This window comes from Plecotus auritus (genome assembly GCF_963455305.1).
Source record: "Plecotus auritus genome assembly, chromosome: 8".
Lineage (NCBI taxonomy): Eukaryota > Metazoa > Chordata > Mammalia > Chiroptera > Vespertilionidae > Plecotus > Plecotus auritus.
The window spans coordinates 16804016-16948194 of record NC_137782.1 but is presented as its reverse complement, the minus strand read 5'-3'; positions in this window follow the sequence as shown (position 1 = coordinate 16948194).

The following is a 144179-nucleotide window of genomic DNA, read 5'->3' as shown; positions in this document are numbered from 1 at the left end:
ATGAGGCAGTAGAGGGGTATAACATAATAAATATACAAAAGTGAGGGAGGAAAATATAGTAATAAAGAAACAAAAACAGGAGGAGAACTGAAAAAATAATAAAAGTTAGATAAACAAAGGAAGTCCAAAGAGAATTGTTTCAAGTAGGTGAAGCACTCTAAGCAAGAGATTAGGTGGGGAAGGAGGATAATGATGGGGTTTAGATAAAAATTAGCAGCACAACAGGAGTGTCTATTGTAGGTTATCAACTTAACAAGTATTATATGTTCCACTTTATAAAAGTGGCATATCTGTAATCTCAATGACCAGTTGAAGATTTCTGCCCTAGCTGCTTTGGCTCAGTGGATAGAGCATTGGCCTGAGGACTGAAGGGCCCCAGGTTCAATTCTGGTCAAGGACACAGGCCTGGGTTGCAGGCTCAATCTCCAGTAGGGGGCAGGCCGGAGGCCGCCGATCAATGATTCTCTCTCAACTTTGATGTTTCTATCTCTCTCTCCCTCTCCATTCCTCTCTGAAATCAATAAAATATATTTAAAAAATGATTTATTGGCAAAGATAAAAATAAAATGAAGAGGCCAACTGTGACAATAAACCACCCCCAAGGAGTCCTTAGGATTTGATATAAAGACTGAGTCAAGGGCAGTAGGCAGGCAGCACTTAGAAGCATACAGGTTTCAAGTTCAAAGTAAATAGTAATGAAATCAGATCTAGTCTTATTGATAAGAAATGCTAAAGTGCTAGAGGTCAGGCCAAGGCACATGAATGAGTAGTGGTCACGGAACTATTTGGAGTTTGTCCAATAAAAATAAGAACAATTAAGAATAATTCATTTTCATCTACTCAAAAATAACCCATAGCTTGTAGGTGAAGGTAAGAGTGGCATACTGATCTGGCTGAAACAGGCTCAGTAGGTGCAGAGTGCTTGACAGACTGGTTCTAATACCACCTGCAGAGTTCTGTCAGCAGAGCAGTGTTGTCTAGGTTTCTATTTAATGTTTATTTGGAGCTAGACAATATATGTTTGAGCTAAATCGATTTTCAAACAGATCTAATTATCCTCCACCCTGCATCTTACCTTATCTTATTTTAGACAAACATTCTTTGCTCACTTTGTGCATTACATTTATAGAATCTGCTAGAAATTTTGTGACATAGGAGTATATATTAAGGGCTATATAAAATCAGTTCCTCTCAACCATATCTTATAATTCAACTGGGTCTAGTATTGTTAATTCTGTTCTTTAGAGATGCACTAACTTTTTACCCAGTCATTTCTTATAATGTGTTAGAAATTGAGAGTGATAAAAATATGTATTAATTTTGTTCAATAAGCTAAGATGTTTGCCTTAGACATCCCAGTCCTTTTCTAGTTCCAAAAGACACACACACAAAAAAAATCTCATTGCTACTCTTGCAGTGTAAGCAGGTAGTTTTTCATTATCTATTCAAAGTCTTAGATTACTTAACTGTGAAAGTCCACTGTAAACCATCTTCTTTTTTTTAATTTCTTTATTGATTAAGGTATTACATATGTGTCCTTATCCCCCCATTGCCCCCCCTCCCCCGCACACTCATGCCCTCACCCTGTTGTCTGTGTCCATTGGTTAGGCTTATATGCATTCATAAAAGTCCTTTGGTTGATCTCTACCCCTTACCCCCACTCTTCCCTAACAGCATGGATGGAACTGGAGAGCATTATGCTAAGTGAAATATGCCAGTCAGAGAAAGATAAATATCACATGATCTCACTCATTTATGGAATATAATGAACAACATAAACTGATGAACAAAAAAGCAAACCATCTTCTTGACTTAAAAGGAAAACACGTCATTACCTCTATAAAATAACTTTTTCATACCTTATCAGATTACCCTCTCTGATGGTTTGCCTGCTTCTGAGACTCAAACCCATCAGTACATGCCTTTTTTTTTTTAACTGACACAGCCAATGGAGTTTATAATTTTTCTTTACTCACATAGAAATGATCTCCAAAATAGAAAAACATCCCAGTGTTCTTTAGTTTAGAACTCCGTCTGTTTTATTATTTCAATTATATGTCTGTTAGTTACAGTAGCCTAAGTTTATGTGTTTATTTCATTTCAGTATGGTCCTAGATACTCCCAGAAAATGTCTGAGGAAAACAAGTTTTAATAGAAGCCATGGGGCTGTCAAGTGTGTTTATGTTTTTCTTACTGCTGATTAGCTACATGTGAGTGACAAAAACTAGCTCTCTGGCTGGAAATTAGATCCCCTTCACATGATAAATTGAACTGGGAAACAAATTATATAACAGAGAACTCGGTGAAAGTTAAAGACAAGAGCATCCTCTATTTCAGTTCTAGAAATTTGGGGATTAGGCACAGTCGATTCAACCAAACCTGTTTACCCAGGGCCAACTCAGACTCTGGAATTTCTAACAAAGCTGATTTGGGTTAAAGAGGAACAAATTTAGAAGGGGTTTATAAGCCTATCTGTTGTATACTGTAAGTGATTCACGGATAGATATGAGCTTCTCTGTTATTATTGCTTTTGTTAATGTTTAGGGGAGGAAGGAAAGCATTTAGTTTTTTGTTTTGTTTTTTTTTAAAAAACATTATACTCAATGGGCACAAACTAAAACCATTTCCTCTAAGAACAGGAACAAGACAGGGTTTTCCACTTTCACACTCTTTTTTAAAGATAGATATAGATAGATTAGATATAGATATAGATAGATATAGATATAGATATATAGATATAGATATAGATATAGATAGATATAGATTGATTTTAGAGAGGAAGGCAGAAGAGAGAGAGAGATAGAAATATCAATGATGAGACAGAATCATTGATTGCCTGCCTCCCGCAAGCCCCCTGCTGGGGATCAAGCCTGCAACCCAGGCATGTGCCCTTGACCAGAATCTAACATGGGACCCTTTAGTTCGCAGGCCAATGCTCTACCCACTGAGCAAAACTGGCCAGGGCAAGTATGTAGTTTTTAACTTCAGAAAAGAAGGCTTGAGAGCAGGGCCCCTTCCTCCATGACTATGGGAGAGGACCAAGGAACTTGTTCAAGGGTATGCATTTGTTTGAAGATAGTTAAGAGGTAGGATGATTGTAACAGAGAAAACAGATGTCTTTCATCCTATGTTATGTGAATGTAATACTCTCCCTTGGGTGCCAAAAACTGAGGAGTTCTTCCCTAAAGAAAGAGAGTGGATAAATGCTGTAAATTAGTCAATTTTTACTGACCAACTACTACATGATCAATTGTATTTCATAGATCAAGAAATCTGAGACATAGCTGGGGGGTAGATGTATGAAGTAATCCAATGGCGGGCAGGGGTAGACAATGTAAAGTGAAGTATCATAATGCCTGGACTTAATTAAATCATGTAATTAAGTGGAATGAGGATAACCTGCATTTAAGCAGTGATCTTTGGGAATTCTTTTATGAAATTTACGTTCCAGTCCTGGGCTACTAAAGACCCACAAAGCTAAACTCCAATGAAAGAGGGCTGGGAGTAAACACATCAGCAATCAGTCCCAGCTGTGTTTATTAAGGAACAATTATTCTCATGGGTAGTTATCTAATTTTCAGCCTGCATCAAATATAAATTGTATGCTTAAGATATATCTTTATATTATTTATTACTAATAAAATGATCGTGATTTGGGGTTACCTCCTCTGGGGTAGGTGTTGCATTCGGTGTTTTATATGTTACCTCACTTACTTTGGATCTCTCTGAGGTGTTTTATCTTCCCATTACTGTTGAAAAAACTGAGCACCAGGAGGATAAAGGAACATATCCAAGTTCATGCAGTAAAAGGTGGAGAAGGCAGAGTCTGAACCCAGAAGTGTTGGACTCCAAACCATGTGTAAATTGTAGCCATTCTGCAACATCTAAGACAATTAAGAGCAATTCTAATTTTGTAATTTCACTTGTGGTAAATTTATGTCTCTGAAAGCCATCAATAGGAGAATATCGGTTATCTTAATTTTACTACTAGTTAAAGCCTAACGTCTGAACATAAAATTGTATTTCTAGCAGAAATTTCCAGATCTAAGAAATTTATTCAGAAAATAACTATCCATAAATATAGCATGACATCAAAAGGGTGTATGATATTATAATTATCTTCCAAACCCATATATTTTTCTGTAAACTTCTATTTATCTACCAAGCTATCCATTTATTTCAAAAATCAATTGCATTTTTCATCATGATTCTACAGCACATAAAGTAACTTTAGAATTTTTCTTCTTCAAAGAGTTTTGATCCTAGAAAAAAAAAATCTTGCCTTTGAAGACAAATTTATATGCAAATAACATAATTCTCTAAAGAAGCTGACACTGGCCCTAGCCCATGTGGCTCAGTTGTTTGAGGGTCTGCCCAAGCACCGAAAGGTAACAGGTATGATTCCAGGTCAGGACACATGCCCAAGTTACAGGCTAGATACCCAGTAGCAGAATGTATGGGAAGCAACAGATCTGTTTCTCTCTCTCTCTCCCTCTCTGTTCCCCTCTCTCTCTAAAAATCAATAAAAATATACTTTTTAAAAGAAAAAAAAACTGATGCAGCCGCTTTATAGAGCTCAGGAAATTGACCTTTTAGGACTGTCCTCTCTCTATTGACCAGTTACATTGATAAACACTCAAAGTTAAGAACCACACTCTGCTTCCCACCACCCTTCTCTTACAAACATAAAGGTAATCAAATAGAGGGAAGATCTGAGAGTTCTGCTTTGTCCTGTCAATTTCCAGTGTAAATTTTGTTAGCCAAGAATTTTTCATGAGTAAGAATCTACCCAATAAATTAGTGTAAATATTTCCTCATCTTTTCCCTTTTTCTTTCATTTAATCCTTTCTCTCTCAATTAACACTTGTTCTTCCACATGTTGTAATGTTTCTAAATGGCTAGAGGAGATAACTCTCTTTATACAACTTGTTGTCACTGCTGATTATGGCAATGGTGCATGGACAGCCGAAGATGACAGCACAGGATTTTCTGAAACAATGCATCATCGTAGGTAAGTTGTTCAGAACTATTTTGATGCTTTACTATTAATTTCCTGACTATCCAGAGTTCATTATAAAAACCTATTTAGAGTAGAAATAGAGTAATTAGGTAAAATAAAAAAAATATACAAAAAATGGTGATTAACACCCCAAGAATAATTGTATTTGTGAGTCATTTTTTGACTTGAATTAGTTCCCTTTTCTTGATCCATATAGCCATGAATGCAGATTTCTGTTTCTTATGGTTGGCATGCATTTGCATGTTGTCGTTGCATCTGGGAAGGCCAACTGTGACTTAGGACTGTATTTAAAAATATAACCTATTCCCCAGCCAGTTTGGCTCAGTGGATAGAGTATCAGCCCGCAAACTGAAGGAGTGCAAGTTCAAGGGCACATACCTCTGTTGCAGGCTCTATCCCTGGCCCCCTGTGGGGTAGGAAGGGGTATGGGAGGCAACCAATAAATATGTCTCTCTCACACCCATGTTTCTCTCTCTAAAAACCAAGGGGGAAAATGTCCTGAGGTGGCCATTACCTAAATCACTGGGGAAGGGTCCATGCATCTTAATAGGATGATAGGGTTACCAGGCATGCAGCAACTAACCAACTAACAAACAAATAACTGCTAACTTTCAAACAATGAGGAATGTAACAATTGCTTTGTACTTATAGCATGATGAACAGAGGGGGGACCAAATACAAGACTAGCCAGCATTTCCTAGGCCAACCCTAAAAATAGAAAGACATTTTGATAGAAAAAGAAAGTAGGTCCAGGAGTTGTAGGAGCTCAAAGATGCTGTTAGCTAGATGGATAAGCTGACAACAGCACTTCAAGGATAGGCTTATGATTGCAGGAATAACCCTTATAGGACAAAATAGATGGCTTAAAACAGCTTTGTCAGCTTTGGTCTGAAGAGTAATTAAACACTGGGAAGATAAGTAAGGGAGTATAGAGCAAGCCCATTCTTGAGGATCTTCCAAATTAGAAATTACTTAGAAAATTTTAAGGTTACATTGTAATATCCCAACCAACAGAGAGTCCAGTCTTTCATTTCACAGTATTCAAGTGCAGGTAACATACCTAAAAGTAACCACGTGGTTTACATTCACTGAAATGAACATATTATGGATCTTTCCCAGAGAGGAGAGTAGATTTGGGGAGGCTAGAAATGGCAGAACACCAGGGCACTAGGAGTTTTAATGAACCAAGTAGAGAGCTGGGTCATATTGTGTGACATCAAAGTAATAGGCAGAAAGTTTGCTGGCATCGTATTCAAGCTCTGCTGCAAACTATGTATCTTTTGCCTCATTAATTTTCTAAAGTTAATGACAATAATATATCCATTGTAGTCCAATGGTGAGAATTAAATTGTATGTAAGATGTTTGGTACAGACCAGTTGTTCAATTAACAGATAGTATCATGTGCTCTGGAAAAAATGAATTAAGTGTGCAGAAAGACAAGCTTTAGGGGTTTCCATGTTGTTTATGTAAGATACAGTAACCTCTTGAGGTTACTTTCACCTCCATGATCCTCTATTTTTCTGAAAGGCAGTCCAAAAAGAACCTATTTTTCCCTTTGCAAAGACAAGGTAATGAATATAAAATAGGAATGTTTATAGTTTTCAAAACATAAAACAAACAAAAGAAAATATCTTCATCATTCAAGACCTGAAGCTTTATCATAAAAGTCAGACCAGGGTGCTTTTTCTCCCCAATTAATCTTGGGAGATTCAGACCTGAAAAGAATTAAGATAAAGTATGAAAAAGTATCACTGTATCCCTTTGCTTTGGAGCAGTAATCACTTTGACCTTTCCCTGAGTTTTGAGCTGCTCCTGGGACCACTACCTGTTGGCTCTTTCTGGCTTTTTATTGCAATTCTTTCTTCTCCACATCCTGGTGTTTGTCTGAGACCTTCTACAATCTTACTCAGCTTCTTACTCTTTAATCCATGATTTCTTTTGAACACCAGACAGTCTATTTTTATTTTACCTTAAGTTCCCGTGGCTGATTTCACTTACTCAATTGCTCAAAGGTGCAGGAGCAAGCCTTCTGCTTCAAAAACAGGAAGAAATGGGGTGTGTGTGTGTGTGTGTGTGTGTGTGTGTGTGTAAAATGTTGGAAGTTGAAGATATTACAGACTATGTGCTATCTTTAAAATTAATGTGAAAATAAAATTTTGTAATAAAATATTCCTTGAAGTCTTTGGGGGAAATAAATGAAAGAAAAAATATTTATCAGTGTCTATTGAACAAATATCATTGATGTTTCAATTATAAAATGTCCCCATCTACTTAAATTACTGTATATGCCTGGCTTTCAAGAGCATCTTTAATCTGTCTTTAGTCTGTTGTATGCAACTTCATTCTCTCTTTTCTATATTCCCTCTTTGCTAGTCAGGCCAATATTCTCAGTGGATTCTCTAGCAGCAAGGCTAATTTCTGCTTTATGTCTTTCCTTATCCTGTTGCTTTGTTTGAATTGTCCTCATACTTTCCCAGATACCCACTCTTATTCATTTTAGACAATGTACTTCAGGCCATACATCCTCCATCAACCTTCTCCAACCCAGCCACCTTACAGTTGTCCTCAACTGACCTCACACAGCACCATATGCTCATGATGATATCCTTATTAGCACATTATCCACCTTGGCATAAAGATTGCATCTCTACTGGGGAAAAAAAAACACACAACAACTTACAAGTGAGTGAATCCAATCTCCCACCTATGGTGTCATGAGTTTGATACAGGCATCATATGAGATTGAAATTAAATGCCACATTGGCCACTGTCTGTGTTTTCTCAGATAAATTGTTTTAAACTTTTCTGGTTCTCCTCACTTATGAAATGCTGGTAATGCCACATTACAAAATTGCTTTGAGATATGAAAATAATATGCACACACATATACTGCTAAGGTAGTTGATTAAGAAATGACAATGTTTTCCATTGCTATATCTGTCATTGGAGGCATCATGGTGCCTGTAAAAGAACAATCATTGCACTATGGTTCTGCTGCTATAAATCAGCCAACATGTAGTAAACCTTTGGGTAAAACTAACTACATTGCTGATTCTACCCCTCTGTTTCTTCTTATATTTTCCCAAGAGAAGTTCATGCTTCTGACCTCATGGCATCTCCCCAAATGACACTACAGCTCTTCTATGACTCCGGCTTAAAAAATGCCTTCCCAGTGCTCCATGGCCTATTTATTAAGCCCTTCAGCTGGAAGAGTGGCCCTCAACTGGGGTATGTGCGAAGAATTTGCAAGAGGTAGATTGAGGAGAATTAATTCCCAGGTCCTCTATTACTTGTAGTATAGCTTTTCCTTTCCTACATCCATTTCAGTTATACTCTGATTCACTGACCCAAGTAAAAGTCAGCAGAACAACAAATAAGGAGAAATTAGGTCATTTCTGTAATCAGGCACTATAATTGCCTTTTTTTTTAGTTCTCTAATGCCAGGAACAGAAATATGATTTTAAAAAGATTTCTAAAATGGATGTAAATTTTCCAACTGTAAAAATAGAACTCATTTGTATACCCTGTTAAATAAACACTGAGGGTATGAAATGACCTTTGTAATTATATTTTATTTTAAACATTTCAAGAACAATGTAATTAATGGTTTTCTTTTTAAATATGATTATTTATAATACACCAGAATTTACACTCCTCTTAAGTACATTTTCATTGAAAATTTTAGAAGCCAACTTAAAATATTCTTTTAAATGACACATAACCACACCAGTGTGAAGATCCCTTTGCCAGAACACATTACCAATTGTTGTTAAGTTTATTCCAAAGCTTTTAGGTTGTCCTAAAACTCATAGGTAACCATTTTTTTAAAAAATATATTTTATTGATTTTTTACAGAGAAGAAGGAAGAGGGACAGAGAGTTAGAAACGTCAATGAGAGAGAAACATCGATCAGCCGCCTCCTGCACACTCCCTACCAGGTATGTGCCCGCAACCAAGGTACATGCCCTTGATCGGAATCGAACCCAGGACCCTTGAGTCCAGAGGCTGATGCTCTATTCACTGAGCCAAACCAGTTAGGGCCATAGGTAACCATTTTTTAACAATCAGGAACTCTGGTTTCTTTTTCAGAGATACCTAACATACTCATTAATTTACAAAATATAATCTGATTATTAGACAATAATCATGTTTATTTATCCTCCAACTTATTTCTTTATTCTTGAGATTCTTAACCTTTTTTGTGCAATGAATCCCAAAACAGTCTGATGAAGACTATGATTCCTTCTCAGAATAATGATTCTAAAGTATAAAATATATAAGATATACAAGAAACCAATTATATTAAAACACAGTTACAATCCTATCTAATAAATAGGGAGTACGCTAATTGACCATCACTCCCTCACAAAGATGGCGGCACCAACAGCCAATCAGGAGGGAATATGCTAATTGACTGCCACACCCTCAAATATGGCAGCACCCAGTCCCCTCAGCCCTCCAGCCACCCAGGGCCGGCCCGAGGCACAGGCAAGCCTCGGATGGTGGCTGCCCAGCTGCCCAGGGCTGCCTGAGGCTCAGGTAACCAGGGCTGGCTGAGGCTTGTGCTGCCAGCAGTGGCAGCAGCAGAGGTGTGATGGGGGTGTCGCCTTCCCCTGATTGCCGGGTAGCCTCCCACCCCTGAGGGCTCCTGGACTGTGAGAGGGGGCAGGCCAGGCTGAGGAACACCCACTCCAGTGCATGAATTTTCATGCACCAGGCCGCTAGTATATCATAAAAGCTAAATTTGGGATGTAGTTCTATATATGATGGTTGCACATATAACACAATTTAGTAGCAGGCCTAATAACTACTATAATTTTGAAAGATAGTTCAAGGTATCTGTGACAACAGTAATATAATGTGAAAATATGTGTGATGTCTATTGGTGACAGCCTCAGAAACTATTAGTAATACTGTGGTTTGTAACCTACATTCATAATTGAAGGATATGATAAATTTTAGTAATAGGTTAATGAAGAGAAAGATGTAATTTTTTCCCCCATCCAAATTCAAAACCCACTAAAATTTATACATGAATCTTTTGGAAAGTTTGTGAGCTCCAGGGTAAGAGTCTCACAGATTAATGTGTTTAGTTTTTATCTTTCCAAGTAAATTGGGGCAGTTCTTCAAAAAGCCAGTGAGCATGTAGGTGAGAACTGTGTTTCTTTAAGTAAAAGATGTTGGATGTTTTACATTCAAAAGTAGACATTGCACTAATAAGGTTCAAAGAACATTTTGGACAATTGTTTGAAACTCCCAATCTGGATTTGTCTAGGATATAATATTTTGCTTATAAATATCTTTTAAATTTTAGAGCTAGAAATCATAATTTTCACCCATCCGGCATGGCTTAGTGGCTGCGGGTTGACCTATAAACTAGGAGGTCACAGTTTGATTCCTGGTCAGGGCACATGCCAGAGTTGCAGGTGCAGTCCCCAGTAGGGGGTGTGCAGGAGGCAGACAATCAATGATTATCTCATCATTGATGTTTCAATTTCTCTTTCTCCCTCTCCCTTCCTATCATTACTAATAGTTGTTAGAAATAAAAAAAACAAACAAACAAGGGTTCTAGTGGATAAGTGTCAGCCTGTAGACTGAAGGGTCCTGGGTTCGATTCTGGTGAAGGGCATATACCTTGGTTACAGACTCCTCCCTGGCCCAGGCCCTGGTCGGAGGGTGTGCAGGAAGCAACCAATCAATGTGTTTCTCTCACATCGATATTACTCTCTGTCTTTGCCTCTCTCTTCCACTCTCTCTAAAAATTAGTGGAAAAATATCATTGGGTGGGAATTTAAATATATATATTAGCTGAGCAAATCTGACCTGATAGGCCTTTTCTTGTGTATGTGTGTGTATGTATTCTAATTATATCCTCAGAAAATTAATATTATTATTATCTCCACTTTACGGATGAGGAAAAGGGGGGGGGGGGGGCGCTTATCCTAGACTGCAAAAGAAAGTAAGAAGTCCCTGAGTTTAGACACATTCTCTAGGTTTGTCTGACAATACATTGTGTGCTCTGCTGGCTATTAGCTTATCAACCTATTTATTTAAATAGTTATTCACTCTTTTAGCAAATATAAATTATACTCCTAATTTATGCCAATTATGTTTTAGGTGCTTATCATTGAAACCTATCTGTCTAATTATTGATCTACTCATCTTGCTCTCTGTCACCTATGAATATATGAATCCTATTCCCCATATTGTTATACTGCTAGATTTTCATTCATTTTACTTCTTGACCCCAACAGAACATATTTTATCTGAAGCTCTCCTGGTGTTTCGGGGATATCTGCAAGGATTACCTGGCCCTAGAATGGAGTCATAGACTATAGTCTACTTAGTAGCTTAAACTTCTCTTAGCCCTACAAGTCCATGTCTTCCTATTTTATGTACCTTATTATTATACACTAGGGGGGCCCAGTGCATGAAATTCATGCACTGTGTGGGTCGGGGGCTCCCTCAGCCCAGCCTGCCCCCTCTCACATACTGGGAGCCCTCAGGGGATGTCCTACTGAGGCAACCAGGCTGATCAGGGGAAGTCACCAGCCCCATCACCCCATTGCTGCAGCCACTGCCAGTCACCGCAGCCACCAAGGTGTTTTCATCAACACGGACTCCAGTCCCTTCACCATGAAAAAAATGACAACTTTCTTTAGGCATTTTCAAGATGTGTCTTTCATAGGATATGACATTTCTTTCTTTTTTTCTTTTTTATCCTCACCTGAGGATATGTTTCCAATGATTTTTAGAGAATGTGGAAGAGAAAGGGAAAGACAGAGAGAAACATCAAAGTGAGAGGAACACTTTGATTGGTTGCCTCCTGTATGAGCCCTGACCTGGGCACCAGCCAGGGAGGAGCCTGCAACTTAGGTACATGCCCTTGATCAGAATCGAACCGGACCCTGCAGTCAGCAAGCCTAGGCATTATCCACTGAGCCAAACTGGCTAGGGCAGGTTATGACATTTCTTAGCCCTCTAGCCGCAGACCTTCCTTTTTTTCTCCAGGAGTGTGGTGGAAAAACCCTAGATCACCTTTTTGGATTCTTATACCCAAGTTACTAAGAATATTACCAGTGGCAAACAGGGAGCTTAGCCAATGAGCGGTCAGAAAAGGTATTTCCTCTGTAGTTCACATCAATCACCTCCGATCTCTGGCTCCGCCCCTGCCAAGGCCTAAAGTCTCTGGGCCTGGGCAGAGGACCCCCCCAGCTCCCTCCCATCACTGGGCTCTGCCCCTGCCCAGGTCCCAAGCCTCTGGCTGGGGCTTGGGGCCTGGGCAGGGGACCCCTAGCTCCCTCCGATCGTCACCTCTACCCCTGCCCAGGCCTATAGCCTCGTGACCTGGACAGGCCCCCCAGCTTCCTTCAATGGCCTTGCTCTGCCCCTGCCCAGGTCCCAAGCCTCTTGCTGGGGCTTAGGGCCTGGGCAGGGGATCCCCAGCTCCCTCTAATTGCCTGGCTCCACCCCTGGCTATTAGCTTATCAACCTATTTATTTAAATAGTTATTCACTCTTTTAGCAAATATAAGTTATACTCTTAATTTTTGCCAATTATGTTTTAGGTGCTTATCATTGAAACCTATCAATGAAACCCCTGGCTCAGGCCCTTCCAGGGTTGCTCAGGACCCACCGGGGGCTTATCAATGAAACCCCTGGCTCAGGCTTTTCCAGGGTTGCTCAGGACCCACCGGGGGCCTACCTCAGAGTGACCTGCGTGCTGAGAAAATTCCCAGGACCCAGGCTGCTGGGCACCTATGTATGCAAATTAACCTCCATCTTTGTTGGGTTAATTTGCATACTCACTCTGATTGGCTGTGGGCATAGTGGAGGTATGGTCATATTACATATTTGTCTATTATTAGGTATGATGATTCACTGGGTGAAGATTTAAAGAGCTTCTCCAACAAAATAAAAGATCGAGAATGGAAGGTCAACTAAAGCTGAAAAATAAGAAAATCCTGTCTTCAGCATAAATGAAGTTACTTGTGACTGCACATTTTCCAGAGAATGCATTATGTAATCATTCATCCATTCAAACAGATATGGAAGGCCGACTTCCTACTATTTTCAGTAACTGAATTTAACGAAGTGACTAACATACATGAATTCTCACTGCTAAAAGTGATATTCCAAGACAATTTGTCTGTGAACAAGATTTTCCACCATGTGAAAACTAAACTTAGCTACAGTTAAGTGTTAGGACCTACTGATTTGCCAGTAAGATAACAGTAGATGTTCAGATTGACTCTCCTTATATTTTCAACACTTAGTGTAGGATTATTCTCAGAATGTCAAAGACATTTGTACACTAACTGGCCTTATACATAATATAATCCATATCTATTTGTTTCCTGTAAATTCCTTCTGTAAGCCCCTAGGAAGAGAGGGGGAAATGACCCTTCTTTAAATATAAATAACAAATAACACTTGCTGCTCTTCTTTCAAGAATTAAAATTGATTTTCTTTTTCTGGATGAGAGATGATCAGGCTTGGTTGAGCACACAGAGGCTTCAATCACAAATGATGCTACAAAATTTACTCTGAGGAAAACAAAATGTGGCTGTGGCTGAGATACTTTTTAAAATATTGAACAAAGTTGAAGCTACATGCAAGGGCACGGCTTTCTAACATACAGAAATCATATTGGAAGGGTTTGCCTTGTGGGTCCAACAAAGTTTGTCCAAAATCCTTTAGTTTTGAGGCTACTATAGGTGAGAAAGCCCTAGAAAGCTTCCAAATAGCATAAGCTGACAGTAAATGTGAAGTCTAGGGTGAAGAAAACCTGGCTTACTGTTAGCAGGATCAGAGGGAAAAACAGTTCTTTCTTCTATTCTCACTCACTTCTGGGGTCTGGAGCTAAACATCCCTGTGACTCAGGAGTAAAGTTGCCAATGGAAACATGGACAAAGGGCCATCTTGGTCTTGAGACCTTGGTTTTGTGAAGGCTCTTTGGAAACGGATTATGAAATATTTTCTATTCCACCAAAGGAGGGTGCCCAAGAGACTTCTAAGATCAATAACATTTCCCCAATTATCAATTTTATGTTTCTTCCTTTTATCTCACAAAGTTTCATCATTCTATAATTATATTTGTAGTTAAAACATTGAAATATATTTGACATTTGGGCACTTAATGAAGATTTTTAATACTTTTTCTTTTTCTTTTCTTTTCTTTTTTGTAAATTTTACTACCTTAATTCTATAATTACTGGCTAGTCAAGGGGAATAGCATTGACATTATTACATAAGAAGTGCAACCACACATTGTGCTTCGCTGCAGTGCCTTACGTTTGGGGAAGGTTTTATTACTCAATACAAATACATTTTAATTGTTCCCTGAACAAAGACATCCCAACCAATCTCTTTGTATGGTGTGCCCTGTTGTTGTGCTAAAGTATAATTTCCTGGAAAACAGTGCACCCACCTGGCACCAAACAAAAATTACATAACAATGAGTGTGCAGTAGGTCCTAGAGTTATGAGGTGCACTTGCTACCTGGCCACTACATTTTCAGCAGTGCATAAACTGTGGATGACAAATGGTGTCTCTCTCTACCAGACCATGAAGCAAAGGTTTCCAAATATTCCTCAGTGTCCTCTTTCTCCTTCTTGTTCTCTTTTTATTTGTCACTTTTAATATTAGAAATTATTTTTAGAAACCATTATACTCAATTACCTCATTTTACAGATTATAAAATTGAGGCTCAGAAAGCCTAGTAAGTGGCAGAAAAGAGCCAGAATTCGAAACTAAGACCTAAAAACAGGCTTGATTCACAAGTATTAAAGAAGGGTCAGAGCAACTTCTCCTCAGGCTGTTAGAGCTAGTAACATTGTGATGAAAACCTCAATTTATTCCATAATAGACACACAGAAATGTAGCAGGTCATAGCAAGAAAAGGAAGAACAATCCCCATGGATGTTTGAAAAAGTGAATCTTTCTTTAATCTTTAAATTAGATAACATTATTCTCCATGGAATTTCCCCCATCAAAGGTGATAAGGTATTACAGATCTAAGGGACCCTTCACACACTTAGTGATTGTAAATATAAGATCAAAGGTATTAAGATAAATTTCTCCTGAATTACATTTTTATTGTGATAATGACAGTCTCATGTATGTCCTTATACTACAGGTCAATTTACTTACCATCATTCATCAAATTTTATTTCTTATTGATAAGGATTTTTGCATTTGTCAGGTTTCATATTTTTGAAACAAATGGACACACATGTGTATGTATATGTGTACACACACAAACAATCACACAGTCAGAAATAATAAGCAAATTAAGACTGTGAGCCATGCATGGAGGGAAGCAGAGTCAGGGGTATAACATGACCTCCCAATACTTAGAGGACAATCTGAACATTCATTCATTTTGGTTATATCAGTAAATGATGCTGCTGCAACTAAAAGTCAGGTCACTTTGCTTCCAAAATTGTCCCAGTGAAAGAGGAGATGTCAACAACTTTGGATTAAAAATATGAGGAAAAAAGGAGATAAATATTTAGTATTTCATAAAATAAAATGGTAAGACCTACCAGAAAATGGTATAAGTATTTTATAGTTGGCTCTATTGGTTTATTCTTTCCATGAAATCTTATTCCTATGCTCAGTTTCCATTTTAATTTAGATTCTCTCATATCTCCTCAAAATATATTTTCATCTAAAGATCAAAGTTAATTTTTATTATTTACTCTCCTCTTTTTTAATTAGCATGTACAAGACAATGCCAAAGAATATTTCCTAGTCAACACTACCAGTGCATTTTAATTTTGTAGCAGGTCTATATAATTACATGGGTTAGAGATCAGATTCCTTTATTATATTATGGTTTTTTGATGTTGTTTTTTCTATCCCCTACAGCATTTAAGTTCATGCCTCATACTAGCCTACCAGGAATCACTCCACCATTGGGCATTCAAGGAACTCTCTGGATACCAATAAAGATTATGTCAATAGTCACAAAGCCATTGAAAAGGTCAATTCATATTCATCATACATTTTTGTCTGAGCTATTTCTTTGGTTGAGGTTCAAGAATAAAAAGATAAATGAAACAAACTAAAAAGCCAGGAAAGGAAAAGCTTTCTTAATAGTTTCAACTTTTTTGAAGAATAAGTTGTTTTGCTTCATTGTAGTTGAAAATATGTCATTTTGTGAGATTGATCCAATGCTGGGATAAAGAATATGTTCTGAAAATCTCTTTTAAAAAGATTTATAATATTAACCTCAGGCTATTTTAAGTCCCCCTCAATCTTTATGAAAACAGCCAAGATATCCATTTGTTTTCCCAACAGTAGAAAGTCTCTGTTACCTTTTGTCAACCATGATTGAACAAATGACTTTGGGTCAAAGTGATTCAGTTGTGAAGTGCCTGGGGTTCTGCTAGCCTCCTGGAGTACAGATTCAAAAAGCAGTCATTTTGGACCTGAGCTGCCCATTTCAGCCAGGGGCTAAGTAGTCCTCCTCCATTTTTCTGGAATTAACACCATTATGGACCATCCAAACCCCAGGATTAATAGGAACCAGTGCAGTGACTACATGCTGACATATGGCCAGCATGCCTGGTCAGAAACTGAATATTCTATCAAACTACTCAGTCTACTTTTTTTCATTATTGTCTTTCTGCTATGCAATCAATTCATAATGTAGTAATGTTAATGAACAACACAGTTTCTTGATATTTTTCTCTCCTAAAGATGTCAGAGATTGGTCCATAGCATTGAACTAGGATAGCAGACATCCTATTTAGCAAATAGGAAATCCTAATATATAAAAACCCAGGGTCCATAAAGACTGACCAAAGGCTCGACCAAACACCAGAAGTCAGTCCTGCAGTCAGTGCTGTGTTGCCACGGTGACCTAGCACTCACTGCTGAGGTGGCTGCAGATCAGGCCCAGAGAGATGCCCAAAGAGAGAAGCAGGGTCTGATCCGCAGCCTCCATGGCAGCTGTTGATCAGTCATTGCCTCTCTCTCTCTCTCTCTGGGCTTCACCAGCAGCCACACCTCTGTTTCTCTCTGGGCCTTGTCAGGGGCTGCTGATCAGCCCCGCCTCTTTGATCAGGTCTGGAGACAGGCCTGGAGACGCTGACTGGCATAGAAACCTACCAATCAGAACCAAATCTGGGTGAACTATGAGGAGCCAATGGCTGCCTAGGAGGCAGAGCTTTTGACGCTGACTGGCATAGAAAGCGACCAATCAGAACCAAATTGGCTGGCAGGGGAGGGCAGTTTGGGGCGAGATCAGGCCAGCAGAGGAGGGCAGTTAGGGGTGATCAGGCAGGCAGGCAGAGACAGTTAGGGATGATCAGGCAGGCAGGCAGAGAGGTTAGGGGCAATCAGGCAGGCAGGCAGAGGCAGTTAGGGGCAATCAGGCTGGTAGGCAGGTGAGCTGTTAGAATCCAGCAGTCCCAAATTGTGAGTTGGACATCCCCCGAGGGTGGTACCGGATAGGAGAGGGTGCAGGCTGGGCTGAGGGAACCCCCCCCCTCCATGCGTGAATTTTGTGTACTGGGCCACTAGTTAGAAATATATTACCTATCATGCCAACTCTACAGTCTTATTCAAGTCCAAATCACTCATGCCATCACTACTTAAAAAAAAACAACATTTTTCTGCCAAGCCTTACCACCCATCAAGGCATTCTTCTTTCCTTAAAGAAGTATAGTGATATTTAAAAAAAAATAATTAGTGGACCACATTTATATAATGGTAACCTGTTTCTTCCTGACATTTTTTTCTAAATCCTTGCCCTCTTCCTCACCCCACCACCACCACCACCAACATTTCTCTGTGCCCACACACATACACACATACACATATGCCCATATATACCCCATTATGGTTCCAGTACAGCAGCCTAGTTAATTCAGGATTCATTATGAATTTGTAGTCTTTTTTTGTTTTGTTTTTTGTTTTTCCCTGCCTACATTCTATCTTCATTTGACCTTTGTTGCTAAGGTGTCTGTATGAGTTGATATCAAACTTACCAAATATATGCCAACTATGAAATCATTTTTCTCAAGCTATGATTGGTTTACTAATTGGTTTAACGGGTTGTGTGTGTATTAATACCTGGCTTCAGGAAGTTCACAATCTGGTTTTGGCACTAGTCCTTGGGTGCCCTTGAGTATATATTTCTCCAAGGATGCTACATCTGGATGTGTTTGTTGTTCATTTTTTATTGTTGGCTCCCAGAGGACAAGGAACTTGCCTACTTATCTCATTCTGCATAGAATCATGCTCATATCAGTATTTAGCAAGTACTTTCACCTGCTGCTACCGATGATGATTAATAATGTTCTTCTTCAGCATTCTCCAAACCCTCACAAAATACATTAATTATTTCCACATGCACCTAAGGAGCAAAGAACATATCATTATTGACATTTAAAGGATGAGGAAAATGAAGCACTGTGTATTTAGGTGAAGTGTCCAAAGCTTTACATTAAATAAGCAATAAAATCAGAGAAAAATAATTTAGCTCTCTCTTTTTCAAGCTCCTAAGATTTCCAATTCAGCTATATTCAATTTAACAATTTAATGAGTCTTTATGCATAGCATTTTGTTAAGTGTGGTGGAAAGAATGAGAAAATATTGTCTGGTCTTCTACCTCAAAAATAAAAAGTAAGTGGATAAGATACACAGCTAAGTACCAATTAGATGGTAATTTATTTCAATTTAGGGTGGACTTTGGAGATGCTACTATGTGAAATATATAGTTATAGCATATGAGGGATGTAAATAGAGATAAAATATATTCTTTGCTTGTAAGTACTCAAAAAAGGCAAAAATGGTAGAAAAACTGTTTTTCAGTTTGTGAAAGGTCTTATTTAAATGCTAAAGAGTGCACATAGACGGTAACTGTGCTGTTTAGTAGGAGATAGATCTGAAAATGCTTTGGAGAGAAGATGGCAATTGTGGACCGTGAAACAACTTATTCTGGTGTCAAACTTCAGAACAGATTGGAAAGGAAAAGAAGACATTGGAACAGGGGTATCAAGTCTAAAGTGGGAAGACATGTTAAGAATCTATTGCAAAGTCAATATGAGAATGATGAGGGCCTATATTACAGAAGTTGTAATGGGACTGAAGGAAAAAGAATTAATTGGACAGGTAAGTAAGGGGTAAATAAATGTGGAGAGAGAGGACAAAGAGAACGAAAAGTCACAAAGATTTCCTGCAGACAACAATTAATTGCCAGGTTAATTGTGCTACATATGGTCAAGAAGAATGTAGAGTTGTTGAAAAAGGTCTGGAAAAAAATCAGGCTTAGGCTTGATTTTGAATGATGCCTAAGAGTGGATGTGTGAAAATTTTCATGATCTTCCTCACTATTTCCTAGTCATCATAAGTAAAACTTGTTCTTCTCTATTTTCACTAAACTACTATCTTATGACCAGAAGAGGCTTGCTGATTTCCTTTAAATTTAATTCAGTTTCTTAAATTTCTAAGGACTTCCACTTTTTGATAATTTGACTTTTTCATATTTTCTTACTCAAAATGTCCCCTTAATAATTATTAAACTGCTTTTGACCCCCTCCACTATATAGAAATCTGAAGTTTGTATATTTTGTGAAGTTTTTCACAAGTAGCTGATGTAAATCAATTTCTGATATTTTCTGGATGTTTAATACAGATTAGGCACTGTTCCAAGCTCTTTACCAATATTAATTATTTTCATTCTTAGAATTACTCATTAACATTAATAGTCCCAATTGGAAAATAAGAAGGCTAAATAACTTTCCCAAGGATTCCCATGTAGTATCTGACAAAACCTGAACTTTTAAATACTAGAATACACTATTTTTCTAGATACAACTACAGTCAAAATAAGAAAACTTCCTTTATCATTACAATCAGATATTGGCTGCAATAATTATAAACCATTTCTTTTTAAACATGGGACTTTGGCGAGAGATCATTGATGTGTGGGAGTCCAGTTCCACAATATAAGTGGGAAGTTGAATGTTCATCGCTTGAAAAAATCAAGAAGCAGAAAATTCTGAAAGGACATTAAACAAGAGATAGAACAACAAAAAGGACAACTCTTTAATAACTGGATTAGGCTGGTTAAAAAAAAGCATCAATTATGGAACCTTCAGATGTGAATTGTTTCCAGCCATTCCCCAATCTTTCCAGGAGATTGCTCAGGATTCAAATTCTCTGGCAAAATGACTAAAACTTAATCACTAAACTGTACTTTCATTTAATTCATTATAAAGGAGGATAAAGTTAATTAAATTATACTCAGTGGAGAATACACACTGTCCCAACAGGAAAACTGGAATGCTACTGGGGAAAGAAAATAGATTTTGACAAAGAAAAACTGACATATCACTAAAAACTTTGAGCAATTAAGCCTTCTTTCTGCATTTATACTTGCAATACAGAAAAGATTGCCCAAAGTATTTATAATATTTACAGCCAGAATGAACAATCAGAAAGCTCACAAAAAAGTTTTATGATTCATTTTCAAGACAAATTATTCATTTGCTTTTCTTACATTCCTCACATTATTCTGTATATTGTTCACGTGTTTCCTTCCTTAAATTGATGTCTATGGCTCATTTTAGATGTATTATGAATTTATTGTTTATAAATTTGTTAACTGAACATCTCTTTCCCATATCCTGGGCCATAAAACAAAGCTCAGCATATTTAAAATTATTGAAATCATACAGAGTGTGATTTTTCTCCACAATAGAATCAAAGTCAATAACAGGAAAATACTCAAATACTAGAAAATTAAATAGCATAGTTCTAAGTGATCTGTGGATCAAAGAGAAAGCCTTAAGTAATTTTTCAAATATACATAGAAATGAATGAAAATAAAACACATGTATAATTAAAATATATAGCATGCAGGTAAAACATTACAAAGGTAATGTATAGCCATAGCAAATTTGGCTCAGTGGATAGAGTGTCAGCCCATGGACTGAAGGGTCCCAGGTTTGATTCTGGTCAAGGATAGGTACCTTGGTTGCAGGTTTCCTACCCCTGGTTGGGTGCATGCAGGAGGTAAACAATTGATGTGTCTCTCTCACATTGATGTTTCTCTCTGTCTTTTCCTCTCCCTTCCATTCTCTCTAAAAATCAATGGAAAAATATCCTCAGGTGAAGATTAACCAAACAAAACAAAAAAAATGTATAATAAAATGCTTAACTTATAAAAGAGGAGAGAGGTCTTCAATCAATAATAAAAGCTCTCACATTATTAAATTTTAAAAATTAAGAACAAAATGACTCCAAGCAAGAACAAGGGAAGAAATAATAAAGAGCACAAATCAATACAATTGAAAACAAAAAATAAAGAAAATAAATAAAACAAAAAGCTTATTCTCTGAAAAGATCAATAAAATTGACAAACCTCTAGCAAGGCTGACAAGAAGGAAAGCTGACACAAATTACCAATATTGGGAATTAAACAGTAGTCAGCACTATAGACAACAGTCAGAAAGGGATAATAAAGAAATACTATAAATAAGACCATACACATATATTTGACAAGTTAAATAAAATAGACCAATTCCATGAAAAGCATAAACTACCAAACTCATCTAATATAAAATAGGTAACTTGAGTAATCCAGTAACCATTAAAGAAGTTGAAATTATTATTTTTTTTTTAAATCTTAAAAGGGATACGGGAAAGCCCAGAATGTTTCATGTAAGACTTCTACCAAACTTTAAAGAAGAATTAACTGTAATTGCACACAACCTCGTCCAGAAAAGAAAAAAAAGTGGGGAGACTGCCAAATAATTTTATGAAGGTGGTATTACTCTTATATAAAAAAGAAATAAAAAATAAGACAACTATATCTCAATATCTCTCCTGAGAATGGATGCAAAAAATCCTCAACAAATATTCTTAAATTTAATGCAGTGATATATCCCAACCAAGTGGATTTTGTTTCAGGGATGCAAGATTGACTCAATGTTCAAAAATCAATCAATGCAATCAACTTTATTAATAAGCTAAAATAAAATCTCAAGTCTTAGCTAATGCAATAAGGCAAGAAAAGGAAACAAAACATATAGACTGTAAATAAATAAATAAAATGATCCCTATTTACAGTTGACATGATAGTTTATATAACATACCCCAAATATTAATAAAAATAAAATAACAACTCCAGAACTAATAAATGAGTTCAGTAAACTTATAGGATATAAGATTAATATATTAAATCAGTTGTATGTCTATAAAGCTAGCAACAAATATGTGGAAACCCAAAATAAAACAAAACTCAATTTCAGTAACTCAAAGATACTTAGATATGGATTTTAAAAAGCAAGGTGAGGATTTATATGCTTTTACACTACAGAACATTGATGAAAGAAATCAAGTACTTGGAGATACCATTGGGTATCAGGTACCTCTATGTACTATTTTTGCAACTACCTGTGAATCAATAATTATTTATTCTCTAGCACTGGCAAGATCAGCCAATGAAATGTTAAACAGAAATGACATAAGAGGACATTCTTGTATTGTTACTGATTTTAGAGTAAACCATTCATTTTTTTTTTCATCAGTAAGTATCAACTTAGCTGTATGCCTTTTCATTTCTTAAATGCCTTTTCATACTTCTTTTTATTTCTACATTTTTTGAGAGTTTTCTTCATGAATGGGTGTTGGATTTTTTTCAAATGCCTTGCTACATCTATTGAGGTGATAAAGTGAGCTTTATTGAGCTTTATTAGCATGATGTTATCACATTGACTTTCAGATACTATCACCTTGCATTCCTAGTATAAATAACATTTGGTCACAGTGTATAATCTACTTAATAAGTTTATTAATATATTGTTGAAACTTTTGTGTTTCTATTCATTAAAGATATTGATCTGTTATTTTCTTTCCTTCTAAAAACTCTGTATGGCTTTTGTTGTGGATAATACTGACCTTTCAAAATGTATTAGAAAATTGCCCATTCTTCTCTAATTTCTGGAAAAGTTTGTGCAGGATTAATACTATTTGTTCTTTAATATTTGGTAAAGTTTATTAAGACATCTGGGTCTGGCTTTTCTATATGGGAAAATTTTTAATTTCCAATCAAATTTCTTTGATAGGTCTATTCAAATTTTCTATTCCTTCTTGAGTTGATTTTGTAATTTGTGTCTCTAGACAATTGTCCATTTAATCCAAGTTGTCTAATATTTTGACATAAAGTTGTTCATGTTATTTCTTTAAAATCCTTTAATTTCTATAGAACCCCTAGTAGTGCTCCCTTTTTCAAGTTATTTTTTAAATTTTTGCCTTTTCTCTTTTTTTCCTTGTTCAATCTAATAAAAATGTTGACAATTTGATCTTTTCAAAGAACCAACTTGTGATTTCTCAAAATTCTTCTATTGTGTTTATGCTTTCTATTCCATCTACTTTTTCTCTGATCTTTATTATTTTTTACCCTTCTTTCTTTGGGTTTAGTTTATTCTTCTTTTTCTGGTTTAACAAACTGAAAAATTTTATAACTGGTTTTATATATATTTTTTTATTATAGACCTTTAAACATCTAAATTTTCTTTTAGGAATTGATTTATCTGTATCTTATAAATAGCTATATAATTCAATTTCACTTCAATATACTTTCTAATTTCTCTTGTGATTTTTTATTTTACCCATTGTCACATAGATGTACTTTGTTTATTTTCCCAAATGTTTGAGAGCTTCTCAATTTCTTTTTGTTATTTATTTCTAATTTGATTCTATTGTGGTAGTAGGACATTGCACTTAAAAAAAAACAACTGGATTTTTCTTTTGTTGCGGGAATTAGTCTGTCAGTATCAGATAGGTCTAGTTGATTGATAATATTATTCAAGTATTCTATATGCTTGTTAATTTATTTTTGTTCTATCAATTATTGAAAATGATATAATGAATTTTTCAACTATTATTATTTAATGGCATATTTACTTTTCAATTCTGTCTGTTTCCTTCTAATATTTTGGACTACATTATTAATTATGTCTATTTATTAATTATTATATCTTCTGGATAAATTAACAATTTCATCATCATGAATATTCCTCTTTTTCATAATAATCTTTATGAGTCCTTATCTCATAAAGGCATTAGCATTTCTATTGACATTTAGTGGACATTCTATAATAATTAATCCATAAATATGATGATATACTTATTAAATAAATATCACGTACTCCTTGCCAGCAACTATTTTAAGTACTAACATATTAATTATTATTCAATATCAGCTTTGTTGCTGATGTTTTATATATTTATGTACAGGTGCTTTTAATATTTATTTGTTTACTATGATGAGTATCTGCACTAATAATGTAAGATTTTAAGTTCTTAGCAAGGAACTTTGGCTTAAGGCTTATTTTTTTAAATGAATGATGATATAGCAGAAACTGTGACTTGATTAACCAATCATTATCCCAAGAACCCTTATTTTGTTGAAGTAGCTATGAACCCTGGTAAAAGACTATACTTTCTAGTCTTTCTTATAGTTAAGTGTGGCCATGTGACAAAATTCTAGCTAATGAGATGAACCAGAATTTATGGGATTGAATTCTAACTTAGCCTCCTTAAAAGGGTACATAAATCTCATTGTCTCCTTTTCCTGCTTTCTGCCTGGAATGTGAATGTGATCAGTTATCCTGTGAGACTGCAAATGGAAAAATATGTATGCCAAGGAATGTGGGACATAAAGGAATCTGGATCCATGGTACTTACTCTTAAAAACATAACTAGATTTTCTCTTCAGGACTTTAGTACATGTACCCACATACAATTTCAAATTAATACAAATGATGGCTATGATGTTGCTAATGATAAACAAGCTCCTGTCCAGGTCTCCTTTACTGACACATAGTAAAGGAGAAGTGAATTATATAATACCCCAGATCTCTCAGGTTCTGGGGCCATCCAAACCAATAGGCCATTTGTTTCTTTCCCAAACACTCACTCTCTTGTCAGTGAGCTCAGAACAGATTTTGGCATAGCTGCTGCACAAAGCCAATGATTCCTTATCATTTAAAGTCCACGTACTTGGAGACTCAAAAGAAAGTGATTAAGTGTAGTGGCCCTCTACAAGATTGCCAAAGGAGGTCACCTTTTCCAAGGCATTATTCATGGAATGCAAATTTACAAAGAAACATATTCACTTTAAAAAAATGCCTAGACATACTGACCTTCAGTCTTTGTTGAGCACTGTTTTTCCCCTGAATATTTGTTATTGCCAATGCACTACATTTCAACAGTAATTCCTGTGACCTTAAAACTGCCTTTACTCTCCTGGAACTGCTGGCTACTCAGCAGATACCAAGTCTGCCCTCATCTCTAGATGCTCCAGTGAAGCCACATCTGCACATTCAGCTAGCTCCCACTGACTTTCTCTCTTTCTTTCCTTTTTTGGCTGGCTGAAAACGTGACTGAGTTAAATTTCCCCATAAAGGTCTCAAAAATGACTAATTATTTAAATCTGTTTGAACACATCCTTAACTGCTAATTGAACTCTGCATGCAAGGAGGCCAGAGGTGTACAGTGAGGTACAGCCTCCTCACAATAGCATGCAGAATCAGCCCTTTACCACCTTCACTGCTAACACTGAGAGCCCATAACGACTTCAGTGCCTAGGAGTTTGGGACATTTGAGTAATCTTTCCTCCATTATCTTTCTAATTGCCTTCTCAATCTGATCCCCCTCAAACAGGGGGGATCTAAATAAAAGTTAGCTACTACCTTGGCAGATGAAAAACATGATTAGTTCTAATGGAAGCAGGGGAGTGCTGTTGACATTTCTTACTTTCGGTTCTTGCACGGCAATAAGGCATGAGAACTGATTTATCAAAGAGAGTGTGCCCATCAAGCATGAACGAGACAGAGAGAAAGTTCACGTTGCACAAAATGAGCTGCTAATTTCTTTTCCATTTCACTGACAATGTGCTCTGTGAGTTGAGAGCAGCTGGGATGAGAACAATGGATGTTCCCAACCTGTGCTCCATTTAACTTCTGCAACTCTCTGCAAGGTCAAACAGCAAGAGGGAGAGACTATCTAAAAGTCATATTTACTATTCTATCATAATATATATGGCATTAGACTCTGAGAAACTGAGACTGGGGATCTGCTTATAAAAGTGTAATCATTGCTCAGCTATTGAACATTTACACTTTCTAAAATTTAGTATAGTAGGTTCAAGAACAAAAGACAAAATTAATCTGATGGTTTGACTTTAAATATATTAATAATGATGACAATTTTATTTTTTTATTTTTTTATTTATTGATTAAGGTATTACATATGTGTCCTTATCCCCCCATTGCCCTCACACCCCTTCACTCATGCCCTTACCCCCCTGGTGTCTGTGTTCATTGGTTAGGCTTAAATGCATGCATACAAATCCTTTGGTTGATCTCTCCCCCTTGCCCCCACCCTTCCCTATCTTCTCTCTGAGGTTTGAGCATCTGATCGATGCTTCTCTGTCTCTGGATCTGTTTTTGTTCATCAGTTTATGTTGTTCATTATATTCCACAAATGAGTGAGATCATGTGATATTTCTCTTTCTCTGACTGGCTTATTTCGCTTAGCATAATGCTCTCCAGTTCTATCCACGCTGTTGAAAATAGTAAGAATTCCTTCTTTTTTTTACAGCAGAATAGTATTCCATTGTGTAGATATACCACAGTTTTTTAATCCACTCATCTGCTGATGGGCACTTAGGCTGTTTCCAAATCTTAGCTATTGCAAATTGTGCTGCTATGAACATGGGGGTGCATATATCCTTTCTGATTGGTGTTTCTAGTTTCTTGGGATATATTCCTAGAAGTGGGATCACTGGGTCAAATGGGAGTTCCATTTTTAGTTTTTTGAGGAAATTCCATACTATTCTCCACAGTGGCTGCACCAGTCTGCATTCCCACCAGCAGTGCATGAGGGTTCCTTTTTATCCACAATTGATGACAATTTTAAAAACACAGTTTTCTCTCTTCAAAGAACCAAATGCAGTTCAGGGAATATACTGATATTGTTTTCAGTGCTACATTTTGGTTTACTCAGTGAAAAGTAAAAAGTTAAAGGAAAAAAATAGGAATTAATATTTTAAAAGACTAATTCTCAACCATTTACTTTTCTAATAATTTACTATAATGGTATCAGCAATGTGAGGAAAGAAAGGAAAATTCACAGGAAATACTAAACATGGGCAGTCTAAAGAGGAAATGATATTCATCGTCCAATTCTTCTTCTTTATGTATCTGACCTCCCAGTCTACTTTTGATAATACATATAAATAATGGCTCCAGTACTTCAAGAAGTTTCCCAATCTATTCCATTCCACACTAATTTCTTAATTCATTAAGCTATTATTGTGCATGGACTTATATCGACCTGGGTTGGGTCCATGTCTGTAACTATGTAATTTTTTTCTGAGATTACATTTCCTCATCTAGAATTATCTATCCTGTCAGATAAATTTTAGTCAGAGAAGCACAACAACTAGGAATAATATAAAATAAAGAATTTATTATAGTAATTTAACCTTGCACAACTTGAGAGCTGCTTACACAGTCTATGTAAGGTAGTCACCTATGTATATGTTTCTGGACTGATGTTAGCATTTGGGAAGAAAATATACAAAATGGGAAAGGGCAATAGTTAACCAGGGCCCACAGGATAAAATGGAACCCATGGTGATGTCTCACTACCACCTCCAACTCTCCAATGCTGGTGATGCAGGTTACCTGCAAGAGAAGCTGGTACCTTTTCTTGGAGCTCAGTATATACCAGACCTACGAGGGAGAAAAGGTGATGCAGGATTTTACAGTAGTTGAAGGAGTTGTAAGCTGGCTGCTACCCAATACTAGTAAGGTGAGCCAGAGATAAGTAACATTTATGAGCTGAAATAGTACTGGAAACCCCTTAATAAGCCTTATGATTATTAAAGGAATATGGCTATTTCACTACTACCTTTCAATTCTAATCAAAAGTGAACTACAGCCCTAGCTGGTTTGGCTCAGTGGATAGAGCATCGGTCTGTAGACTGAATGATCCCAGGTTTGATTCCGGCCAGCGGCACATGCCCAGGCTGCAGGCTCGATCCCCAGTAGGGGGCATGCAGGAAGCAGCCAATCAATTATTCTCCCTCATTAATGTTTCTATCTCTCTCATTCTCCCTTCCTCTCTGAAATCAATAAAGAAATATATTTTTTAAAGTGAACTACAAAGGGAAGGAAAGTTTGGAAAATGTTGACTCAGCTTAGCTAAGATGGCAATGCAAATCCTTAACAGCATCCTGTCTATCCAGATAGCTGCTGAGTTTATGAAAGAAAAAGCACATTAAATCATTTTTAAAACCTTAAATCACAAAGCAGTACAAAGTGATATCATTTCCACAAAGTTTCCTTTTTACAATGAGCAGGTCATTGTTTCACCTGTGCTGTGGTCTCTTCAACATAAGCACAAATAGTAGATCCCTGTGCAGTATGATTTGACAGGAATCAGGAGACCTGAGAGATCGGCAATTCCCAACTACATTACCATCTACAAAAGGATACAGACAACACCTTAGCCTCATGCAAAGAATGAAAAAGAAAGAAATAAAAGGAGAAAGGAAGAAATATCACATTATGATGGGAAATTGAGGTGGAAAATAAGGGTGAAATGAAAATAAAGGTGGAATGAAAATAACAACCATTGTATTTTTAACCCATCAGAGTTCTAGGGAATAGAACATACCCAAAATATCTAACCACAAATTAAGTTCCCTAAACAAAAAAGAAACTGGCAAACTTTCTGGCCTTTTAGCTGCAGGTTAAAGCAGTAATTATAAACTTAGAATAAAAATACTACTGAGGTAATAGTACATACAGCTCATGTAAATGGACCCAAGCAGAAGTAACTTTCTAAGAAAAAGACTGATTTTAATATGAGCTTCTTGATTTTTTAATAAAGCACACAGATTTCTTAGTATATAAGAAAGCCTTATATCATGATATCTCCTTCCAATTTTTAAATCAAGAAAGTTCTGAGCCATATTTGATAGATGCCAATGCATCAGGATTTCAAGGCAATAAGAAAAGAATTTGGGTTCATTTTACTTTCCCTAAGATTAAAGCCAGACGAACTGTTAGAAGTCAACTTGAAATGCCCAAGAATTGAGTCAAATTGATTTTAGGAAGAACTGCTGCTCTGAATGTCAAGGTCAAAAGGATTCTAGTGACCACTTGCAGTCTAAGTAATACTCTCTCCGCTTCTCTTTTTAGACCCTTGGTCTACAATAGGATTGTCTTCAGCACCAGCAACAATCATGTCCTTTTCTCAGCAGCTCCTGAGCCCAGGATTTGCTAGAGGTGGCCAATGAAATGCTCTCATGAGAGGACAGAAACTGCTGTCTTAGCCCAGGAGCTGGAGGAAGTGTGTAGGCAGGAAAACTATCACTACCTGTCATTCCCAGCTCTCTCCAGCTTACTTGGGGCCATGTGCGCACACACACTCAAACACAGAGGCAAAATATTGTGTGATCACCATTGTCTGAGGTGATCACTCCCTCCTTCTTTCTGGAACTTTCAGTTTTAGCTGAAGGTAGCTCAAGACAGAAAGTAAGACTATTATTAAGGAGCCTTGGTGGGGTGGCTCAGTCAGTTGGAGCATGGTCTCATACACTAAAAGATTGTGGTTTTGGTTCTTCATCAGGGTATATACCTAGGCTGTGGTTCAATCCCCTGTGGGGCGTGGATAGGAGACAATACAACAATGTTTCTCTCTCACATCAATGTTTCTCTCTCTCAGGGAAGCATAGGCTGGACAATCATTTATGGGGAAGTCAGCTGGCTCTATCCTGGTTCAGGATGACTCACCTGGAACAAAGACTCTCCTCTTAGGTCTCTCATCCTCTAGCAGGGTATTTCAGCCTGTAAAATGGCAGGAACAGGGTTTGAGACAGAAAGGGAAAGGGCACACATGACCTCTTACTCCCTTGTTCAGAACTGGAAGAGTATCATTTTGGCTGCATTCTATTGACCAAAACCATACAAGTTCCTCTCAGATTAAAGCATGGGGAAACAAAGACCATGTTATAATGGAAGTAACTACAAATTCACATAGGAAAGAGCAGGTTTGGATGAAAAGGTAGAGAACTGAGACCATCTTTGCAATATATCTATCATATATAGAAACATTGGAAAGAAATGAAAATGACGGAAACACCAGAAGGAACTAACCATGGCATCAAAGTATAATAATAATAATAAAAGGAAGTATAATAATGGTCATGACAAGCATTATAATTTAGTAAGTTCAAGTCAGTAACAAAGTATTTTGCATCCATTATTCTTTTTAATAATGTTTATTGAGCTACAAACTGTTTAAAACACTGGGCATACAAGGAAAACAGAAAATTAAAGTTTTTGCTCCATTTTCCTTTGGGGGAAGTTAATAAAGACACATGTAGTTGTAGATGAGATAATTTTAGATAGCGCTAAAAAGAAAATCAAATAGGACATAATATGGTAGGTGCCAGGTTTGTGGTGTGGGTGAGGCTATTTTAGCTGAGGCAATCAGGACAGTTCTCTTTAAGGAAGTGATACATGAGCAGAAACCCAGATGATGAGAATGAGGAAGCTTTATGAACACGTGGACGAAGAGCAGAAATCAGTCAGCACCAAGTTACTGAGACAAGAAAAAGCTTCACTTATTCACAAGAGAGAAAAAAAAAAAAAAAGACTTGTGAGGTTATTGCTCACAGAGCAATACCTAAGAGTGATATGGCTGGATCACTTTTGGGCATTTACTTAGGATAAATGAAAGCATGCACACATGCAAAGATTGATACATGAGTGATCATAGAAGCTTTATTTGCATTAGTCCAAAACTAAAAAGGCAAATGTCCATCAACAGTGAATGGATAAACAAATTGTGGTATATTCATAGAATGGAATAATACTCAGCAATAAAAACAAATGAACGGTTGGCTCATGCTATAAAATGGATAAATTTCAAAATAACAATGTTGAGTAAAAGAAGACAGGCAAAAATGTATACATCTATTATTCCATTCATGTAAAATTCCGGAAAATGAAAACTAATCTATAGTACCAGAAAATAGGTCAGTATTTGCCTGAGGATGGATGTCAGGGAGGAAATTAAAGGAGGGAATGATTACAAAAGGGCATGAGCAAAATTTTGAGGGTTCATTATCTTGATTGCAGGAATTGTTTCACAGTTGTTTCCATAAATCAAAACCTATGAAAATGTATACTTTAAGTATGTGCAGTTTATCATATGTCAATTAAACAATAAATCTATTTAAGAATAATTAAATAATAACAATGATGCCAGTACACATGAACCTTTCAATAAGCTCAGGCGGGAAAGAGCTTTCTTAGATGAAAGGACGGGACTATATAGACAACAAACATAAAAAAAACCAAAAACCCTTATATCTATAACTGGTGCCTGGAAGGCAATATAAATCGAGGTTACAGGAAAAAAAAAACCTCTAATGAAAAACAAACAAAAATAAAATAAAAATACAAGGATATGTATATACATATATAATTCTCCTTTCTCACCAAACATACTAGTACAAAGAAGTGATTAGTTCAAATCTTAAACCAATGATATTATTAAATGACAAAAAGTAAAACTCCTGATGGTTTTTCTCACTTCAAATGAATACATATAACTTTGGAATTAAACCCATGAACATAAATGAGCTCTCCCGAAGAAAAGTTATAGAATAAGTGTCTTCTCTCCAACTTTCAGACTTGCAGATTTTAGACCCCCTACTTAGGCAGAATTCTATGTTATTAAATAGTTTTCTTACCTACGGAAGACCAGAGAATTTATAAATGTATGCATTACTTCTTCTGTCTCATCCCTCTCATCCAGTCCATCTAGTTGATTCTACCTCCAGATATATGAGCTAAGTTTACACATTTCTCAATCTCTGCTTTCACACCTTTACACATCTTCATATTCTTTCATCTGTTACAATAAATATTGCATTTTCTTAGAATAATGGCCAAGAATAACTCATATGTATATACATACAATGGAATATTAGTCAGGAATAAAAAGGAATTAAGTACTGATACATGCTATAACATGGATAAACCTTGAAAACAGTATGCTAAATATAAGAGGTCATCACAAAGGCCACATATTGTATTATTCTATTTATATAAAATGTCAAGAATAAGCAAGTCCATGCCCTAGCAGGTTTGTCTCAGTGGATAGAGCATCAGCCCAGGGACCAAAGGTCTAGGGTTTGATTCCGGTCAAATGCACATACCTGGGTTGCAGGCTCAATCTCCCACCCTAGCTGGGAGCACCTGCTGGAGGCAACCAGTTGATGTGTCTCTCTCACCTCCATGTTTCTCTGTCTCTCCCCATCCCTTCCACTCTTTCTAAAAATCAATAGAAAAATACCCTCAGGTGAGGATTAACAACAATAATAAAAGCAAGTCCACAGAGACAGAAAGTAGGTTAGTGAGGGGCTGAGAGGTGGGAAGAGGGGAAGCAGAATGGGAACTGACTTCCAATCTGTACAGGGTTTCTTTTGGGGGGTGATAAAAATGTTCTCATATTAGAATATTTAGATTTAGAATCAGAATATTGCACAACTTTGTGAATATACCAAACACATAAGATTTTACATTTTAAGATGGTGAATTTTATGGTAAGTGAATTATATTTCAATAAAGAAAGCTAATATCCATGTTCTTAACTTGGGGAAGAAGGCAACGAAAATCTTTACTAGAGTGATAGCAGTAAACAGAAGGGGGCGATAATGATTACATGGCTAAATTTGAAAGAAAAAAAATGAACCAACTTGGTGACAAATTAAAAATAGAGCAAGGGAAGGAAAGGAGCCAGGACAATTTTCTTAATGGAGTGAAGTACACAATTTGAAAAAGAATTCCAGTTGGGGGGAGAAGATCAATTCAGTCTTGAATAGTTGAAATTTGCACCAATATGAGGGTTTTTTTTTTTTTTTTTAAGTGAAAATGCCTTTAGGCAATTGAACATATGGGACAAAAGTTCAAGCTGCTGGAGACACAAAAATGAGAGTCATCAACTTAGAGGAGGCAGTAGACAGCATGGGGATAATGCCGGGGGAGTGGAGGGAGAGACAGAGAATGAAGGGATGGAATTCTTGCAGGAGTATTCTTCATTTAGGAGATGATCTTACAAAGGAATCTCAGAAAAGAGAAATTAGCACTAATGTCAGAGAAGTGCCTTATCACAGAGGTTAAGAGAGCAGAGTTGTAAGAATAATGGGAAACACAGGAGCTGCCAGTGCATCCGGGTGCAAGAAAACAGTGAAGCCAGCTGTTAAACCACATCATTAAGTTGTGCACACTGAAGGTGAAGAGCACATCAAATTAGTATCCAGAGGAAGCAAGTGGGATTTGAAACTCATTAAGATGAATAAAGAATTTTCCCCAGCCTGACTGGTGTGGCTCAGTGGTTGAGCATCAAGTTATGAACCAGAAGGTCACAATTCAATTCCTGGTCAGGGCACATTTGCCTGGGTTGCAGGCTTGATCCCCAATAGGGCACGTTCAGGAGGCAGCCAATCAATGATTATCTCTCATCATTGATGTTTCGATCTCTCCCTCTCCCTTCCACTCTGAAATCAATAAAATATATTTTTTAAAAAAATTAAAGAATTTTTCCCCAAGACTCATGGCGTATGGCCACAGAGAAAGTAAGGGTAAGGAAAAGTCATTGAGCTTTAGAACATAAATGACTTGTGGAAGAGCCCAGCCTGGGGAAAGGTTAATGGACATGGCAGGCAAGAGAGAGGCAGAACAGTGATATGACTCGATCCCTTCTTGAAAATTGAGTTTAAGGAAGGTTGTTTTAGCTGTTTATTTGTAGAGTTTGGAGAGAATAACAGTGGGGCAGGGAGATGAAAGCTTTATATCCAACTAGTGGGATAGGCAGGACATTCAATACTTAGCAACACACACAATGAGAACAGAGTGATGATCTCAACTGCAGATGCATATATATATATTTTTTTTCACGGTAAAAATGATACTTCTAATAACACTCTTAAGAGGAGGCACCCATTTTATAGAATCACCCAGATAGTTTTTCTCTCCATAAACTACACTTAACAGAACACAGAAGACATCTTATGGATTTCTGCTTCCCCAATATTAATGGTTTGCTAATGTCTCTGACAGTCTATCTTTTTCCTACTTTCCCCCTTCATAATGCCCCACATGAAAAGACAGCCTGTCAAAGAGTGAAAATGATTTTATATTTACAAGGCAAAGGAACCTTAAAATGACCTCAGAGGTTTACATGAAACAGTCACAGCTCCAGGATGATCGGCGAGGTTGCTGTTGACAGATAGGACTTGATGGACTGGAAATCAATTTGATCAGATGTTTTTATGGATTATAATGGCCTTAGCTAATTACAAAAGATTGTCTTCCTAGATCCCACAGTTTTCAGAGCTGACTTTGAGCAGAAGTACACAGGATTAAGCTGCAGGCTTGACAGTTTTCCCTAATTATCTGTCGCAAGGGCAACTCTTGGATGGTCTTGACACTTATGTCAAAAACAGGCTGAACTTTTATTTCTTAGGCCACATGCCTTTCTGTCACAGTCATCTATATTTAGGTGATGGAGCTGATCAAATTATCATCACTTACCTGGGCTTGGAAGACTGGGAGAGACTGCAAATATAAAGAAATGGATATGTAAACTTCTGAAAATTTGACATAAAGCAGATAATGCAATCATTTACATGAATGGAAATAAAATGGATGTTGTGTATATTCAACCACTCAGCTACAACTAGAAAATACAGGTTTATAACAATTTTTTAAAAAGGAGGTTATAGCCCTAGCCAGTTTGGCTCAATAAATAGAATGTTGGCATGTGGATTGAAAGGTCCAAGGTTCAATTCCAGTCAAGGGCACATGCCCAGGTTGCGGGCTTGATCCCCAGTAGGAGGTGTGTAAGAGGCAGCCGATCAATGATTCTCTATCATCACTGATGGTTCTATCTCTCTCTCCCTCTCCCTTCCTCTCTGAAATAAATAAAAATATATTTTAAAAAATAAAAATAAAGGAGGTTGTAAGATGTCTTATTAAAAGAAGAGAGGAAGCAAAAAAAATGTGTTATACGCCTTAGATTCTTACTAAGATGTCTTACTAGAACTGATCTTCGGTAGGTTCTATAAAAATTTAGATTCTTTATCAGGGCACTAAATTGTGCTATTTCCAGGAAAAATTTGATCAATATATAGTTGAATTAAATGTTTTGCTTTCTACAAGGTAACTGTTTCAAAAGAGAAAGCACTCTTTTGGAAAGAAAATTATTACATATCTGTTCATTTAAGATGATAATAAAACTAAGCTAAATTACAATGTATATATACTGAATATGAGGAACAAGGGTTCCTGATGCAAGAATTAATCTGCATATGTGTAAGACAACCTGCCCAGCGATTGTTTTATATAGAAACAGTAGGTAGAGAGAAGAGAGAAGGGATGGTGAAGGAGGCTATCAAAGAATCATATCCATAATTTAGCTGCATAAATGATGTCTAAGGCTTTTGAGAGCAAAGTTTTAGAAGGACCTGAAGAAAGTGAAATCGCAAAGATTTATGCAACAGAGATCCAAGCATTTTTGCTAGAGCCCATGAGCAGCAAGATATGTCATTGAACAGGGAGGGAAAAAAATATTTCTTCTTTATCCTGTCTAGAATCCAGCATATGCCTTGTGACAGTAGGAGTTTGGGATGTCTGTATGTATTCTTGGGAACAACTGCAGAGAAAGGGGAGAATAAAAGACACAGTGATAATGCTTGACCAAGAATTGCCATTCAAAAAAGCAGATTCTTTTGAAACATGTACTTATAGGTGAACTTGGCTGGCACAGCAGAGCAACTTCGTAGAAGGTTAAGAGCCTATACTCTCATTCATTCAACAAATATTAATAGTACATGCTATGCACACTCTTGATTTAGGTATTAGAGACTCATCAGTGAAAAATAAAGCAGACGAAAGACCCATAAACATGTGAATTTTGAGATACATTGACATTTTTGCACAAATAATATTGTGAAGTCTGGAAAATATTAGGTTACATTAACACAATGCTAACAAAGCATAAATTCTATTATTACCTCATTGACTAGAAAAAAACTATTTAACTGTACTTTATTTTAAAAAATTGAATCTGTTTTGAAGGCTTTACTTATTGAAGAAAGGAAACTTACATGTTATCTTTCAAATTCTTATCTAATTTTAAAATTTTATAATTTTTTGTTCAAAGAATTACTTCTAATATTAGAAAGAAAGTTATAATGGAGACCAGAAATAGTAGGGAAAAAACAAACATATTTAAAAGTTTATGTTTTATAAGATAAGCTTACTCAGAAGGGACAGTGGTTTCACTGAGCCATTTTGGATTGTTCCTTCAGATGCTAGACCATAAAACAGATGACATGTAGAAGAAACTAAGACTAGTGGCCCATAAAATCGCTGTAATCTCATCAAACACTAAGAACAATTATAGTCCAAACTTATATCACCAGACCTATCAAGTTATAATTTGTATATATCTATTTTAGAAACTGCATCATTTAACCTCACTCACAAAGGTGTGAGAAAGATTAACTAACTAGATAATTTCACAAAGTGCTTAGATAATAAAAGGTAAAGGGATAAATGCCAAGGATTATTGCTTTAGACCCTCTGCCAATGCTAAAAGACCAAAGTTAATGTTTTGTTTCATTTTCCAATGTCTGGGTAGCTCAAGTTCATTAGTTCCAGGAATGGGGGCAGTGGGAGGTGAGAAGTGTCTTTCCAGGAGAAAGAAAACATAGATTCACATCCCAAGGGGAAGCAAAGTCATGGGATTTAACAGAGCATTTCTCCACTTAAAAAGCATTGGAAGACAATTTTCCATGGGTGTCTCATGCTTCTTCATGCCTTGCAAGAAAAGGCACTGATTGCCTTTGTTTTGGATTATCTTTCAAGAATGTTTATATACTCAACCTTGGAAAATAGAGATATTGTCCCCTTCCAAAGCCAAGAGCAGGTTCCTTGCAGCCTCAGAATATAAAAATAGAGTCTCCCTCTGGAACAAAGGTTTGGCATGTTTTCTATTCATTTTAAAGATTTAGATTCTCTATGCTCAGGGTCCCTCTCATGTCATATAACTCACCTGGACCTCTTTGTGTCATCTGCCTATGTCATGCTGTGCAAGCTGAGGCATGGGGAACTGGTGCGAGCAATACCATTAGCTGATAATCTGGCTAACAGTATTGTCCTAAGTAATAAAGTCCTTTGTCTCTGACCCAGGAGTCTCATGTCTTCTGTTAGCATCTCTGAAAGTATGGTTGGCTAAATTGCTAGCCTGATAGCAGGATAAAATCTCAAACCTTCGACAGGATATATGTGCATATGTATATTTATATTCATTTAAAACAAGTATCCTATGGTGGAAAGTGTCTGAAAGGATTTGAGATTTATAATCAACATTGTCCTTAGACCCCAGTAGAGAAGTAATCATAAGAGACAGGGAAAGTAATTTTAAAACTTGAGCAAAACAACATGTAACCATGAAACATGACTTCACTCGATGTGGAGGATTAGCTCATCAAGGTCTAGCTCAGACACCCTTTCCTCTTGTCATTCCATTCATTTTCCTTCTCAACCCTGCACACTTACTCACTAAATGATTGCCATCCTGACCCCTTCCTCTTTCGCCCCAAGGCTGAGACTGTGCTTCCCAAAGCTCATTCTCTGGCTTCTGATTTATGATTCTGACAGCACTTCACTGAGTGAGGCTTCATGGCAATTTATGTCATTACACAAATTATACAAATTGCCATTAACTGATGTAATGTACTATAAAGAACTGGAAGCACAAATTAAAAAAAAAAATCTGAATTTCTCTTCTATATGTTTGTACTACTTTATCATGTATTTTTCAATTCAGTTAATACATAATATATACCATTAGAAGAAACAACATTGAAACAACATTGTTTACCACATTTATTTTATTCTTTCTTATTTTCAATTATTTACTTACTTTTCTTGTTAAAGTACTTCTTTAGTAAGAATTTGGAAATCTAAAACATTTCTGAAATATCAAATCTGCCACTATATCTAAAGTTAGAAGAGGAAAAATTAAAGGTTGAATGCCATATTTTTAAACAAGGAACTTTTATTTAGTGTGATCACATATGGAGTGAAAAAAGTTCAAGGCAGAAAGGAAATCGGGCTGTGTGTAACTTCTCTGATGGATGATATGAATAAAATCAAAGTGCAAAGTAAGATCTCTCCTGTTTTTCCTCTTAGTATTAGCCCTGACTGTTGACTTCCAGACAGACATGTGAATTTGGATTCTAGTCTACCTATATTATGTTTACTGATGAAAGCAAAAATTTGGAGAGGTAATGCAATTACAGCATCTCAGAATTGTCCTGGATCACCTTATGTAAATGCAGGAGTTCTTTAGTTGCTAGGTAGCCTCTTGGTTGAAGTAGAGGTGAAACAAAAAGATGGAAACAGCCAATCAAACAAGCCTCACTGAGTACCTAGTTCACATTACAGGTCTGGAAGTTGAGGAAATTTAAAAGTAAGAAGTTGCAAATAAAAAAAAGGGAGCAAAAGGATGTTGGAAAAAATGTTCAATTTAGTAAGGGAACAAAGACAGACAGTATCTTATTACATAATTTATCTTACTATAATTTCCTCCTCACCCAATTCCACTTGCCATCTCATACTTCATCCAACTTCACCATATGCTGACCTAGTCATGCCCCTCCCACTTGCTTTCAAAGCTTAATTTCTCCTGTCTAGAATCTACAATCTAGTCTTACCAGATCTATAAAATCTTTTCTGCTATTCTCCCAAAACTAATCTCTACGCAGATGGGCTGGTAGACTAAGTCTATAGGTAAGTTCAACCACTAACTGTCCTTCAAGAACACCTTCCTTATCTTCTTCATACTCATCACTCAAAACATATATGCTCAGGAAAAATGACAAATCAAACTACATTAATGTTAATGTATAAGTACCTCATGAGCTATCCTTCCCTGAGAGCAGAATTCATTATAAGGAGAGAACCAAGAACATCAATGCATCTAAAAAGGACAGAGAGCAAAAAATGAAAGGTAACATAATTCCAGAGGGGTGAGCATCAACCTCAACAATGCCTATTAAGCCAGAGAATCTAGATCCTTGTCCTGAATCTTCATTTGCTATTATAAATGATAACATAGTTACAGAATCAGGTAATACCAATAACATATATAGAAAAAAAGTTAAATATATCTATCAATATCTATATCTATATCTGACTCTCATAAGGAACCTATGACTTGGGTTTATGAACCATCAAATGTTAGCTTTCATAGGAGTCCAGAATTGTTACTTCAGGACAAATGGTATCCTTAACAATCAACAATACTGATATGCTATGGAGGGTGAATATATAAAGACTTAGAAAATTGAACAGGTCAGAATGAAGCCTGAGGCAGTTGTTTTGATGTTTCCACATAAGCCCCAGATCTCACTGTTGTTTGTTGGTTTTTACGTTAATAGAAAAATTGCTTAATAACCCAAAAAGTTTTTTTCAGAACTGAGTTGGCTTATATTCCCATGATTTCTAATGAAAACAGAGTTATGAACAGGACTTAGAAGTTCTTTGTTATAGAATTTGGGTATTGTCATGAAGCTCAACTCTTCTCCCTAGCAGAGAATCCCATACTTACTTATCACTGTCCCTGATTTAATGAGTATGAGAATGAATTGTAGGATGATAGGAGTTGATAGAAATGCACCCAGCCATAGGAACAAAATAAGAGAGCACAGAAGTTAGGTTAAGAAAGAGAGATAATATAAATAACACAGGATTTTGTTTTTGCTTCTGTTTTTATCAATTCATTTTATCAATTGTAGGGTTTTTAATTCAGCGCTGTTGATATATTAGGCCTTCTATTTCTTTATTGTAGAGGCCGTCCTGTGCATTTTAGAGTGTTTACTCACAGCCTTTATTACTATCTTCTAGTTGCCAGTAAAACCCTTCCCCCAAGTTGTGAAAATCAAAATTGTCTCCATACATTGCCAAATGTCATCTGACAGGCAAAATCACCCCTGGCTGAAAACCATTGCTCCAGGAATACCCAACTGAATCTACACAATTGCTAGTACAACCATTAAGATTTTGAAGAATTGAGTATGCACCCTTAGTCAATTCATTTTCCTTTTCTGGGCTATCTTTTTTGCCATCTGTAAAATCAAATGCTCCAAAATATTTTCCAGGTATAAGACTGGATGAGTTTAAGGGTTCTATTCTATGAAGGTGCTTCACATATTTTGTGGTTTCAATCAGAAAATTCAGTGAAGATTTTGTTATGAGTTACCTGAGATAGAGGTAAAACTTGCATTATGGAACCATCTCTTTTCTGGAGAAACTTAGAGTAATTTGGAGTTATTAGAGAATGAAATACATAGATAGTAATGATGATGGTATTTATGGTTGTTATGATAAATTTTGGATACATCTCTCTTCTAGTGAAACTTGATGTTATCTGAGAAGGAAATAGTAAGTAAGGATGGTATTTATGGCTATTTGAATAGATTATAAACTACAACAGTAAGAACCCTTGAAATGTGAGAACATGAAATTTATTCAAAATATTACAGAAGACATCAACTCATGGAAGGAGTCTGTGACTCAAGGAAGGAGAGTTCCGTGAAAATCAAACTCCTTTGCACACTGCGGGCCATCCACAAATGAAGAGAGTACACCATCTTTATTGTTTTTTAAATATATTTCCATTTCTATTTGTAATATGTTACTAAGGGTCTTCCATTCTCTAAGACATCAGCTTTCTCTCTCTTTTGTATTAAGATATAAGCAAGACTATGTTATTCAATTCAGAGAAACAGAAGCTCCTCAGGCCCCTACAAAATCACAAAGGCCTGGCTCACTCACTATGAAGGCCACAAAATAAGAAGAAAAATAGAACATAAGCTCTGTCACTAAGAAGCTTAAAATCCAGTTAAAGTTACAGGATTAACCCAATGGATTTAATAATGATAATACGATACTATATATTTAAGTACTAAATTGTACTTAAGCATCACAGGAGGGATTCAGAAAGAAGAAGGTGTTGCATTAGGTGAGAGGCAAAGCTTAGAGAGTCTAGGATTCTATGTTTGAAAAGAGGCATAAAACATATGCTTAAATAACATTTGAATAGTATTTTGCATTCTATTTGACCATAAATAAAGGTTGAATTAAATAAGGACATGATTTAGAGTTGCCTGACATACTTTTAAAGACAAGGAATGTTGTAGCTTACCTAGATTTCCTTGACAGCAATAAAGTCATTTGAATATGTGTAGCACTTTTAGAATTTGTTAGTATTTCTGACAATTTCACTTCATACAATATGAGCTACACTTATTTACTTACATGCCATTTTAAGTAGAGATGCTTCTTATTTTCCCCGTATATGTTTTTTTTGAACTTCATTTTCTCAGGGTGTAGGGATCTGGCCTAGAGGCCAAAGAGAGGAAGCAGTAAAAAATGTAGGAGTTGCTGGTAAACAATGAGTCACATGAACTATTTCTCCTCAGATCACTCTGTGTTTCACATGACAGGTCCCTGCTAGTGACTAAAACTGCCTATTGGAGAAGGTCCATTCTTTTTTTTTTAATTTCTTTATTAATTAAGGTGTTACATATGTGTCCTTATTCCCCCATTACCCCTGAATCCCCCCCACTAATGCCCTCACCCCCCTGTTGTCTGCATCCATTGGTTAGGCTTATATGCATGCATACAAGTCCTTTGGTTGATCTCTCCCCCTTACTCCCACCCTCCCCTACCTTCCCTCTGAGATTTGATGGTCTGATCAACGTTTCTCTGTCTCTGGATCTGTTTTTGTTCATCAGTTGATGTTGTTCATTATATTCCATAAATGAGTGAGATCATGTGATATTTATCTTCCTCTGACTGGCTTATTTCACTTAGCATAGTGCTCTCCAGTTCTTATCTTTTTTTTTTTTTTAATTGTTTGAAGTATTACAAATAGTAGTACATATGTCTCCTTTTTTTTTATTTTCCCCATTGACCTTCCCCCGGCCTCCCCTTCCCCCCAGTACATGCCTTTACCTGCCCCCCCACAGTGTTTTTTATCCATTGGTTATGCTTATATGCATGCATACAAGTCCTTCGGTTGATCTCTTACAGCCCCCGCCCCCCAACCTCCTCTGCCTTCCTGCTGTAGTTTGACAGTCTGTTCAATGCTTCTTTGCCTCTGTATCTATTTTTTCCCCATTTCATTCCTTTAAAAAATATTTCTTCTGCAGACTAGAAATAAACATATAATAACAAAAAATGTTTGAGTCCCAATTTCCATGTCCAACGGTTCTGAGTCCAGTTCTTATCTTATCTTGTTTCTTCCTTAGTAACACACAGGACTAGTTTTGCTAATAATATAGAAATCTAGAAGATTTCTTCTAATTCATCTTAATAACTAGGACACCTATTTCATAGATCTTCTAGTATTTCTACTTTTCATCCCATTTCCAAAGAGTTTCTGATTAACTGAAGCCCCATAACACCAAACTTTGATGTCAAATACTGAATTCCTCCTGGTCTAAAGCAATCATCAAGTTGAAAGTTCCTTTTGAAACTAGTAATAGTGTCTTTGAACCTCTGTATCTGTGGAATATCCCAGCCAAAGGGGGTGACAGTAGTTAATATATATCTCATTAGGTAGCTTTAAAGATGAAATATTCTCCTTCATACAACACTAAAAATACATTACTCTCTGTTTGTTTAAATCGTTTTAATGTTCATGTCACAATCAAATGGAATAAGTTTGAAAAGTAATTTTATTTTGGCCAAAGGGGTATATTTGTATACCAAAGCTATTAAGAATGAATTAAGTGGAATTGGGACATGTACTCTTCCACTGAATGTAATTGGGTGACATTACTTCTATAGCTCCGGCTTCTGCTCTTGCTTCATTTAATTGCTCTGATACTTACTAATGGCATGACTTAGATAAATCACATCAGGTCTGAATCTCTATCTCCTCATTTTCAAAATGAAATTATCACTTTGACCCTCTCCACCCAATTCTAATAATTGATAAGTATAATTTTAACCTCTATTGTCACCAATCTTGTATTCATTAATATACGTAGTGATCGTACCTTTTATGATGCAGTGTTTGAAATGCTAATTAGGTTTTGGGGACATTTATTATTTGTAATAAATATCATTATTTCTTTGAACATCTAACTTTTTCAGTTAAATTTTAAATATTTTAGGATAAGTTTAATACTATGTATATTTTAGATCTTTTCAGTGCAATGACTCATAGCTACATCAATAACATTTAATTTATTAGAGCACATGACTCCATAATAGGATGTCTCTAGGGTCCAGGGAATGGAAGAAAGGAACCAATGTTAATTAAGCATTTACAGTGCCAACACACTTGTAAGGTCCGTAACATGTTCCCTTATTATAGCAAAGAAAACTAAAGGGAGTATTAAGTGTTGGATCCAGAATTTATCCACTTAAATGTCTGATTTCAACAGCCATTCATATTTTCTATTAAACACACATTGATTTTTTTTTCAGAAACATCTTAACCTTACAATTTTGCCTGGGTTGTTTGTTTTGGTTTGTTTGAGTACAGTGTCATGGCTACCTATAAAATCAGTATGCCACTGCTTTCTCTTCCTTATCATACATGCATACATAAACACACAGCACACTCACATACTCACCAGAAACAGAACTCAACACTTAGGGTGAAAAATAAGTAAATAACAAACAAAAGTCATTTCACTTGCTCTGCCTTTTAATCTTCATTTTATTTCTTTATTTTTCTGATAGAAAACCAATCATTACTAAACAAAAAAAGCTTATACTGTAAAAACATAATTAAACTAAACATTTACTAATGATCATTGACTAGTCCTTTAAATTCTAGAATGTAGAGGACACTTGAGAACTCTTAAACTAACATGCACAGGGGAAGAAGGAAAAGTAATTTACAATTAAAGAAAAAACTAAGACCAAGATCTTGCTATAACTATTGGAAATGGAATTGTGAACCTGGAGTTTGCAACTTGCTATAATGCTGGTAGATGCTCTGGTATTGACCAATACAATCACAAAGGCAATTAACATCATGGAGTGGGGAAATAAAAATTTAAGAGAAATTTGCCTATATCTCTCTCTTTCTGCAGTCTTGGTCCTTCCACTGGTGAAATCTTTTAGGTGTTGACACCAAGAGCCCTCAAATTGTTCTCATGTTTTATTGATGTGCCCTGTTTCTTTCTCACCTCCACTAGCAACTGCATTTGGCCAGGGATTTTAATATACCATTGTGAATATAATACTTTAATTCAATTCTTAAATTCCCTAACTGCATTATACTTAGACCAGTCTCAGAGTTATGTGATGTATTTTATGCAAAGTATCCTTTGCAAGTAAAGAAGGGGGCAAGCAAGAATATAGTACAATTGTGAAGTTTCAAAAGATTGGGACAAAGTTGTGCTTGGCTCTTAGTTTGCCCATGAGTTCTTTCCCATCAATGATATTGAAACTGATTCAAACTCTATTCTTGCTTCTTTATCTATTTTTGATGATGTTGACATTTAAATACTAACCATGTATTTAAAAGTCTTCTCTTAGAAAATACATTGGTCTTAGTGCTATGTGCATCTATTCTCATATCATACACTAATAAACCACATAATCCTGAGTAATTTCTTTATGAGTGTCAGTTATTTTATCCATAGTAAGTACAATGAAATGGATGTGCCTTTCCTTTCATCTCTAAAATGCTAAGGATTACCACTCACTTTTTCATTCATTTATGCATTCTTGGTTATTACTAATTAAGGGTTTTTGTTTGTTCTTTGTTTGTTTTTACATAAACTAAGTATTGTCATTGGTCTTTTAAGACAACTTTGAAGAGGAAGGTGCTCACATTATTAAGAACTCACTCCTTATAAATGTACATACTAGATTTCAAGCTGCTTACTCAAATAGCTCAGCTTTAACCTCAAGGTTACCCTGAAATCACTAATGCATCCCAAATCCTAGCTGCCTACTTCCTTGTCTTCCTTACTTCCAACAGCTTTTTGTCCATATTATATGAGTCATTCACTTCCATGGTTACAATATTGACCTTACCATCATCAATACCCCTGAAATACTGAATCATAGTTATGGTTACTTTCTAACCATAATCTTTTCATCTCAAATCATTAATTCTAATCTTTCACATTCAGCCAGTTGATTCTGCAACTTTTTTATGCCCTGACATCCCAATTAAATGTTTATCTCTGCTCTTAACCTACTTAGGTTCTATGGTGCAGCCATATAAACACACACTGGGAAATACTCTTGACCCTCCTGTCCTATGCCCTATAAATCCTATTTCAAAAGTCCAATCCTTGTGAAGTCTAGCTGACTTCTCATTCTATGTGTGTATCTGAAAAGCTGAATATGATTATAGAAGATCACATAACTCTGTTGACTGGTTTTATGATGAATTTATCAACATGTCAAGATAATCTTATTATACCTACCTAGTAAATTTCTTTCTCATTGTAAAAAATATTGTGTTATACATTCTACTTTCCTCTCAAATATCCAAAGTCCATATTTAGTCCATCATTCACAGCTCATGACATCATCTTGTTTTTCTTTAAGAAAATAGACAAAAAGAAAAATGATCTTGTCTATACATCAAGTGGTCCATCACTTTGCATACATCTCTGCCCAGATTACTTTACCTCCTCCTTTGTTATAATAAAGCAATTGGTGCTGCCTCTATCTAAAACCAACCCCTCCAGATGTACCTTGAATCCTCATCACCTTCCTACTACTCTAGGCCAAACACTGACTCTACAATTCTTCCCTCACCCACCTCTCTTATATCATTCCTTAAAACAGGATCTTTTCCTCAATTACAAAACACACATGCTTTAGAATGTTTTAAGAATCCTTCGATCTCATTATCTTCTTGTTCATTTAAGAGTGAAACTAATAAAATATTTTCTTTACTCCATGTTCTCACCTCCCATTCCCTCTCAACTCACTATTATCTTACTGAAGTCTATACTACTCTACAAATAGCTCTGAGCAAGATAATTGACTCCCTTTTTTATATATCTGAGTGGTAATCTTCTGTTCTTCACCATCAACAAGTTTTATCAATCTTAATTCCAGAATATATCTGGAATATGTTCAGTTCTTACCATATATATTATTATAACTCTAATCCGAGCTATCATCACTTGCCATCCAGACTATTGACATTGCCTCCCACCTGGTTCCTCTTGCCCCTCTTCATCATCCATTTTCCACTGCTTTTACAAAAGCCAGAATAAGCTTTTGAAAGCATGTGAGTATATCAGCCTCTCCCCAACATGCATACACTTACAACCCTCTAAGGGCTTAGAGGAGTTTGTGTGTAGAAATGAAAAATGTTATGGTTTCTTCTAAGTGGTTTGAATCCTAGGAATGCAAACAGATCATTACACATCACAAGTTGTATGATCTGCCTTGACAGAGCCATATAGAAACCTAGAAAAGAATATGAATTTTAAGATAAGAGAAACTCATCAAATGAATCACACTGATGTTGTTTTTTTGTTTTGTTTTGTTTTGTTTTTCCCAGTGGTATTCACCAGTGCTAAATAGGATAAAGTCTAAATTAAATTTTCTTAGTCTAGATGAATTTAAATGGTCAATTGGAGGGAGTGCATGATATAAATACAGTTCTTCTTTTCAGGATAGTAAAAGCTGAAATGGAAATATTTTCAAAGTCCAAGCACATCTCCAAAGAATACAAAAACAAAAACAAAAACAAAAAAACAACAGTTTCTACTTGTTATTTAAGAAGTACTGTGCAACTTAGTCTATCTCAAACTGTGCTTTTGTGTCTAGAAAAGCCTGGCTACAAATTAGCGCTGACTTGCCTTTGTTAGGCCCAGAGGTATTTAGCCCACACTAGAATGCATGGTCTTTTACTTGCATGAATACCTTTAAGAAGAAAAACAAAGTGAAATTTTAAAAATAGAGTTTCAAAGCCTAAGTAACAAAGCAAACAGAATGTCCTTTTGATTTGGCCACTTCTATATCTTAGGGATCATGCTATCGATCCATCGCACCTAGATAAACTGCAATGCATGACCACTCATTGTCTGAGATAATCTTGTATTTGCGTGCACAGCACCTCACCTGGCTCATGTGTAGCAAGCAATACCTAGGAAATGAGGGAGGCTGTGGCAAAGTCCTGGCTAAAGAAAAGCACTGCTCTTTGTTTCTTATACCTCACTCTCTTCTCAGCTTTTCTCCCTCTGCCTTTCATTTCTGTGTTTGCCAAAGAAAAGAATTAATAGAGTGGAAGTTTTAGATCTGAGGCAGGTGTCATTGGCATCAATGCTTTTTTCCAACCTGTTCTCAACTAAGTGGCAGGTCACTGGGAGACTGTCTATATGCTAAGTTGCTCTTTTGCTGAAGGCTTTTCTGAGAGGGGAGTCATATTTGCCAACTGCCGAGATGCAGACATTTTATCTGTCCTAACTTTAGAATCCCTTTAAAGCTGTTTATTCCCATGTTGGGATTAAACAACAATTCTAAATGACCAGAAAAATAAGTAACACTCTGAATGTCTACAGTAAGTGTGCTCCCCTGTATAGTCCTATACGCAACTTATTTCCAGCTTCTCTCTTTCCTGTGCCTGTAGAATGGGCATCGCTTCACAGTGTGCTGAGGAGGAGGATATAGACCACTTTTTAAAATACATTTTTATTGATTTCAGAGAGGAAGGAAGAGGTAGAGAGAGATATAAACATCAATGATTAGAGAGAATCATTGATCATCTGCCTCCTGTACATCCCACACTGGGGGCTCAAGCCTGCACTCTGTGCATGTGCCCTGATCGGGAATCGAACTGTGACCTCCTGGTTCATAGGTCGATGATCAACTATTGAGCCATACTGGCCAGGCAACACATGACTTTTCTTTTTTTTTGGTACATTTTATGAATCTTTAACATGTTCTTGTAGCCTTACAATTCTACCTGAATGTAGTTAGGCTTCTCATTGGCTATCCCTGAGTCTCCTTCTTAGTAGTCTAAATCTTCTTTGAAAGACAGTAACTAGTTCATTTAAAGAGACAAAGATAAACAGAGTAGGTATTATGTATAAAAAGAGGTTGCCACCATTGAAATAAAAGTGAAAGGTCTTCAGGAAGAACCTTTTGGCCTGAGATTTCACCATAAAAATCTGTTACTTATGAAGCCACTGGGCTGGAAGGTAACAAATTTCATTTTGGCCTCTGATCCACCATATCCACTGTGTTATCACCTGCATAATGTTTGAATGTCTTGAAGTCAGAGATTTAGCCATGATTTTCAGTAATCTATTTAAATTCTGAAGAAATGTTAGTTATCAATAGAGCAGAAAATTTCAGACATCTTGTTCTGACAACCACATTTTGTTCTGGTAACCACTAACTACAGCGTTTTGTAAAATTTTGTTCTGACATCAGTTGCATTTACAAAATAAAATCTTCCTAACTTAAAATTTAGGATTAAGACTTTATGATTTCTTATAAGAGTGGAAGATTCTGGACCTGAACATTGTGGACAAGGCCATATATAGAAAACACAAAAGGGAAGTGAAAGGAATAAAGAACAAAAATAGAGAAATGTAAATGTATTAGAATACTTTCCTTCCATTAGAGCCAAAAAAGTAGTTTATGGAAATGGAAGATGATTGTGAGTATAAATGTCAGAAACCAAGGAGAATAAGTAGTAAAATCAGGTACAGGTATTTGGTGACTAAAAGGTCATCGGTTATCTTTATGAAACTGATACCGTTGTAATTATCTAGTTAATAATAATAGTAAAGGAGCAAAAGAGGAGGCCAGGCATTATAACCATGGTCATTTGGGCAGCTTCACCAGGAAGTTGCAATTTCACACTCCACAGGGAACCACCAACTCATTCCCCAGAGATCACTAAGGAAAGGGGTTCACAAAAAGGGAGATAAAATCATGCATAGTGAGTCAGGGAGACTAGGCAAAATGCCTGTCGGTCAAGCTTGGGAGCCATGGGTTGGCTACAGTAGGTGGGGCTACTGTGAGCCCATGCAAATTTGGGAATACATAATCCTCAAGGAGTTCTCTTTCTTGGATCTTGAGTCTCTTGCATTTGACCATGTGCCCCATGGCCATGTGGACCCCACATGCAATGGACTGATGGGCTACAATGAAGAACACAACTAAGCTAGCCTGATGCTAGACTGGACACTGTTCCAATATGGGGTGAAAATTCTGGACACTGGCTTTTACTCTATTGAAGCCACAGTTCACCTTCCTCCTTGGGGAGGGACAATGGGACATGGGGCCTTGTAAACTCAGAGGTTTGATTCCACAGAAATAAAGCTCCTTACAATATCTCATTCTCTTGTGGAACTTCAGAAAATTATTTTCTCAGGATATCATAAGAATCCCATTACCCACTGATAACAAAACCAGCATCAATTGAGTGATGGGAGCAAAATCTAGACTTCAGGGTGCAATGGAGCAGCAGAATATGAAAAGTCTTAGTAATAATGTTTGTCTTGGCATGTATCCACCATCCACCTCTCTATAGCTATCAAACGTCATGAAGAGAGAGATATAGGTATAGATATGATGATATACATATACACAGATATGACTATAGACATAGATTAAAGATGATGAGATAGAGATGGGGATATGTATACACACATATTAAGAAAGATATAGGATCTCACTTAACATTCAGTATATCTACTCACCTACCTTTGGAGTCATTAGAGATTGAGATTGGGTTTCTTCAATTCCAAACAGTATTCCTTTCTTCATTTGTATCACCACCTTCCTCTGAGTTTTACATATTCAATCTTAATACCTCCACAGTGATGAACAAAGTGTTTGCATTTTACTGGCATAATATAGTAAGTGCTTTAGAAGTCATTATACTAAATACAGAAAGATTTTGAATAATCCTTCAAAATGTCAGGGCACACATCACATAAGCAATTGTTAAATATATTTTGTAGGGGAAGAAGTTAATTTAAAGCGCTTGTGATATTTAATGCCACTTAGGACAACTGTGAAAAAATTCTAACACTCCGATGTACTTATCAACTCATAATGTCCTTTCTGAGGTTAGAATGAGCCCCAAGCAAAATGCTGCCACCATGGACACTCATTTTTGAAATCCTCAGCTCCCAAGTTCTCAGTATGTCTCTTCCTAACCTTGGTACCCCTATTTCCCTTTTTTGTACCCTTAGGTAGCTATATGCTCCAAGCTCATGTTTAAATAATACCAAGGGATTTTTAGCTAATAAGGGGCTTAAAGTATTAAATCAAAGAGGGTATTTGGACTTCAAAAGAGAACTCAGGAAAACAAAATACTTTGAGTTCCAAAGTGGAAATATTACAAAGATTTCATCTCAAGCAATGTTTATATTGTTGGGAAAGATTTTTGGAATGCTGAAGACTTTTGGCACCCCTTAAATTTTACTTGAACAGTCTGTTAACAAAATAGAAATTATTAATATTTGGGGAAAAATATATCACACTCACCTGGCCATCTTTGAATACAATTGAGGCCATATTTTAAAAACTAATTCCAAACAGCTGAGCTGAGTTTACATAAAATGGACCTGGAGATTATTATGCTAAGTCCGTGGTCGGCAAACTGCGGATCGCGAGCCACATGCAGCTCTTTGGCCCCTTGAGTGTGGCTCTTCCACAAAATACCATGGCCTGGGCAAGTCTATTTTGAAGAAGTGGCATTAGAAGAAGTTTAAGTTTAAAAAAAATTGGCTCTCAAAAGAAATTTCAATCATTGTACTATTGATATTTGGCTCTGTTGACTAATGAGTTTGCCGACCACTGTGCTAAGTGAAACAAGTCAGACAAAAAAAGACAAATACCATATGATTTCACTTAAATATGGAATCTAATGAACAAAATAAACTAGCAAACAAAATAGAAACAAACTCATAGATACAGAGAACAGACTGATGGCTATTAGCAGGGAGAGGGGTGGAATTCTGGGTGAAAAAGGTACAGGGATTAAGAAACAAAAAGTCATGGACACAGACAACAGTATGGTGATTACCAGAGAGGAAGGGGTTTGGGGGGAGGTAGAAGAAGCTAAATGGTGGAATAAATGGTGATGGAAGGAAACTTGACCTTGATTGGTGGGCACATAATACAATATACAGATGTATATTATAGAATTGTACACCTGAAACCTATGTGAATTTATTAACCAATGTTACTCCCAATATTAAAAATAAAGAGAACAACAACAAAAAGTAATTTCCACTTCTGTAGATGTCTATCAAAGATTAAATTTTTTGCACGGCCAGTTGAGTGTCAACCTATGAACCAGGAGGTCATGATTTGATTCACAGTCAGGGCACATGCCAGGGTTGCTGATTCAATGCCCAGGGAGGGGTGTGAAAGAGGCAGCTGATCAATGATTCTCTCTCATCATTGATGTTTCTATCTCTCTCTTCCTCTCCTTCCTCTCTGAAATCAATAAAAATATTTCAATTAATTATTTCTCAAATAAAAAAGTCCACAGCATTCCCTACTCAGTCAAAGGTTTTGACATTTTAGTACAATAGGCACTGAAATATATTCAACAGATTCATTCACTGGTATCTCTTGTTTTACCTTTCAAGGAGTTTCCGGCTTCTTATATACCAAGAAAATTAATTTTTATTATATTCTGTATGAGACAATGATATACAAGGTTGATGCAGCATCAACAGTAAGTTTTATAGCTTTTACATAAAATCCTCATACTTTCCTCCTATCTTTAGGGGGGGGAAACAGTATTTCTTTAGGCTTATTTTAGAGACAGTGTATCATAGTGGAGTATTTGTCTAAAAATATTTATTAGTTTGCTGTCACTTCATGTAAGTCATTAAGCTTTTCTGTGTTTCAGCTTCCTAATTCCTAAATATAAAATCCCCTCAATATAAAAATAGAGAGTTGAGATAGTTGCTCTCCAAATTTTTTTTTCTGCCACCTGGACATGTCACTTTTCTGAACTCTTTAACAGTTCCAACAATTCCTCCCCTGGGGTAGGGGTCGGGGGAAGCTCTTAACTCTGGTGATTGTGTCAGTCGCTTGTTTGCTTGTTAATATTTTGCTGAAGTGGTGACTGTGCCCCAGACTAGTTATGTCATGCAACGCTACTCTAAACCTAGATTAGGAAGAATGAAATAATTTCTGAATCTCCCAGGCAAGACTAGAACTGTGAAGAAAGGATGCTATATGACTAGGGGCTGCTTCTTCAATATTATTTTTTTACATAACTAAATTTGTAATTTTCTGAAGTAGCCTTCTCCTGCTGCCATAAACCTTGATGTCTACAAGAAACAGAACAGAACCTGGATACTTTGTCACTGGGTAGACATGTTACATCATGACTCCCTTTGACGATTACGTTTATCTCCCTATTACCACCCTTCTCCTGAGTGTCTAGTGCCCTGGAGGTTCCTCCCCACAAGCTCCTCCAGTCCCCACTCCCACTTCTGGTGCTTACCCACCGATGGTGCTTCATCTAGGACTGCCGGGACATAAATAATTCCATTAAGGGGGCTACCTCTGTGTTCTCTTCTCTCATGGAGCTTGATTAATTATACTAGGTAAATGGAAATATGTTCCCAATATAATACAAATGGTGAATATTAGGCTATGTCTTATTTTATTTATTCTCCCTCAGATGCTAAAATGGCAACTGTGTATCGCTTTAGTTCCAATCATTCAGTAGTGGAAGACCTAATAATGGGGTCAATGTATTTTTTGAGCCAAGTGCTTATTTGTATGGGCTTATTATAGTAGTACATGTGGTAGAATGCCTTCAAGTTCTCTGCTATGTTTACCTCTTAAAACTCTGTACACTGTCTATATCCTTCAGTCAGACTAGACTAGTCACTGCTCCCAATAGCTATTATCCATTTAAAAAGTCGGTTCTCCCACTGACTCAGGTTTAAAACACAGCTTAAACTTAACATTCCTGATTCTTCACTTCTATAGAGTTTTGTTTGTGTCTACCTCATTGGATTATGAGAATTCAATGAAATAAGTGCAGGTAAAGCACTTAGCATAGTGAAATTGTAACCATTATTATATTACTTGTTTTATTCTCGTTTCATCTCTTCAGCACTGAAAGAAATAATTGACAAAACTATTGTCAAATTAACAATGAGTTGAATTAACCTAAATTAATATTCATTGATTGGATAGTGTAAAAATATAGAAAATAGAGCCCAAGAGGGCATATGGAGAAAGAAACAGCAACAGTCCAAAGAAACATGAACAAAATCAAGACTAATGTAGGAATTTCAGCAGATCTTTGGCAGATTCTTTGGTGAAATCACCCAAAGAAGTAACTGTCTTTCCTATTTCTGGGTCAATTCTCATTTCCAAATGAATATTTAAAAACTGAAATAAAGTGTTGTAGACATGGCTGCTATAATTTTCAGGAGTTTTATGCCTTTACATTTTTACATAACTCAATCAACGTTTCAGCTTTTCTTTTAAAATTCTTTCCTTTTCCCATTAGTCTGTTAATAATCGTTGCTTCCTGGCATCCCCATTTTGTCAGGTTATTATGCATTCCTCAGCATTGTGAAAAATGAAAAGTGGAAAAATCACATATTTTTCAGCTGACTTAACACTCTGTAAAGTGCTGAAATTATTAATTGAACATCTTGATTATAAATTAGGTGGAAATAATGTTGAAGAAGCAGCCCCTAGTCATATAGGATTATTATTAGGGCAACACACTGAATGATTTGAATTTTATTCTGGTAGTAGTAAATATAGTGAATATGAGCTCATAGGTTTTGGCTGAATATCAACCAAACCAAGCAAGCAACTGCCTTCACAATTTTGAGGTTTGCATCCTAAAACCTTGTGGCTGCTGCCTCTTTGCCCTCCTAACTACCTGAGAGCTACATCCAGGGTTTAGAGCCAAGCTAATGGCCATCTGCCTCCTGAAAACATTTAATCCAAAATCACAGCATTTGTAAAAGCAGTGAAATTTGCTCCACGAATTTCAAAGTGGTGATGATCCAAAACAAAGCTTGCTGGATATTCACCTTTGAATAATAGCATGAAAAATGTATTCATCTTGGGCAAATTAAGGCATCATCCACACTTTAACAAGTGTTTAACTTGCTAAAGATACTAAACTAACTTCAATCTCAGTAAAACTTACTAGCATATCACATTTAATGTGTGTATATACATACATATACATATATATATATATATATATATATATATATATATATATATATTTGCATTTCCTACTAGTTCTTTTCTAATGATACTAATCCCCTCAACTCATTTCCTCTAGTGGCTCTGCCACTGTCATCTTCCTCTTTTACTTATCAGAGGAGAAAGCACAGAAAGAGTATGCCAAGAGGCACATACCTGAAAGGGTTTATGGATCTGGAAATGGCATATAGCATTATCTGTTCATATTCCTATGAAACTTAGTCACCTGGCTATGCCTCACTGCTAGAGAAATGGGGAAATGTCTTCTAAATGGACTCCAAAAGAGAGAGTAGCTTTTGGTGAACAGCTAATGTTCTCTACTAAAATTTTCAATAATATGATTTATAACACAATGTTTGTAAAATTGTATTTTATTGTTCAATCAATCATTATATCATTTAATGAGGCATCTAAGGTGTCTCATGTTTGGAGAGAAATGGAGGAAAGGTAATTGTAGGCTTCTTGAATAGAGCAAGTTTGAAGAGAGCGGGAAGAGTGGGAAGAAGTGGAAAGAGAGGAACCTGTAAGGTGTGAAGAAGGGATATATCTCTCTGGATATTGTGATCTAACCTTCTTTTCCCATCCCCCGCCATTAGTGAATCATTGCCTTGATAAGCCACCATTAAAATTGGAAGTTGCATATTCCTCAAGCCTGTTTGAGCAACAATAACACAAAGTTTTACACACTGATCTGGATCTTAGAGTGAGAGGATGAAGCGAAACTAGGCAGGAGAAGCATTATCAGTTCAAATGCATGGTCAACTACTTGGATTTGACTAGTCAGACAATGAGGAGTTAATGTAAAGTTTTTACACAAGGAGTGATGTGATCAATGTCAGTGTCAGACATGAGACTTACCAGGTGGCTTTATTTTAAAGATGGATGGGATGAGGTAGAGAGATGAATTAGACAGGACAGTTAAGAAACAAGACTGCAATAATGGTATATGGCAGAGCTAAACACTTAATTGTGGCAAGTGGCAGTGAGAATTTAAAGGGGGGGAGCAATATCATGGCCATAATATGGACAGAATTTAATGCTTCATTGCAAATAGAAATAAGGGGGAGAAAATATTCAAAAATATAGCCTAGGTTTAAATTTCAGGTGATAGGAGGCTGGTGTAGTCTAATTGAAAGTAGGGATATTTTATCTGTACTCTGGGAAATACTAACCTTCCCAAAAGAGATGATCAAAATATGTGGTTCCACTTATGGGACCCAAGAGGAGGGGGTGGGTGACCCCTACAGAAATGCCCAATTCCCTTTGCCATCTTCAGACCTCTTGTATTACCATCCCCTACTTCATCACTCCAGAAAGACATTTAATGTTCATTAAGGAGATATAAATAGGTTGCTCTCTTATCAACCAGGCAACTGGGTCAATTTCACACTGAGTCATTAAATGTCTTAAGAACTGGTAATCTATCATGTTTTAATGACAACTTTAAAATGGTATTTCAAAACCAAAAGATTTATATCCCATTAAAAGATTATTGTAATATACTAATATAAGACTTGACTCACCCATTGAGAGCTGTGTTTTATAGAGGGAGGAGGGGGCATAACTACCTTACAATATTGAAAACCGCTGACCTTTCTGGATATTCAATATAGAGACAGTATTCATTTAACTTGTGTTTTGGCAGATACATATACCTATGTATTATAATTATATATAATAACCAATATACAATAACTTTACTAATATTTGAATGGGACTTTTTAACACAGAGATGTGATCAAAATGTTGAGCAAAACAAGCCAGATGCAAAAAGTATAATGTGTATAATTCCATTTATATAAAGTGTGAAACTAGCAAAACTAATGCATGTTATTAGAATTCAGAATAGCGATTGTCCTTGAAAGGAAAATAGTGACAAGGAAGAGGCAAATAAATGAATGTTTTAGGCGGGATAAATGTTGATGGACAGAGACTTGACTTGGGGTAGTGAACACACATACTAGTACAGTGTCCAGATGATATTTTATAGAATTGTGCACCTGAAACCTGTATAATTTCGTTAAACAGTGTCACCCCAATAAATTCAATAACTAGGAAAACAAGTTTATAATGATTTGCATGCATGCACATAGTGTACTGTGTATGTGTGTGTGTGTTTTAACATATTCTAAAGTAACATCATTGGATACTTCTATCTCCAACATCAACACAGATTCATCTTCCTTTGGGATGTAATAAAAGTGTAACTATGGCCCTAACCGGTTTGGCTCAGTGGAAAGAGCGTTGGCCTGCAGACTGAAAGGTCCCAGGTTCGATGCCAGTCAAGGGCATGTACCTTGGTTGTGGGCACATCCCCAGTAGGGGGTGTGCAGGAGGCAGCTGATTGATGTTTCTCTCTCATCGATGTTTCTAACTCTCTATCCCTCTCTCTTCCTCTCTGTAAAAAATCAATAAAATATATTTTTAAAAAAGTGTAACTATGATTAGACCAACAAGAATGGTCTATATAGGCACTCACAACACCATCCCCAGAGTTAATAGTACACTTGACAGTTGCATATATTTTTTTAAGAGTTAGGATTTGAAATATAAATTAATCCTTTCAAGATTCTTAATTCACTGCCACCCTCTCCATTCTCCATCATTTACATCTCTTTGGTCATATTTTGCAATATAATTCACTGTGTAAAATAGCAGTTAGGTTAGCCATAGAACTTTTAATGTTAATTAATGCAAATTAAATAACCTAGGTTGTGAACAAAATCAATATGGAGGGTTTAAACACCGTATTAAAAAGAAAGACAACCAGGTATTATGTATTTCCTAATGGAAGTATATGACACCATCTAAACAAGTATGATTTTCAGAAAGATCAAACCTAAATCTGATTAAATATCCTTATCAAAACCTGGTTAATGTTTAGAAAATGATAGAGAAAAAAAATGAAACCATGCTATGCGAAATGTGATCATCAAAATTCAGACTGTGGGGAAATTTACAAGCCAAAGATTCAGTTTCTTAAAAAATTTTCAATGGAAAAAATTAATGAACAATTTATAGATTGGAAGAAGACAAATCAACTATTATAGTCAAATGACCTTTCTTGAATCTGAATTAAGTAAATACAATTTTAAACATTTATTATAATAATTGACATAAATGTGATCATAGAAAGGACATAATTGTTTTAGGTAGCATAAATGCATAATTTTTAAAAGATTCCTGATCTTTTAGATATATATGCTAAAATACTAACAGGTGAAAATATATAATATCTGGGATTTGCCTTAAAATAATATGGGATGAGGGAAAGAAGCGAGAGTGCTATAGATGAAACAGGTTTGATAAGAGTTGATGTAAACTGAACATAGGTAAAATTATTAATGGTTATTAATTTTACTATTCTCTGTAATTTTTGTTGTCTTTAAACCTCACCAAAGGATATTTTTTCCATTGATTTTTTAGAGAGAGTGGAAGGGAAGGGGAGAGACACATCAATATAAGAGACACATCAATTAGTTGCTTCTCAGGCCAATGCTCTAACCACTGAACAAACAGCCAGGGCTATACTCTGTACTTTTAATTAAGTTTGAAACATCTCATGATAGATTTAAGGAATAATAAGTTAAAGCAGAGAGGTGGATCTTTGAGTGCATTTGATTTTATACAACATTATCCAGGAAGCTAATTATAGCAGCAAAGATATGAAGACAGATATTAGGCTATAGAACAAATGAACAGAGGTGAATCTTTGATTCGGAAACATCCTATTTTAAAAGTGATTACTCATAAAAACCCAAGAGGTGAAACCAGGGCAGGTGAGCATCTACTTAGTTACAAAAGCCAAGAACAAAACTACACTGTTCCTCACTTGATGCCTTTGGGAATTAGTCACAGTATCAAGATGTTGGAGAAGCACTTTAATTTGATACCTTTTGTGCTTTGGGTATACTCTTTACTGGGTTAAAATTGTTGCTGTTAGAAAAATCAGTGTCAACCATGAAGTTATGTTGACCCTCTGAGCAAAGGTGAGATGAGAGGGTCAGGCTGAGAAATGAAGACAAGAGGGGAAACGTGAAAGGAGGGGAGCAAAATGTCAGAGGAAACTTTCCTTTTTTAATGAGCTGGATTTTCTCCCTTGTGCCTAGGAAGGCAGGCATGCTTTTTCCTCAGGAGAGGCGTGCAGAGGCACCTCTCGCTGCCCTCTGCTAGTGTTCTGATCATCAGTGTCAACAGAGGAGCCTTGCTCTGCCTTTAGTAGCAGCAGAGAAATTGAGAACAGTTCCAGATCCACCCAATTACAGTTTATGGAGCCTGGCCCTGAGAAAACAAAAGATCAGCACTTTCTTCTTTCAGAGTCTGCACGGTTCACTCTCTCCCAGATACCCTGCCTCCTCAAAGGGATGCCGTGCAAGATGCTTTTATTAAGACTCAAAATATTTTGGTTCTAGTTCCAAATCTGCCACTACCCCCACCACCCCCAATGCTTGGATCACTCCTTTTGCAAATGAGAGACCTGATACAGACAATCCTGGAGGTTTTGTTGAACTCAGTCTCTTTCCGTTTACATCCTCCAATTACCTCTAGTAATGATAAGCTTCTCTATAGCTCTTCTTTTTGAGATAGACTGAGGACAGAAGTAGAGGGATAACCCCTAGGGTGATTCTCATATTTGTTTAAGTTGTACAAGGTTTGTTTGGGTTCTGTTCTGTTTCTGTTTGCCTTATTCTTTTTTGCTTGTTTCTCTATTTTCTATAACTACCTTACATATTAGATATTATAGATAAAACAGAAGGTGATTCTCTTGATAGGAAGTAGCTTATTGCAAACCATCTTACCTTGTGACTACAGAAATAGCCCTCCCCTGTTCGTTCTGATGCTCACCCCTTTGCATATTCATCCTATACTAGAGGCCTGGTGCACGAAATTTGTGCATGGGGCGAGGAGGTCCCTCAGCCTGGCCTGCACCCTCTCCAATCTGGGACTGCTGGCTCCTAACCGCTCGCCTCCCTGCCTGCCTGATCACCCCTAATTGCCTCTGCCTGCTGGCCTGATGTCCCTAACCACCTCTGCCTGCTGGCCTGATCACCCCCTAACTGCTCCCCTGCCAGCCTGATTGCCCCCTAACTGCCCTCCCCTGGTGGCCCAATCACCCTTAACTGCCTCTGCCTCAGCACCCGCCACCGTGGCTTTGTCCAGAAGGACATCTGGAAGACATCCAGTCTAATTAGCATACTACCCTTTTATTAGTATAGATGTCTCACCCCTTTGCATATTCGTCCCATATGCACAGAATTATATACCTTATACACAAGTCTAATCACAACAATCCCCTGTTCAAGCATATCTCTGGCTCCCCATTTTCTAGAGGAAAATGTATGTATATTGCCTTGTGCTATTTGTACCTTTCTATCAAAATTTTCCCAATTTATAATTCAGTTGCCATATTCTACTTAACTAATTTGGAATACGAAAAACTATCATGTCACAATTATTTTTGCACATGCTTTTCTTTACAGGAAGTTTCCTATCTTTCTCTGAAGACTGTTTTTCTAAATCACCCGAGTCCCCCAAGAGTTACTCAGTCTGCAGGAGTCATTCCAAGGGCCTGACTTAAGAGACAATGAGATGTTCAGGCAGCACACTCATAGCGCGAATCGGGTTGTGCCAGCTGGTATCCCTGTGAAACATGGGTCACACACAGAGGGCTACAGTGATATCCCTCTGGCTCAGGTTGCTGTTAGCCCATAAATGAGCCACAAGATTATACTCATGTTCCCTAAGATTACACTCACAGGCACACAGAGGCTCCGCGTCTATATGTTCTTTCAGAACTACGTTAGTCTCATGAATACTCGGCCCTTGTTTAGTGACCAGTTTAGTAGCTCAGACTCAATTCCCTCACAGTGTGTTCTGCTTGAAGATCTTCCTCTGTCAGTAAACATCAGCCAGGGTCAGCCAGTCACCTCTGACAAGTTTCTTGAATTTTAGTTCCCAAAGAGAAACAGTTTCTATTTAATTCTATTCCTTCTCAACAAAGTCCTCAGTTTCTTAGAAAAAAAAAATATTGTTTCACTCTTCCCCTGAGTTCCGTTTACCAAGATCAGAGGACACACACACACACACACACACACACACACACACAGAGTCAAGATCAATTTATGCACTTTCACCATGCAAAGGGGTACCAGCTAGCATTGGGTTTACATATTTTTGGAAACTCACCTAAGGTCAGTAGATACAAAGGTTACTGGTATAATGTTTCAAAATTATATTTTATCTCATAGTTATTATAAATAACTATTTGCACAATTATTGATATCTTCCCAGTAAATTTATAGTTGTGCCCATGCGAGAATAATATTGTTCTTATTCTTGTTCACCAGAACAATGCCCAGACACATGATACAAGCTCAAATGTGTTTATAGAGTAAATTAATAAAGACCATATGGACACCAAAGTCTATGACATATAAACTAGGCATCACTAAATGAAGAAGAGCAGCTGATCAATGATTCTTTCTCATCATTGATGTTCTATCTCCCTCTCCCTTCCTCTCTGAAATCAATGAAATATATATTAAAAAAAAAAGAAATGAAGAAGAGTTGGTAGATAGAAGAAATACTGTGCACAAAATACTGGAAGAGTTTGGAACATAGAGTTGAACGGGGATGAGAAGGATCGAAGAAGTGTAGAAGGTAAGAAGATCATGAAGGTGCTTACAAACGTTTTTATGAAATTGGATTTCAATTAAGGGCAATGGAAAATTTAACAGAGCAAAAAGCAGAGAAGTGTGTTTTAGAAATACCACTCTGGTTTCAATATGGAGGATTAATCAAAAATGACCAAAATGAATCGGCTTTACTAATTGAGGCAAGCAATCCCAGGACCCTGTATCAAAATAGTAACAGTAGAGTAGTAGGAGACTAAGAAGTGACAAGATTTCTATAATTGATTAAAAGTGGGAATGAGAGGAAAAGATGAGCCAAAGTTAATGTTGAGATTGTTGCTTAGACCACTGAAAGGATGGTGGTATCATTCGTGATGGCCAGAGAGAAAATATAGGAGAAGAAAGGTAAGGGTGAGAGGAAAAGACTACATTCGTTTCAGACATTAATTTGGGGCATAAAGCAGGAAAGAGAACTTGTGAAGATACAGACTTGGTGGCATTTAATATATGGCAAAGGGATGGCAAAAAAAAAAGGTTTATTTTGTGTTTCTATTCTGAAATATTGAAGCATTTTCCTAGTGTGCAGAGTTAATAAAGGACTTTGAGGCCAAATTCTTTCATGGTTGCAAAAAAAAAGTGTTAATTGATTAGTGAGGTCGGCATGCATAGAGAGAGACTGGGGAATAAAAGCATATTTGTAGCATTTGTTTTTCCTGATCTGGATGGTAACTTATGTCATGGAAGATATGGGATTCTATACAACATACATATAGAATGAAGTGAAAACCAATTAGGGCAACATTCTGAAGTAACTACATATTTTGGAATCATAAAGAAGAACACTGGTTTTTGTTGGTTTAGAAAATGGACTAGGAAGTTCTTTTGTTATCAATTTATCATTGCTACAAGCAGAATGGCATTAGAGCAGGCAAGCACTGACACTAAAAAATATTTCAGAATTTCTTATCTTAAATGTCCTCCTTTTGTGCTAATCATGTTCCAACATTCTCACCCTTGGAGGAATTAAAGACACTCTAACTAAAGCTGAATGACCTTCTAGGCTGATTGCCATCAACACGCTTCTGCCTCGGTCCGGTAACCAGCTGTCCATTTCTGCGTCAGCCCCCATGCCCACCTCTCTGACTTCCCACTGCACTGCCTGGGAAGCCTCTTTGGTATTCAGGTTCTCCCCACCCTGCCCCAGCCCTTGTGCTCATCACTGGCACTGTTTTGCCAGCAGTGTAAGTCACATTACAGGCTACCACATTTTTTTGTAATGGACTACTGGCTTGCCTACTTTCTTGGACTTTTCTATTAATAAATTAACTAAGCATCTATTTTTAATACATTTTATTTATTTGAGAGAGGAAGGTAGAGTCAAAGAGAAATAGGAACATCAATGATGAGAGAGAATCATTGATTGGCTGCCTTCTTCAAGCCCCGCACTGGAGATCAAGCCCACAATCTGGGCATGTGCCCTGACCGTGACCTCCTAGTTCATAGGAAGATGCTCAACCTCTCAGACATGCTGGCTGGGCAACTCACCATCTATTGATTGCCTTCTTAATTCCAGGGCCTCTGTCACTTTGTTAATTTTCTGGGTACCCCAGTCTTATACAGTGAGGGAGAGAGACAAAGAATCCAGTGATCATAATACTTCTGTAAATGTTGTTGCCGACAGAACAGAGAAAGGAGAATGTAACTTGTTTTCTGCGATCAGTGACTGTGTCCCAGATTAGAGGTCACCTAGGTTGAGTTTGAGAAATATGTAGGGATTATTTCTAGTTAATTTTCTGATCCTATTGATAGGTCAATTACAATGAAGTATGGCTGTAGTTAACTGAAAACTCAACAATAATTTTATTTAAAACACTAGGCGTCCACTGCATGAAATTCATGCATGGGTGTGGTCCCTAGGCCTGGTCAGCGATCGAAGTGCAAGTATCTGGTGTGGAAGGGCAGGTCCCAGCTGATCTCTGGGCCCTGGGCAGCACCTGGGCCCCCGGGACCCAGTGAGCCCCCCTCTGCCTGAATCATGGCACTGACGCATTGAGATGCAGTGAGCATGGCCGGATGCCACGGGCCAGGGCACAGTGTGGGTCTCTGGGCCACCAGCACGGAAGCTGGGATGGCAGCGCGCTCTCTCCCATCTGGCCTTGCAGACCAGCTCCTGAGCGACCCCACAAGGAGCCTGACCAGCCCCTGCAGTCTCAGTGGCTGTGGCCTGGCTCACCCAGAAGAGGTCGCATGGTTGTGGGGCAGGCTTCTCACAGTGCCCAGCATCTGAGCGCGGGAGCTTCCCTGGCACAGGAGTGCTGGCATCCCGCGGTAGGGTAGCAGAGAGAGTGAGAGCGAGCTCGGTGGACACCCTGCATTCTCACAGCACCTCCATCCCCATCACCCCTGCCCCCAGGTAGCCCGCGAGAGGTCACAGCATGTCGCCATCGCCCACCATGTTCAGCACCACCCCCGGTGGTCAGCGCATGTCATAGCAAGCGGTCAAACTCCTGGTCTCCCAGTCAAACTCTCTGTCGAACAACCACCCGAGGGAACAAATTGCATATTAGGCTTTTATTATATAAGATTGTTTATGTCACTAGCAAATAAAAGGAGTTTAAAAGGATCTGTCTAGGACTGTCATGGTGGCTCGCTAGTCCCCAATAACGGGGTTCCTTTGCTGTCATTTTCAGTGCTTGGCTTTCATCCTCAAGTTCACTTCACAGTATAGTATAGCATTGCTACTGAAGATCCTACTGTTATGCCTGGGTTCAGGCAATAAAAAAGGGAAAAATAATAGATGCATCACGTGAGACCATAAAGAATATAGGAGAGGGGTCAGTGAATAGGGACAGGGTAGCAAAGAAAGTGCATGAAAGGGGAGAAGAAAGAAGGTAATCAGTGAGGGAAGGAGCAAGATATTGGCCCTAACAGTAATCCTGTTATTTTAAAAAGATCAATATATACAAAGTGATATATTCCCTTGGGGAAAAGCAACAACAAACCAAACCCAACAGGTATACAACAATATACTAGAGCCAATTGAAGCATGAGTTGGCTCATTGATTAGAATAATTATATCAGGGATGCTCTTTTCCATACCTGTTTGTTTTTTCCCCAAATTGATCCCCCCAATTGGAAGTGGTCTAGAGAACCCTCACTCACTTAGAAGAAATTGGACTGTATTTTGTTTCTGAACTGAAGAAACTGCTTGAAAGCTTGGACTTTGTATTTATGGGTTTCTTTGCCAAACTGTAGCAGCAATATCTTTTGAGACACTATGCGGGGTTGATTTTGTCTAGTGTAACAAAGAATATTTCAAATATCGGGGCCTTGGCCAAATCTTCAGTGTGTTTGCCTGGTGCTAGTCCATCAATTTTTAACACCCATTTTTTGGAGACATTTAATCCATACTTATTTCTTACTGCTTTACTTCTTAACTCATCAGAATATTACATTTCAAGAGCCCTTTGATGTGTGTGATACCTCTGGGCTTTTTTCCCCCTTCTTCAAAACAGGAAGTTGTGTTAGCCAAGGGGATAAAAGGGAATAAAACCCTTGAATTTTGAAAGGGGTGTTGGTTCTGGTCTCAAAAGCCTTGAAGTTTGAATCAGTGCTGAACATGATTGAAATTATCCTAACAGAAAATAGGAAATTGTGAGTGGAATTTTTCTAAATGTACAATATATAATCATAGATATAGTGTCAGACGATATCTAATCCCATCCCCCACTGAATAGCTGAATTCCCCCAGTGCACTATTGTCCTGGCTTGGTTTGAAAACCTCTGATAACAATAAATTCAGTGCCTGCTAAAGTCAACGCATTTTTTTTCCGAAAAACGCAAGGGGTTATAGCTGTGAACTCTTTGCACTATAACTTTTTTTCATCCCTCTCTCTGACAGGTGTCTCCAGCATCTTTCTAACTTCATGCCCAGGACCCTCTCTCCGAGGGTGTTCCTGTTTCCCTCTTTGTGAGGCGGTTTCAAGCATCCCTCTCTCTCTGACAGGTGTTCCCACCCAGGATCCCTCTTTCTTACCTTGTTATAGAAATATTGCAATGTTTAAGGAGAGGGCAGTGAAGGTATAGAAATCTATAGGACTTATTAGGCTGGGTGGATTTTACAGATGCCACATGGACTTCTCAAACAGCCTATTCTCTTGATAAATATATGTTAATGGGGTTCTAAAGTTATAATGATTAAAAAAGGGTGAAAATATCCTCAGTTCTGAACTACTGAAATCCTTTTTAGCATCCGAAATTGTAAAGAGAAAGCTGTCTTGAATTTCCTCAGTAGACACTACTCTTTCTCTCTGATATCACTATAGCACTATTTGTACTCTAGTTTTCACATAAATCCAATGTGGTGCATTGGCAGGAAACTTATCATACAGTGAGAATGACAGAGTTTTGAATCCAAATACCAGTATTAATAGCTACTAAGTAATGGTGTACAAGTTACTTTAATGTATTTTGGCTCAAATTTTTGTAAAAAGAAAATATAGTATATACTTCTCAGCAGTGTATGTGTGTAAGCATATGTGTGTGTGTGTGTGTATGGGTGAGGAATCTATAATAATAAAAGTATAATATGTAAATCAACTGAACAGCCAAACCGCAGAACAACCGTCCAGACGACCTTTGGATGAAACTGGGGCTGCGAGGGCTGAGGCAGCCGGGGCTGCGAGGGCTGTGAGGGCTGAGACAGCTGGGGCTGCAAGGGCCAAGGCAGCCGGGGCTGCAAAGGCCTACTCTTGCATGAATTTTGTGCATTGGGCCTCTAGTCCTATATAATAAAAGGCTAATATGCAAATTGACCAAACGAGGGAACAACCGGTCGCTATGACATGCACTGACCACCAGGGGGCAGATGCTTAACACAGGAGCTGCCCCCTCGTGGTCAGTGTGCTCCCACAGGAGGAGTGCCGCTCAGCCAGAAGCCAGACTCACTGCTGGCGAGCCCAGTGGCAGTGGCGGGAGCCTCTCCCACCTCTGCGGCAGCACTAAGGATGTCCGACTGCATGGAGCATGCCTAAGCCCTCAGTTGGACATCCCCTGAGGGCTCCCAGACTGTGAGAGGGTGCAGGCCAGGCTGAGGGACCCCACCCCCCTCCCCAAGTGCTAGAATTTCATATACCGGGCCTCTAGTAAAGTTATATTTGCAAATGCACATAAAGTATAATTAAGAAGAAACTTAACAAAAAAGCAAATAGAAATTATCTTAAAAAAAAAAAAAAGTACTTGACTGAGAGATATAAATAATACCAAATAAATTTAAAATAAAATGTAGTAAAGATTTGAATTCTCCCCAATACATTTATAAGTACAATGTAGTTTCAAAATAATTAACCAAGCCGAAACCGGTTTGGCTCAGTGGATAGAGCGTCGGCCTGTGGACTGAAGGGTCCCAGGTTCGATTCTGGTCAAGGGCACGTACCTTGGTTGCGGGCACATCCCCAGTGGGAGGTGTGCAGGAGGCAGCTGATTGATGTTTCTCTCTCATCGATGTTTCTAACTCTCTATACCTCTCCCTTCCTCTCTGTAAAAAATCAATAAAATATATTTAAAATAAATAAATAAATAAATAAATAACCAAGGTTATTTTGGAAGTTGATACAGTGATCATGAAATCCATATGGGAGAATAAATGGGTAAGGATAGTGTGACAAGGAAAAAAGTTTGATGACTACACATTAAGTGATATTATAAAACTAGAGGACTGGTGCATGAAATTCATGCATCGGAGGGTTCCCCTCAGCCCAGCCTGCACCCTCTCCTATCCGGTACCTCTTGGTAAATGTCCAACTGCCGGTTTAGGCCTGCTCCATGCAGCTGGACATCCCATCCCGCTCCTGGGGATCGGGCCTAAACTGGCAGTTGGACATCCCTCTCACAATCTTGGATTGCTGGTTCCTAATTGCTCACCTGCCTGCCTGCCTGGTCACCCCTAACTGCCTCCCCTGCTGGCCTGGTTGCCCCTAACTGCCCCCGCTGCAGGCCAGGTCACCCCCAACTGCCCCCTCCCTGCCAGCCTGCTCTCTCCTAACTACCCCCCACCCCTTGCAGGCCTAATCACCCCCAACAGCCACCCTGCCAGCCTTGTCACCCCCAACTGCACCCCCCTACCAGCCTGGTCACCCTTAACTACCCCCCACCAGCCTGGTTGCCTCTTACTACCCCCCGTGCTGGGCTGGTTGCCTCAACTTTCCCCCTCTGCTGGCCTGGTTGCCCTTAACTGCCCCCACTGCTGCCCTGGTCACCCCTCATGGCCCCCCACCGGCCTAGTCATCCCACACAGACTGCTTGTTCAGTCGTTTGATCATCCCTCACTAACCCCCCTGCCAGCCTGGTCATAGGCAGCCATCTTGTGAGGGTGTGATGGTCAATTTGCATATTACCTCTTTATTATATAGGATTGCTAGAGGCCTGGTGCAAGAAAGATATGGATGCTTGTCTCTGAAGAGCAGGGTGGTCATACTAGCCTAACGCCCCCAGGGAAAGTGGAGCAAAGAAAAAGCATCTCAGACTGGGGCAGGTTGGTGTGTGTGTGTGGGGGGGGGAGGGAGGGGCAGTAATAAATTCCAAAGAAGAGTATTTAAAAGCAAAGCTTTAAAGTTGCCAATAATTGAGATAATATTGGAATTTTTCTGAACAAAAATTATTTCTGGGCTGGCATGAATATCCTGAAATGGAATAGAATATGTTGCCTATGAAATATAAAATTAGATAAATTACAGAAAATTAACAACAAAAACTTCCACTTAGTTATGACAGTCCAAGTTATGCCTCTTACACATGTATACCAAATTCATTATAACAATCATACATCTCTTTCATGAAAAATGTAATAAATGTTACATGAAAATTATGAGAGTTCTCTTCAAAAGAGCAAATCTAATTAAAAATTTTAAACTTTTACAACTAGGAAGATGAGGAAATAACTGTTATATTCATAAAATAGTATTAGAGGGAGAAAAATAAGCACGTGACAAGCTTTTGCAAAACTGTTTGCAGAGTTGTTACATTTGAGTAAATGAATTAGAAGCGTGGATAAAAGGAAAAATGCTTCTCTGATACATGCATTTATTTATTAGGCTATCAGAGAGAATTAATCCCAGTGGATTCCCTTAGTAGTAGAAATTACTGCAGAGCAGAAAGCTTACATAAGCCATTGTGAGTCAGAAATTTTATCTAACCACCTAATTAAAAGTTCTTCCTTCCTTAAACTGCTTACTAAGGAGCTGCATCATGGCTCCTGGAGTGAGTCAGGGGTTTGCAAGGACTTAGGAATGAAGTGAGCAAATGCACAGCATGATATATCCTTAACCATCACACAGGTCCATGGGGGCAAAATAACAGAAACCTTGTGATTTGTTGCAATAAAGTGTAGACACATTGGCTACTATCATTACTAATCTCTTTAGAAGCTGCTCTTTTTTAAAAATATATATTTTTATTGATTTCAGTGAGGAAAGGAGTGGGAGAGAGAGAGATAGAAACATCAATGATGAGAGAGAGTCATAGATCAGCTGCCTACTGCACACTCACAACCGGGAATCGAGCCCACCCACAACCCAGGCATGTGCCCTGACTGGGAATTGAACCGTGACCTTCTGGTTCATAGGTCGACACTCAACCACTGAGCCATGCCGGCTGGGCAGGAAGCTGCTCTTTTTAATGATGTTTTCTTCCCTCAGACACATATTTTTAAAATTTACTTTTTCTTGTTATGACCATCCCCTCCTCCATTCCTTTCTCTATGGTCAATGGCTCTAATAGCTACAGTACACCATTATGTTGGTAAATTTTCTTGTATAATGTGTACTGTTTATATAATGAACATGACTGCATATTATACTCTGCTATAGATTGCAATCTCTTACTAATGTCACCAGGCATCCATGTTGCTTTGTGAATATCTGGTTGGTGTCATCTAAATGCAAAGTCCTCCATCAGGTTTAACCTAGTCATTCCCCAGGTTGTAGATGCTCTCCAACCTCCCACTATTATGTATAATAATATTGTGGTCAGCATCCACTTGCATACCCCCTTTTGGAATGACTGAAAATTCCTTCAAAATATATGTCTAGGAGGCAAACTGCTACCGAATAACGTGTGTAGCTAACGCATTGGGAAATTGCTGCAAGAATGCTGTGCTGTGCACAATTCCACTCTAATTCATCTCCCCTGGCCTGGGGCTCTGGAGTTCCAGCTCCCTGTCTGACACCAGTTGGGACTGGGGCTGCCTCTTCCAGAATCTTCTCCCCCTTTAGGAATTGACTGCAGAAGGCAGTGAAGGTGGGGTGGCTCCCAGGGCTCCTAGAACCTGGGAGCAGGTGTGACCTATCCCAAAGAAAAGGTCAAATAAGCTGAGCCACACCCTGTGTTTCCTCCAGGTCCAGGATGAGGCCAGAAGGGCCCAAAGTTGTTTCTGGTTTTGCCAAGTTTCTCTATTCAATTACAAAAAGCAATTGTTCCCGTTGAGACCCAGGCAAATGAGCAACAGTGCAGCACCTCCACACCCTCAATTACACCTGGAAACACTAAAAAACACACAAAAAAAAACCTTAATATCTATACACAGGCACGGAGTGACATTCTTTGGTCATTTTGATTGTGCTTCTCCGGTTGCTAATGAATCTGAGCATATCATCATATGCTGCTAGCCTTTAGGATTTCTTCTTCCCGGACTGGCCATTTTTCTTTTGTGTTATTGACTTTTTCTTGTTTATTTTCAGGAAACCCTTTATATTCTACATATTCGTTTCCTGTTATTTTTTAAAAAAAGAAAATATCTTTTCTCACTTGTTATTCATTTGTAAACTTCATCCATGATGTTTTCCATTGAGTAAAAACCCAATATTTAAAATTTTGTAGTTTATGATTTGGGCTTTTTTTTTTTCCTTTTTGTTGAATTTATTGGCATGACATTGGCTAACAAAATTATACTGGTTTCAGGTGCACAATTCTACAACACATCATCTATACATTGTATTGTGTGTTCCCTTTAAGAAGTTTTTCCACACAAGACCACAAAGATGTTCTTATATAATTTCTCTCACTAATTTAAAAGTTTTATCTATCACTGAAACCGGTTTGGCTCAGTGGATAGAGCGTCAGCCTGCAGACTGAAAGGTCCCAGGTTCGATTTCAGTCAAGGGCATGTACCTTAGTTGCGGGCACATCCCCAGTAGGAGGTGTGCAGGAGGCAGCTGATCGATGTTTCTCTCTCATCGATGTTTCGAACTCTCTATCTCTCTCCCTTCCTCTCTGTAAAAAAATCAATAAAGTATATTTAAAAAATAAATAAATAAAATAAATAAAAAAATAAAAGTTTTATCTATCATGCATAAGTCTTTAATCCATCTAGAGTCCACTTGTAAATGGCCTTTATTAGATAGCTAAATTTGTCTCCATATAGTGAGGCATACAAACATTCATTATGTTTGCTATTGATTTAAGTAACAATTTTATTATGTAATAGAGGCCTAGTACACGAAATTTGTGCACCCGGGGGCGGGGGGCGTCCCTCAGCCCAGCCTGCACCCTCTCGCAGTCCAGGAACCCTCAGGGGATGTCTGACTGATGACAGTTTAGGCCCGCTCCATGAGGAGCGGGCCTAAACTGTCAGTCGGACATCCTTAGCGCTGCCACAGAGGCAGGAGAGGCTCCCACCACCACCGCTGTGCTTACCAGCCGTGAGCCTGGCTTCTAGCTGAGAGGCACTCCCCTGTGGGAGCGCACTGACCACCAGGGGGAAGCTCCTGCATTGAACATCTGTCCCCTGGTAGTCAGTGCACATCATGGCGACTGATCATTCTGCTGTTTGATCAATTTGTATATTAGCCTTTTATTGTTATACTAGAGGCCTGGTGCATGAAAAATTGTGCACTCGGAGGGGGGGGGGGATGGGTATCCCTCAGACAAGCCTGCACACTCTCATAATCTGGGACCCCTTGGATAGGGTCCCTAGGCCTGGCCTGAGATCGGGGCATTTCTTCCTCTGGCTGCAGGCAGCTGGCCCCACTTCTGCCACTGCCACTGCCATTGCTTGCCATCTGTGCAGTGCCAACCTCCCTCCCCTGCCACCGGTGGCCTCCCTTTGCAGGTGACAGGCATGGGGTGCAATGGCTTGGCTAGCTTGGGCTTCCCTCTTTCTTTGCTTGGGGGCGGGGCCAGCCCTGCAAGGGGCCGTCTGCCTACCTGATTGCCCCTAACCGCTGGCCTGCCTACCTGATCACCCCTAACCACTCTGCCTGCCTACCTGATCACCTCTAACCACTTTGCTTGGGGGCGGGGCCAGCCCGGTGAGGGGCCATGGTGGTTCTGGTCTCTGGTCGTTCTGGTTGTTACACTTATGGTGGCTGGCCTTTTATTATATACGATAGGATTAAGTTGCCATACATAAGTTGTCTGTCTCTGAACTCTACTCTGCTCCCTTGGTCTATTTGTACATTTTTGTGCTAATACCACACTAATCTGTAGTGCTATGTCATGATTTCTGATAGTCACTCTCCCTACACAAATTTAAACTTTTTCAAAGTTGATTTTATTCTTCCATTTAAACTTCAGAATGAGTTCATCAAGCTCCTAAAAAAAAATCCAATTGAAAATTTGATTAAGATTATATTTAATATATACATAATTTGTTAGAACCAGCACCTCAAAAAGTTAAATCAACTATCCAGGAGCATGTAATTAATTTTGATCTTCTTAATGTCTTTTATTGAGATATTACATTTTTCTACATAGGACTCCTATATAATAAAGAGCTAATATGCTAATTAGACCGGACGGCAGAAGGACTGTCTGGAAGACCTTCTGGATGACCTCCCAGATGAAGCCAGGGCTGTGAAGGCTGAGTCCCTTGCACGAATTTTGTGCATCAGGCCTCTAGTTATGATATATTGTTGATTAGGATAAATTCTACGTAACTGATAGTTTATGCTATTTTATGAATAATACTTTTTTATTATATTTTTATTGATTTCAGAGAGGAAGTGAGAGGGAGAGAGATAGAAACATCAATGATAGAGAGAATCCTTGATCAACTGCCTCCCGAAACCCTGGCATGTGCCCTGATCAGGAACAGAACCTCCTGATTCATAGATTGATTTTCAATCACTAAGCACACCATCCAGGCTGAACAATATATTTTTTACACTGTTTTCTGGTTATTCCAGCATTATAACAGAAGCTACTGCCTCCAATGTTATGCTAAACAGTTATTTTAGCATCATCTGTGCATTTTTCCAAAACTTAGAGAGCATCTAATATTTTGCCTTTCAATATTTTGCTATAAGTTTGTCGGAAAAGAAAAATGCCTTATCAAATTGAGGAACTTGTTTCTATTCTTTTTTACAAATAGTGTTTTTTTTGGTTTTTTTTTTTGCTTTTTAAATCATAATGGATGTTGAATATTTTAAGTAAATATTTAGCTGAAAGATAACATACCTTTAGAAAAAGGTATGGACAAAAATCACAAGAGCACAGCTTAAGGATTTTATTTCTTTTTTTTTTCTTTTTAAATAAAGTTTTATCTGGGATAATTTTAGCTTTACAGAAAATAGCACAAAGAGTTCCCAGATATTCCTATAACTTTAAGATCTTAATTATTGTACATTTGGCAAAAGTAAAAGCCATCTCTTAAAGATCACTGTCTTTAATTGCCTGATGTGTAATATCTTGAAAACTATGGTATTTTTCTTCTTTTTTTATATCTTCTTATTTCAGGTGGGAATGTATATCAAGTCCCCATTTTGTTTGGAAGGAAAAGTTCTGAGTTGGATATTGACATTAAAATATTTTAATTACTGATGTTCAAAAATTCAAATACTTAATAGATTTATTGAGGTCATGAAGAATATTATCTATATTATGTCACCTACCAACATAGTTATGCAAATCAAGATGATCTCATCACTCTTACCTGACTAATTGAGACAAGGATGAGGATTTCATACATTAATTGGACTTAAGTTATTATTTTTTAAAATCTATACTATCTACACAAATTGACCGTACCTTCTTGATGCCCACCAGCCAATCAGGAGTGAATATGCAAATTAACCCAACAAATATGGCAGGTTAATTTGCATACACAGGTGCCGAGCAGCTGGGGGCGGGATGGGACACCTGCCCCCTGCACTGCCCCAGCTGCTCCGGGCCTCTGGGCAATGTGGGAAGGCGGAAAGGCAGCTTCGGGCCAGAGCAAAGGCAGAAAGGTGGCTCCTGGCTGGAGCGAAGGCAGTGCCAGCAACCAGGGGAAGGAAGGCCTATTCTTGCATCGGGCCTCTAGTTCAACAATAATAACCTTATGTTGATTATGGACTATCCTTCCCTCTGACTTCTTTGCTCACTAGAGAAGGTAGATTCATTATATTATGGACAGTTAGAAATCTTCCATGACATTATAGACAATTAATTGTGTTGACTAAACACATTTCTTTTGTTGTTGTTGTTGTTAATTTCCCACATTTAAAGAATGATACATTTTCTCTGTTGCTTCATTTTCTTTATCTTCCCCCTACTTGTGAATTTCCACCATAGAGTGTAGGGTGGGTTTCAAGCTGACTATAAAGTGACTCCCTAATTACATTTTATTCTTTGCTTTCCACAAAAATAAAACTCTTAAGACAAGTTAATGGTCTTGACGGTAGATAGGAGCTCACACCTCCCATCAGGGCCAAGCACAGTGACGTGTTACCCTCCACACTGGCCTGTGTGAAGGAGAACTGCAGGCTGCCACCTGAAGGGCATTTCTCCAGAGTGCAAGGCGGGCGTGTGGGAAAGAGGTGAGATCATCCATATTTGATTTGTATTGCCTGTGTTTCCTAGTAATGACGACACAATATTCATGGGTGCTGTGAGGTGTCCCTCATCTCAGCACTTAGCGTGCTTCTGCTTCTGCATGGGGGCATGGCATAGTGGTCACTCCTGTGGGGAAGAGAGTGGACAGGGAGCCTGGATGACCTGAATACAAATGTCCCATCCGGAGCTCCAGAAAGAGAGAAAAAACATGGATTTTTATGGTACTTTCCATTTTCTTTTCTTTTTTGTTTTTGTTTTTAGGTATTGCTATTGTTTTGAGAAGATTGGTAATAAAAATTAAGTTGTGGAACAATTTAGTTAAAGAGTATAAAAAATGATATCTCAGTCCTATGGGGGTCCACAGGCTGCTGGATGAGAGAGGAGAACAGGAGAAATGGAGACAAAATCTTTGCTAATCAATGTTCTTCTTTAGCTCTTTTGGGTTTTTATTGTTTGTTTGTTCCTAAAATTCCAAGGAGACCTCAAGATTAGTTAGCTTCCCAGGCTGTTGTGGGTCTTATAAACTCTATGTTCTACCTTTTCTCATAGCTCAACTTTGGACAAGTTAATTATCGACTCTGTATCTCATTCACCTTGTCATGAAAATGAGAATAATAATATATATTTATAAGATTGTTGTGAAGATTAAACAAGATTACTTTTTTAGTAGAGTAGTATTTCCACCGTTTATCCACAAGAGATATGTTCCAAGACCCCAAGTGGATACCTGAAACTGAGACAGTCCCATAATCCAGGCCCAGTGGAATAGGGAAACTGAGTCAGATAGCTGAACAAAGTGGCTGAACAATTTACAGCAGATACAGAAGGTCACCTCTCTAGAGATAACACCTAGGGTTCAGTTGTATTTCAGTTTGTGACCCAGAAAAAAAAAAAAAAACAGTTGAGTAATACCAGGACCAGCTGCAATGTCTAATGACCTCCTGCCCTGACACTGACCAATCAATGGAGACCAGGACCCTGAAGGAGCACACCTAGAAAACAGATGAATATTCTGTTGAAACCCTCCCCTGAAATCTCCCCTATGATTTCCACCTGCAAGAGAGATAAAAGCCTCAAGACATAGGACCCAGTGCTTGCTCTCTGCTCTCCCTCTATGGAGTAGCCCCCACCACTCCCTTTCTCCCACTTCTTGCCACACAGGCATGCATCTCCTAAATTCTAAGGGAACCCAGTAGACTTGCAACCAGGGGAGCATTGGGCAGTAGCAGCTCATCACAAGCTAAACCCCTGAACCTGATCCCAATGCCCCCTTTTCTCTGGCTTCCCAGAGAGCTAGGACAGCCCAGCCTAGACTCTCCTGTTGCTTCTTCTCTTCTAAGCCCTTTCTTGTTTTACTGTCCCCAGCTTTAATAAATGTTCTCATATAGCCATCTGGACTTGTGTTGTGACATTTTTCCTGCATGAAGTCAAGAATCCACACACCACTGACTGGCCCTAGGCAGACCTGCCCAGGACCAGGTCCCCTTTCCAGTAACAAAACCACAGATGGTATCGAACTCTATGTATACTATTTTTTTTCCTATCCACACAGAGCTATGATAAAGTTTAATTATAAATTAGGCATGATAGATTAATAACAATAATTAATAAAATAGAACAATTATAAAAATATACTATAATGAAAGTTTTGTAAATGTAGTCTCTCTATTTGTCAAATTATCTTATTAAACTGTACTCACCATTTCATTAAAGGAAGTACTTTCAGCTTCTCTTGGGCATATCCCAATTGCCAGAATCACTACTCTTACTCTTTGGGGCCACTATTAAGTAAACTAAGGATTATTTGAACACAAGCACTGTGATACCATGACAGTTGATCTGACCATGAGGGCTACTATGTGACTGAGTGTGGGCACCTCTACAGCATGGATATGCCACCCACAAAGGGATGATTCACGTTCCAGGCAGGAGGAAGCAGAAATAACACGAGATTTCATCATGACACTCAGAATAGGGTGCAACTTAAAACTTACTGATTGTTTATTTATGGAATTTTCCATTTAAAAAATTCAGACCATAATGGATAATGAATAACAACTGTGCAAAGGAAAACCACAGATAAGGGGGGGGAGGAGTTTCTGTATTTAAAACAATATTATATCCTTATGGCATGCACTTAAGAGAAAAAAATGTTTCCCTACTGTCCTTTCTACAACCTGAGAAACTATGAGATTCACTGGGGTAATTATGAGCTTGAGGTTATATATAAAACAAAAAATGTGCAATTCACATGTGGTCTATGCTGTATTAAGTTGGAATCGCTTCCACACTATGGAGTATTAAAGACAACTGTCTATCATCTGCCTGCAGAAGGGTTGCCATAGCTGAGCTACTAATTAAGCTCATAGTGGCACATCATAAGGAATAGATGATGCTTTTGGCCCTGGGGATGCTTCATTTCTTGTGCTAGTTGGACATTAAAGTGATGTTTTTTTAAAAAAATGAAAGAAATAGAAGATTGCAGATAAAGTTGAAATTCCTTTTATTACCTTCTTCTTAGAGGAGTAATCACTATAATAAATTTGCTGTGGACTCTCAGTCTGTTTTTATACTGTTCATATATGAATATATACCTAAACCCTATATCATATTGCTCTCTCTGTTTTAAAAAATATATAATATCTATAACACTATACATATTATCTAGCAAATTTAATATTCACTTAGTATTTAGAAATCTATCCCATCCATCTGGATAGGTATATATTTAATGTTTCTTTTAAAACCAGCCACACAGAATTTTAGACTTCTGGGCCTTGTTTGCTGAAATGGAAGAAGAGTCACTCTAATTGTTGCAAGGAAAAAGAGCTGGACTAATATCAAATTAATGCATTTTTGAACCCATTAGAAAGCCAAAGTTGAAGAACAAACAACTATTCCAACATCTATAATGAGTTGGTATTTATGGGGACAGAAGTGATACAAGCATGATGTCATGCTCGGCAAAAGCAAAGAGTGTGTACAGAGTTAAGCTGAAAGAGTTGATAATTTCGTGAAGACCAAGTGTGAGTTGACAGGACAGCATGAAACCTGATTGTAGCAGAAACTGGAGGTCCACACCCTCTTATAGGTTCTTTTACCATAAACACCAAACATAATGTTAATAAAGATCCCAAAAAGTATCCATTGTGGTACAGAGCTAGAAAATATAAATAGCCGCCATGCAGGAGGGGCAGGACATAGCCTACCTAGATCCTTCTCCCCTATTTCACTTTATACTGTAAGTGAAAAGATAACAAGTAGTGTGGCCATCAGGACATAAGGATATTAATCATTGTAGCTTGGAGAAAAGAATAGGGGTTGGGGGGGAAGAAGCAGGATTGTGAGCTGGACCCACAACTACGGCTGAGGGAAGATCAGGAGAACTGAGAAGGTCACACGCCTAAGATCCAAGGGAACAATGTGTCCCTGCTAGAGGCTGAATCAGAATAACAGAGAATATTGTCTTCATAGCCTCTACCACCAAGTTAACAGGTTTCAGATCAACAGAATATTGCTGGAAGAGAGGCAGGAGAGGAAAAGGAATGAACCAGGATTCTCAGCACAGAATGGAGACCTAAACTTTAAAATTGAATAGACATTGTTCTGATAAACCAGTGCCTACATTGAATGAAGCCTGCAGCTGTCCACAAAGGTGAACTAAAGCAACAACAAACTCACACCCAGCCCAATTCCTCCTAGACTAACTCAGTCTACATCAAAGATTAGCAGAACTTATGTTCCTTTCCAGGAATGAATACCATCTCCCTCTGCCCCTGCTGCTTTATATAACATGTCTAACTTTCAACAAAAAGTTACAAGGCATAGAAAGAGCAAAAAAAACATACTCAGGAAAGACAAAAAGTATTATCAGAACTAAACTCAGATATGAGAAAAGTTAGAACTATCTGACAAGAAATTCAATGCAATTATGACTTAGTGTTAAAGGGCTCTAATGGAAATGCTGGGCAACATGCAAATTGACAGGGTGATTGCAGTATAAAAGTTAGGAACTGTGAAAAAGAGACTAATGGAAGTGTTAGAAATGAAAAATACGTGATCAAATATAAAGAATGTCTTATGTGAGATCATCAGGAGACTCAAACAGAGGGAAGAATCAAAGAGCTTGAAGACAGAGTAATACAAATTATACAAATTGAAATGTAAAGTGAAAAAAAAATTAGAAAGGAAAAAAAAGAGCATCCAAGTGTTGTGTGCCAATATCAAATACCCTAATATGCATGTGATTATATTCTCAGAAGAAAAAGAGAAAAAAATCGGTTAGAAGAAAATATTTGAAGACATAATGTCAAAAATAGTTTTTAAAGTTAATGATAAACACCAAACCACAGATCCTGGAAGTTCAAAGAACACCAAACAGAATAAGATAAATACTACCCAGCCTCCAATAAAACCTCATCGACATATCTTACTCGTTGCTGAAAAAAAAAAAAAAATGTAACCTCTCTGATATTCAGGGAGACAAAGGCATGACCTCTCCAATACTTTCGGATCTTAGTCCTAGAAGAAGGTTTTTCTTTGTGTGTTCTACCTCAGCCCTAGAGATTCAGGCTACTTCTTGTATTGCTATTCCTATATTCTTTATAATTCTTAATTCTTTCTAGCTAAACTCTGCTTTCTCTACATCCAAGTTAATAATTCTTTATATTCAAGTGTACCTGTTCCCATTACTGTGTGGTTTCTGTCATTTTATATCCTGACTGATACATAGAATCAGATGGCCCTCCTGAGTGGTTCTCTTCCATGAATGCCCCTTCCACAGGTTGTCTCTTCCACACTGAGTCTTCTACCTTCACATGTTCAGAAGAGAGACAAAGATTGTTCAGAAGAGTGACTTCCATCACTTCTTCCCACATTTTATGGACCAACCTAGATGCCAAATAGGCTAAATTATATAGTATTCCTATATTTCCTGGAAAAAGGGATGGGCTTGGTGAGCATCTACCAGTCTGCATCAACTTATGAAACTTCTTATTTTTTTAAACTAAATTATATAACATCTCTCTCCATGACCCACAAATCTTCCCCATCCTTCATCTCTTCCACATTAAATGTCATAATCACTCACCTATTTACCAAGGAAAAAACCCTGGGGTCATCTACAACGCTTGACTCTTTTACATGTCACATCTATCAGTGATTTCTGATGCAAATCTAATTACCTTCATCTTGTCTAAGCCTTATAAATCTCCATCCTGGACCATTGCAATGACCTCCTAATTCCTAGCTAGTCTCTCTGCTGTCACTCTTTTTCCTACAGTATATTCTCCTCAGAGAAGCCAGAGCATCATCTAAAACTAAAAAGGTCATGTGATAACCCATTCCATCAGTGGTTTCTTATCCCACACAAGACTAAAATGTGAAGTCCTTTCCAGAGCCTACCTGTTTCCACAGAGTTTGATCCCCAGATGCATTTCCCAACCCTATTGCCTTTGTTCACTCCACTCTGATTATGCAGGAATTCTTGCCATTTCTCCGGATTCTCAAGATCACTTTTCTTGCTGTCTAGTGTTCCAGGAATGCTCATTTCTCTATTTTAATTGGCACATTTTCTACATTCAAATTTAAGAGTAACCATCTAAGAAAATCCCAGACATCAATCTAACATAGCACCTATTTTGATTTATTTAAACTTTGTCATATTACTAATCACTCGTGGACATTATTATATTAATCATCTGATTATCCTAATCTCTTAAAAACTAGAATATAAGCTCCATGAAACAAGGATTTTCTGTTTCTCCACTATTAAACCAGTGCCTTTAATAGTTCTAGGAAATGAAAGGCATAATTAATATTAGTTGAATGAATGCATGAGTGTTAGAATTGAAGAGAAAGCATCAATCAGATTGTGAGGGTAGATGTGAGGTGGAAAAAAAGAAACAGCATTGACAAAAACCTTGAATCTTTTATAAACAAGGAGACGATTTATGGCACTGCTCAGAAACTGTAAGCATTTCAGAAACGCAAGAAGAAAGAATGTGAAACCACTAATGATAAAAGTTGAAAACCGTGGAGTAGGAGTCAGATACAGTGCTGGGGAATTTGGATTTTATTACAAGCAAAGCAGGAATCCATTAATTGTTTAACATTAGTAGGGAAGTCACCTGATCAGATTTGTGGCTTAAGAGGATTATGCCTGGTGCACTGTGAAGAATAATTTAGAAAGAAAGGAGAGTGGAGGAAAATGGCACCAATATTAATAAGCAGCCTAGGTCAGATGTGACTATGGCTTGAACCAAGATGATGGCAGTTGGAATAAAGAGGAGCAAGATCTAGAGATGTTTCAGAAATAAAATCAACAGAATATAGTTGTTGTTTCTGAATGTGCAGAAGGAGAAAATATTCTAGTGATCTTCAGATAAAGAAAAGGTAAATCCCAAGTCCCCTGCTTATATCTGTTTCTAGTTTTTGCCCTTAATCATGGAGAAAAATGCTAATAATTAGTCTCTTTAAATTTAATAAAAACATAGTCTATAGGTTGACAATGAAAGTGTTTTGGGTTGGTTTTTTTTTCAGAGTTATGAAAATGAAGACAGTCATTCCATTTATTGTTAGGACTTTAGGGCAATACAATCCTTAACAGCCACTTGTAAGCTTCCTACCACAGGAGGACAAAGACCAGGAAAAACTTGCTGGACACAAGGAAGTGAAACTGTTCTAAAGACACCTGATCGCACACCTGCATTCCATCTGCAGTCCAAGCCCACCAGCTCAGCCCCCAGACCCACTGCGGATGAGAGCTTCCCGCCAGTGACTGCATAAGGGTGAAACTACAGCTCCTGGGTGCTGCCATCTTCAACCCAATGTCCCCTTAGCTCAGTGCTGTGCAGCCCTTCCCTTTGGGTACCCCAACCCCCATCCTCTTTCCTTAAATAAATGTAATTTTTCTTTATCCACTACCTGAGTTTGCTATTTAGCCTGCACACATAACACCATGTTAACCTTTCATTTATTCTTTTAAATTAGTGAACATTGAGTAGGTCAAGGAACTTACCCTTCCCAAGGACTCCTCAACATTCCCACATCTTGCTACCTAAAGTGTTCATAGGCAGAACAACATTCACAAACCCTTGAGAAAATAGCAGATAAATGCCTGTCAAACACTGGGAGCTATTTAAATATTATTATATCATGCAATGTAATTATGACAATTCAATCTCCTGGAAAATGCAATAACCAGTTTCCTTTCTTGGTACAAGGAAAGTGAATGTGAACTGCCCAGGTTGTGTAACTTTATCTCTGGAATTCTGCCAAACAAAGAACTGCTACTACATAAAGTTTAAGGGGAAGGCTTTAATGAAATTTTACATTCATAATTCCTGTTTTGTTTTTCCCCACACGCGGATCAGAAGAGCTTTATTAGTACAGTAAGTGGTTAGGCTTGGGAGGGAGTGGTGTAGGTTTTGAAGCCAATTCCATCATTTTAGCATCGTTTCAATCCTCTTTTCCTGCACCTTCAATGGTTCCCTCATGCAAAACTGACCACGAAATTTGTGGAGCCCAGAGCAAAATGAAAATGTGGATTTTCTTGTTTAAATATTGAGAATTTCAAAATGGCAAGTGCAGGACTTTAAACCCAAGTGTAAGGCTCTTCTAAGTATGGTTTCTGTGAGAGCCCACAAAACCAGTCCTGCTTCAATGTTTGAACAAAAAATAAAAGGAACTCCTGACTTTGATCATTATTTGTAAATGGCTGACAGTTCAGATGAATTTTCCTTTCAATTTAGATAGTTCATCCTGGAACCTGGCTTCTCCAGCCAGGCAGGCTGTGTCCCTGGGATCACAGTCTGATCTCATGTGGTTGATCAGAAACCTGGGCACTTCTTTGTCTCTATAAAAGCAAACTTTAATAGGTTCTTATGCATTGAGTCATGGAAAAATATTGTCATCTTTTTAACAAGACTCTCAACTCTTTAATTTGCCATACTGAAAATCCACTTCTTCTTTCAAATCATTGGGAAAATTTGACCATTGTTGCTGGCTTAGCAATTTTAATGGGCATGATTAGTCACTTCAGCTAAAACATTGCTTGATTAAGGGGTGGGTAGGTGTTAAAAGTCAGATAAGCTAGTGTTGTATTGAATTTGCTGATCGATACAATCTATCAGTCCTTTGTTATACCAGAGCTGGTGAAGTCATTGGCTGCTGTAGTTGCTCAGAACTCAGGAAGGTGCCTGGTGAAGGCACCACATCCCCTCTCTGCCCTTTCCACTAGTTTGAGTTTCTGCTTCTCTTGTACCTCTGGACTGCTTGTGATTTCACAGGAGACCTACAGAGCTCTGCTTTCTCTATATCCAAGACTACAGAGCCTCTTTACCCTCTATATTTTTGTTCTGAGCAGTCAAACCTATCCATCCACCTATCCCACCCCTTCACCCCTCTTAGGTTGTGTACACGTATACACACACACACACACACACACACACACACACACACACACACACACACACCAGTCCTGCAGTAACTTTTCCAGTCTAACTGAAATTAACTATCTGACTGGTGAAAGGGCAAGGACTCATGATGAAATTCAAATATAATTTTCAAATAGCCACAAAGGATAGCAAGTGTGTGTAGCTTTTATTCAGCATGAGATACAGTAGAAAAGAAATCAGCCTATGGAATTATCTTTCTGCTTCTTTATTGTTGAAACCCCAAAATAGCAGCTTTACCACTGTTATTTTCCTATAGCAAGCCTCATTTAACCAATGTAATACTGGCTTTGAAGCCAAGCTTATTCAATGTGAGATGAAGTAGAGATTTGTAAGTTACTTAGTGTCTTTGAGTATCATTGATAATGCATCTTTTTTAAAAATTTATCAGTATTGTTGAAAGTATTACAGATGCCCCTTTTTTCCCCCATTGATCTCCTCAACCCCAAACCCACCCATCCCAGGCCTTCACCACTCTATTGTCTGTATCATGGGCTATGCATATATGCATATAAATTATCTGGTTAATCTCTCCCCCACACCAACCCACTTCCACTCTTCTCTTTGAGGTTCCTCAGTCTGTTCCATTCTTCTGTGTCTCTGGCTCTATTTTGTCCATCAGTTTATTTTGTTCATTAGATACCACATATGAGTGAGATCATGTGATATTTATCTTTCTCTGACTGGCTTATTTTGCTTATCATAATACGCTCCAGGTCCCTCCATGCTGTCTCAAAGAGTAAGAGATCCTTCTTTTTTTTAATTAAAATTATTCAGCAGCTTCTACTGGTTATACTAGTTCTAAATGATTATAGTTGTCTGTTTTCTCTTTTTTAAAAGTTTTGTTAACTTAGCCCTATCTCTGAGCCATTCTGTCCTTCAAGCACAAAAGTCATTCTCTGTGGTCCATAACTAAAATTTCTTCTTTTTCAAACTACTAAACCTTCCAAAATAATCACTGAAAAACTAAGAAAAAATCTGCTCCATTACCCTTCTTCTCACTTGTAATCTATGTTTATTCCTCCTTTTTTCAAAAAAAAAGGTCACAACATCATTCTGACTTTAAGATAAATCAGTCATTAATAATTCATGAGAGTTAGGAAAGCTATTAGTGTGCAGACCAATTCCTTACAAGTAAATCATTTATTTAATTTTATCTTCTATCATAGTTGCTTAAATAGATTTGCTTGACTCAGTTATTGGGAATTTCTTTTACCCTTATTGATACAAAATATCTTTTGTATATATTTATTGTGTATCTATCAAATAAAATCCTTTGAAAATGCTAAACCACAAATCTAATTACATCATTACTTCTGTAGTCATGCATATATAAATATACACCCTCAAAACAAAATGGAGAATTAATTCAATCTTATGTTTGCTTCAGTTAAATCTGAGCATGAAATGTAACATATCTTTCCCATCTCAAGTTCTGCTAAATTATTCAATTTTGACAGTAAAGGAATCAGTTCTATTTCTTTATCACCAGAACTAAAATACAAATGTTGGGGGCTTTGGCAAATGTTATAGAATTTAATATGAACTTTGTTTCTCAAAATTACTATATAGATAAAATATTTATTTAAGAGTTTATCAAATAACAAATTAATGAAAAAAATCTCACAACACTTTCATTAAGATTGAGATTATGTTCTTAGTTGAAATTCTTTTGGGTTCTGTAAGAAGTATGGTCACAGATGAAGATGCTATCATATGATAAATGCTAATTTGTGTTCTCAGCTGAAAAGGTCTAAAAAAAGTTTTCTGTTGTTTGTTTACCACATATTCATAGAGTTGTTTTCTGCTTACAATTGTTAATCAGGAGTACAAATTTTACAGGTGATATTCTTAGTAAAACTTTTTTCTGTTCAGTGTTATCTACTCATTACTACCATATTACTATATTTGGTTCAGTCTATCAATTTGAAATAATTCATACTTCAGTTCATTGTTGTATCAAACTTCCTTTGTGAAGAAAAACACAATGTCATGTTGAAATCTATCCCCATTTATGGATAAATATTTGGGACTGAGCCAAGTAAAAACAGTTAAATTTTACCTAAACATTTGCTGACATTTTATTATTATTTTTGTTTTCTGGTAGGATTTCAATTAGGATATTTCCCAGATTTTATGTTCTTGATATAATATGGAAGAAAGAACCTGTGTACATCCATTTTGGCTACTTTAACAAAATACCACAGACTAGGTGGCTTTAAACAACAGAAATGTATTGCTTATAATATTGGAGATTAGGAAGTCCAAGGTCAAGGTGCCAGCAGATCTGGTGGTGTCTGGCAAGAGCCCACTTCCTAGATGACCAACTTTTTGCTGTAACTTCACAAGGTGGAAGGGGCTACAGAGCTCTCTTGAGTCTCCTTCATAAGGGCAATAATCCCATTCACCAGGCTCTACCCTCATGATATAATCACTTCCCAAAGGCCCCACCTCCAAATTCCATCACCTGGGGGAGTCAAAATCTTAACATATGAATTGAGGGGGATATAAACATGCAGACCATAGCAGAGCCCAAAAATTAAAAAAAAAAAAAAAAAAAAAAAGAAAAGAAAAAATGTGGTGTGATTCTGGGCTATAGTATAGTCCAGCTCTGTGACCAAAGGTATCATATAAATGTTCTGATATTTAGGCACCGATGCTGACAAAAAGGGATGCTGGTACTGACTTCACTAGCTGGTTATGAGAAGTATTCAAATAAAGAAATTACATTATGGTTCTCTTACCAACTCTAAACCTATTATATAAATGGTCTCCTAGAGGCCATTAAAATATAAAGAGGAAAGAAATGGTTGTTCAGGAGAAAGGGACTGGCCATAAACAAGATTCTCCATTAAACCCATTAGCACTTATCAATCCGACTGACTGCCTGTCCTCTTAGAATAGGAATGAAGATGATCCCAAGTTCAACCACTGCATTAAAAGGGGAAATGCCTTTAATCATAACAACCAAGCCAGAGTCACAAAGACTGGTTTTGAAAGCTGAGCCTATTAGCTGTGCAACTATATGCAAGCTAACTGGGTTCTCTGCCTCATTTTACCCGTTTGTAAATGGTGGCAATAAAACTACCTCAGAGGGTTACTGGAATAATTGAAGGAGTTAATATATTGAAATACTAATACTAGGGCTTGACATATAATAGGTTCTCAGTACTGTCACAGTTATTATTATCGGTTAGCATATGTGATGGAATATATGCCATCTGGGTGAGACCTGGATTGTGAAGAATCAGGCCACAGCTAGTGGGACAGTCAAATATAGGGTTTGTATATATGACAGAAAAGAAATAGTTTTTGATATTTTTATTCATTCATTTTCCAATGCTGTGAATAATTTATTTAATAGTTGTGGACAAAACTAATAATAATTGTGATAATTAATATCGTGCATTCAAGTAGATGTTTTAAGCTGGGAGTAAGGATAAAAATTTAGAGTTGAACCAGGATGGTCTGTCTTTAAATTTTAAAATCTTTGTATCTCCATGGACAATAGATATGACACAGAGCCCAGCATACTGGGAATAACGAGGACACAGTCTTCCTAACTCTGTTCTGTGAACATATTCTTCTGATTAACAGAACCTTAAAGACAAAACAGGTCAAGACAGTAGGGAACGTATTGAGATAATGACTATAAAGTGCCCAGAACTTTAATGATACTTTGTCATTACAGCTGTGGGGGTGGTCATTAAAATTTGTACCTCTAATTCCATAAGGTTAGGAACTGTGTTCTTAGACCTATATGGTGATGCAGTAACAAAAACCAAAATAAGATTTCCAAAAAAATAGAGGAATCTTTGTGGAAGTCTCTTAAAGGCACATCAAAGGGAGATTTTAATTCTCTGACACAGAACAAATGCCCAAAGACCCTTTTTCCCCTTCTCCTTATACCTTCTCACCATGTACTTCTCTAAATCTCTTCCTTTCTTCAACCCCATTCTGAGTTGGCATTTTCCTCCGCCCTTGTCTTTCTAATCGAAATAAACGTTGTTTTTCTCAGCATTGTACACTTCCTCTTCCAGAATTCTCTTTAGGTGATTGAAAGAGTTAACTCTTTAAAAACATAGGCCTACATAGAATAAAATGTGGAATACACAAACATTTAGAAGCATAAATTCCATTTAGCGATGACAATATTTGAGTAGTTTGGCCTGGATGTTTGGAAGTGAATTAAACCCCAGTGCCTGTCCCAGAGGACAGAATGCCTAAACAAATTAGGCAGGAACTCAGATTATTTCAAATTGCAAAAAATCGGAATTCCAGAACCAGTCTTCTGGCCTTGTTTCTCTTGGTCTCTCCTCTTTTTCTCTCAGATATCTTACTGAGTTTTCACCTTTCCCTTTGATAAGCTCAAAAATCCCCAATTGCTCTTTAACTCTTCCAAATGTGATTGGTCTGTGTTTGTTTCCCTTTTGGGTGTGTTACTATGAAAGAATCATTCTAAAATTCTCCTCATGGAATGCTTTTTCTTTTTAAATACAATAGCCACAGCTTACTTATTATTGCAGTTTTTAGATACACCTGAAAACCATGTTCCTTACTTAAGACTCCACAGAAAGCCTCTTTTATGTTAAACAGCTAAATTGTTCCAGAATTTGGTCCAAAACTTAATCTGAGTTTTAATTGTCTTTATTATAAGGCATTACAGGTGCTTTCCCTGAAACAATATATCAGAAGAGCCTGTCAGTAATCTTAACCCAAATTCAAGAGAGAGGAAGGAGGCAGAAGCATGATGAGAGAGCTTTAAGCCATCCTAAAACAACCAATAGGCCAAGAAACACATTCAGGTAAAAGAAAGATCCTCACCTCATACACAGAGCAATAGAGCCAGAGAGGGAAAGTATTTCAGCTCCCTGATTACCAGTCCTTGGGCCTTTCCTATTGGAAAAAAATACTCTCCCCTAGGTTCCTCACATTTGATCCTTTGATCAAGTTTAGTTAGAAAAACTTGGATGCTTAGTGCATCCTGAATGTTTGTTTTTATTTCATTTTCAGCCATGACCACTGGACATAGATTTCCTTTTGCATTTTATTTCAAGTAAATTCACAATGTGGATGGAAACACCAGAGCCAAAATCTTTGCCCTGAGCACAAACCAAAGTAAAATCAAAGCATTTCTGAGTGTGTGAGTTGTTCAGTTAAATTTGCTTTAAAAAAAAAAATCATCAAGCAATTGCCCTGCTGAAATGAATCAGACGTGGAGGCAGAAATCAGGCAAGGAACTCTGGGTGCGCCACCTTGTGCAGTGTAATTTTCACATCAAAGAACTTCCAAATAGGATTTCTGCCAGTATTTTGACTTTTAGCTAGCTGACTTGAATCATTTTTGGAAGTAAGCAGGTTATAAATTATAGCTACATAAATAAATAAGTCTCGTGGTGGCATCCAGATATCCAGTTTGCCTGCTCCTTCCCCATCCCATCCCACACAGTTATTAGAGCTGTCTTTACACCACAGCTCTCTTTCTTCACAAATCTGGGTGAGTGTATGTAATATCCATGCACAAGAAGCGCTTCCCAGAAGAAGGACCAGGTAGATCTATCTTCATACAGTCCCACTGACTCTATTTGTGGGATGTGGCCCAGACTTTCTTGATCTTTTGCTTTTCCTGACTTTGTGCCCTCTTTATGCAACTATACTGACCCCAAAACATCCATTAAAGTCATCATCCTTCCTCAGATTCCTGCATAAACTCTCTCTCATTCCAGATATGTTTCATGTAACCTCAAGATAAATTTAGATTTGTCTTTCATCAAATCCCCAGAGTATATTTATGCTGTTTGTACCTATTCTGTCTACACTTAAAGCTCCTTTTGAATTAATATTCTTAATAGATTACCAGCTACTACAGAAAGGGACAGTTATTCAGGGCTTCACTAAATTAATTTTCATGCCATAAATAGAAAAGCATAAATAAACAATAGATATGGAGGAAGAAAGACATTCTCAGCAGATTGTAACAGGGAGAGTGAGTGTATATTTTTCTCTGGAGAGTTCTATTCCCATTTTATGAACTAATCACCTTACCTTTTTTATCATAGTCCATCTTTTCCATGAAATATGAATTAGTGCCAGGTGGTGCACATACAGAGAGCTAAATGGGAAATCTGAACACCACTCTTCAAGACAGGTCTTTCCACTATAGTTTAACTTGGGCATATAACTTAGCCTCTGGAATTACCATGTCCTCTTTCATAAAAAGGGAAAAATAATGCTTGTGCTTTCCATTTTATAGGGCTCTTTTAAAATCAAGAGATGAAATATTTAAAAACAAATCACAGATTTTATTCCATCCAATTATTTTTATTTTCTGAGTAGGCAGTGAAGATTAAGCCTCCATAACTATATGCATTTTTTTTTTCTGTGAGTAAAAATCCATTCTCCTCTCTTACATGCTCAATTCTATTTTTCCTTATAACATGCAGCACAGTGATCACTTCTAGGAAGATTTCATAGATGCCCACACTTGCTATATGCTCGACCATAGCCCTTTCTGTGCTAAACCATCCCCTGATGTAATTTCCAGTCTCCATCAGGATGATGCCAAATCCTTGATTGCAGGAACTAAAACCTATATAACCATTAAATCTTCAACACATTGCTGTTCAGTAAATGTTTATTGGCTGAATAAACTTTGAACGGCATCACAGACTTGACTCAATCTCCTATGAGTTTGGGTGCAATAGTCTTCTAGTCTGCAATTTTGTGAAAATTGCGTAGCAGCTTATAAAATTAATGGTAGTAGACTTTGAATCTGAGGTCTAGTCGAAAGCCCGATGTATATTTATGAGGGCATCTTATCTCCAGAAGATTTTTCTTTTTCTGTTATGTTCTACAAACACTTCTCAAAAAATATTTTGCAGGAATGATAGTGAAAAAATAATCTTGGACATAGGACCTGCTCTGTACAAAGGCATGCTTCATTTGGTAATTTATTTTTCTTAAATGTCTTCGTAATCCTGTTTCAATATGCTAATCCCCCTTGTTTCTTCATCAAGCCTGCTTTAGAATTATTTTATATACAATAGCCTCCCACTCTGGAGAGATAACTACACTTTAATGGTTGCCTAATGTCCTCCCCCCACCAAATTTATTCAAAGACACAAAAATAGAAGAAATAAGCCATAAAGATAAAATACATTATTAAAGGACATTATTGTCATTGTTATTATTCTCCCATCAACAAGGAGATGAAGAGCTAAATTACACACCATATGGTAATTGCTTGGAAGATAACCACAACTTACGGTCACACCTTCAGCATCCAATGACATTGTTTGCTGTGTTTCAGGTGCCAGTGTGGCAGAGGGCCAGCCTAGAAAAGATGAACTGGCAGAGAAAGAATGACAGACATTAGGCATAAGTACTTTTCATGTCAAGCCTTTGGCATGTTCATTGTTGAAAAAATCTGTTCGCAGAAATGCCTTCCAAAATACGCAAGTTATGCTATGAAGGCATATGATAACTTCTGATGTCCAGGGATATGTTAATATGCATCATCCTGGGAGATGCCAAGTCATAACCAAGATAATGGGTGATTCCAGATATCTGTCTAATCCAATTCCTACTGACCAAAGGAAGTTCAAAACATTTTAAAATTTTTATTTTTATTTAATTTATTGGGGTGACCTTGATTCATAAAATGATATAGGTTTCAGGTGTACATCATCTGTATATTGTTTTTTTTTATTTCTTTATTGATTAAGGTATTACATATTTGTCCTCATCCCTCCATTACCTTTCCAACCCCACCCCCACTCATGCCCCCACCCCCCTGTTGTCTGTGACCACTGGTTAGGCTTATATGCATGCATACAAGTCCATCTGTATATTGTATTGTGTTCACCACCCCCAATTCAAATCTCCTGCTATTACCATTTATTCCCCCTTAACCTCTTTTACCTTCCCCCACCCCTCTTTCCCTCTAATAATCACTGTACCATTGTCTGTGTCTATGAGTTGTTTTTTTTTTTTTCTTGTTTGTTTGTTTTGCTTAATCCCTTCATGTTTTCCATCCAGCCCCCTCAGACCCCTCCCCTCTGACAGCTGTCTGCTTCTATTTTGCTTGTGAATATATTTTGTTCCTTAGCTTCCATATATAAAGGAAATCATATGTTACTTATCTTTCTCTGACTTGCTTATTTCACTCAGGATAACACTCTTCAGGCCCATCCACATTGTCACAAAAGGTAAGATTTCCTCTTTTTTTTTTCTTTTTTTTTACAATTTGGTAGTATTACATAGTGTAAATGTTCCACAGCCTTTTTATCTACTTATGTAATGACTAGAGGCCCAGTGCACAAAATTCGTGCATGGGGGGGTGTCCCTCAGCCTAGCCTGCACCCTCTCCAATCTCGAACATCCCTCTCACAATTCAGGACTGCTGGCTTCCAACCACTCGCCTGCCTGCCTGCCTGATTGCCCCTAACTGCTTCTACCTGCCAGCCTAATCACCCCCGGCCTAACTACTCCCCTGCCAGCCTGATCGATGCCTAAATGCTCCCCTGCCGGCCTGATTGCCCATAACTGCCCTCCCCTGCTGGCCCAGTAACCCCTAACTGCCCTCCCCTGCAGGCCTGGTCCCCCCAACTGCCCTCCCCTGTAGGCCTGGTCCCCCCAACTGCCCTCCCCTGCTGGCCTGATCGCCCACAACTGCCCTCCCCTGCTGGCCATCTTGTGGTGGCTATCTTGTGTCCACATGGGGGCGGCCATCTTTGACCACATGGGGGCGGCCATCTTGTGTGTTGGAGTGATGGTCAATTTGCATATTACTCTTTTATTAGATAGGATGGACACTTGGGCTGCTTCCAAATGTTGGTTATTGTAAATAACTCTGCCATGAACATAGGGGTGAATATATTCTTTGGAATTAGTGTTTGGGTTTCTTTGGATATATTCCCAGAAGTGAAATTGCTGAGTGATAAAGCAGTTCCATTTTTAATTTTTGAGGTAACTCCATACTTGTTTTCACAGTGGCTGCACCCATCTGCATTCCCACCAACATGCATAAGGCTTCCCTTTTCTCCACATCCTCCCTAGGACTTGCTGTTTGTTGATTTATTGATGACAACCATTTTGACTGATGTGAGGTGATATCTTATTGTGGTTTTAATTTACATTTCTCTGATGATTAGTGAGGTTAAACATCTTTTCATATGCCTATTGGCCATCTGTATGTCCTCTTTGGAGAAGTACCTATTCAGGTCCTTTGCCCATTTTTTTCTTTATATATATTTTTTCTTGACTTTTAGAGAGAGAGGAAGGGAGAGGGAGAGAGAAAGAAAAACACAGATGTGACTGCAGAACATCAACTGGAAGCCTCTTGCACATCCTCTACCAGAGAAAGAGCCTGAAACCATGCAACCTTTTGGTGTTTGGGACAATGATGTCTGCTTTCATTACTTGTATTCAACATAGTACTAAAAGTCCTAGCCACAACAATAAGACAAGAAGAAGAAATAAAAGGCTCCAAATTGTAAAGGAAGAAGTAAAACTGTCATTATTTGCAGATGACATAATATTTTATATAGAGAATCCTAAAATTCCACCAAAAAGCCATCAGAATTAATAAATTTAGTAAGTTATCAGGATATAAAATAAATATCCAGAAATCAATTGCATTTATATACACCAATAATGAACTATCAGAAAGGGAAACTAAAACACAATCCCATTTATAATTGCATCAAAAAATACCTAGGAATAAATTTAACCAAGCATGTAAAAAACCTGTTCTCAAAAAATTATAAGACATTGAAGAAATTGAAGAAGATACAAATAAGTAGAAACATATACCATGTTCATGGATAGGAAGAATTAACATTATTAAAATGTTCATACTACCCAAAGTAATCTATAGATTCAATGCAATTCCTGTCAAGATACCAATGGTGTATCTCACGGAACTAGAACAAATATTTAAAAAATTTATATGGAACTACAAAAGACCGCAAATAGCCTCAATGTACTTGAGAAAGGACAAAGTTGGAGAAATCAGGCTATCTGATATCAACCTATATTACAAGGAAGCTCAAAAATTTAAAAAGAAAAGTTTATACAGAATTTTTCAATGTGTGATGACTTTCAACACCAGTAATCAATTTGAAAGTGATAAAGAAAGACTTGAGCATTTACATTTTAGTATGTACAAACTTTCATTTTCAGAAACTGTATTTCAATCACAGATTGAATTATCACCTTTCCCAACAGTAAGAGGGGGAACTTTTTCAAAGTTATTAAGGGTGAGACTCCTACTTTAGATGATTCTTAAAATACCTTAGTTTGAGTAGTATTAATTTAGCTTACTAAATGTTATTTCACAATTATGTTATTTTATTGAATTTTCCCAAGAACATCATTAGGCAAATATAATTTTCCATTTTATTTCCAAATAAAGCAACTTAAGGAAACAGAGGAATGACTTGTTCAAAGTAATTCAGCTGGCTTTGAATAGGGATATAACCCAAATCTATTTGTTTTCAAGTCGAATGATCTCAAGCAATTTTGGCTATGTTAATGAGTTACCACTTACAATTTTCTTCTGGAAACTGGTTTGGTATTTCCATTATTGTTAGAGTTGGGAATCTAATGCTTTGTATAAATTATAAAATATATTTATAGATGCATACCATATCTGCTTTATTGCTAAAATAAGAATTATTCTCCCACATATCAAAAGTTAAAAAAATATTAACTCTGTAGAGATTTTCAAAAACATAAAGTATGCCTATAAGTCAACTATTTTTCTAGCAGATATCTTTGACTTAGCTCGCATGCCTGCTTTAAAAGAATCAGAAAATCAAACTCTCTTTTCTACATTGAGCTAGTTTTCAAGATATAATAGTACCTTAAATGTAAAAATACTCTTGGAACTTACTCAAAACTGAAATCTCAATCCAAAAGCACAGCTGAATATTCATGGAGCATTTTTATTTATCCAGACTTATCCTTGGAAAACACAATTTTGGAATAATCATTATATCTTGGGCAGCAGAATTATGCTATGCATAAATGTTTACTTCTGTCATAGCTGTTGTTCTATTATGTGTACACACAAATACACATGTGAATATGCATACGTGAGATTAAAAACACATTTAGAGCTTTAGTTGTATTTTGTGAATCTTTCATTATATCCTGGCTATGAAAGCTTTCCTAATGAAGAAAGAAAACATAAAGTACAGCTGTACTAAAGGCATTTACTGAAATTTCACTGTGAACTCAGCCCTGGCCTAGGCACTGTGGTTGTTAGGGAAAAAAAATCAAAGATGTCTTTATAGGATGGTGCACTTCAGTGGGGAGCCTCAAGGCATACTTATAAGGAACACAAAACATGGATACATGGTTAATAGGGCCTTATAGGTGTTTTAATAAATAAGAGAGTAGAGATTCATTAGTGAATATGCAGGTTTGTTGGTGAATATGCACATGCACAAGCAACTGACTAATATGCTCCTGACAAACCACTGAGGCCAGACACACATTGCCCTCTGTCTGCCTAGCCTTTGGCATTAGAGGAGACATTCAGTAGCTATTTGTGCATCACAGAGAAGTCCAAGGAAATAGTGCCACAGGATCTCTCAGAGTGGTCTCCTTTCTGTCTCCCCAATATCCTTATGTTGAAGCTCTAACCACTAATTTGACTATATTTGGAGACAGGGCCTAGAAGTTGGTAAAGTGAAATAAAATGATCTGTGTATATAAAAGGCTAATTTGCTAATTGCCTGACCGTCTGACTAGTCGCATTAACGCACACTGACCACCAGGGGGCAGGCACTCAATGCAGGAGCTGCGGAGCTGCAGTGACTTGGCAGTGAATGTTCTCTGGTGACACACCACAAAACCAGAGAGGAGGGAGCCTGATTCCTTAGGGGGCCTCACAATTCCACCTTTGGCCATGCGTTATGTTGTTGCTGGGGCACTGTCAGACCTGAATCTGGTTTACTGCACACTTGTGTTTGCATTCCACACCCTGTACCACAGCAACTTTGCAGAGTGCCCTCTCACATTCCAGGACCCCTCGGGGGATGTCAAAGAGCCGATTTTGGCCTGATCCCTACAGGCCACACCGAGGGACCCCACCTGCTGGAGGGACCCCACTCACTCCACAGATGATGGGAAGGGACCATGGGAGATTGGCTCCAGGGTGTGTCCGGCTGGTCTCACCCAGTCCCTCCCCACTGGCCACCTTCTAATTAATTTCCTTTCAATGTGCACGAATCCATGCACCAGGTCACTAGTAAAATCATAAAGGTGGGCCCTTGATATGATAGGATTGGTAGCCTTATAAGGAAAGATACCAGAGAGCTCTCTCTCTCTCTCTACCCCACGAGGACACCGAGAAAAGTCAGCCTCCTACCAACCAGGAAGAGGGTGTTCATCAGCATGGGAAACAGCCAGCACCTTGATTTGAACTTGCCAGCCTCCAAAACCCTGAGAAGAATCTTTGCTATTTAAGCCACTAAGTCTATGGTATTTTGTTATGTCAGCCTTAGTCAACTAAAACAGGCTTTACCACTGAAGAGACCATGAGAACAAGACCAACTTTGCTACCCCACTCCAGCCATATTAACTTTGGTTTTTCTCCTTATGCCATTCAGACTCTGCCACAGGCCATTGGTTTGCTGTGTCCCCCATAACCAGCACAGCCCATTCCCTCTTTGTCTTTAAGCTATTTTGTAAATGGCATCTTCTTAGAAGACCTCACTGACCATCTTAAATTACAAGCCCTTTCAATACTTTCTACCCATTTTCTCTGCTTTTCTCCTTTATATTTACATCCAATTTACATACTCTATATTTTACTTAATTTTGTTGATTTTGTCTCTCCTCAGTGGTATAAAAGTATAAGATAACAAAGAACTTTTTTGTTAATGCTACATCCTCAGTACCTGACACAATATAAGTACCAAATAAATATAAACCATGTAGCATATAATGTTATCATAGACCTTATAAGATTCAGAAGGGATGAGCAGTTAATAAGGGTTAGAAATCAATGGCAAAGGGGCAGATGAGGTGTTACATATATAATCCATTTCCTAATTCAACAATCAGTTCTTAGGCTTATTCTATATGCCTGACACTGAGATTAGTGACCTTTAAAAGCTCAGCATCACAAAGAAGAGAGAAAAAGAGTGAAAATAGAAAGAACAGAAAAGTAATAATATGAGACTAAATGTATGATAGAGCATTTTATTATCTCTTCTCCTTTACTAGAGTTACAAAAGTCAATTTAAAGATAATCTTTGGCCCAGCCATTGTGGCTCAGTGGTTGGGCATCACTCCATGAACCAAGAGACCACGGGATCGATTCCCAGTCAGGGCACATGCCTGGTTTGCAGCTGGATCCCCGGTGGGGGCGATCAGGAGAGAGCTGATCAATGTTTATCTCTCGTCACTGTTTCTATCTCTCTGTCCCTCTCCCTTCCTCTCTCTCTCTAAAAAATAAAATAAAAAACATATGTTTTTTAAAAGATCATCTTTGCTATCATTGTCTTCTTTTTACAATTATACTAAAGAATATACACCGTGTGTGAACAGAATGTCAAAGGAAAGGGAAAGGATGAAACAGTCTATTTTTGAACCACCTACCAAACAAGTTTAGACTTACTTCTTGATAAATATGTGAAACCATAACTAAAATTACAGCAAAAGGTACTGGGTGGGGGGGAGTCCAGAGGGAACTGTAAATTATATCGGTTAAGAATCAGTCAAAATGGCTACTCAAAACTAACAGAGACAATAGAAACCAAGAACAAATTGAACATCTGGTATATCACGCCAATAACTGGGGGTTACTCCAAATGCATCTCAGGAAAGATAACTTACAGAGTAGGAACTAAGGCCATGAAGGATAAGTTGATGTTCTCAGAATTTTTTTTTTCACTTTGAGGGGAATAAATTAGGATTAGCATACAGAGATCTAATATACCATATATTCTCCTCTCCTTAATAAATAATTGTTATTCTTTCAATCCCTGTCCTCTGGGAATAGAAAGCTTTATGGAGATATAGTAGGAAGAAAAGCTGCTTAATGGGGCACACTACAGCAAACATTATTGATCAATTTGGTTTTACTTGTAAGAATGATTGAATGTGCAAGTAATTGAGATGTCATTTTGTAGCTGGAACATTTTATTTTCTAGAATGTTTGTTTTCTCTGAGAGAATTTATTTGAGAGAAAACAAAGAACCAGAGATGATGTATTGAACAGGAAAAACATACTAGTTGACAAGAAGATTTATTTGGGTCACCCTCTTGATTTCATGGCACCATTTTGTATTATTGGTGGGAAAATTTTGCCAGCTCAAGGCTAATGCAAAGATTCTCTTCCAGCATCTGCCATTTTTCGCTTCCTTCTTAAATTCTTTATTTTAGTCTATCAAACCACATCTTTCTGCCTCTTCCAGTGCACTGTGACTTCTTCCTCAAATTTTGATATAATAAAAAGATGGAACCCTAGCTGGTTTGGCTCAGTGGATATACATAGGACTGTGGACTGAAGGGTCCTAGGTTCAATTCCAGTCAAGGGCATATGCCCATGTTGTGGGCTCGATTCCCAGAAGGGGGGCATGCAGGAGGCAGCTGATCAATGATTCTCTCTCATCATTGATGTTTCTATCTCTCTCTCCCTCTCCCTTCCTTCCTGAAATCAATAAAAATTTGTTTAAAAAAGAAATACGGAATAAGCTCATTTGTATTAAGGTGTAAACAGCTGGTACTCTGTACTTGAAGAGTAGACGTTTTCTGCCTACACCTAATTCATGTGCAAATACACATGCAACCATCCCCAAGCAACTCAGTATTTTATTAGAGGACAATAAAGAAAGTGGAAGAATGTTCAGATAATAGGCAAAGTTAAACAGGGAGAAAAGTACCTTCCTTCTTTGCAGATGTAGAGTTAGCAAAGATTTATTGACTGCTGCTGTTGAAATTATGCAAGAATATCTTAAACTATCTAAGAATATAACCAGCCTGTTCCTTTCTTCAAACTTTTATAATTCCAACTATTTTATTTTTAGACACAATATGGAGACAATTATTTGAAAACAGATAAGAAAAAAAATAACAGTGAAACCATTCGATATGAATGTGGTTAAAGGAATCTCAACTCAAAAACATCTTCCCATCTCTTTATCAAATTATTTAGTATCACTCCATTAGAGATTGTTTTCTTAGTTTACAAGACTGTTTATAGTTAAATTACAAACTTCCCTGAAAAGTGAAACACAATAAACATAATGGGGATTCATACTTTCTGTGACAGGGGTTCAGTGTCTTTTCAATGTAACTAGCTACTATCAGCTTTCTCAAAATAAAATGCACAGGTGAGATGTGGCTGGAAAGGAGAAGATAGTTAGAGGTTTAAGACAAGTGGCATCCTGGGTTTACTTTTACAATCCTGGTGTTTAAAGAAAGACACTGTTACTCAGGGATGAAGTGGCACCAAAACACAGGATTCTGACAGAGAGCGACTGGAAATGTCTGCTGACAGCATGATAGTGTCTAAGCACATAATGAATTGATGCAAGATCATCAGCCTCAAAGGTTGTTTTTTATACAAAATGGCATGTCTTTTGAGACATATATGGACTGGTTGCCATAAAAACCTGAAGCCATGCCAGGAGATCTGGGCTCAAGGTTGGTTCTGCTTTACCAGCTGTGAATCCCTTGGCAAACCATGTAACTTCTCTGGAGCTCAATTTCTTCATCTAATGCTAGATAAAGTATATTGTTTAAATGAAATCTATATTTTTGTAATCTCTAAAGCAGTATGTCATTGAGTACTGTTGTGAAATAAAATAAACATTGACTGTTTAGTTATGCTGATACCTTTAATAAGCTGATTATTATTAACAGGAAAAGAGTAAAGGAAGACTAGATAATATATGGTAGGCATGCCATTTATACAGCTTTTCCAGAAAGCTATAGTTTAACAACCTCCCTCACAGATCAATGGGCAAAGGGACTGGACAAAGTCAGTTTAGATGTATGCCTAGTAAGGTCTGGATGACCTGGGAAGATGCTTGCGAGTCAGTGGCCAGAGTAGGCTGTGGTCCCTACAAGGGCACAAAATCTGAAATACTTAACTCCAGAACAAAGGGAGTTCTCTCTCTTAGCTCTCCCTATTTCTGCTTGTGGGACTTCCATGCTCTGCATTCACCCACATGGCTCATGGCCATGTGGGACCCACCCAATGGACTGATGGACTGAATCTAGCCTGATGCTCTGCCAACTCAACTTCACCATGGAACGGAAGCTCTGGACACTGGCTTTGCTTCTAGCTCTACTAAAGCCCCAGCTGCACATTTTTTAGGACTGGATTAAGTGATACAACCCAAGGAATGTAACTCCATGAAAATAAAGCCTTTTACCAAATCTCATCCTCCTGTGGGGGCCTCCAGAATTGCTCATTCCAATGGTGGCCCAAGAACTCCACTCCCACTAGTAACAGAGAAGTTTTATTCTCTGGTAACAATGTATCAACCCCCAAAACCCACCATCCAGAGATGATATTGGATACCGATTGTTTCCTGTAGGTTAATTAATGTAAAGGTATGGGAGAGAAAATCACTACAGTAAGAGTCCTAGGGAATGAAATAGTCTTCCTTGGTGGGATTCTTCATCAGTGAGGACTTCCCTGGGGATTTAGGAACTATCTGTGTCTGAACATAAGAAAAAAAGACTTCAATTTTCAGAGAGAATTGAGAATATTTTCATAAAAAGTAATAGCATCTGGGTTTCTTGGAGTTGAAAGAGAAATATTTATGAACATCATTGTGAAAAATATGGAGAGGGACAATGTACTATAGAAGAATTTGAATCCAATTTATAGAGTTTAATTTTATCTTAAAAGCAAGGGGATCCTCTTCACAAGAGTAAGAACATCAGGTCCACCAACTGGTTAGAAATATACAGAGGCTAAAAAGAACCAGGGGATTCAGTATGGAAACTAGTGTGATTGCCCAAGGATAGAATAAATTTTCCTTCAGTTTTAATAGGGGGTGGGATTATGCATGCAGAGTCAGGGATGTAGGCAGGGGGTAGTAGCAAGGAGAATAGAAAAGAAACTTGATTTGGTATAAATTGAACTGAAAAAAAAATTGAGAGTGCTGAATGAAGGTTTTGAAACAATAGTTATAGAATAAAAAATTTAGAAATCTAAGTAGTCATGGTATAAGTTTCCTACCTCAATTTTTCATTATGTAAATGATAATAGTGAGGTTCCGAAAGCCTAAACAATTTTACTGGGTAGCAGTACAACTATCTGAGGTAGATTTTCTGCTTTTCACTTTATGGTTTTTTTACACTTCAACAAAAACAAAAATTCAATCCTGAAATACTAGGAACAGAGAACCACTCTCAACTGAAATAGGGTCAGACAAGGACATTGTTAACGAGTTTACATAACACACGACTATTTTGATGTAAAATAATATTTAAATGGAAATTGCCCACAAGCAGATAGAAATGAGAGATTAAAATTCAGAAGACAGATTAGCAATTAGGACATGTAATTGATCTTAATTTAAATTGGCTTTCCAGTCCAACCCTCAAAATACTCTGACTGGCATTTTAGGAAAATATAAACTCAATCATGACAATGTAAGAGGAGGGTGAAGTACAATTGGCTGGAATGTACCTCCCTTGTTTAAAACTATTCAGTGTCTTTTAATTACTCACAAGATAAAGTTCAAATTTCTTAAATTGAATTAAAAGGCCCCTTCCTATAATTCTAGGCTAATCTCTCTCTTACCACTTTCTCATCATACTCTATGATTCAAATATAGGAAACTGTTGATTGTAAAGGAAAAAATCAGAGAGGTGCTGTATGAGTTCTGACTAATATGTGGAATGAGCTGATAAAAGGGGTTGGGAGTGGGATGAAGATGAGGAGAAAGGGTTCTATATAGAAGAAGAAATATAGGCAAAATCATGGGATATAAGAGAGTAACTTCTAGAGACTCAGTAAGTGAATGACTATTAAGTGAATATGATGGCTAGTGATAGAACAAGATTTTGAAGGGCTTAGTATATCACAAATCATTTTCAAATGATTACTATCTGTGCTTCTTCCAAAGAATAAGAAACACACAGAAAGTATGTCATATTTATTTTGGGCTGTGTTCCAAGCCTAATATTTGCCTGCCCATAAAACATTTCTTATTAAACACTAACTGCCAATTTTGAGTAGAAAAACATAGATTACTTGGAGGTTCCACAATTTTCAATTCTTTCAACAATTTAAATAATCACATATTCAAAACACCATGATTTTGATGATTTGATAATATATTCTGTTTAGGGTCTGGTATGGATACCATGTCTTTGCTAATTATGTAATCCATTTTCAAGATTTTATTTTCTATTCCTAAGAGACCACATTACATTGATCTCTACCACCTTTTTAATGGGTATTTTTATATTCATTTGGCTCAAGGTAATTCAACATTGTGTTTCAAGGTGATATTTATATATTTTGTTGCTTCACAAAGCTATGAGCTTATTGAAGTCTTTATGTTTCTTTTATGTTTTTAAATCCAAATAATTGTGAAGTGCATGAAATATAGTAGGAATTAAATAAATATGTGTTGAGTAAGAGAATTTAAGAAACTATGTGATCTCATTCTGGAATAAATAGCAAAGATAACAAGAGGTATAAAAGAAAACCAAAGGATTAACCAATGAAAAATTAAAGGAAAATTTAATGATGCTGTATGTTTTATTGAGTCTTGTACAAGTCATCAGTCCCACTAAGAAACAAGACAACATCAGAGGCCTCCATTAGCTTACCATTTAGTAAAAATTAATAAAGTAATTTAGGGATATTGTGAGGTAATTGGGACAGATGTTAGTTATCATAAATTATAGTGGAAACTAAGTGAAAAAAAATTAGCGAACAACCAAAGTGTGAAAACACTAAGAGAAATAGGGCTGCTCACCTTGTGAAAAAGGTTGTACTTTTGAGAATTTATATGAGAATAGTTTTTCAATAAAGCATTAAACAAGTGAAACTATTTGAAATTCAATAATTTTACATACTTTCAATCTGACTGAAAGAAAAAGTTCAAACAATTATCAGAAAGTGTGACAGATTTCAAAAATATCTTTTTTGGAAGTTTCTGAACTCTAAGTTTTGTCCCAATGAGTCTAAAGAAAATACCGTTGAGCTTCCTTCACCACGCAGCTGTACTTTAGGAATAAGAAAGTGATTGGAGAGAAATGAGAATGCCAAAAATTGGGCTCACTATTGTGGATTTTACTTTTCTCCAAGATATCGGATCCCCAAATTGTCACTACTTTGAATGTTCCCTAACATTTTCCTACAGATTTAATATTTTGTTCAACATGTCCAATTGTTCTCAGTAGGAATCATAATCCAAAACATCCAGTCTGCTATTGCCAAAAGAGGTACTTTCTGTTTATGTTTTTAAGCCTTTGATTTTTATAAAATTCTGGTGCCGAGACTTCCAGGGACCAGATTTAATGCCTCAGGATGAGTCTCCTACCTTTGGACACTAACAAAAAAACTAATTATCTACAGACAGAAACTTCCCAAGAGTTTATCCAGAATCAGAACTTATGTTCACAGCCTATGTCAGTAAGTAGCAATTCCACTTAGATCTCACACACTCTAACTTAAATTCTGTTTTGGGCAGAAAAACTTTTTGAAATCCAAACACTTAAACCCCCTCCAAATTCCTGGAAGCAAAAGCAGACTGGGGAAAATGTTTGGTCTTTAATGCCCTTACAGCTCAGGGTTCTATTTCCATACCTTTTGTTCAATCTTTACAATCCCAGACACATTTGTTGTGTCTCCTCAGTGCCCAAGATATTTTAATGCCCACATCTTCTCCCCATCGATTCCATGTTCTAGAATTTTAAAAGTTTCTTCATTTCTTTCAAAAACCTTGTTCTGTCAACGAGCATTTTGGGATTTTCTTTTTTTTTCTTTTTTAATGAGTGACTGTTGGTACACATTGCAGGCTCACTAGCATCCTTGACACCTGAGCACTAATGTAGTAGCAAACATCAGTCATTCCTCATAGTAGATATTTGGAACTATCTATCCTTCCAACTAAAGATGCAGGCATGTGTTTAAATGGTGTAGTGTTTAGGAGTTGAACATGGGGACGGAGTACATTTAGTTAGATTTTTTTATAATGCATAGCTTTTTAACTGGGGTTGTAGGTTTGCTTAGGTTTCTCAAAAAAAATAGTGTTTCTAAACTCAATAAAGTAGAAGGAGAAAAACAAAAATCTCAAAAGTCTTTTTCAAAGTACTACAGTTATATGATACACTATTATTTCAAGCACTTGTGCAACTGTTTTTAGACAATCTCAAGAATAAAATGGCCTTCCTTAATAGGAATAAAAGGTGACACACCACTGCTAAGGCCAACTTCTTGAAGCATGAATGAATAGTGGTCTATGCTAGCAAAACATGCTGGGCTTGCAAATATTATTTTTTGCCTTTCTTTTTTTCTTTTACATTTCCATTTATAAATGTACATATTGTGCTTGGTAAAGCAGACCAAAGAGTGCTTCTTGGCCAAATTCCCATCTGTTTAGAAATACATTCGGTTCCCAGGAGTTTAGTTGAGGTCAGATAAGGTACTAGATTGGTTTAGTTTAGAGATCAAAATAAATAAATAAATTTAGTAAGTAAGTACATCCATTCAGCTTGATGTCCAATTTGTTATACATCATGGCTGTATGAACAGAAAAGTAATCATTTAAAGACTCCAATATGTATACCACTGGCCAAAATGGATAAAAGACTCAGCAGAAAAAGACTTGCTGTATCAGCATTATTTCATTTCCTCTACACTGAAAACAGCTCAGTGCTAGTTGATATAAAGTAAAAAATGGCCTTGAAAAATGTATCTCAACTTCAGGAATAGTTAAAGATTTAAATACAGCCATATGGTAAATAGAGAAAATAAGTTGTTTTTATCACAACCAATAAAGAAACATGGCAATGTAAAAAGGTAATTGGGGGAAGGAAAGGAAACTCTTTTTTTTTCAATGACAATCATACAAAGAGTTGCTCATACGGGTGAATACAATAGAAATTTGCCAGTCTAAGCTTAGAAATTAATGATGAAATTCATAATAAATTCATCACAAACTTCACTAAATTTTAAGGTAGAACTCTCTAAGCAACATTTGATATTTCTTTTTCAGGGCATGGAAACATTATTATAAATACTCACTACTGCACATTAATACTCCTAGATGGTATTTAGGTTGGATGAACTGTTTTTTCTACCTTTGCTATATTATTTTAAATTTTGACTATTACTTATAATTTTTTAAATATTTTAATTGATTTTTAGAGATAGAGGGAGAGAGAGAGAGAAAAACATTGACTCGAGAGACATCAACCAGCTGCCTCCTGCACACCCCCTACTGGGGATTGATCCTGCAAGTTGGGCATGTACTCTAACCAAGACTCAAACTGGCAGCCTTTTGGTACAAGAGATGATGCCCAACCAACTGAGCCACACTAGCCTGGGCTATTATTTTGAATTCTGACTAACTCTTCCTTGACAATCTACAGTTAGTATGCTTATCTCTAGCAAAATAACTCTATTTTTTTTTAATCTTCTCCCAAATTTTTCCGTTGATTTTAGAGAGGATGGAAGGGGAGAGGGGGAGAGAAGAGGAGAGAGAGAGAGAGAAAGAGAGAGAGAGAGAGAGAGAGAGAGAGAGAGAGAGAGAGAGAAACATTGATTGTTTGCTTCCAGCACATGCCCTGAACAGGACAGGGATTGAACCTGCAACCCAGGTATGTGCCTTTGACTGGGAATTGAACCTGAGACCATAAATTTATGGCCATAAATATATGGTTATAATTAATAATCTATATTATCTTTTTAACTCTTGGTTAACATGAAGCTAACAAGAGTCAGAATATAAGTTAAAAAATATGACTCTGATACAAATATAAAATAAATATATGTGAAAGATTTTTTTAAGTAACTAATGAGGATACCAACAATCTCATAAGGCTGGTTCCAAGAGCATTTGATGAACTAAATATTATAGATAATTTTAAAAATGAATTATTAGAAATACAATTGCTACACTAACTACAAAATTGTTTAATGTTCTACAAGGCGGTATTCTTTAAAGTTCTCATTCCTATCAGAAAGAAACTGTAAGTTAATATATAACTTCCAATTGTTTGATTTTTAATTAAATGGTAAAAAGCAAAGTCAAAGCAGGTGTATTTACTTAGAATCCTTATGTGAGCATGTTAAATTATGTCTCCAAAATAACATTGAAAGCACCAGCTCCTTTCTTTTTTGCTTTATATCCAAGTTTTGCTTGACTTCTCTTGACACAAGGGTTTACAAAATTTAAAATTTTGGAAGATGCAACAAAGAAAGTATAATCCTACCTGCAGGCATTTTTCAAAATACAGTAGTCCCCACCTTATCCATGGTTTCTCTTTTCATGGGTTCAGTTACTCTCAGTTAACCACAGTCTGAAAATATCAAATGGATGCCCAGAAAGCAAAAATTCTGTTTCATTAAATAGTTTTCTGTTATTTTGATCAGATCCTTAATTACTTAAGAAAATAATATTCTGAATTCAAGAACTTAATTTTTGCTAAGCTGCATTTTTATTTGATGCCGTTTTATGTCACTTAAGGTAAATGAGTAATCTAATATAGTTTCATAATGATATATAATCATTTTGCTCAAGTGTGCTTGACAAACTGTTCCAATGGGCACCTGGAACATAATAAGATTTGTTTTCTCTCCTTGCAAAGGAGATACTTTGAACTAATTAGGCCTATATGATATGCTTTGTCAACTAAGTTGTGTTGTATTTGTGTGCATATATTCTTCTTATTAAATTGATATTATATACTGGACATTATATAAATATCTCCAGGAGTCTACAAAGTCCTGATACAATACTCATTTGTAATTCTTGTTATCTTAAAATGTGGTATTACAGAAAAACAAAGTTCTTTGTCAAATGCATTATATTCAGGTATTTTAAAAAAAGGAATAGAGAAAAGAATATATTAAGTGGAAAATTCCATAAATAAACAACTTATAAGTTTTAACTTGCATACCAATTTGAGTAGTGTGATGAAATTTCATGCCATCCCACATTGCCCCGCCCAATAGATGAAGCATCCCTTTGCCCAGCACTCAGTGGCTAGGGGCTGAACCCACTCAACAGTATCCTTACTCATATTCATGATTGTTGATGTTCACTGTTAGCAGGGACCTCAGCTGGGCTGAAAACTGTAACTTCTACTGTGGCCTCTCCACATAACTGCTCTGTGGACCTATTTACAGCAATGACAGCTGGATTTTAAGAGTAAGAATCCCAAAGAGCAAGGAAGAAGAGTACTTCATTTACTCATATGCTATGAAAACGTTTTGAAGCTAATAAGTAGAAGTGTTTGATTGACTTTTATGTCACAGAGCATATCATTCACTTCCACTGTACACTATTGGTTAAAGCTGTCATGAAACTCAGTCTAGACAGGGGTGGGCAAACTTTTTGACTCAAGGGCCACAATGGGTTCTTAAACTGGACCGGAGGGCCAGAACAAAAGCATGAATGGAGTGTTTGTGTGAACTAATATAAATTCAAAGTAAAGGAGCGGAGGGGAGAGCAAGAGAACCGGATGGAACAGCCGGATCCAGCCCGCGGGCCGTGGTTTGCCCACAGCTGGTAGGATCAATGAATAGGGATTTAGACACCTATCACTGAATGGGAGGAATATCAAGGTTACAGGGTAAGAACAGCATTTCCTATATCAGATATTTTGTAGGCAACGTGCTACAATTATGTAGGTATGGAGAATAAGAAATAAGACAATCCACTCAATGTTATGAGTCCTGGTATCTACGTATCCTTCCAAGGATGGGGAATGCTGCTAATTCTCATTCTCCCTTTTAAATATTGGGAAACTTAATAAAAGTGATGATTAACTTAACTCAAGCTAAAAAACTTTTTCAGTGTTAGCATTGGCTCCCCTCTTTGGCCATAAGTTAACAAATGACTTAGAGATTGTTGGTTCTTTTTCATACTCAAAGTGTTCTGAATTTGAAGAATGCTCAAGGGTAAACTAAGCAAAGGTGGAACAAATCCAAGGAAAAGGAACAGCCTGAAAAGGATATTGGGGTAAGAGATAGACAGAAGAGCAGAGAAGAGTCAGGGAAAGAAGGTTATGCCCAGGGCAGCTGAACCCAGAAAGTCATCCAAGAACCAGGGAATATAGCCTAGGTTAATGATATAGGTCTTTATTCTAAAGCCATTAGAATATGGGTGCAGAGTAGGTGACATCATAGCTTGAAAAGATCATTTAGGAATAATAGGAGGTAACAGATCAGAGTGAGAAGAGACAGTGTGGAAACAGTGTGCCCAATTAGTGGTGGTTATGGTAATCTGGGTGAGACATAATGACAACATGGATGAGGACAGTTGCTGGGAGGTTAAGGGACATAGACAGATTTGAAGCCATTTCAGATAAATTGATCTTTCTGGGCTTAGGAAGTCAGAGGAAGTTTCTCTATGGATATGGAAATTAAGTTAAATGTGAGGAACAGATAAAAATCAAGTGTATGGGGGGCATATAAAATAATCTCAAGTAAGGAAAGCAGCTTATGAAAACAAATGCACATTGGAACGTGCTTAGGCCATGTTCTGGGGTTAATAAAGAAAAGTGTTTGCTTATGTTCATATAGCTTGAAAATCCTTGAATATTAGCCTAAATACACTATGACAGGCTTTGAATACTAGCCTAAAAAGATCCCAACACAAATTTGGTTAAGATTGTCTAATGATCATATATTTTAATATCATTTAATAGCATCATAGAAATTAAGATTTGGGTTCCAGGATTAAATAGAATAAACTTTAATTCCTAGCTCTATCATTTAACGAATTTCAACCTCAGAGAGTACATAATCATATATATATATATTAAATCTAACTTTTTTTAATCTTTAAAAATAAAGAAAATAATAATGCTTACTGCATAGAATAGTTGGTAAAATTAAGTAAGTTAATGCATACTTAATGTAGTATCTGGCATGTAATGCATGTTCATAAACATTAATTATTACTATTGTAACTATGAGCACACTTACTGCAGTTGCTTGTTATCTTAAACCATTTACTTCGGAAGTTCATGAAAAGCAGAAATAATGGCTCATTAGTGTCATCAGAGATGGTTTTAGCAGGAGGTGGAGTTTGAACTGGGCAGTGTGATGAGCATGGTGGGTGTTACTACTCTAATAGGTATCAAACCTGTAGCAGACAACACTAGACCTATTCCTTGGACTCTACCCCACTATCCGCTACCCTATGAGCCACACTAATAGCACGTTCTTTTAAGCCATTTCCCTTCCCTCTCCCAGGTTTTCTCAGTGCAACATATGGACACAGTCAGTCTCATGATCACTAATTCAATTTCACAAATACTAATTAAATACCAGTGCCCCTGGCTCCAAGGGGAAATAAGAATTAAAGTCTTTATTCCTGTCCTCCAAGGAACTATGAGCACATTTATTCATGTTCAAAAAAAGAAAACACTGGAAACCAATAAAATACAGAAGATTGGGGATAACATTCAGTGGAACACCATGATGAGAAAAGCACTGAAAATATCAGGTATGTTCTTGAATGGATAGAAGTTTTGAATACTGCATCTCAAGATGAAAATAGGAAAACAGAAGATGAGTTGAAAAGGGAAATCAGCAGTCACGGAAGACATTTTCTATGCTCAGTATGCCAGTAGGTCTCATTGCAGAAGCAAGTGGAGGCAGAACCAAAGCTGACTCACTATTGCTTTCAATTGCACTTCAGACCAAGAGCATGGACCAAGTGAAAGTGTAAAAGAATGTCTTTTCCTGCTCAGTGTAGCATACATTTGGGAAAATGAGTTTCTACTGCTGCCTTCGGCAATCATCTTCCTATGGAAGACAACTGAGACCTAAGAAAAGAGCCTGCAAATGACTTTCATGCCCACAGCTTAATAATTTCAAACTTTGATGTTTGTCAATATTCCAAAAATAGATGTATTAAAACAGAAGTCTTTGGGTGTCTTTGTGTTTTTTTCTTTAACTAAATTTTTCTTAGGGCTTTCCAAGCAGCATGGACGTGATCTCCTTTCCACAAAGATGGCTGCCTCTAGCGCCTCGCACAGAAAAATGCAATTAAATGAAAATCTAATTTTCAAGTACATCTCGCAGTTTATTCAACGTGGAAAATAACTCACATTATGAGCTTTCAGACTCCAGGCAGAGCACATTAATGCTGCTTTCCTTTAATAATCCATTTCTGAAACTTGATTTTTATTTTATTTTTTTAGGAAGGCTTGAGGACAGGAAGAAGCCTCTAACTAATATGACCAGGTTTAGCTCCTCTTTAGAAAATTGTGACAAGACAAGCAGACCCAAAATACAATCCTAGAGAGAGCTAATCTTCCCTCACATTCTGTTCATAGCTTTCATCCTGATAGGACAGGATCTGATTTAAACTCTGCCACTTTAAATCAGCTTTCAATCTTGCACCTAACTCTTCTCCTGGGTTTTAGTGCCATATTGCAATGTTAAAGTGTAAAATTCTGCATCTGCCGATGCATTTGGCAGGAAAAGCAAGTATGTCAATGGCCGTCCCTCGCTGCCATTACACATATGGAGTTTCTGTGTTCAGCTCTGCCATCTGGTCGTTAGGCCTAGATGCGCTCTTCATTGAATAAGGACCATCTACCATATCAGCACCTCTTGCAATATGCTAGACTTTTCATGGTGTTATTTTGCGGGTCTCCTCTGATGACATTTCTACCCCACAACCTTTTTATTTTCCCCCCAACAAATGTTCTACGAAAAGCAACCTTTAATGCCATTTGAAAAAAAAAAAAAAGCACACAGTAATGCCATGAATGTAATTGGAACAAGAGCAATCAAAATTTTAAGTCACTGCAAACACAATAGTAGGAATTTCATAATTACAATCACTGCACATTGTACCTTGAAAGTGTACAAAATAGACAACAGACATAAAGCAATTGTAATCACTTAATATTATGAAGAGAATGTGGGCTAACTGTGCCTGCCATTTCATTTCCTTTGTTTATGACAGTTGTTATCATGAGCTTGAATGACATTTTCTTTTCTATCACAAGGACATGGACGATGGTATACAACTCCTTCTATAATACATACCTAACTAGTTCATTTCCACCTCAAACACTTCCTCTTGAGAGAAAAGAACAAAGTCATAGCCTGAAAATAAATAATGACTTCATTCAAAAGTTTAAAGGAAAACCCTCAGCAACTAGTCAACAAGATTCATTGGATAACCACTGATAGAATTTCATAGTCATGAGAAAAGGAATTTCAAACCTGTAGCCAAATTCTGTGAAAGAGAAGATGGTGGCTTAGGGCTGGCTTGGAGGAGAATTGTGTATAAGTGAGACTTAAATTTCATATTCTGAAATCTTTCCAAATGCCCTCCTACACTCCACTCTCCTCCCAACCACCAATCTTCCCACATGTCCCATTAAGTTTAGCCAAAATGTGTTCTTTCTTCCAGGCCTTTAGTAGGACACCTGCTTAAATTTTGTTGCACATACAAATCTCCTGGGGTTCTTGTTGAAATACAAAATTGAGGGCGGGGCTCAAGAGTCTGCATTTCTAACATCTCTTAGGTAATAATATCAGTGCTGCTGAAAAGGATGTTTAAGTCACATGTCTTTCGCACCTGCCCCTCTCCCCCAATCTGCCTTCTACCTTGAAGAAAGACATTTCACAAAAGAAATCTTGAGTCATGATCATAATTTAATAAGCATCTTCTACAAGCCGGGAATGATGCATTAATAATTTTTCATTATTTAAATTTCACAGAAATCCTGGACAATGATATTATTTCCCCATTCCCTGGAAAAAAAATCAGAGAGATGTTGGCAAAGGCAGAATTCAGCCAACTTCTGCCTGACTCTGAACCCTGAGCTATTTACTCCATTCTCCCTTGTTAAGTCACAATATGGTATTGGACCTTTAATATGCCACCTAACCAAGGATGCTTCCCATTTGGGGAGAAGCTCCTTGGACCTCTGAAATCCGTGTGCCTGTTATTTTCATCTTTGAATCTGTGCATGTCTGAAACCTAGTGTAATATCTATTATAATCAAGCCATGTTTGTTAAAATGAAATAAACGAGCCCCCAAAAGGCAAGCTTTACACAAAAGGAGTGAAAGAGCGGGAATGTAATTGTTAAGAGCAAATTTTCTGGAGTCACAGAGGCCAAGTTTGAACACTTGCTTTTCCACATATTGGTTGTGTGAATTTGGGCAATTATTTGCTCAATTTCTTCACATGCATAATGTGGAAATACCATAAATTGCAGGGAGTTATTGTGATAATGATATTTAAATCAAAGGTCTTAGCACCGTGCTAGCATGTATTACAGATTCACAAGGAATAGTTTTATTATTAAAAGGGAGTAGCCTTGCTGAAACCGGTTTGGCTCAGTGGATAGAGCGTCGGCCTGCGGACTGAAAGGTCCCAGGTTCGATTTCGGTCAAGGGCATGTACCTTGGTTGCGGACATGTCCCCAGTGGGGGGTGTACAGGAGGCAGCTGATCGATGTTTCTCTCTCATCGATGTTTGTAACTCTCTATCCCTCTCCCTTCCTCTCTGTAAAAAATCAATAAAATATATTTTTAAAAAAATAAAAGGGAGTAGCCTTGGATGGAATACACTGTGAGTTGTAGAAGGACCGAGATCTTAGTTCTCAAACTTACTGTGCATTGTAACCACCTGGAGACCTCTTCAACTGCTGATGCTGGACCCTACTCCTAGAATTTCTGATGGAATCAGCAAAGGGAATAGCCTGAACTGAGCATCAGTAGGTTTGAAAATTCTCTAGTGATTATAATATTTTTAAAGTATGATGCTCATGCTGCATTCCAAATTAATTAAATTAGCGTCTCTATGGGTGAGACCCAGGCATTAGTATTTTTTGAAGCTCTCCTTTCTGATTACAATACAGAGCCAAGTTGGAGAACCACGGCCTCAGATAAAATCCTCCCGTGGTTTTAAACCCTGGCTGCACATTAGAATCACTTTAGGGAACAAAAACATATTGGTGATGAGGCTCTATCCAAGAGCAATTTATGTCTAGTCTCTAAGGATGAGACCCAAGATTTGGTAGTATTAAAGGTTGCTTCAGGTGATTTTTAATATAAAGTCAGGATTGAGATTCAGTGCTCAAATGGTGCAGAAACTTCTGCACCCCTCACACTCACCTGGAGGGACAGTTTAAAGGGATGTCTGGGACCCACCACCAGTGATTGTAATTGAGCAAATCTGAAATAGGACCTGGGAATTTGCATCTCTAAAAGTTCTTAGGCAAATGCTGAAGGTCTCATTAAATGAAATAATAAACCCTGAGTGCATAAAGATATAAATAAAAAATAATGTGAAAGTTTGATGAGGGAAGTGTATTTATATTGTCACAAAGTACCATCTCACAAAATACTTATTAATTACAAAAGGGAATAGAGGTACTTTACTTGGAGAAACATAGATGACAACAGCTTAATCAGGTAATCACATTGAACATCATCAGATATGAGGCAAATAAAAACTGTGCACATTTGAGAGGCTGCAGTGAGAAGTCAGCAACACTCCTATGATTTCCCTGCTAAAGAAGCATAACCTGAATCCAATCACAAAACATCGTGCAACCTAAATTTTACAAACCAATTTCAAAAATAATCTTTGAAAACCTCAAGGTCCTAAAAGTAAATAAATACATGACTAAATAAATAAATGACTAAAGAACTCATCCAGACTGAAGCAGACTAAAGAGACATAACAACTAATTTATCCTTTTAACAGACAAAACATTACCAAGGCAATTGGCAAATTTTGAGTGGGTCTGAGGAGTAGGTTGTAAAAATGTATAAATGCTCATTTTTTATTGGAAATATATCATGGCTTTATAGGAGATGCCCTTTTTCTATAGGCAATGCACAAAATATTTGAGGGGAATGAGGCATCAGGTTAGCAACTTACTATCAACAGATTTAAGAAAATCAATATTTTTTCTTTATAACTCAAACTTTCCTGTTGTTGTGATATTTATAAATATTTTCTAATAAGCCCAGCTGTTGTGGCTCAGTGGTTGAGCATCTACCTATGAACCAGAAGGTCACGGTTCAATTCCCGGTCAGAGCACATGCCCAGGATATTTGGGTTTTGACTGACAATACCCATTTCAGCTACCTGAAATTGGAATATAAAATAAATGAAAAAGAGTCAGTTTAGGAAAATTAAATAATTCTATTCTGTAATTTTGAATCTTAGCTGTCCCTGGATATTCAAATGAATGTGTTCAGGTGGAAATCAAATGTACAGGACAGAGCTAGGAGGCTCTCTATCCAGGAGATTTAGATTTAGAAGCATTTTGCTATCACTGTGTGTTAAAAACATAACACTACGTGGGATTTTCAAGGGGTATTACAACATTGACGTGAAAACAAAATTTAGAGAAACCCTTGTGTAAGAGTCAGGTAGAAGGAATAAACAAAATAGCTAGAGATGTTATCCAAGACTAGAGAGGGAGGCATGAGACAGCCTTGCTTTTCTTCTTCCAAGCAGTAGTTCCCACAGCAGTCAGAGTAATCTTTTAAAAACAGGCACTGGATCAGCTTATTCCTCTGCCTAACACCTTTCAAGGCTTTCCATGACCTATAAGATAACACCTACTCACATCCCCAAGCCCAAGCCCTACATAATCTGGCCCTGTTTCATTCTCCATCCTCAGCTTTTTCTTTATATATATTTTAGTGGTTTCTGAGAGGAAGGGAGAGGGAGAAAAAGATAGAAACATCAATGATGGAGAGAATCATTGATCGGATGCTTCCTGCACACCCTACACTGAGGATCAAGCCTGCCACCTAGGCCTGTGCCCTGTCTTGGAATCAAACCGTGACCTCCTGGTTCATAGGTCAATGGTCAACCACTGAGCCATGCCAGCCGGGCACCAGCCTCATCTTTCACCAAACTTTGTGTTCTTTCCCACACACAGTACTAGGTTTTTTTTTGGTTTTTCATCCTCAGCACTTCTACTCACACTATACCCTTTGCCAGATGAGCTCCATATTATTCATCAGGTGGGATCATTGTGGCAGTATGTTTATATCACCACTGCCCTCTTGGAGAGGACTTCTACAACTGTTGGATCTAAGCTGGTCCACTCCTGTCAATCACTCCTTCAATACCTTGTTTGTCCCTTACATAGAATTTACTACAAATAGAATATCGTTAGCCATTCTTCTATTTATTTACGTTGTATCATTAAAAAGAATGACCTTGTCTTTCTTTTTGATCTTAGTATTCCCATTACTTAGCACAACGTATAGGACTTGGTGGTAGCCTTATACAGCTGGGTTAGACAAATGAAGTGGATCACTGAAGCAAAAAATTTAGTTTACCAATAAAGAAATAATTCTAAATATTATTATAAAATTATAAAAGTCCAGAAGAAAATACAAAAAAAAAAAAAAAAACAACTGAGAAATTTCAATAGCATTTAGTTACATGAAGTCATTGCTAAAATTTGCCACAAGAGCTTCAGTGGAGTAAAGGAAACTTAAAGTGGATTGCAATGAGTTTCTATGAGGGTTGGAGCATGATGCATTGGAAACAGGAAATCTGGATGACCTGTCCAGACACTTAGTGAAAAATCCCCTTTTCTTTTAGATCCTCATTGGCCATCCTTCTGTTTCTCTGCGCGCACACACACGCACATCTTTTGCTTTCAGAAGACATGTACAGCCTACCCTGTTGAAGACACTATACTGGAGACAGTGATAAGCACAGGAGTGAATATCATTCAGTTCCTGTCAGTCGTGAAAAGGGTTATAACCAAAATAGAGGAAGTACAAATACACAGAAAGGATTACATTAAAATCTAAAGAAATGTGGATCATTATAGAAGCACTGAGGTTGAGAAGTGATGGATAATAGTGGAACTTAAGAAAGCTTTTTTATGTCTGGAATTCTTTGCTTAATTACTGTATGTGCATTCTTAGAGTCATTTTTCTGACAATGAATGCTAATTTAGGGGTGAAAACAAAGAAGAGAAAGAATTAGAAAATAAAATGTAAAAGAACATATTTGCTATACTTTTTAAAAGTTGATTCATTTCCCAGAGTTTAACCCTTAATGGCTTTTCTTCATAATCTTCAAACTGGTACAGGAATCAGAATCTGTAGGTACGGGTCAGGTACTACTTGACATTGATAGGTTGAGGGAACTTAGCCCTTCTTTTTTCCACCCACAAAATAGTAGAATTCTTATAATAATACCACTAAAAATAACAGGTGAGAATGTGGTTTTAAACGTGTAATTTTGTGACTTGAAAAGGCCATTCATCCCACTAATTATTTTATTAAAAATAAACGCACAATTATTTTCATCATGTGACTGCCAAATTATATTGTCATTTTTGGAATAAATAGAATAGACAAAGACCTTAATCTCAGGAATTATAATCATTCAACACTCAACAAATATGTATTCATTAAAGAATCAGCAAGTAGTTCAAATTCAGTTGGAAATGGTAGACACATGAAATACCATAGTCAAGCATATATTTTAACAGTCACATTTTAATTGTTTTTAGGAATTCCAAAGAAGGGACAATCTTTGTGGGCCTGAGCTTTCTGACAGAGCTCCATGAGTTAGATTTTAAAAAATTAATAGAATTTAAATTGACAAAAGATAAAGATACTAAATAAAATAAATAATATAAAAGAAAGTTTTAAAATAACATTTTTATCATTCCATGTACTGCCCTCCACATAGTGAGTATTTAATAACTGTTGCTCAGTAAGAGCAAAGAATGAATGTTGGGTCAATTAATGGAAAACACCAAATGTGAGGCTAAGAAATTTGAACTTGATCCAAAAAAAAAAAATTAGTAGTGTATACAATATTGCTTCACCCTAACTTTAAATATCTTTGAATCTAAAAGTTTAGGGATACATCTTATATTTCTTGCCTGTTACATTAAATGCCTACTACAGTAATGCCACTTTCAACACACTTCTATTTTTTTATTTATTTTGGAATGCGTCCTTTGGTCTCCCTTAAATAAATAAAAAAAAAAACTCTATAAATTAAACTTTAAATGATTTATTGAAAATGCAACCAAATTTATTTGTTTATATAAAAATGATATCATATGGAATTATCCAGATATAAATGTCCACAAGTATGTAATTAAGTATATTTTAAAATATATTTTAAAAGATCCTTCCAATGAATGAAATTTATTTTTCCCTCATGTTATTATTAAATTGATTTAAATGAGTCTAATATATCAACAATTTTAAAATGATGGCTTTTCAGTGACTGTTCTCATTTGTTAGAGGACCTATTTTTCTGCAATATATTTTCTTCAGCATACATTTGCAAAATTCATTTAACATTTTTCACTTTTATCCCCCTTTTATTAGCATTATCTCACACAGCCCTTTTCATTTTTCTACATGGTTATTCCTACATTTGATTTTGTGACATATGCCACTAACTTAATAGGTTGAATTTTCAAAGCATAATCTCTAGACCATCAGTTTTCTAATTATACTTTTTAGCCAAAAAAGCATGTATTTGAACAAAATTATATGCTTACATATGAAATATAAAACAAGTAAACAGAGGTGTTTTGTTGTAATAGAGGTCAGGTGATTACATCTCTGCTCCTTTTGCCTCCAGTGCTGATTTTACGAGAGTTTCTAAGATTTCCTAAAACTTTGCTGACCACCGCTTGAAAATCACTATTATAGATACTATTTCCTATTATTCATTTGCTTTTAATTTTAGTATGTATCACTGAGCAAGTGGCACTATCTTTGGCATGTTCATTTTCCCCAGAAGACAGAAAATTAAGAAACACACTCTGCCCAGGTTCCCCTCACTGCCCACACACATATTGTAGGCATTTTGTTTGATTTTGTTCTATAAAACATATAGTAGAAATTTTCTTATTCAATATATTTGAATCCTATATTTTGTAAAATAATGGAAGAAGTTGAGATAATCTGGGAATCATGGAAAAAACATTTGTATGTTTGTGCATTTTAAATTTAAGCATATACATTGGTATTCATTTGCCACTTTCTCAATGTAGAAACAAAGACTTTTCTTAGATTGTGAGTTTTCTGACTATATATCTTTTTCTTTTTACATAGAACACACTCATTACTCATTGCTGACAATTACCATTGCTAATTTATTTAAAATGAAGAGAAAACTTATACGTGCCTAAATTCTTTCTGTTTCTTATACAGCACCTCATCCCACAATTAGTTGGACAATACTTTCTTATGCCTTGCAAAGTTGTGTACAACTCATACAACTAAGACTTACCACAGACTCAACGGACTGTGGGTTAGTAATATGTTGCTCACCCAGGGGAAAAAAATATGTTTTGACACCAACTAGCCATGAGCACAAGTGCCCTCTCAACCCCAGGCAACCACTGATGTTTTACTGTCTCCCATGACTTTGCCTTTCCATGATATCATATAGTTGGAACCATACAGTATGTAGCCTGTTCTTACTAGCTTCTTTCACTTAGCGATATGAATGTAAATTTTCTCCATTTTTTTCATGACTTGATAGCTTCTTTATTCTTATCATTGAATAATATTTCATTGTTTAAAATGTACCACAGTTTGTTTTTTCATGCACCTATTGAAGGACATCTTGGTTGCTATGTCCTCACTTTCAATCTTAAATTATAATTAACTAGAGGCCTGGTGCACAAAAGTCAGACATCTTTAGTGCTACCATGGAGGTGGGAGAGGCTACCACCACCGCTGCTGTACTCACCAGCCTTGAGCCCGGCTTCTGGCTGAGTGGCGTTCCCCCTGCAGGAGCACACTGACCACCAGGGGGCAACTCCTGTATTGAGCGTCTGCCCCCTGGTGGTCATTGCGTGTCATAGCGAGCGGTCATTCTGCCATTTGGCCAAAATCAGCTCTCCAACATCCCCCGAGGGGTCCTGGATTGCGAGAGGATGCAGGCCAGGCTGAGGGACCCCACTGGTGCAAAATCGGGGCCAGGGAGGGGCGCGGGAGGTTGGCCAGCGGGAGAGGAACCATGGGAGGGATCCAGGGCATGTCTCGCCTGTCTCGCTCAGTCCCAATCAGCTGGACCCTAGCAGCAAGTTAACCTACGAGTCAGAACATCTGCCCCCTGGTGGTCAGTGCACATCATAGAGAGCAGTTGAGCATCATTAGCATATCATTAGCATATTATGCTTTGATTGGTTGAATTTTTAAAAAAATTTAAGAAATAAAAATAAATAACAATAATGCTTGATCACATTCTTCATCTGTTTCTAGGAATGGTGAGGACAATGCATGGCACAAATATAATTAAATGATGTATTCTTGCAAATAGTAATAATTAAGTAATTGGTTCATTTTTGTCTCTGAGCTAATAGAGATATATTGGTGGGAAAATAAACATAATTTCAATCTGAATGTTCAGGAATTTGTATCATTAGAATAGTGATGATAAAGGTGGAAGCACTTATTTTAATTAGTAAAGTATGCCCTTTTTAAAATTCTTATTCTTCATTTGAGTTTATATGATTTGAATAAGATTTTATGGAGAGTTATGTATAACCACATGATTGAACTTGTTTACCTATCACTTTAGTTAATAAAGGAAGCTAACAGTTTTCAGATTTCCTTCCAGACATGTCATTGTTTTGTATGTTTCATAAAAAGAATATTATTAAATTCACTAAAGGCCCGGTACACAAAATTCGTGCAGGGGGGGGGGGGGGTGTCGCTCAGCCCAGCCTGCACCTTCTCCAATCTGGGACCCCGAGAGGGATGTCTGACTGCCTGACTGTCTCTAGGACTGCTGTCTCCCAACTGCTTGCTGCCTGCCTTCCTGATTGCCCCTAACTGCTTCTGCCCACCAGCCTGATCACCCCGTAACCACTCCCCTGCAAGCCTGATTGATGCCTAACTGCTCCCCTGCCATCCTGTTTGCCCCTAACTGCCCTCCCCTGCTGGCCATCTTGTGGTGGCCATCTTGTGTCCACATTGGGGCAGCCATCTTGTGTGTTGGAGTGATGGTCAATTTGCATATTACTCTTTTATTAGATAGGATAGAGGCCTGATGCATGGGTGGGGGCCAGCTGGTTTGCCCTGAAAGGTGTCCTGGATCAGGGTGGAGGTTCCCTTGCGGCATGGGACGGCCTGGGCAAGGGGCCTGTGGTGGTTTGCAGGCTGGCCACGCCCCCCCGCGACCCAAGCGGAGGCCCTGGGATCTGGGATTTATTTATCTTCTATAATCGAAACTTTGTAGCCTTGAGCGGAGCCAAGCCTCCTGCTTGTTCTGTGGCCACAGCCATTTTTGTTGGGATTTATTTATCTTCTATAATTGAAACTTTGTAGCCTTCAGTGGAAGCCAGGGCTGCGAAAGCTTAGCTTCCTCCATCGCTGGGGGCAACTCAAGCCTCCTGCTCTCTCCATCTCTGTGGCTGCTGCCATTTTTGTTGGGATTTATTTATCTTCTGTAATTGAAACTTTGTAGCCTTGAGTGGAGACCTGGGCTGGCCAGGGTGTGCAGAAAGCTTGGCTTCCTCCATTGCCAGGGAACCCAAGCCTCCTGCTCTCTCCATGGCCACAGCCATCTTGGTTAGGTTAATTTGCATACTCACTCCTGATTAGCTGGTGGGTATGGCTTGTGGGTGTAGCAGAGTGATGGTTAATTTGTATTACTCTTTTATTAGATAGGGTATTACATGTTTAGTTTCTTATTTCCTTTTATTTTATTTTTATTTTTTAAATGTATTTTATTGATTTTTTTTTTTTTTTTTGCAGAAAGGAGGGGAGAGGGAAAGGGAGTTAGAAACATCGATGTGAGAGAAACATCGATCAGCTACCTCCTGCACACCTCCTACCAAGGATGTGCTAGCAACCAAGGTACATGCCCTTGACCAGAATTGAACTTGGGACCTTTCAGTTCGCAGACTGACGCTCTATCCACTGAGCCAAACCTCTCAGGGCTCCTTTTATTTTTTAACAGAAGTAATTATTAATATTTCTACTCTTTCTTTGATTTTGTGAGGCACTAAATATGTATGTTATAATTCTGAATTTTAAAGCTGCTTATATGGCTTTTCTTTGTAAATTGGCCTTTAGAATCATAAAAAGAAAGATATAACACTTCCAGCTCTACTGTGTAGTCACCTCCTTATTTTCTCCCATATTCTAATGCAGACAATTTCTCAGACTGGGAGAAAATTAAAGCTGCTAAAGAACTTTCTTCTCTCATCGTATGCCTAAGACTTTAAATACATATGGCATAATAGACGCTAACCATTCTGTCCTCTGTACCCTCTACCAATCCTCTCAACACATCTTCCTAATTCATCACCAATCAATCAATAATGGCCCCTGCTGAGAGGGGGCCAGAAAAGGATGCCTTTGTTTTTCCCATAAATATTTGAAATTCGCCTAATTATAATGTCCTGTACTTGGATGCAGTGACAATAGTCTTCCACTTAGACAAGCAGATAGGTGCACAGGTGGATAAATGGCTGGTTAGGCAAATCAAATAGAAATGTTCTACTGAAGTGTGTAACTGCAGAAACTATCACTGGCCTATATTCCAAATGCATAAAAACAAGTCCTATTAAAGGAAGGTGATACCAAACAGAAATCACCTGGACAGAATGTCACTGCCTTCCCACTGTCACATGCACAGTTACCTTCCTCTCAGCCTTCTCTCCTTTCCCCTTCCCTTCCTTCCCCCTATCTATCTGCATCACTATTTCCCTTAGAGAGATTTTCTTGCTCTTCTCTCATCTTATCTCCTTTTATTTATCTTTTCTTTTGGATTTGGGAGTAACATAACCAGGACAGTGATTTGGGACTCTCCATCTTGCAGCACTAAGAAGCATGAACTTTAAGGGGATTAGCCTGTATGCATGGAAATGATTAGAAAAATACTGCAATTTTCCAGGCAAGAGAGGACAAGGTCTGAAATGGTGGTCCTGGGAAAGGTAAGAGAGGACAGATGTGAGAAGCGTTGTAAAAATGGAATTGGCAGCCTCACAGTCATAGGAGAGACTAGAGCACACCTTTCAGAAGCTCAGGGAATCATCTGCACATCATAACCGTGAATTTTTCAACTGCTAATTCGGTCATTGCAATGTGAACTTCAGCAATCTGTCCTTTATATGCATAACAATATCATAAATAAATCAAGGGGAAGCTAATGAGAAAATATATATCAAAGAGCCAAGTAAGCTCCATGCAGAAAATCAACAACAGTTTGTAATTCATTTCAATCATGTGCTGGGTAATTGCATATTATGCAATCCAAAAGCATGTGCACTTTCTATTGTAAAATCAGATTGAGTCCTAAATGTAGGCTATCTGTGAATGCAGACTTCAACATAGGGACTATGGTGGGTCTGCATGTTAAATGTGCTGAAATATACACTTGAAAGAAAAAAACACACACACTTCTCGTCCATGACCTCTTTGAAAAAATAATACCATTGGGCACCACGCCTTGGAAACCCACATGGCATGGTTAATAAAAAGCAGGAGTTTGGAGAGAATATTGAATTTGAAAGTCTCTAAGAGTATTCCCCTAATGGGTTGTTAAGTCCCTGTGACAGAGAACATTAGTGCTAGATGATGACAGTCATTCGATTCTAAACACAAACCATATTGTCTGTGATTAAAGGCAGATGCCGGAGGAGGGCATCCAGGGCATTGTGGCCAGAGCTGTGTTAGAACTATCCCTTGGCAATTTTAAGGCTGTGGCCAAAAGTAATAATAATAATCACAATAAAATAAGACAAAATTTTCCTTCTTCCCCATATTGAAGGGGAGATGTCCATGACTTTCTTGAAAGCTGAAAGTCCAAATATTCTCCACATTGGGGAAAGACACCAGTACATATATGTCAGATACAAAGATAAACAAACTGCAGATCATTACGAGATATCCACAGCAACCATTTTGAGCAGTGGTCGGCAAACTGCGGCTCACGAGCCACATGCGGCTCTTTGGCCCCTTGAGTGTGGCTCTTCCACAAAATACCATGGCCTGGGTGAGTCTATTTTGAAGAAGTGGCATTAGAAGAAGTTTAAGTTTAAAAAATTTGGCTCTCAAAATAAATTTCAATCGTTGTACTGTTGATATTTGGCTCTGTTGACTAATGAGTTTGCCGAACACTGATTTAGAGCATGTATGTGAGTGAGGGTCTGTTTGCCAGTAAATCTGTATTTTGTCTATTTGTCTACGTGGCTTATATCTGGTGGAGAAAGGAAAAGCAATTAATCTGTTTTTGTCTCTATAATATTTTAATACAAAAAATGTAACTATTTTTCTATACTGATGGATTTTTTCCCACATGTATTTGTGGTATTTTTGGTGAAATATCCTTTCCTTCTTTTAAACTCTCATAACAGCTTCATTGTCTCACTTATGGAGAATTAGATTCATTAGAATTATTTACATATATCTTACAAATCTCCTGCTACCCCATGAGTTACTTTGGGTGAAAGGCTAGAACGACCTATCATTAATTAAATACTCATTCATAAGTATTTTCTATAAATTCTACATTTGTTAGCCCATTTAATGCAACAACTATATCTAATTGATATACTGTTTTCTCAATCTTACAGTTGAGACAACTAAGGCTCAGAAAGTTAACTTGCCCAGTCAAGAATACATGGTTAATGTGTTCTTGGTTGGGCAAAACTGAGATTTGAAGTCAATCAATCTTACTTCAGAGCCCATGCATTCTATGAAGGGCACGAGGAACACAAGCCGAAGCTCAAAGCCTACCCAAAGTAAGGAGTTTCCTTACACCACACCCCCTCCACGAAACTAGATTAGACACAAATGAAAGGGGAAATTAGTTTAACAGAAAATAATTGGGAAGAACAATATTTATTCTCAGTGGTAAATTTGTTGACATAAAGTTGTTCCTAATACTCTCTTGTCATCTTCTTCAAGTTTGTAGGATCTATTGTGATGGCTTCTCTTTTGTTATTAATATTTGTCATTTGTATTTTCTCTCTTAATTAGTTAAGCTATGGTTTTATAAATTTTGTGAATCTTTTTGAAAGAACCAACTTTGATTTTGTTAACTTCATTGTTTGTTAGTTCCCTATTGTGATGATTTCCTTTCTTATGTTTATTTTCTTCTAATTTGGATTTATTCTATTCTTCTTTTTTCTACCGTCCTAAAGTGGAAGCTTAGATAGTTGACTTTGGATTTTTCCCCCCCTTCAAATAAAAGAAGAATTTACAATTATAAATATGCCTCTAAGAACTACTTTAGTTCATCTCACAAATTTAGTCCTCAGTACAAATATTTTCTAATTTCCCTTGTGATACATTTTTTGATCAAATTTAATTTAAACAGCCTATTTACTATTTGTTAGTTTTCAAATAAGTGGAGAGTTTCCACATATCTTATTGTTATTGCTTTTAGTTTAATTCTGTTGTGGTCAGGAAACCTACATTGTATAATTTCATTTCTTTCTTTTTTAAAATATATTTTTATTGATTTCAGAGAGGAAGGGAGAGGGGAGAAATAGAAACATCAATGATGAGAGATAATCATTCATTGACTGCCTCCTGCATGCCCCCTACTTGGGATCAAGCCCTCAACCTGGGCATGTGCCCTTGACCAGAATCAAACCCGGATCCTTCAGTCTGCAGGCCAACGCTCTATCCACTGAGCCATGGGCTAATTTTATTTCTTTTAAATCTATTAAGATAGGTTTGGAGGTCTAGCATGAGATCTACCTTAATAAAAATTGCTTCAACACTTGAAAAGAATATGCATTCTGCACTTCGTTGGTGTATTCTTCCACAAATATCATTTAAGAAATTTATTTAATAGTGTTGTTCAAATAAATCATGTATGTCTTTACTGATTTTCCCCCATTCTATCAAGTGTTGAGAGACGTTTAAATATCTAGTGATGATTATAGAATTGCATATTCCTCTTGCAAATTCTCTCAGGTTTGGTTTCATGTATACTGAAGTTCTATTATTGAATATACAATATTAATGCTTATGATTGTCATGTCATCTTATTTCATTGATTATCCATGAAAAATCCCTCTTTACTAATACTCTTTGTTTAGATGCCCATTTTATTTGAGGTTAATATAGCAACTCCAAACTCATGTCTTCCATTTCTCCCATTATGTTTGTGCTTTTCTTTAAACTTTCAGTATTTTCATAATAGCTGTTATTTCCTGCTAATTCTATAATCTCTGTAATCTTTAATGTTTCTATTGACCGATTTTTCTTCTGGCTATGGTTCACAGTTTATGCTTCTTTGCATATCAGTAATTTTTCACTGGGTTGTTGCAAATTGCAAATATCATGTTTTTGAATGCCTCAATTTTGTCATATTTTTAAAGGTGGTGTTGATGTTGTGGCACAGTTAAGTTAGGGGATGAGCTTGTTCTTTTTGAGGCTTGTTTTTAGGATTTGTTAGACTGAGACCAAGATTGTACTTTTGGGGATATTTAGCTCTAATCTTACAGCTTTCTATGAGCTGTTGAAATTGTAGCTTACAGATCTTCAATGGTTGTTATTTTAGTTTTTTTTTTTTTCTTTTTTAAGCCAATATCTCAAGGGAACCCTTATCAGGATCAGATTGCTGAGGCATTCTTTGCATACTTTCTTGCTTGCCAGTATGCTATCCATTCATTCAAACCATCTTCACTTTTCTGACCTCCGACCTTTTTATATTCAACTCAATGAGACAGTCGTTATATTCTTGGGATTCCCCTCCTTCCACAAAAGTCTTAAAAGAGCCCCAAAGAAGAAAGTCAGGGTTATCACAGGGTTTACTTTATTTTCTTTACTTCTCAAAAAAAAAAAAAAATTAAAGGTCTGTCTTTCATGGTCTCCAGTAATTGCTTTATATATTTTACTCAGCTCTCAATTAGCTTACGATGGTAAAACAAATAAGGCACCAGTTTTTCTTTTATGGCAGGGAATTTTCTTTTACTGTTTTTATCTTCATGATTTATTTAATATACTTCATTTTCTTTTATATTATCATCTTTCATACCTATATCTAATTGCATAGAACTTGTCATAAAATAAAAACTAAGTAAATATTAATATACAATTAAAATATATATCTAATAAAACACACTTTGCCTAATGAACATAATGGCTATAATTTATTCAGTGGTTATACCATGTGCCAGGTATTATGCTAAGCATGTTTCAGTTATTATCCTATTTATTTGCTGTGATCTATCCATTAGCTACTTATTGCTATACTAGAGGCCTGGTGCATGAAATTCACCTGGGGGGGTGTCCCTCAGTCTGGCCTGCACCCTCTCACAGTCCGGGATCCCTCAGGGGATATCCGCCTGCCTGCTTGCTGCTCCTTACCTCTAGGCTTGCTGCTCCTTAGCGCTGCCGAGGAGGCAGGAGAGGCTCCCGCCACTGCCACTGTGCTCGCCAGCCATGAGCCTGTTCTGACTGAGTGGTGCTCCCCTTGTGGGAACACACTGATCACTAGGGAGCAGCTCCTGCATTGAGTGTGCATCATAGCTACCGGCCATTCTGGTCATTCCGCCACAAAGGTCGCTTAGGTTTTTATTATATACATGCCAGAGGTCAGAAAATTATGGCCAAAAGGCAAATCTGCCCAATTTGTATTTGTAATTAAAGTTTTATTAGAACCAGCCACACCCAGTTATTTACATATTGTTTTCAACTGCTTTCATACTACAATGGCAGAGGGGAGTAGCTAAAACAGAGACCATATGGTCTGGAAAGTCTTTATACAATTTACTAAAAAATAAACAGCCTATTTACTATCTGGCCATTTACAAAAAAATGTTGACAAACCCTGTTGTACACACTTTCATGAAAAGAAACTGAAGCTTAAAAATATTATTTAATTTGAACAAAATAAAATTAAACACAAATCACAGATTCAAATACACTGAATACAAATACACTAAAAGTCCTATTATTAACTCTTGTACTTCATGGTTTAAAACAAAATAATTATGTTTAGACTTTGGTTCAGCCGATACTATTGTGAAAATGTTGAGCTCACAGAAGTGCAAAATGTCGAAATAACACATAAAATGCATTCTCCTCCACAAAGAACATTAATTTTTTTTTCTATTCTACATATTTTGGTCTTTCTGGACTTACGTTTTATCTTTTCTGAGAAGCCTTCTTAGATGACTCCAGCATCTTAAAGTTTTATAAATAACTAGAGGCACGGTGCACAAAATTCGTGCACAGGGGAGTAGGGTGTCCCTCAGCCCAGCCTGCACCCTCTCCAATCTGACATCCCTCTCACAATCAAGGACTGCTGGCTCCCAACTGCTCGCCTGCCTGCCTTCCTGATTGCCCCTAACTGCTTCTGCCTGCCAGCCTGATCACCCCCTAACCACTCCCCTGCCAGCCTGATTGATGCCTAACTGCTCCCCTGCCAGCCTGCTTGCCCCTAACTGCCCTCCCCTGCAGGCCTGGTCACCCCTAACTGCCCTCCCCTGCAGGCCTGGTCCCCCCCCAACTGCTCTCCCCTGCAGGCCTGGGTCCCCCCCCAACTGCCCTCCCCTGCCAGCCTGCTTGCCCCTAACTGCCCTCCCCTGCAGGCCTGGTCACCCCTAACTGCCCTCCCCTGCAGGCCTGGTCCCCCCACAACTGCCCTCCTCTGCCAGCCTGCTTACCCCTAACTGCCCTCCCCTGCAGGCCTGGTCACCCCTAACTGCCCTCCCCTGCAGGCCTGGGTCCCCCCCATCTGCCCTCCCCTGCAGGCCTGGTCACACCTAACTGCCCTCCCCTGCAGGCCTGGGTTCCTCCCAACTGCCTTACCCTGCAGGCCTGGTCGCCCCCAACTTCCCTCCTCTGCCGGCTTGGTCACCCCTAACTGCCCTCCCCTGCAGGCTTGATCGCCCCCAACTGCCCTCCCTTGCAGGCCTGGTCCCTCCCAACTGCCCTCCCCTGCTGGCCATCTTGTGGTGGCCATCTTGTGTCCACATGGGGGCAGGATCTTTGACCACATGGGGGCAGCCATCTTGTGTGTTGGAGTGATGGTCAATCTGCATATTACTCTTTTATTAGATAGGATAGAGGCCTGGTGCACAGGTGGGGGCCAGCTGGTTTTCCCTGAAGGGTGTCCCGGATCAGGGTGGGGGTTCCCTTGGGGTGTGGGGTGGCCTGGGCGAGGGGCCTGTGGTGGTTTGCAGGCCGGCCAGGACCCCCAGTGACCCAAGCGGAGGCCCTGGTATTTGGGGTTTATTTACCTTCTACAATTGAAACTTTGTAGCCTGGAGCAGAGCCAAGCCTTCTGCTTGCTCTGTGGTGGCAGCCATTTCTGTTGGGATTTATGTATCTTCTATAATTGAAACTTTGTAGCCTTAAGCAGAGGCCTGGGCCAGCCAGGGTGTGAGGAAAGCTTGGCTTCCTCCATCACCGGGTGCAACCCTAGCCTCCTGTTCTTTCCAGCTCCGTGGCTGCTGCCATTTCTGTTTGGATTTATGTATCTTCTATCATTGAAACTTTGTAGCCTGGAGTGGAGGCCTAGGCCGGCAAGGGCAGGCAGAAAGCTTGGCTTCCTCCATTGCCGGAGAAACCCAAGCCTCCCTCCTGCTCTCTGTGGCCGTAGCCATCTTGGTTGGGTTTATTTGCATATTCACTCCTGATTGGCTGGTGGGCATGGCTTGTGGGCATGGCTTGTGGGTGTAGCGGAGTGATGATTAATTTGCATATTACTCTTTTATTATATAGGATGTAATTCAATCTAACCTCTAATCAAAATCTAGTTAGGTTTTATGTACATAACCTCACATTAAGTGGCAACACTCTTTCCCTACTTCATCTGTGTCCTCATAACATATACTGAAGCTCACAGTTATAGCATATTAAGTAACTTAGAAACATACAAACAAATAGTTAACTATCAATCAAGAAATGCTGATAAAGCCCTTCCATTATGGAAGAACTTGATAGGTGCTGATAATATAGCATTGGGGAGGATAAGCATTGTTTCTCCATTTATGTAACTTTATAGTTGAGTGGAAAAGAGACATTAAACAAGTGAGTAATTTGGGACTCAAAGAAAGCTGAGTCACTTTGTCTCATTCTCAATAACTCCCCAAAATGGCAAACATTCCTCCTTCCCATTTCCAACTACCCCTAGAACAATAACCAACCCAGTAGCTTGCCTTGAAATATGCCTCCCTCACTCTCAGTGGCAATAAATTTTATTTCCTTTCCCTAGAGTAAGTCAGTCCTCTGCAATATAAATCAAGCTTGCTTCACCTACTTCCCCTATTCTCCACTTCACCAAATTTTACAATCAGCAGAACGTAAGTTTAGAAGCTGATGAGAAAGCAAAAATGGACTTTGCTTTGGTGTGTAAAAGGAAACCATACATTAATTATTAATTTTTTCTCTATTTTTAAATAATTAAATATTCCTCAGTCTCTTGATTATACAAAAGAAAAGTAAAGAATATTTGTAAATAAATTACAGGCAAACCCTAATTTAGTCCCATGGTCAGAAAATACTTATTGTAGTAAGTGATGTTAGATGAAGAACAAAGGAAAAGTTTAAATGTTGAGTATATGATTGGGTTAAGATCTGAGGCTAGATGTATAAAGGTGAGTATCATTAAGATGATAAGTGTTAATATCAGCCATGAGAATGCAACTGATCATCTAATAAGAGAGTATATAATGATAAGGCGGGCAGTTAGGAAAAGAAGAAGAAATTCCCGTATAGGAAAGAATAATAAAGACACAGTCAAAGGTATATAAACAAATGAATATAAGCCCATGGAAACCAAAAGGAAGAGTAGTTCCGTGAGGCTGGAACCAATTGTGTGAGTGAAAATGAGGGTATGGAAAGATGATCATAGAAATATTCAACAGTATTACCTATGCATGCAGGTGGCACTCTCTTTTTATTTAGGTCTATATTGTCGTTATCCAAAAATATAAGATTTTAGGGTAAATATGAAGACACCACTTTGGTGAGTATTGTCTTTATATTATTTTAAAACAAAACAAAACAAATTACAGACCACTCACCTCAAAGAGACGAAGAAACATGATTCAAGTGAGTTATACTAAAAGGAAGTAAAATAGAAGTTTGAGGACACCCATCTTAGAACAAGACTAGCTGTTCTACGGGATAGACATGGTATGTGGTCAAATTAATTTTTATTTTGGTTCATAATGATGACTATGACATCGAAACATTTGGGGAGTATAGTAGATAAGGGAAAGAAACTGATATTGGCCCAGAGCTATGCACAAGCATATTCACAAACTATTCTGGTCTCTGCTTCTAAATAATGCTTAGCTAATGGGACCATAAAAATTCTGGGCTTTAATTTTCAACTTTGGTTCTTTTGCAAAGTCTATGGTTCTCTTTTTGGTAAATACTACTTTATTTTATAAGTCACCAATCAGAAATTGATGATATATTTGTTACATCAATCTAAGTATGATTAGCTATTTTCAATATTGCTTTTTTGTAGTTGGACAAAATACAATGGCTATCAAACATTTCAGTAAGATTTATGGAAAATATTAAAATAAGAAAATGCTGTCTATTAACTTATTTGCTTTTGGAAACTAGCAAAACCTGCTCCTATTTAATTTGGTGGAGGGACATCTGATTTTTTAAGAATGCACAGCTTCCTTCGTACCATTGGGTTGATCAAATAAACAGCTTTGACCAAACATATTGGTGTTTTTTAGTTTAGTTTTCAAAGATCTGGAGATACTGGCCCTTTGTGTTCTCAAAGACAAGACTTTCATCTTATGCTCAAAGAAGATAAAGGCTCAGTTTCACTGATATTTTACTGGGTGGTCTTCGGTAGGTAGACTTCCTAACTTACTACCCTGAACAGTATACAGTTGCAAACAATTATCCTAAAACTGCATTTAAAGGGAGGTAAAGAGTATGTTGAGCTCTGGGCCTAAACCTTATGAACCTTTTGCACTATACCAAGAAGGAAAGTACTCCACTCTTCCATCTCTCTTTTTTAGCAGTATTTTCAGATATGCATCATCCATTCTTACAAAATAATCAATAGAGAAGCTCTTATGACTTCACTGACAGGATACATTATCTTAGGCTCTTCCTATATTTTGTGAATCCTATAACTTCAGGTATCAGCTGTTTATTTTGTGTAGCTTCTGCTGGCTCCAAAATTGAGCTCTGCAGCCTCTCCTAGAACTGAGTGGAGATCATGGTGAATTTTAGTTTCCAAGATAAGCTGTATGTAGTGATTTTGAAGATGTCTTACCTTTTGCTCTAGAGGAATAAAATATAAACATAGCATAACAAAATAGGTAGGTCATGATTGTTGGTGACAGTCTTATAAAAGAAAAGAATTTGTCATCTCATTTAATCCTTTGCTGTTCACAAGTAGTGTAGAGAGCATCTGGTGAATCAGGACAAACATATAAATTGCACAATCCTAACTGACCTTAGTCATTCCCTAACTGGTCTCCAACCTCCCCACCGCTTGCACTCCAATTCTGTGATATAACAATAATATATGCTAAAGGTGTTTAGAGAAAGAAGGGGTAATAAGTCAACGTAAGTTTTAGGAAAGAAGTGTATTTAAGTTCATTCTTAAGAAATTAAGATAGACACACAACATAAAGAAGGTCATTCTAGGAGAAGTTAATAGCACAAAGATTCTTAGGTAGGTACAAATGTGCTATTTAAAGTTGTGTTTAAAGAAGAGTAGCATTCTTCTATTTTCACCATTGAGGCTGAAGGTTTATTTACTTTGTTTTGTGTTTTGATTATGTATATTTACTTATTTCATAAGTAATTTTATAATTGTCTCAGATACCCACTTTATCCCTCTGTGTGAATGCCCATAAAAATCTGCAGTGTAGATCGGTGGGGATTCCTTGATGGAGCTACTGAAGTTACCATTTACAGATGCCTCCCAGCAGCCTTAACAATTGTTGCCAAGAAAAAGCTCAGCCATCCCCAAATAGCAGCCACAGGGCAAAGTCAGAAAGGTAAGCAGTGCTAGTATAGAGAAGGCCTAGTTTTCTCAAAGTCTGAATTACTAGCAAAGCAAAAACTTCTCCTGTGCCAATTCTGAAATGAATTAATTAGTCGAAGACCAATCTTGGGTAAACTTTTCTTTCCTTCCTTCCCTATCATTTTTTTCTCACAATAGTGCATGTGGTAAGACCCTCAGGGAGCAATGAGACACTTGGATAAGCCAGTTGTAGATTAAATATAGACTCCCTGTGGCAACTCTTATCTCCTGCCTTCCCTCCTGCTTGCAAAGATGCAGAGCCTGGATTATTGGCACAGCTGTGCTTCCTAGAAGACCAATCAATGCAACTATAAGAAGGGCTGAAATGCAGCAGGATTTTTAATTCTAAGGATAAATTATTTTAAAGTAGGAAAGAAAACTGTTCTGAAAGTTATAATGCTGTTAAATCCAAACACCCTTTAAAAGACAAAAAATCCTATATAATAAAAGGCTAATATGCAAATAGACCAAACAGTGGATTGACTGGTAGCTATGACGCACACTGACCACGAGGGGGCATATGCTCAATGCAGGAGCTGCCCCTTGGTGGTCAGTGCACTCCCATAGGGGGAGTGCTGCTCAGCCAGAATGCGGGCTCACAGCTGGCAAGCACAGGTGGGAGCCTCTCTCACCTCCATGGCAGTGCTAAGGAGCAGTGAGCCAAGTGGTAAGGAGCAGCGAGCAGGCAGAGGGTAAGGAGCAAGAGGTCTGAACTGTGAGAGGGATGTCCGACTGATGGCTTAGGCCTGGGGGAGCGGGCTTAAGTCGTCAGTCAGACATCCCACATGGGCTCTGGGACTGCAAGAGGGCACAGGCCGGGATGAGGGACCCTCTCCCCCCTGCTGAGTACATGAATTTCGTGCACTGGGCCTCTAGTAAGTCTATAAAATTCGGTCCATTGTCCTATTTTGGTTGCATATCAAGCTGGGATAGATAAGATCTGTATACAGAAGACCAAAAAAATGAAGCCAAGGTTCCAGAGAACAGTGACTCTTCATGAGAACTTTGTTCACGTAAGCAAAATCAAAGTTGGGGTATTGTTACCAACAGAAGCCACTAGAGATGTCAAATTCACCTTTGCTGCCTGCCTCTTTATGAACTCTCAGTTGGGCCCTGATGTCATAGAAGCATTTAGAAAAAAATCCCAGATCAGGTGTAGTCCAAAATCATTAAGAGAAATCCTATATAATAAAAGGCTAATATGCAAATCGACCGAATGGTGGAACAACTGATCCCTATAACATGCACTGACCATTAGGGGGAAGACGCTCAATGCAGGAGCTGCCCCCTGGTGGTAAATGCACTCCCACAGCAGGAGTGCTGTTCAGCAGAAGCCAGGCTCATGGCTGGCAAGCGCAGCAGCAGTGGTGGGAGCCTAAGCCATCAGTTGGACATCCCCTGAGGGCTCCCAAACTGCAACAGGGCGCAGGCTGGGCTGAGGGACTCCCCCCCTGAGTGCACAAATTTCGTGAACCAGGACTCTAGTATAGAAAATATAAAGAAATCTGTGGAGAGGATGGAGTCTAAGTCTCTTATAAAGTAGGAATTAGGATTCTTTTCCAACATGGTGTATTTGTTACCACCCATCTTTAGGGTTTGGATGTCTGATTGCATTATATGATAGAATTTTCCAATCCTTAGCAGGTTGGGATGAGGACATCCTAGAGTTATGGCAGTGCAAATCAGCCATGAACTTGAGAATATGGTATGGCTGGACAATAGTTAATCAGTTTGCTCTTCTGGTCCATGTCAATATATATATATATATATATATGACTAGAGACCTGGTGCACAAAATTCGTGCATGGGGCTGGGGCCCTCAGTCCAGCCTGCACCCTCTCCAATCTGGGACCCCTCAGGGAATGTCCAACTGCTGGGATCGGGCCAAAACCAGCAGTCGAACATCCCTTTCACAATCCGGGACCACTGGGTCCTAACTGCTCACCTACCTGCCAGCCTGATCTCCCCTAACTGCTCTCCCCTGCCAGCCTGATTGTCCCTAACTGCTCCCCTGCTGGCCTGATTGCCCCTAATCACCTCTGGCTCGGCACATGCCACTGTGGCTTTGTCTGGAAGGATGACCGGAAGATGTCTGGTCGACCTGGTCTAATTAACATATTACCCTTTTATTAGTATAGATTAGTCAGCTCAGACAGCCATAACCAAATATCATAAATTTGTGTGGCTTAAACAACAGAAATGTATTTTTCTCACAGTTTTGGAGTCTGGAATTTGGTGTCAGGGTACCAGCGTAGCATTGTCCCATATACCAGAAAGTGGTGGATCGATTGCCAGTCAGGGCACATGCCCAGGTTGTAGATTCAATACCCAGTCCAGTTAGGAAACAATAGAACATGTTTCTCTCTCTCTCCCTTCTTCTCTCTGAGATCAATTAAAATGAATGATAAATAAATAATGTTCTCTAAGTATGGTTTTAACAGGAAAGACATTAGTGATCTATGAAGTGAAAAAATCTTTATAACACATATATACAGCATGACCCATTTAAAAAATATTTATGATTTCAGAGGAAGGTAGAAGGAGAAAGACAGAAACATCAATGATGAAAATCATTGATCAGCTGCCTCCTGCAGACCCCTACTGGGATCAAGCCCCAAATTTGACCAGGAATCATATCATGACCTCCTGGTTTATAGATCGATGCTTTACCACTGAGCCCCATCAGCCAGGCCCCATTTTTATGAATACCAGGCACATGAGGTACATTGGCAAGATCTCACTCCTAGACGAAAGTCTGAAATTGCCCAAACTCCTTTGCAGCTAGGTTTCTGGATATGAATTAGTTTCTGCCGATTGGATGTGCTTGCACAATATTTTGAAGGCAGAAGTGGGTCAGAGGCATCTTCCCACAGTTTGGGCTGTTTGCTGCTGGTGATCATGTTTGCAGAGATGTGGAGGTTTTCTGCAGCGGAATCCAGGCTGTGCACAGGCAGTTGTGGCAGAGGCCTGACATGGGCTCTTACCCCGCCCGCTGGGCCCAGCAGCACTAGCAGGTGGGCAGTGATGTGCAGCAAGGTGCTGGGCCACAGATGGGAGGGGAAGTGAGCCAAGAGGGCAAGGCCCTGTGCCAGACAGAGCCCTGAGCAGTGTGGGCAGGGCTGGAGCAAGAAACCCTGGTGGGATGGGCAGGGCTGCAGCCCTGAGCCTTTTCAGCCTTGGCCTTGGAATGGAGAGGTCAGCCCCACTTCAAGAGAGAGGACATGGCAGAAAGTGGCAAGGCCACAGGAGGGATAGGAAATGTGGCCATCTTCCGGAAACACAGCTCCCATGGTCTTCAGTAACTATCCTATCTAATAAAAGAGTAATATGTAAATTAACCATCACTCTGCTACTCCACAAGCCATGCCCACCAGCCAATCAGGAGCGAGTATGCAAATTAACCCAACTAAGATGGTTGCGGCCAGGGAGAGAGCAGGAGGCTTGGGTTTCCCTGGCAATGGAGGAAGCCAAGCTTTCTGCACACCCTGGCCAGCCCAGGCCTCCAGTCAAGGCTACAAAGTTTCAATTATAAAAGTTAAATAAATCCCCTGCGCCCCACGGCTATTCCTGCCGCTGTTCCGACTGCGCACAGGTGCTGTGCACAGCCCACGGGGACTGCTGTGGCCACCCAGGAAAGCCTCCCCACCCCATCCCCGACTCTAGCACCCTGATCCTGAGTCCACTTCTGCCAAAGGAGAGCTTTGCCTGCACTGCTGCCTGAGACTGAGACCGAGCAACTCCAGGGTCCCCAGACCCAAATTTCTGTCAGCCAAGGCAGTTGGCTGGCTGGCTCCACCCTGATCAGGGTGTTGGGGGTGATCCGGCCCAGATCAGGCCAGTTTGCTGGCCACAATGGGTGTCATAGCGACCGGTCATTAGGTTGTTATGGTTGTGATGGCATTACGGTCTCTGGCTTTATATATATAGTTCTTGGAGCTTACTTGGTAGTTGAGAGTAAAAATATTATAGACATAATTATAACTATAATAATTCTAACCCAAGAAAAACAGAGGATACAAAAATCTAGGACTAGCAAAAATCCTGGCCTGTTGATGTGCTTGTTAGGCTCCTTATCTATGCTTTTTTGGAAAGGGCAAGTGGACAGGTGCCAGGTGATTTGGGCCAAAAACAAATATAAAACAGGGAGTGAACTCTGACAAAGTCATGATGGATCCGTGCAACCTTTCAGTGTGGAAATACAAAAAATAAGGCAAGCTGGTGTACTCAACTTGGTGAAGAGGCAATTTGAGAATTCCCCATCAATAGTGTTTTTGAACCAGGCTTTTGCTTCCTAGAAGATGGAGAAGAGGGAACTGGGTTCCTCTGAGCTCAATTCCCAAACCGTTTCTGTTGTTGTTTCCTTTTTGCACAATTTGTCTTGATGTCGTCAAGTGAAACTATTTCTACCTTGCTATGATTAAGATATACTGATAAAAATGTGAAGCATATATCTTAGCAAAAGTTTTCTAGTGAATTTAGGATCCCACTTGTTTTAGTAGAACCCAAAATCCAAAGGGCAGACAGTTGGGAATGGAATATTATAAGAAATCTGGAATGAGATGAGAATAAGCCGGAGCCCACAAGGATGGACTAAAATCTGTCTCTACTCTTGTTGACTATGACCTTGGTGATGAGGGTATCCTGTGGAAGTCAAGGCTTTTAGTCATGGATCTGAACACAAATATAGCTGGCCCAGGAGTCAGAGGAAATAAAGATCCAAGACAAATACAGAGCAATTTTGTGTTACTATCTATTGCTACAGAACAATATTATCACAAATTAGATGGCTTAAAACAACTCTTCTGTATTATTTCTGTGGTTCTAGAGTCTTGACATGATTTACCTGATTTCTTTGTTTCAGAAACTCACAAAGATGCAATCAAAGTTGTGACTAGATCTGCATTCTCATCTCATGCTCAACTGTGGAAGTATCTCACATGATTAAGGGAAGAATTCAGTTTGTAGCTGTAGGGCTGAGGACTGTTTCATTTTCCTACTGTCAACCAAAGGCTACCCTAACACCTAGATTGTAGCCTTAGTTCCTTTCCATGCACCCACCAACATAGTTTCTTGCTTCATCAAGGTATTAAGGGGGAGGCTGTGGGAGAGGAGAGACCACAGCAACAAGGACTCTAATTTTATGTAACATTACCATGTAATTACACACATATAAAGGTGTATATACCATCACCTTTGGCATATTCCATTTGTAAAAGAAAGTAACAGGTAATACCCACTTTAAAGGGAAGGAATCACATAAGGGCTTGAACACCAGGAGGATCATGAGGGGTCATCCTGGAGTTAGTCTGACTCCCAGTGAACCATGCCCTCCCCCCCATTTACCAAATATATTGACATTTTCCAAAGCCTCCAAGAGTCTCATACCATTGCAGCATCAGTTCATAGTCCAGAATATCATCATCTAAATCGGGTCCAGGTGAGAATAAAACCTCTTGAATATAGTTCTGATATGTGTAAAGATGTAATCCTGATTAATATTGAGTTAGACATATTATGTGGATCAAATTAAAAATCTTCTAAATTTCCCCAATGAAATCTAAGGGTGACTATGAGTAGCTTCTAGGAATTCCCAGAGAGTGGGACCTTTTGCATTTAATGTTAATATTTCCAATAACTTATTCAATAACTTTCAAGTAGTAGTGAATCATAGAAAATGTTTATCAATTAATGACTGTACTTGGATAGCTGATTTGCCGATCATAGTCAAAAGACAGAGTTGACTTGAAATTATAGCTGTACTTCATCAGTCCACTTTTACTTAATATTCTGTTATATATATATATTTTTTGCTTGGCTGATATCTGCTATTTACTGAATTACTTCTCTGAAATTAAAATCCCAACCAAGATTTAAATGATGAGAAAACATCATGCTCAGTTGATTCCTCAGAAGTGCTATTAAGTTCTGTATTTTGAAACATATTTTTCTCTAAAGGTTTGTTTTTTTTGGTGTGTTTTTTTTCTTTTTTTGCCTCTTGCTAAAAGAAGGTATCAAATTAGTGTAACTTTATATAAGAAATATAATTTCTAAGGTTTGAGAGTGTCTTGTACTTTTTAAAATCAGGCCAGTTAAGTGAAGGTCTATTAATATTAGTATAAGTTGTATTCTTCACTTCATTAATCATTCATTAACCCAAAAAATATTTATTGAATTCCAACTCTGTGCCAATGCTTATGCTGGGCACTAGACATATGGCAATAAATAAATCAGATAAAGCTCCTCCCTCATGAAACTAATATTGCAATAGAGCAGAGAGACAATAAACAAATGAATAAAAGAGATCATTATAAATTATGATGAAGTGTATAAAGGAAACAGTAAAGTGGGCTGAAATAGAGAAAAAATAATAATACTTCCAGAGTTGATGATTGAGAAAGGCCATAAAACAAATGACATTTATGCTGAATGAAGCTTTGAGATTGTAAAAAGTGAATCATATACTGAATGTGAATGTGCAGGGTGTTGGGTAGAACCCATCAAACAGAAAGAAAAACATGGAAAAATTGGCAGGGAAGGAGCAGGAAAGAAGAAGAGAGTGGTAGAAGCTGAGTGGGAGAGGCAAGCAGGCACCAGATGTGCAGGAAAGTATAGGTCACTGTGAGAGGTTGGACCTAATATTAATGGATCTACACTTTTTTTTTTTTTTTTTTTTTAGACAGAGTGGAAGAGAAGGGGAGGGAGAGAGAGAAAGAAACACCGATGTGAGACACATGGATTGGTTGCCTCCTGCATGCACCCTGACTGGGGCCCGGGATAGAGCCTGCATCTGAGGTATGTGCCCTTGACCAGAATCTAATCCAGGGCCCTCAGTCTGCAGGCCAACGCTCTATCCACTGAGCTAAACTGGCCTGGGCTATAATTTAATCAATGATACCTAACATTTCTTCCTTCCTTCTTTTCTTTTCTTTCTCCTTTTCTTTCTACTTTCCTTCCTTCCTTCCTTCCTTCCTTCCTTCCTTCCTTCCTTCCTTCCTTCCTTCCTTTCTTTCTTTCTTTCTTTCTTTCTTTCTTTCTTTCTTTCTACTTATTTTTAGAGCAAGAGAAAGGGAGAGGGTCAAAGAGAGAGAGAGAGATCTGCAGACAATGAGGACTGACTGTACTTAACCCTGGAAGATAAAAATGCAAACTCACTAGAGCAGTTTCCCCTCCAGGATCACTTAAAGACACTCACCTCACTGGGCCCACCCATTCAAAGCTATTGTATATACTTTCTGCCTATTCCTGGGCAGTCCACGTTGCAAGACTACCTTCAAAATGACACAAAGCCCTTTAATTATCCCTAATTTTTTCTATTTGAGACACTAGTAAGTTGGTATTTTCCCTAACTGAAGTGAGTCTAAGAAACTCATCTTTACTTGATGAACTATTTATTTGGTGAGCTTATAGTTAGCATGTTTCTCAGCACAAGAGTTCCAAGAATATGTGGTCATAACAATCTTTTTCAAAATAGGTGGAACTACGAAACTGTAATAGAACCTTTAAATTTATTTAAACCTAATTTGAATGAAAACTATGACATTTAAGGGTATCTCTCTCTCATTCTCTCTTTTGCTGAACAGTCATTCACTGGAACAAACTATTGGCTTCCTTATTGAATTATTTCTCCTTTGGCTTAAGGATCGAGACAATTAAAAATACCTGTGGTGGAAAATTGAAATAGTGCTGAGCAATGGAGGCAGTGTGCTTAATTACTGTGAGATGGTTGATAGATGGTAAATGATTCTTGTGTCAATTTGAAGACATCGGCACTCATATTTCTCACATGATATGGACTGTGACCTGATATCACATCTATTCAATTAAGCTAAGGCATAAAATTTCACATTTTTTTCTTTTTACATCTGCTAAATCAGCAAGACTTTTTGACTTATTGCAATAGTTATTACAATCACCAGCCCAAATGCCAAGGGTCAAGTCAAAGGAGTAGTCTAAAAATTATATATAAAGAAATTATGATGAGAATATGGGCCAAAACCTGATAGCAAAGGCTCCAAACTTATTCTAGCAACCACGAGGCAAGTCACTTGCATTCTTGATACTTTGGTCACCATATCCACACCATAAAGAAATGGGATCAGCTATCAGAGATTTTCTTCACCTCAAACTTTCTTTGATTCATACTGACAGACTCTATATTTATCATTTACCTTTGGAGATTGGTTTCCATGCATCTATATAGTCAGGGAATATTTCTAGGCCTATTACAATCTTGTTTCCTCACATACTTCACTAAAACTAGAAAATCTGTCCAATGTAGGTGTTGATAACCAATCATTATCAATGGGGTCAATGGACATATTTAAAAAGTAACTGGATAATTTTAGATCTCATGAGATTTGGAACACAAAATCATTCTTATATCTTGAAGCTAAGTAGAATCGCAACAGAATGTCTGGTTTTCTCTGCCTTCCACTGCACTTTACAGGTGAGGAAACTGAAGCCAAGACAAGATCCCTGAGCCCAGTTATCATTATCAATGTTACTACCATGCAAAGAACTTTTTTTAGGAGGAATAACTGACTTTAAGAATGAAATAATGTAAATCACAATTAAAAATACAGAAACAAATTTAAAAAAAGAACTAAATAACGTGATAATCACTTGGTTGGTCTGGTTGAGGAGGAAAGTAACAAGATTTCTCGTTGGAGGCAACAAATGTATTTTATTTCAGAATAGAACTTTTTGGACAAATAGAGAATACCTAGGAATATAACCCCTGGGAATGTGGACCTAAGGGAAGAACTAGCCATTGGGCTTGGAAAGGATGAGTAAAAACAAATCTTAGATACCACATCCCCAGCCAGTGTTCCTGCCTACCCATTCTCACAAGCTCCCAGTGTTCTTTGTCAAGTTTGGAGGCCCGATCTGATCTCTGTGGCACTTTCCCACCAAAATATAAAAATATGTCTCTACTCTGGATGACACAATTAATTTTGGGCCTAAGAGCAATTTCTCTGTTTTGGGAACTAAAGTTCTCAACAAAAGATTCTATTAACTTGCAACTGCACCCAGTTGTGAGTGTTTAGTGTCAATTTAAATAATCAGAGAATATTAAAGGAAAATTCACCCAAAAAAGTAGATTCCTACTCACAGTGCCAGTAGAGCATCTTAAATAGATATGAAAGGCTAAATGCCAGATACAGGTTGCAAATACTCACTTCAGCTTTAAGAGCCCCAGATGTTCAGTTAATCATGCCAGGCAGTACAATGCAATCACTGTCCATGACCAGACCTGTGTATCACCAAGGCTTGATTCTTACCTTTAGGGTTAGACCTGGAAGAGGAATCTTTATCCTCTGGGCATTTAACTGCAACATTTGTCTGCTTCCAATACACTGAACAGTCTATTTTAACCAGTCTCTAAGACTGCTTTTTCTCTTTCCATCTTGTATCTGTATCTTAGAATCTGACACCGACATAACATTTTTTTAGCTAAATCACTTTGGATTCTTAATAACTCTCTGGATGTCTGTAGGTGTTTTTGTCTGGTTTGTTTTTTCTTCCTTTCCATTTATTCTGCACAGTCATTTGCATCCCACTTCTCCATTAGACAATCACAGGGAAGCTGGAGAGATCCCATCTGTGCGTTTCAGGGGGTGAAATCAAACAGCCCTGGGACAGGTGGAGCAGGCAGCAGGAAGGTGACCCCAGGCGTGCAGCAGGTGGGATGAGCAGCACAGGCAATCAGCAGGCAGCAGGCAGTCTGAAGGGCAGAAAGTCCCATGCTGCCTGCATCCAGGCAGCAATTCAAGCAGGGGTTAGCAGGTAAGAAGGGTGACAGGAGGGCAAACCAGGCATGTGACCAATAAGGGGAGAGAAACAGAAGGCAATTAGCCAGGGGAAGAGGGCGGATGGAGGGCATCCACCGACAATTATCAGGGGAAAGGGTAGTAGGAGGGTAACAATAGGAGGCAGTTTTAAGGGGCCAGAGGACATCAGGCAGGTGACATGCAACAGCAGTGTAAAAACTGGGCATGCTTTACATGGGAAAAAGCCTGGAGCAAAGAACCTTACTCACTACCGTTGTAGCAGGATCTACAAGTTAGTGGGGCTCTAAGCAACCAAGAGGTGGTACCTCACACATACGTGGTTTCTGAGTCTGGGTACCTGTTATATCATCACTTCAGAAAATATTTGCCCTGCATGCATTGCTTCTGTTCCAAAGGGACCTCAGGAAAGTGCTGTCTGGTAGTAGTAACAGAGAAAGTGGAGGTCAATTTCAGGGCAGGCCACTGCCTAAAATTTCAAGGAAAGGAAAAAATGGAGAGAAATTCCATTTCCTCAGTGTTTTCCAAGGGTCAGTCTCTGTCAGAGACTTTTCCTATGATAATCTTAATCAATTCTATGGCAGCACTTGCATATTACTGTTATTGTCTGTGTTTTTAAGTAGAGAAAATTGAGGTTCAAAGACAATAGGGGACTAGCCCAAGATCATACAGCTGGTAAGTGGGAGCTGAGGGTGTAAGTTGAGCCACACTGAACTCAGAATTCATCTTTGATAGCATGGTGGGTCTCAACCTTGGAAAGCCCAACTTTGATGAAGGTATGTCTTCATTCTTATAGACTAAGGCCTGGGTTTCTGTTGAACACAATTTTTTTTTCAGAAGACACATTATAGAACAGAGTTTATCTGATATGAATAATGTATAGATCCCTACTAATGATACATGAAGCCTCACATATCCTCAAGTTCCAGAAGCCTTCGTGTTAGGGGCATCACCAGAAACTGTCTTCAGTAGCTCAATGTGAAAAGCAGACTCTGAAAACACATTGCATCAGTGATCTCCGCATCACTAGTCTCTCAGCTCTGCACACTCACTGAGCCTTTCTGTCAGTTAGGACCCTTTCACCTGCAATTCACAGAGAGCCCTGATCCAGATGGCAAAACCTTTAGCATATTTATTTGGCATCTCCAGAAACTCAGATGTGGAGCAAGAGCAAGTGTGCCCCCCCCCCCCCACTCAAAGTTCTCACTCTGCTCTGTTCCCCAGTGGCCTTCTCTTCAGCCCAGCAGCAGGATGGCCATCGCAGCACCAGGAGTTACATCCCATAGTCATCTGTTTCGGGAACAAAGGGCTGCCACATCTTGTGTCTCTTTCATAGAAGCAAAGAATGTGACTCAGAAACCCTTTCACCCAGGAACACTTTCCCATACAACTCATTGACCAAAAATAATCATATATGAGTTCCAAACCAGTTGCCATGAAGGGGAATGGAGTTATCATGATGAATGATCCTATCAGAATCCACTCTTCCTCTGAGCTATGTCTTTAAAAAGGTAGATACCTGAACATAATGAAGATTCTTTTAAAGATGAGGAAAAAGATTGATGCTGATTGGCAATGAAGACTCTCTGCGCCAGTCCTCAATTAACTACTGCTGAAAAAAGCAAATGACTAAATGTGAATGGTCTCTGAGCAGTTTGATTGGGAAAGGGAATAAAGCACTGGACATGGAATTGTTTGGGGGATCATTACTCATCCCACAGAAGCAATGTGACCTTGAACAAATCACTTCATTTCCTCAACCTTGGTTTCCTCCTTTGTAAAGTGAAGAATGTAATACCTGCCCCATTTAACTCACAGGGTTGTTAGGAGAATTAATATATATGTGTAAATGCTTTGTGTATGACAAAGGGCTATGTAAATGTGAGATGTTATTATTATTAATATTCAGAATTTAATCAACCTGGTTATTCTGTCAGTGAGCAAATATTTAATATTTTCTGTGAGCCAAGTACCATTTCAGCTGTGAAGAACATGGAAAAATGTAACATCTAGGAAATGCATAAAATTCACCGAGGAATCAAAATGTTGAATGTCTCAGATTATATAATACATAATTTAAAAATACAAAACAGCTTAAAAGGTGTTAGGAGAACTGGATGTACAATAGAAAAAAAATAAAGTTAGGTCTCAACATTATATTTAAAAATAAATTCTCAATCAAATAAAGATCTAAATATGGAAATCTATAAGTGTTAGACTAATTATTAGAAAATATTTTTGTTGAATCTCAGGGTTCAAAGTCCTGGGGCCATAAAAAATTGATGTACTAGTACTTTAATTCATAAGATTTTTAAGATCTTACAATAAAATATATCATAGCAAAATAAAACACAAATGACAATCTAGAATAAAATGTCTTTAAAATTTGTAACACAACGTATTAATATCCATTAAGTATTTTGAAATAATTAAAAAAGCAATTAAGTATAAACCTGAACAATTTTTAGTAAAAGAACATTAACTTGCAATACAAATGTAAAAAGACTTATTTATCCTAAGAAACAGTAAAAAATAGTACTATTTTTGCTCAGATTGGCAAAACTGTTTACAGGTTGATAATCCATTGTACAAATACAGTATAGGAAAAAGAAAATGCTGCCATGCAGGCAGGGTATAAACTTGTTTTTAGTTTGGAAGGCAATTTGTCCATGTGGAATAGAAACTTAAATGACAAGAGTCTTTTTTTAATGAGGATTTTTAAAAAAATATATTCTGTAAGGCTATAATTCATATAGTTGTGGGAAACTCAAAATGACATAAATACCTATAGACATGGTATTAGTTAAATAAATGGCAGAAATATATAATTTTATATCACCATTAAAAATATTAAGGTAGAGCCCTTGGCTGGTATGGGACAGTGGTTAGAGCATCAGCCTGCATCGAAGGGTCTTGTTTCGATACCTAGTCAAGGGCAAATACCTGGGTTGCAGGTTCAATTGCAGGCCCCTATTGGGGCATGTGCCGGAGGCAACCAAATGGACATGTCTCTCTCACAGTGATGTTTCTCTCTCTCTCTCATTTTCTCTCTCCTCCTCCCCACTCACCTCCCTCCCTCTCTTCCACTCTCTCTAAAAATCAAGGGGAGGGAAAAACCAAGATGGCGGCATAGGTAAACACCTAAACTGCTGCCTCCCACAACAATTTCAAAACTACAACTAAAAGACAGAACGGACACCATCCAGAACCACAGGAAAGCTGGCTGAGTGAAAATTCTACAACTAGAAGGAAAGAGGAAAGCTCACAGAGAATTGGAGGTACGGCAAAGGGTCTTTGTGCGCGCAGAGAGGAAGGGCGGCTGAGAGCCTGGCTGACTTTCTCTGGCGGAAGGGGGAAGGAAGCTTCCAACCGCACTGAACCCCAGTTCTGACAGCACTGAACCCCAGTTCCGGGCGAACCCCTGGGGACCCACGCTCTTACGGGGGGAGTCTGGACTCTCGGGCAGAGACTCGGGAGCCAGGAAAGGCGGAGGACTGAAAGTGCCCGCGCGCACGCGCCAGTGCGCACAAAGGCTGCGGAAGTTGCCATAGGCTTTCCCTAGTGGAAGAGAGTCAGAGGATTCTGACTGCACTGAGCCCCAGTTCTGACTGCAGTGAACCCCAGTTCCAGGCGAGCCCCTGGGGACCCACGCTCTTGTGGGGGGAGTCTGGACTCTCGGGCGGAGACTCGGGAGCCGGGGAAGGCGGAGGACTGAAAGTGCCCGCGCGCGTGCGCCAGTGTGCACAAAGGCTGCGGAGGTTGCCACAGGCTTTCCCTAGTGAAAGGGAGTCAGAGGCTCCTGACGGCACTGAGCCCCAGTTCTGACTGCAGTGAACCCCAGTTCCAGGCGAGCCCCTGGGAACCCACGCTCTTGTGGGGGGAGTCTGGACTCTCAGGCGGAGACTCGAGCTGGGGAAGGCGGAGGACTGAAAGCACACATGCGTGCAAGGGCAAGGCTGACAGGAAGCCAAAACTGAGACTCCACCCCATCCAAG